The 144,179-nt window shown below is 39.7% G+C and overlaps 2 protein-coding genes across 2 annotated transcripts; both read left to right on the top strand.

Annotated features, from left to right (window-relative positions):
- The first annotated feature begins 31,049 nt into the window (after positions 1-31,049).
- On the top strand, positions 31,050-80,773 carry CPB1 (carboxypeptidase B1). Its single transcript, XM_080654824.1, has 11 exons — positions 31,050-31,178; positions 31,293-31,368; positions 40,396-40,520; positions 60,314-60,413; positions 60,500-60,601; positions 61,686-61,787; positions 64,499-64,609; positions 64,698-64,788; positions 65,450-65,652; positions 78,371-78,455; positions 80,420-80,773. The coding sequence occupies exons 1-11, from the start codon at positions 31,108-31,110 to the stop codon at positions 80,605-80,607; spliced, it is 1,254 nt and encodes a 417-aa protein (XP_080510950.1). The 5' UTR covers positions 31,050-31,107; the 3' UTR covers positions 80,608-80,773.
- An 8,471-nt stretch (positions 80,774-89,244) lies between these two features.
- On the top strand, positions 89,245-118,212 carry CPA3 (carboxypeptidase A3). The gene is made up of 11 exons (XM_080657008.1): positions 89,245-89,336; positions 89,434-89,509; positions 92,001-92,122; positions 100,945-101,047; positions 101,158-101,259; positions 102,258-102,359; positions 103,933-104,043; positions 105,316-105,406; positions 106,413-106,615; positions 108,774-108,858; positions 117,914-118,212. The coding sequence occupies exons 1-11, from the start codon at positions 89,269-89,271 to the stop codon at positions 118,099-118,101; spliced, it is 1,251 nt and encodes a 416-aa protein (XP_080513134.1). The 5' UTR covers positions 89,245-89,268; the 3' UTR covers positions 118,102-118,212.
- Positions 118,213-144,179: the final 25,967 nt, after the last annotated feature.

Below are 144,179 nucleotides of genomic sequence, written 5' to 3' on the forward strand. Positions count from 1 at the left end.
AAGTACAAATAAACATGATGTCTCTGATTCAAATCTTGGCTCTCCTAATTGTGTGACCTTAAGCATTTACTTTCTTCTAAGTCCCAGTTTCTTCAAATATAAGAGAGGAATAATTCATAAAACAGTCATGAAAATCAAGATAGACAATCCATGTTAAATTGTTAACACTGAGCCTGGCATGGACTAAGTTCTCAATAAATAATAGTCTTTAGTTGATCCATCCAACTGACCAGATAATATTTCAAACTATGAGAAGGAAGCATAATTGTATTTTGTGTAATGTGGAATGCCTTTTCTCTGATTAGGAATCTGTTTTGTTCTCTTTATATTTGGTAAAATATATACTAATGGTATAGTAGAAGAATAATTTTCACTTCAAGTAAAGCAGCTCACAGAGTGCCAAGGACTATGTCATCTGCCTTGATACAACATAAAGAACCCCCCGCCCCCAACCTGGAGAGAGAGGATGGCTTCAGCTTTGTTTCTATGGGAAGAATAAGGTAACATTCAGTCATTTCTTTATTTTAAAATACAATGTATGTTGGCTTAGCCAGCAGATTTCCAAATAAATAATTTCTTAACTAATAGTGATCTTTAAAACTAGGGAAATAATTAAAAATCCATCTCCTTTATTTAGCACATTCAAATATAATATCTATAAAAGCTTTGTGTTGTGATATTAATCTTTTACTACTTACTCTCTCTCCTTGGTCTTTTCAATTATTCATTTCCGATTAATCGTAAAATTGAAATAAAAAGAGAATGAATTTTTTAAAGTCACTTTTCATTTGGAGCTTTGTTAATTTCTTCTAAGTGCACTTGAGTGCAGTTTAATTTGTATCTGGGGGCAGCACACTGCTACAGCACTATTTGCTATTCCTCCAGATAGAGACAATTAGCTGGGCTAGCCAAATCCTCCACCTGGCCACTATCAGCATATGCATCGCACCAGAACAAAACAGGCAGCTGAGTGTTCCTCGGGGCCTGTTTCCTGTGCTATTCAAAACCCCACTTTCTCAAGTGGGCCTGTGGTAATGGAGGCGAATTCATGGAACTCAGATCATCTCTGATCCTATTCCCGGCAGACAATGAACAAAATTGTATCAATATGCTGATATTTCAGTACCAAACACAGTTCTATTTAAAAGCTATTGCACTGACAAGGAATCTTTAAAAGTGCACTTACTAAATTGGCATTGGTTAATACTTCTGGGGTGTGTGTGTGTGTGTACATTTTAATAGCACCAAACAATATTCTGTAACATCAGCTAAGTGTCTTACAATTTGCCTCAATTCTGACACTATCTACCTGGAGATAGCACCAGATCCCACAGGTTAAGGACTCAGTTCTACAAGACTGGACCCCTCCCCAACTTCAGATACAAATTGCAAGTTCTGGTTGTCACCTGTGCTTCTGACCCACCAACTACAGACCAGGGGTTCCCATGACCCCCACATTGGATTTTATTAATTTGCTAGAGCTACTCACAGAACTCAGAGACATATTTTACTTCAGATTTCTGGTTTATTATAAAAGGGTATAACTCAGGAACAGACAAATGGAGGAGATGCATACAGCAAGATATGTGTGAAGGGGCTCGAAGTTCCCATGCTCTCTGGATGCACCACTCTTCCCAAAACTGCACATGTTCACTCACCCAGAAGCCCTCCAAATCTTGTCCTTTGGGATTTTTGTTTTGTTTTGTTTTACTAGTATATGGCTTTAGTACATCCTATATAATAAAGAGCTAATATTCAAATGGTCATAACACCATCACGCCGTGATGGATCAGACACTCAACACTGGGGAGAGAGGAATGGGGACCAGCCAGGCACAAATGAGCTCACAAGAGAGGAAGGGGGACCAGCCAGGCTGCAGTCCAGGAGAGGGACAAGCCGCCTGCCTTGCAGTCCCGGGCGCCAGCGCCTGCAGCCCAGGCGAAGCCAGCCCAGGTCTTCGGTGCCTGTAGCCAGCCAGAGGGAGGGAAGCCCGGGTCCCGGGTGCCTGGGACCAGCCAGAAGAGGGAATCCTGGATCTCAGGTGTGGGGTGAGGCAGAGGCAGTTAGGGGCGATCAGGCCAGTAGGGGAGCAGTTAAGGGCGATCAGGCAGGCAGGCAGAGGGGTTAGGGGCAATCAGGCAGGCATGCAGACTAATGGTTAGGAGCCAGCGGTCCTGGATTGCGAGAGGCAGTAGAACATCCCCTGAGGGGTCCCAGATTGGAGAGAGTGCAGGCTGGGCTGAGGGACTCTCCACCCTCCCCCCCCCCAATGCATGAATTTCGTGCACTAGGCCTCTAGTAGGGATTATAAGATCCTTAGCCACTGGCAATTGATTCAAGCCTTCTCTCCTCTCTCTTCCCAGAGGTCAAGCTAAATATTTGAATGTGCTAAATAAAGGAGATGGATTTTTAATTATTTCCCTAGTTTTAAAGATCACAATTACTTAAGAAATTCAAACTTTCTAATCTCACAGTTGGTTCCCCTGGAAATCAGCTCCCATTCTTAGATGCTTTCCAAAAATCACCTCACTAACTCATTCAGGTGTGGTTGAAAATGTTTTTTTATGAATATCAAGGAAACTTTATGGCTGTTATCACTCAACAAATTCCAAGGGTTTTAGGAGTTCTGTGCTAGGAATGGGGACAAAAACCAAATATATCTTTCTTTGTTTTGATAAATCACAATATCACAATACTGGAATTCAATGTTTTGTTAATGTTATATAAGAAAAGTCTAGAAAGAAACAGGAATGATCTTGGTGTAGCTCAAACAATATTGTGGATGTCCAGACTTTGGAAAATATATAGATTTTTGGACTATGGTGAGATTGTCCTTATAGGATCACTGGCTAACTCCATACCCCTTTGAATTAGATTTTGATAAATTTGAGGTGAAACTTGATATATTCCTATGTTGAAGATGGCTTTTCTCTTACATGATAGTATCACTAGTTTCTAGGCTTTCTTCCCACAACTGAGCAATTTATAAAAAGTTATTATCTTCAATTTATTATCTTCAATTTATAAAAAGTTTCACTCCCTAGGTGTCATCTGACAGTAACTCATTTTGACACAGAACATTTTGATTTTAAAATTAAATCATACTTCATCAGGGAATCTGGTACCCAAGAGAACAGACATTTTTAACTAAGGCTCTATCATGTCACATTCAAATGAATTAATTAAGCATCTTGTATAAGATCAATAGTGTAAGGAAATGTGTAAGAATTTTAGATGAATAGGATAGAACAATATTTTTATTTGTATTAAATGCGTATAATTAACCTATCATTGTTATTTGTGAATATTTACATCTTTCTCCTTAGATTTCAACAAGAGATGTAGGATTCAGAAGACCTCATCTTGGAGGTGTTGGAACTTTCAACTTAGAGAATGATTTTCTTCATCCTTTGTCATGCTTTTTCTGGTCTTAGGAGCTGCTCAATAGCAAACCCACAGGTGATTCAGGGAAAAGACCAATAAGTAATCACATCAAAGAACTGAAGGGAAGCCCCAAAGATCTTTAAATCAAGTAACCAAAAATTTTAAGTTTTTTCTCCTAAAGCAAATTAATTTTTTTCTAATTAGAAGGGAAAGTCATCTGCTAAATAGCTTCTTTCTTTACTGTGTACAATTTAAATGGCTGTCCACAGTTGTAATCTAGGTGCCTAGCTCAGAGCCTAGCACATGGAAGATGCCACATAAATATCTTTAGAAATAATAAGAGGTTAGTTTAGTGAATACATAAATAAATGGATGAAGATCATATTTTTTAATTTAATTTTTACTTTTCAATTATAGTTGACCCACAATATTATATTAATTTCAGGTATACAACTTAGTGATTAGACATTATATAACTTACTAAGTGATCATCCCAATAAATCTAGTACCCATCTGACACAATACATAGTCAATACAATGTTATTTATTATACTAAGGTATTCCCTATATTGTACTTTACATCCCCATGACTATTCTATAACTACCTATTTGTACTTCTTAATCCCTTCACATTTTTCACCATTCCCCCAACCCCCCTCCCATCTGGCAACTGTAATAATGTTCTCTGTATCTATGAGTTTGTTTCTGTTCTGCTTGCTTATTTTGTTTTTGAGATCCCACATATAAGTTTTGAGATTCCACATATAAATTTGTCTTTCTCTGTATGACTTACTTCACTCACACAATACCCTCTAGCTCCATCCATGTTGTGCAGATGGTAAGATTTCATTCTTTTTTATGGCTGAATCATATTCAATTGTATATATGCACCCCTTCTTCTTTATCTATTAATTAGTGGCCCAGTGCACGAAATTCATGCATGGAGAGAGGGTTCCCTCAGCCCAGTCTGCACCCTCTCCAATTGGGAACCCTTTGGGGGATGTCTGACTGCAGTCAGACATCCCTCTCACAATCTGGGACTGCTGGCTCCTAACCACTCACCTGCCTGCCTGTCTGATCACCCCTAACTGCCTCTGCCTGCTTGCCTGATTGCCCCTAACCCCTCTGCCTTCCTGCTTGATCACCCCTAACTGCCATCCCCTGCTGGCCTGATCTGGCCCCCAACTGCCTTCCCCTGTTGGCCTGATCTCACCCCCAACTGCCCTCCTCTGCCGGCCAATTTGGTTCTGATTGGTCAGTTTCTATGCCAGTCAGTGTCAAAAGCTCAGCCTCCTAGGCAGCCATTGGCTCCTCACACTTCACCCAGATTTGGTTCTGGTTGGTCAGTTTCTATGCCAGTCAGTGTCTCTGGGCCTATCAAAAAGGCCTGATCAGAAAGACGGGGCTGATCAGCAGCCCCAGTGGAGACCTGGAGAGAAATGGAGGCACGGCTGCTGGCCCGGCCTGGAGAGAAAGAGAGAGGCAAGTGCTGATCAACAGCTGCCACATAGGCTATGGATCAGACCCTGCTTCTCTCTTCAGGCCTCTCTCTGGGCCTGATTCGCAGCCCCCTCAGCAGTCAGTGCTGGGTCACCAAGGCAACCCAGTGCTGACTGCAGGACTGACTTCCAGTTAGTCAAGCCTCTGGTCATGATGGACCCAGGGTTTTTATATATTAGGATTTATTGGTGGACACCTAGTTTGCTTCCATATCTTGGCTACTGTAAATAGTGCTGCAATGAAGATATGGATATATATGTCTTCTTTATTTAGTATTTTGGGTTTCTTCAGAAAAGTGGAATTTCTGGGTCCTTCTTTGTCTCTTGTTGTATAGCCTTTGTTTTAAAGTCCAATTTGTCTGGCATAAGTATTGCTAACCCAATTTTTGTTTATATGTTTCCATTTTCATGAAATATCTTTTTCCATCCCTTTACATTCAGTCTGTGTGTGTCTTTTGATCTGAAGTGAGTCTCTTATAGATAGTATAGGTAAGAATCTGTTTTGTAATCCATGCATCCCCATATGTCTTTTGACTGGAATGTTTAATCTATTTGCATTTAAAGTATTTATTGTCCTTTTATTCAGATTTTTTTTTCTTCTTTTTAAAAAAGACCCCTTACCATTTTTTATAATACTGGTTTGATGATGAATTCCTTTAACTTCTTCTTGTCTAGAAAGCTCTTTATCTGTCTTTTAATTCTACATAATAACTTTGCTTGGTATAGTTATTATTGCTTTTGTTCACGTCAATCCTTCTGGCCTTCCAAGTTTGTGTTAAGAAATAAGCTGACAGTCTTATGGGAGCTCCCTTGTAGATAACTAACTGTTTTTCTCTTGCTGCTTTTAATATTCTCTCTTTATCTGTAACCTTTTTCATTTTCCTAATGTGTGCTGGTATGGGCATCTTTGGGTTCATCTTGCTTGAAACTCTCTGCACTTCTTGGATTTGTCTCTCTCTCTTTCCCTCACCAAGTTAGGGGAGTTTCCAATCATTAATTTTTCAAATATGCTTTTTATTTTTTGCTCTCTCTCTTCTCTTTCTAGCACCCCATGATGAAAATGTTGATATACTTGATGTTGTCCCAAGAGGTCCTTATACTCTCCTCATATTCTTTGGATCCTTTTTTTTTTTTTTTTTTTTTCTGTTCTGATTGGGTATTTTCTGCTTCCTTATCTTCCAAATCTCTGATTTAATTTTCTACTTTACCTACTCCACTGTTGATTCCCTGTAATATATTCTTCATTTCAGAATGGTTCTTCTTTAATTTTTCTATCTCTATTTTTGTTTCCTATCTCTTAGTTGAAGTTCTCAATAAGTTCATCTACTCTTCCCCTAAGTTCATTGAGCATCCTTATGACCAGTGTGTTGAACTCTGCATCTGATAGTTTGTCTCCATTTTGCTTAGTTCTTTTTCTGGATTTTTGTTCTGTTCTTTCATTGGGCCATGTTTCTTTGTCTCCTCATTTTGGCAGGCTCCTGTGTTTGTTTGTATGTATTAGGTAGAGCTGCTACATCTCCTAAGCTTGGTAGAGTGGCCTAATTTAGTAGATGTCTTATAGGACCTAGTGGCACAGCGTCCCCAATCACCTGAGCTGGGCACTCCAGGTGTCCCCCTGTGTGGACTGTGTACACCCTCCTGTTGTAGTTTAGCCTTGATTGATGTTGGTATCTCAATGAGAGGAATTTACCCCCAGGCCTATCACTGGGAGAACTGGCTGTGACCGCCAATGAATGTAAGGGATCAGCTGTATAGGGGCTGACACCAGGGAGTAGAACTTATCTCAGCAGGGTTCTGGTGCCTCCTGTATTTGTTGCTTTGGGAGGTGGTGATTCAAAGTGTTATAAAGCTGTCTACTGGGTGTGCTGACTTTAGGGTCTCCTGGTAGGTACAGGCCAATGTCAGCTGCCACCTGTACCCTACCTGGGACCACCCAGCATGAGCTGCAATGCAATCTGATAATAATTGCTACTTGTGCTGGACTTGGAAGTGCCGATAAAAGGCTGCCACTAGTTACAGATCTAGGGCCACTTATATGGGGGGCATGCAAAGGCAAGATGCTGCTTGTTTGAGGGATTATAGGAAAGTCTGGAGCATGAGCTAGGGCCATTTGAATGGAAAAACCACTGGAAACAGTTTGTGGGCTAAGTTGGGTGGGGCAGAGTGTCATAGAATCATCAGAGTGGGATGAAGAGTGATAGCCAGGTTGATGGATACTCAAATATGATGCCTGCCTGCTGGCTCTATTAAGGGAGGGCTCAGCAAAGGAACAGTGTCCTCTGCCAGCACTTTTGTCTGGAAAAAAAGCTGCCCCTCCAGCTCTGACCCTGAAGCCAGACAATTCAGTTCCTCCCTGTATGTCCCTGGTGCCTTTCGAGCTGCCGCCCCAGTGCTGGAGCTCAGAGAGAGTGCGTCTGTGCATGGGCCCTTTAAAAGGAACACCTGGGACTCCCTCCGCCCTCGATTTCACTCAGCTACAATCTCTGCTGGTTTTTACAGTCAGAAATTATAGGGACTTCTCTTCCTGGCACTAGAACCCTAGGTGGGAAGGCCTAGTATGGGGCTGGGACCCCCAACTCCTCAGGGGGTACCTAAAGAGCTGAGATATCCCTCCCAATTTTTATCTGCCACATGTGGGTGTAGGATCAGCCTGTTCTGCATCTCCACCCCTCCTAGCAGTCTGGATGTGGCTTTTTCTTTATATGCTTAGTTGTAGGGCTTCTGTTCAGCTAGATTTCAGGTGGTTCTGAATGATGATTGTTAGTTGTAGTTGTAATTTTGATGTGGTTGTGGCCATCTTGACCAGTGAAGACTCTGTTCTAAGTTCTAATTTATCACTAACAATTTAGCAGAAATGTCCTGAGAAGTTTGGTTGTTCATATTATATTAACATTTATCATCATCACATTTTCCAAATTCATACTATCAAAAATGTGCAAATGTTGAATTGGTCTCTAGATTATATAAGAAGCCAGGGAACAGAGGAAATCAAGGTGGAGGCAATTTTCCTATCTCTTTAACTTCTCTGATAAATTAATAAACAATCCTGCATGTTGTTCTGGATTTGAAAATGTTTTAAAATAAGTTAAATTTTTATTTGGCCCCTTTAGTAATCAACCTAAATCCTAGTTTTCAAATGTGAGCTGTCCTTTACCATAAAAAGACAAAAAGGGAAGAGATAAAATGATACACTTAAGGCCACAGTTTTAAAGAATTAGATTGCTGTGTCACCTCACAGTGGACAGTCTGGAAATGACAAATGATAGGCATTTTGGTGGTATTAGCAGAGTAGTAAATATAATGTATGTCATTTTTATTCCAGACAGAAAGACTCAGGTAGTTACTAGTGAATGACAGTAAATTATACCAATATATTTGAATAGCCTTTTAACTACACTTCTCATATTCACCTACTCATTAGTATTTTAATTTTTAGGTACATAACTCAATACAAAGTTTCAATATAACCCTATATAAAAAGAAAATTTCATAGGTGTCTATAGAATAACATTCTCTTCTTGAGATAAGCATTCATAGCTTGATAAAGAAATCATTCAGTATCTACCCAAGAGAATGAAAACATACACCCACACAAAGACTTATATATGAACTAGAGGCCCGATGCACGAAGATTTGTGTAAGAATAAGCCTTCCTTTCCCTGGCTGCCGGCACCGCCTTCGCTCCGACCAGAGCCGCCTTCCGCCTCTCAACTTGTCACGTCAATTTGCATATTCCCTCCTTATTGGCTGTGGGCACCGCCATTTTGTCACAGAGTTATGGTCAATTTGCATATTCCATCTTTATTAGATAGGATATTCATGAGTGGAAACAATACAAAATGCTCATGAACTGGTGAATGGATAAACAAAATGTGGTCCATCCAGACAACAAAATATTATTCAGCACTAAAAAAGAAATGAACTGCTGATAAATGCTACAAGATGGATGAACCTCAAAAACATTATGTTAAATGAAGTAAGCTAGGTACAAAAGATCTGGAATAATATAATGTAATATTCCATTAATATAATAATAATAATATAACATTCAATTTCATGTAATTATAATATAAAAATCTATTACTATAATCTATCTATATATATAGCAACCAGTCACTATGATGTGCACTGACCAGGGGACAGATGCTCAATGCAGGAGCTCCCCCCTGGTGGTCAGTGCCCTCCCACAGCCAACCTCCCCCGGCTGGCCAACCTCCTGTGGTCCCTCCCCCCAGCCACCAGGCCCCATCCCTCCCTTCAAGCTGGAAGGCCCCAGTGGCGGTGAGGTGGTAAGGGGAGGAGGGGGGGGAGGCGGAGAGGCATGGTGGCAGGGCGCCAACAGTGGCGTCCACGTCCGGCATCCATTTCTTCCACTCCTGGCCCGGTGACCATCGCCTCCTCTCCCAACCTCACTAAGACCTTCAGGCCCCAATCAGTCCAGCACCTGATCCTAGGGACCCCACCTGTGCACAAATTCCATGTACTGGGCCTCTAGTCTTACCTAATAATAGAGAAACATGTAAATTGACCGTACTTCCGCTACACCACAACCAGAGTGAGTATGCAAATTAATCCAACAAAGATGGTGGTTAATTTGCATACATACCTGAGTCCCGGGAACCTCCTTCGCACCCAGGTCACTCCCAGCGGCCATTGGAGGGGTGGGGGGGGGGGCCCTTCCCAAGCCTAAAGCCTGGGGCAGAGGCTTTAGGCTTGGACAGGGGCCGAGCCTGGGATTGGAGGGAAGGGGAAAAAAATCAATGGAAACATATCCTCAGGTGAGGATAAAAAGAAAAAGAAAGAAAGAAATGTCATATCCTATGAAAGACACATCTTGAAAATGCCTAAAGAAAGTTGTCATTTTTTCATGGTGAAGGGACTGGAGTCCATGTTGATGAAAATACCCTGGCGGCTGCGGTGACTGGCAGTGGCTGCAGCAGCAGGGTGATGGGGCTGGCGCCTTCCCCTGATCAGCCCAGTCGCCTCCCGCAAAGGGAGGCCAGACTGCGGCTTAGGTCCACTCCCAATGGGGAGTGGGCCTAAGCCATCAGTAGGACATCCCCTGAGGGCTCCCAGTATATGAGAGGGGGCAGGCTGGGCTGAGGGACCCCTCCCAAGTACACGAATTTTGTGCACTGGGCCCTTAGTATAATATAACATTCCATTTATATGAGATGCCAAGAACATAAAACTGTATAGATAAAGAAAACAGATCAGTGATTACCTAGAACTGGGGATGGGAGCAAGGATTGACTGCAAAGGGGCCTGGGAGATCTAGTTGGGGTGATAGAAAGTTTCTAAAATTAGACTTTGGTGATAGTTACACAGCTCTGTAAATTTACTTCCTCATTGGTTTCTTATCAATCCTTAGTTTGCATAACCTCTCAGTAGTATGCTTTTGGGCATTAATGCTGTAATGAATGGAGACTTTGGGGAACTTGGGATGGGTGAATATATTTCACACCTTCACCTCTCTAAAGAACCAGACCATCACTTCTAACTGTCTACTACTGCCCATTTCCACTGAATAACACATTGACAGTACAGATTCATCTACTGTATTTCTTCAAATCTAAATTGCCATCAATTATCAAAGAAACCATTACTTCATATATCACTAATTAATTTTAAAAGTTCCAATTTAATTATGTTATGCTATTGACTGTAAGAACTATAGCAAATTGAGACACATTAGATTGTGGGGGTGGAGTACTGTGCCTTGGGTTTAGTGAGGATGATGGGTTTCCTCTGCTGGACTTCAGAAAGGAAGATACTTCAAGCAGCTGGCTGAGTATGAGCAAAGGCATGAATGTTTGAAGGTGCCTGATCTGTTAGAGCAGTTCTGGCATTTGGAAAGACCAAAGCCAACCAGAAACAGTCTGTTATCAAAAAGATCTGAGCAATTAATCAAGCTGTCAACAATTACCCATAATCCCCTCACTCTGAAATGTACTCAGCACCCACATCTAAACTCTCACTGAAGCGCAGTCTCATTTCAAATGAAAATGAACCATTCACTTTAGCCTTGAAACTGCCCTCTTCTGAATCACTTAGAGAGCAGTTACGTATTTTTAAGAATTCTATAACTCAGAAATTAGCAAGTGACATTGACTCTTTAGAATTCTTAAAAAAAAGTTTTCTTTTAAAAATATGTGTTAAAGGTGAAAGAAAAGAACACATGAAAAATTTCTAGTGCTTGCACAGATTTTTGCTAATGATATTAGGCAGGACAAAGTCCTGAATGTGTTATGATCTATGGGAAAATGTCAAGGAAAACAAAATTTGTTTCAGATTTTTTAATCCAATTCAGTTGGATCACAAAGACAGAAGAATTAGCAAGAAATGGGTCCCTCTTCTTCACTACACTTTAGGGAGATAGTACCAAAAACTACAACAACAAAAAATATAAGTGTACAGTCCCCAGTTGTCCATCCTGTCTTTACCTGGAAAGGAGAGAGGGGATTTAATTCAAGAAAGAAGAGCGCATCCAGACCCACTTCCTGTGGCCTTGCCTCTAGGCCCAGTGGGACTGCACACGAACTCAGTTTCCCTAGGGGACTGGGAGCACTAGCAGATGTTCAGAAGGAACAAATGCCAAGGAGTTTTAAAGAATCAAGTTACCTCCTGTTCAAGAAAAGCTTTCCACTCAGTAATTGCTGCCTTCTTTGCAGGCAGTTTCCATTGCTTTCTGTCTTGTCATATCTCAGCTTCCCCTCTTCTGGTCATGCTTCTGCCCTGGGTACAGTTGTCCCACCTCACCTCAGGAAACCACAGCTGCCTGCACAGCTGCCAACCTCTCTGCTCTGCACAGTCCCAGAGAATGATCTGTTGGCGTGAGCTTCGGTTTCATGCTGCCATGTGGTAAGCACCTCATTGTGGCTGATGTTGTCTTGGGGTTTAATGCTTTCATAGGTTCTTAAGGCTATTGTGGAGTCATTAAAACAACATGACAGCCCTGGCTGGTTTGACTCATAGAAAGGGCGTCAGCCTGCAGACCAAAGTCCCAGGTTCCATTCTGGTCAAGGACACGTACCTTGGTTGTAGGCTCCTCTTCTCCTGGGCCCTGGTCAGGGCTTGTGCAGGAGGCAACCAATCGGTGTGTTTCTCTCATCAATATTTCTCTCTTTCTTTCCCTCTATTTTCCAATCTCTCTCGAATCAGTGGGAAAATATCCTCGGGTAAGGATTTTTAAAAAGACAAAACATGACAAATCTCTAATCTAAACATACTACATGTATACCTTTCTCTATCTGTGTCCACAGTCTTACCCTAAGCTTGGTTGGAAGCTACCTAATCCTATCAGTAGACAGTGGTTCTTAACAGGAGAAATTTAGCCCTGAGGGAATATTTGGCAATTCCTAAAGACATTTTTATTTATCACAATTCTGATGGGGCAAGCGGGATTACTACGGGTGTCTGATTGGCAGAGTCCACTGACACTGCTAAATACCCTACACTGCACAGAACAGCCCCCACAACAAAGACTTGCTCAGCCCAAAATGTCAATAGTGTTAAGATTGAGAAAACCTGCAGTAGTCTAACAACTGTTACTAATTCCATGACTATAAACTCATTTCTCATTTGTCATGTATTCTTGGCATATAGAGTTGCAGTACCTCTCTTCAAAGATTTAATAGTAAGAGCCAGAACACGAACCTGTTCTGCTGGCTGCCATGTGTACACTTCCATATTCAGAAATCACCAGCATCAGATAAAATAATGCATGTCAAAGCCATTGTTCACTTTTTTAAATTCCCAAAATACATGTAAGCTATTGATCTGTATAAATCGTTAACAAATCATTTAATAAGCGCATGAAAGAGCAAAGTCACTAATGGTTTCTATACATAATTTTCACTTATAAACCTGTTTTCCACATTGTTTCTCAGCCCCATTAAAGTCTTATCTGCATTAAACATGGTATTCCCTCATAATAACCAGGAAGAATGCATGCAGTGCAGAGCTCTCTTTCCGTCAGGAGATCTACACCACATACCTGACCCCGCATGGCTGCAGTGTAGGTTCTGGATGTGACTGATGCGCATTATGATGTTCCTTCAATGCAATATTGACATATGTAAACATTTTGTTTATTGGACAAAATGCTAAGTAGAAACATAATCAAATGAGTGGTTTCAAACACGGGTATGAGTAAGAGACTGAAAAAGGAAGAAGACTAGGAACAAAAAGAGAGTTCTGGTGGTTTGTTTGTTTGTTTTGTTTTGTTTTTATCATCAAGGCTTATGCCAGAGATGTTAGGATCATTGCTTCAGCTGTGTCCTTTGCTCTGACTCTGAAGGAAGCTCTGCCATCATCCACAATTTGTGACTTAGTCCTATATTTCTCTTGATCAACTTGTCAGTCTGCCAGTTATAATTTGCCATGAAACAAAACTTCTACCAACTGCCACCCTTATGCCCATTGGACTTAAACCAGCTACTCTTCCCCACATTTTATACTGAACTAAATTGTGTGTGAAAATTACCTTTTATTGACTTTAGTAAGAGCCTTATACAAACAACTGAGGGCAGATTTCAACTGCCCACTGCCAAAACAGCCCTCTGTCCCATCTGTTGGATGCACATATCATTAAGACTTTTATTATCCTCAGAAATAGAGAACTCATTTTATGGTCTTAGCTAAAAATCTACAGAAGTCCTTGAAAATCAGCTTTTTCCAGTCCTGGTAACCCTGCATCTGAGCAAATGCTGTAAAGAACCAGATTGGCAACAGACATTGAGAAATAAAAATGACTGAAAATGATAGCACCAAAATGTAATTTCACACTTTACATTAAACTGTTCAAAGAAAATAGACCCTTTGAAAAGAGAGACCTTTTAAAATTTGTTTAAAAAAAGAATAAGAAAATTTCCTTAGAAACACTGGGAAAACATATTAATTAAAAAAAAAAAACACTGTGAAATAAAGACACACCATCAGAAGAAATCAAGAACTTTCCTGGAAATGGAAAAGTTTTAAAAGACTTAACCATTAGGGGCCCAGAGAAAAATAATAATCTTTTACCAGAAGAAGAGAATAAAATCATGGAAACCTATTTTTTTTTTTTTTTTACAATTCTGCTTACAATTACACATTAAACTATTTACCCCTTGTGAATGAGTTTCTACAGCTAGCTGAGATGTTGCACTCAGAGAAATGAGTACATGCTGTTTTTTATTCTGTTGTGGTTTGTTTTTATTAAAACAAAAACTTAACAATAACCAAAAATATTCACTTTTGCTAAATTTTACTCTTTCCAAGAAGACTAGCAGCATGGGTAAACATTTGTCCAATGTTTGCTGTAAGTCCAATAATAAAAAACAATGGTTTATACATCCATGCCCAGTCAATGTCCTACGGGCTGGAATTCATAAAATCAAGGCAGCAGATGGCATACCTAAATTTAATTTGCTATTTGATTTATCCTTGTTACCACTCTGAAATGTACATACTGAATGTTTATCTGCCACTGTTAAAAAACACAAGACCAGGCTCTGATGTTGGTTCATTAATCCTGAGAATGAAAACTGTAGCCCATCAAGAGGCACTTTCCTCAGATTAAGTCAATGCCTTGTGTATCAGGGATGGCATTTCATGTGGTTTGTAATCACTACTTATGACAGTAAAGCAATATCAGAGACCATCAAGAGGAAGAATGTGCCTTTTGATTCTGCTGATCTAATTTGAAATTAGAGGGGATTTTTGTGTTTCAGCCTTACCTCCAATGTTCCCTGAGAAAACTGGTGTTTTGTTCGATTGATAGTGTGATCACTTTTCCTTATGGGTTCTTCTCTTGAACACTGTATTTGATTGTCCATTAGCATGTAAACATCAGGCGAATATTCTAGACCACCACATCCTGAAATGAAAATTTCTTGAGTCTGATGTTACTGCTTCTGGAAGTTGTCAAAATAATTCCTGCTGACATCATGTTTAACAGACTTGCCTCTGAGTCAGATCAATGTTGGGAGCAGCATGCAGTGTTGCAAAATTAGATCATTAATTGTGAAGCAAGTTCAACCCTCCTTGCGTTTGGAGACCAAAATTCTGAGATAAAAGGAAACTAAACAAAGATTTTGAAATCTTCTTTTAAATTTCAATCAAGGCGTCGGTTTAGCTATTTAATTCTCAGAGTTCTTTGGAGGAATTTTATTATTTAAAAATCATGATATAATACCTAGTCCTCCAAATGGACTGTACAGCATTCCAATATTAAAATATATCACTCCTAATATGTAAAAATCGAAGTGCTAACATCCAACGTACTAAATATCTTTCTCAGGACTCAAATGTCAACTTCTTCAAAAGACTCCAGTTTCTCTACCTGTTACTCTCAAGTATCAACCAGAGTGGTTATCATAGGATTAGCCTATAACATTCCTCATACTAACAAAATAGAAACACAAGCATCCCAGTGACTTAGAACAGAAACACCCACCTGGTGGTTAGAACCAGATTGCCAAGAGGTAGCATCAGCTGCATTACCCGTGTGCCTGGAGGTTGCCCTTCCAAACTAATTTTAAGAATAAATTGAAATTGAACTGGAGCTATTAATACCTTATTAAGATTTCTTATCAGGTAAAGAGTAAACAGGTTGTCAGAAAACACTGACATTTTCTTTTTTAAATTGATTCTATGCTTTTATTTCTCTACCCATATAACATTTTATATTATTAACATTTATTTATGAAAACCCTGCATTTTCTTCAAAAAGTTTTAAGGAGCTTTAAGGTTCTGTTACAGCATTTTAAGAATAAAAATAGTTCCCTATTTCTTTACAAATTAGAGTGAAATAAATATTTCTCATAAAGTAAAGATATTAATATGGAAATATAATATAATTTATTCATATAATAAATCAAAATATGTGGGAATATTTTTCCTAATATCCATCATCTCATACACAAATCAAAGATCAAAATATTAAGGTGGTATATAAGAATTAACAAAGATAAATGTAGGTACAAAAACAAGTTGATTTATTTGTCACCGTTCCAACTTACCTCCCCCTGCCTCTGTTCTGATTAATTGCCCTCAGCAAGGAGCTGGAGCCTAGTTATGCTGTTTTCTTAATTCTTGTTGATGGAGTATTGATACAGGCTGGAAAGAGAACCAACTGCCTTTTAACTAACCCATTCTTCATGAGTTAATCAATCATAACTTGTCCATTTTAATTATCTCTCAAATTCCAAATAGAGATATGCTTGCATTTTCCAAATATTTGCATGATTAAAGTTGTTTTCCTTGTTTCAATAAGAAACCTCAAATTGATGAGTCAGGTGGTAAGATTTATGGGATGAAATTGTCCTATTTATCTCCCAGCTTTCAAAAATACTGGTCTGCAGTTCTTAATAAACATTCCCACCAGAGATGTGCAGACTATGCCCATTAATGATGATGGATATATATATATATATATATATATATATATATATATATATATATATATATATGCAAGTAAATGCAAGAGAGAAAATCCAGCCAGGAAAATATTTACTAGCCTCCCTCTTCATATTCATAAAAAGGCACTTTATTATAATACTAAATATAATTACATAAAGCTAACAGGCCACTGGAGCACCTGGATAACATTTTCAGGTTGTTTTTGCACTTTTTTGGAGCAATACCAATAGATTGGGTCATCAATCAGTTACACCCATCAAGTTACAGGGAAACTAGCTGCCTCATAAACAGCTGGACAGTTCAGTTAAGATAGGTGTTTGAGCAGTATTTTCACTGAATTGACTGAACCAATTAGTTTATTTGAGTGGATGCAAACAAAAACAAAAGCTAACTCTTTTCAGAAGTAACTTTCCATTTAGGAGCTTTCTTCTTCTATCATCTAAAACCTTTTGCATTTTAACATCAGAATTGAAGCAACAGTGTTCTCCTTTCTTCTTTTATTTTTACTTTTTTAAATTTCTTTATTGATTAAGGTATTACATATGTCATTTTTATTTTTTCATTTTTAAATATATTTTTATTGTTGATAGTATTACAGATATTTCCCCCCTTTCCCCTCTTCTTCCCAGCCCTTACCTTCCCTCCACCAAGGTCTTCACTACCATATTGCTCATGGGCAATGCATATAAGTATATTAGTTCTTTTGTTTATCTCTTCTTGTCCCCCCAACCCCACATCGAAGTATGTCAGTCTATTTCATGCCTCCTTGCTTCGGGTCTTACTTTGTTGGTCAATTCATTTTGTTCATTACTTTCACAAATAAGTGAGATCATGTGATATTTGTCTTTCTCAGTTTGGCTTATTTCACTTAGCATGATATTTTCCAGGTCCACCCCTCCTGTCTGAAAGGGTAAGTGATCCTTCTTTTTTACAGCTGCATAGTATTCCATAGTGTAAATGTCCCACAGCTTTTTTATTCATTCATCTATTGATGGACACTTGGGCTGTTTCCAAATCTTAGCTATTGTAAATAACACTGCTATGAATACATCCTTTCTGATTGGTGTTTTGGGGTTTTAAGATATATTCCCAGAAATGAGATCACTAGGTCAATTGTAAATGATCTAGCAGTTGATAATAGGATATGACAATGATGGAGATGACTACACAGGATTTTTGAGAGAGTCATTTTTATATAAATTTTTTCTATTCAATATGCAATAGGCAGAAATATATGTACAAAACACTTTAACTCTTCCAAGTCATTAGAACTGTTTTCTCTGATTTAAGAGAAGTTACATATTCCCTGATTTATATCTCTCTCCTTGTATCATCTGCTCCTATAGTGAAAAAGAGCCCTTTATTTCTCTCTTGCATTTACTATTTCTCTCTTATCAGTTTGAGATCGCATTCAGGTTGAGGGAATGGTTTACCCAAAATCATCGATTGACCTATTGTTAAACCCATACTCTAAAACAAGACAAACAAAACAAAAAGATGTCAAGAAAACTACTCCCTTAATATTTGTACCTGACCATTAGTCGTCTGGCACAGCAGGGCTTGAAGAGCAGAAATGTAGCATGTTTTATCTCTGAACACTCCATAGCACTTAACTCAGTGACCTTACCATTGAAGTCAAAATGAACTCTCTGACCTTGAACAAAACACACCAAGAATCCAAAGGGCCAAACTTTTAATTTAATGTGATTCTATTTGTGAACTCAGTCTGGTTTTCCAAAATATGTTCTCAAAATCAGTGGGCCTAAGTGATGCTTTTGAAGAAAATGTTCCACAGCCAAACACACTAGAGTGCAGCAATGATCCTAAGTCCTCTCGTTTTAGCTGGACGTAACTAATATGGCACTATACTGTGGGTTATATTTGGGAGATGCTGTATCACAGTCCCTTTTTGAAGATTTACAATATACATTAAAGACTCTAAAAAGCCCTCCACTATAAGAGCTTATCTGTTTTAGTTTAAAGCAGAGACATTTGACCTCAGCACCCTTTCCTATTTAACACCATGGAATATGTTTAGGAAATGCTTTACCAGAAACTGAGACATCACATAGAACGAACCATAACATCGTGGGGCAGTTTACAGACTCTTCAAAATCTCACACTGTTACATTAACCACAAACAGACACAAAACTGCCTCTTGGCTTATTAATAGCCGAAGTTGTGCATAAAAAAGAAGAAATTAAATATATAAATCTGAAATGGGAAGCAGAAATTTCAATATCTATGAAAAAAATTATTGCAACTAAAAAAAAACAAATTTTACTTACTAACTGGAAATCCCAATTGTTCTCCACTTGGATTCAAAGAGTATCCATTGAAATAAACCCGCTAGCATATTTTCACTTCCAAGTATAACACCACAAGTCACCCTCAAAGGATTATGTCCTCCTTCAGTGTATATATGTCATTCTTTTTACCATCCAGATCTGAACGCCTTCTCTAAGACTTCAAAATGCTCTAGTTAAAAAGCCATAATAGGCAGAGACCCTTCCCACTCTCTAAGTTAAAAGTCAGACTCCCACTTTCCCAGCCTCTCTTGTAGTTAGGACACTGATTTATGACCATGACTTTGACTAGGATCTCATGACAAACACAAGTGAGGGCTGCTCAAGATCCATCTTGGGGAAGGTGGCAAGAGCAGCAGTAATAGCTCTAATAGATATTTTGTGTGGGGCTTATGCCAAGGGTCTAGGGTTAGTCATATGACTTACGCCTGGACATCCGTACATCTCATAATCCTGACCACAGAATTGCTTGAAAGACAGGGAGGCACATGTGCCAACTCAGTCCACTGAGATTCAATCTGAAAATTTGGGATAGAATTTTGGGGAAGAAGAAACTAGCTTTCCAATAAGATTGCCAACTCAGTGGGATGCAAAACTGGACCAATAGTGGCCATTCTATTATCACATGGCAGAATTTACCGAAAACAGAGACCCAGGATTAATAAACATCATCAACTGAATCTGTGAAGCCAGCACTATTACTGAACTTACAGTTACATAAATGACTTCTCTATTTTATTTAGTGAGTTGAGACGAGGATTGTTTTCCATGATAGAATTGCCCCAGATTCCTTCCTTGTAGTCCATGGTAAAGTTTGTGCAATAGCTAATAAATCCTGTTGTACCCATATTATTGCCTCAGGTGAAGAGGAATAGCCAATATTGAAATTTAAGAGGAAAGCTGCCTGGCTTTCTAAAGCAGACACTGATGGTTTATGGAATTTGTTCAGCTGGTTAGGTCTAGTACCCTGAGAAAGCATGACAGAGATCAATGTTACAGATTGATTTCATGCTTCTTGGAGTCCTGCTGATATTCTTCTTAATTAAATGGCACATTAGGTAAATTGAATGGATTTGGTCTTGTCAGAATTATCAGAATGACCAAGAGAGTAGCCTACTCTTGAGAAAATTCACCAGAAGTCAAAAGTATATAGAAAGGGGTAAGTATAGTTGAGAGACAATTCTTCATGGAGCCTCTGTTTCTGCATGTCTTGGACAACTTTTATTCTAAATTATTGTTTCAAAGATATGTGTATAGAAAACAGCTTGGAAGACAGAAACAGTGTCTGCCTGTTGGGCAAAGAAAATTTCTATTTGCACTCCAGGATAACAAAGCTAATGTCTCCTCTGTAGCAAAGGTTGGACAGAATTGCTAGCATCACCCTCATAAAATTGGGAATTTCCTAAACTTAGTATACCTCAATCATGACATAAACTTGCATACCAAACATCAACCTGGGCGCACTTTACAGCATCCCATGAGACTGGGATGTAAAAGGACTAATATAAATATAAAGCTTATGCTGCCCACTGTGTCAAAAATAATAAAGTCCTTTGATTCTGACCCAGGAATCTTCTGCCAGCATCTGTGAAACTCTGGAAAAATAACTTTTTACATTGAAGGTATATTAAAATCTCAGACCCTTCACAATCAGACCCAGATTAATATACATAACTAGGGGCCCAGTGCATGAATTCGTGCACCTTGAAAGAAACTGTGAGCTGCGAGGCTATGATGGACAAAGGGGCAGGTCTCGGCTCATCCTCCATGCCCCTGCCTGGCTGCCCTCCTCCCCCGCCATGGCCCCTGGTCCCCTGTCTGCTGGCAGCCCCACTCCTGCTACCGCCGCTCCCACACTCTGACAGTGCCAGCCCCGTTCACACCCACTGATGGTGCAGAGTGATTGGGGCCGGTGCCAGCAGCTGGTGCGAGCAGGGCCAGAGCCGTCAGCAGGTGGGAGTGGTGGCTGCTGCCCTGATCACCCTTCAGGAGCAGGGGGAAGTGGAGAAGCCCTGAGGGGCAATCAGGGCCAGTAGCCACCACTTGTACCTGCTGATGGCACTGAACCATCAGGGCCAGTGCCAGGTGCTGGCAGCATGTGCTAGCAGCAGCTCTGGAGCCAGCAGCAGATGCAATCACTGGGCGGGACTGAGGTGCATGGGAGCAAAGAATTTTCAGTAACCACTGGAGGCTCACCCTGATGACAGCGACCAGTGCCCCACCTTGGTCTGGCACCCCTGCTCACCTGCTCCACCATCCTGCCTCAGCCGATGCCCACCATGTTCCATGCTCTGCCGCCTGCTGTCGACACCTGCCATTTTCTGTGTGCGCCCCCTGGTGGTCAGCACATGTCATAGCGACTGGTTGTTCTGTTGTTCAGTTGTTCCACAGTTCAGTCTATTTGCATATTAGAGTTTTATATATATAGATAATATACATAATATGCATAATAATAATTAATATACAAAGATAATGTGTATATGAGTTGAAAGACTCAATATTATATCAGTTCTCCCAAAATTGCTCTATAGATTCAGTGCAATCCAATCAAAATCCCAGCAAGGTTTTATTGTAGAAATTGAAAAATTGTTACTAAAATATATATAGAAATGCAAAGTACTTAAATAGTCAAAACACAAAACATTGGGGGGTGAGGCATGTATGGGAGTGGGGTGGGGGGGGCAATGGTAAGATATGTACACATATAATACCTTAATAAAAAAAAAATCTTAAAAAAAAAAGAAAAAAAAAGTCAAAACAATCTTGGAAAAGAACAAAGTTGAAGGATTTACATATTATATTACCTTAAGACTTACTATATAGTATAAAAAACAAGATATTGTGATAATTGTATAAAATTAGACAAGTAGACCAATGAAACACAATAAAAAGTCCAGAAATTATCCCACACATATATGGCCAAATGAATTTGATAGAAAAACCAATGCAATTCAATAGGGAAAGAAAATCATTCTCAAAAAATACTTTTGGGTCTATTGAATATCCAGATTAAAAAATAGTTGATCCAGGAGAAACCAAGATGGCAGCATAGGTAAATACCTGAACTTGCTGCCTCACACAACCACTTCAAAAGTACAACTAAAAGACAAAACGGGTATCATCCAGAAACACAGGAAGGCTAGCTGAGTGAAAATTATACAACTAGAAGGAAAGAGAAAAGCACACTGAGACTTGAAGGAGTTGCGGAGGTACAGAAGTGAAGAGCAAAGGTATAGAGTCGTGCGCGAGCGGAAAGGGCTGGCAACTGAGTACACTGTTGTTTTTCAATCAGGAGGGAGATACAAGCTCCCAACTGCTCTGAACTTCAGTTCTGGGTGAGACTCTGGGGACCCAGACTCATATGTGGAGAAACTGGACTTTCTGGCACCGGGCAGAACTCGAGGGCGACTTTCTCTCAGAGGTGCTTGCAGCAATCATTGTTCCTGCACAGTGCTGCGGGACACAGAGCTAACGGTCAGCCATTGCTGTTTGCTCCATCCTGGTAATTCCCTGAGACCCTGCCCCACCCAATTTACAACCTCACCCAAGCTGTGCACAGAGGCTTTGCATATGAATGGCCTGGCCCTTAGCAATCTGAAACCTAACATATTGCAGCTGGGTCAAAGAGCCCCAGAGCCTCCAAAAGAAGACCCAAGGCTCAACAGCAGCTTGTGTTGCTTCACAGCTGGGCCTCATCTGGGCACCTCCAAACCCCAAACAAAGAGGAGGAATCTGCAGATCTCTCTGTAGCTCCTGCTGGGTGGCCTCTCTCCTTGGAGATCCAAGAGCCAGTGTATCCAGTGGTCAGAGAGAGACCATCCAGACTACAACTCTTCAGATCCATAAGAGATACACTCAGGGGGCAGACTCAGTGAGCAACAAAGCCCCACTGAAGCCAGTCTTGCCTCATAAGGGTGTCTCCAGCACACAGAAGTTCTCCCATCATAGACACAACTGATCCTCACAGCCAATTGGCCTGGAGGTCAATTCCTCCCAGTGATACCAACAACAATCAAGGCTTAACTACAACAAGACTGTGCACACAGCCCACAAAGGGGTGCACCAAGAGTGTCCACCTCAGGTAATTAGGGAGACTGATCCATTGGGCTTTATAGGACACCTAGCACACAAAGCCACACTATCAACACAGGGAAGCAGCAAAAATGTGGAGACAAAGAAACAGGTCACAAATGAAAGAAATGGAGAAAAGCAAACTACTGGATATAGAGTTCAAAACCACAGTTATAAGGGTACTCAAGAATCTTCTAGAAACCTCTGATAAATTTAGTGAGACCCTCAAGGATATGAAAAAGGACCAACTAGAAATTAAGCATACATTCACTGAAATAAAGAATAACATACAGAGATCCAAGAGCAGATTAGAGGATCCCAAAAATCAAGTCAAAGATTTGAAATACAAAGAAGCAAAAAACACCCAACCAGAAAAGCAAAAAGAGAAAAGAATCCAAAAATATGAAGATAGTGTAAGGAGCCTCTGGGACAACTTCAAGCGTACCAACATCCGAATTATGGGGGTGCCAGAAGAAGAGAGAGCAAGATATTGAAAACCTATTTGAGGAGATCCGGAAGATGGCGACCAGCAGGAAGGTAGTGAGGGAGAGAGTGTGAGAAAGTGAGGGAGTGATAGAGGAGAGTGTAGACATGTGTGGTGTGTGTGTGTATGAGCTAGGGACAGTTAGATTCCGCAGGTCTTCCAAGGGGCTGCCAAACCACCAGTCTTAGATGGCGGGGCCCTGCACATAAAGCAGACACTTCTGAGTGCCAGTGTGGGCACAGAGACCACGCCATCTTGAGAAACAGAGCTGCTTGAGACTAGGATCCTGGCCTCAGTACCACCCAGTCACGTCTCAGATGCAAACCAGGACCCTGCAGCCACTGGGGACAGAGAACTGCGACCACAGCTTCAGACCAATAGACAACAAGAATCCAGACATCCCGACCGCAGATTTCTGTGAGTCAAAGAGCTTATCCCCCTCCCCGCAGGCTCCTGGATAGCGCCATAGTAACACATAGACCCGCCCCTTTCTCAGGCCTCAGAGCTCCTAGAGAAATTTGAGCTTGGGAGTGCACGCACAGGCCTCAGCACTGCTACGGGGATTTGAGCCTGTGCACGCACAGAGACTGGGAATCTGCTCCCCGCAGCGCAGTCGGGCAACCAATTGAAGCCCATGCAGGGCAGCAGTGCCACCTGATTTCGATTCTGGGCAAGTGCACATGGAAGTCTGTTTTCCGCAGCACACACGGAAGTCTGTTTTCCGCAATGCAGGCACGCCACAGTACTACTGTGCAACCCAGTCCCCCATAGTGACTAGGACCCAGATTCTCCTGGCAAGAGGCAGCACTGAGCACCACTGACTTGACTCTGATTCTCACCACGTGCGCCTGGGGTCCCTGACTCACAGCGCATTCACACTAAGAGCCAGTGACTCCAATTCTTGGTGCATGTGCACACAGGGACCCTGATTCTCAGTGAGAATCCACATGAGGCAACAGAGACTCAGATACTAGATTCTTGGTGCAGACACAGGGGAACTCTGACTCCTGGCACATGCTAGGGGACTCTGATTTGCAGCACATGCCAACAGTGCGGTACATGCAGGGTCCCTGATTCTAGGTGCACACACAATACCACACTGAACGCTGGTAATACTAACCCTGGGCGAGCCTCGTTCCCACCAACCCATAGCAGCCACACGTCTTAGTGTCGGAGCACTTCATTGACAATCGGGTGGTGTGAAGCTCCCACAGCACACGGGCCAGGTCCATGCAACTCAAAGTTTGAACATTCTGGTGATAGTCAGAATGGGGAGATGACACAATCCCCAGAGGAAAGAAAATGAGGAGTCGCCAAGAAAGGAAATTAGTGAAATTGAAGCATGCAACATGACCAAAAAAGAATTCAGAGTAATGGTCATCCAATTCATACATCAGATGGATGAGAAAATCAACAACCTATGCAAGAATCAGGAAGAAATGAAAAGTGATATACCTACAATCAAAAACACCATGGAAGGTTTCAACAGTAGACTAGAAGAAACAGAGGACCGAAGAAGTGAGTTAGAAGATAAGGTAGAGAAACAAGCTCAATCTGAACAGCAACTGGAGAAAAAAATTAAAAAGAAGGAAGAGAGCCCAAGGGAGCTTTGGGACAACATGAAATGAAGTAACGTATGTGTAATAGGGCTGCCAGAAGGACAAGAAGAGCAGCAAAGATTAGAAAAATCTATATGAAGAAATAAAGACAGAAGACTTCCTGGATATCGGGAAAAAAAAAGTTACAAAAGTACAGAAAGTCCCAAGCAAGATCAATCCCAAAAGACCCAAACCAAGACATGTCATAATTTCAATGGCAAATATTAATGACAAAGAGAGAATCTTAAAGGCAGCAAAAGAGAGACAGAGAGTTACCTACAAAAAATCCCCCATCAGATTATCAAACGATTTCTCAAAAGAAACACATCAAGATAGAAGAGAATAGAAGGAGGTATACAAAGTGTTGCAAAGCAAAGCACTGAATCCAAGAATACTCTATCCAGCGAGACTATTTCCCCTAAAATTGAAGGGGAAATCAGGAGCTTCACAGACAAAAAAAAAGCTAAGGGAGTTTATCACCACCAAACCAGCAATGCAAGAAATGCTAAAGGGAATGCTGTAAAAAGAAGAAATAAAAATTTAAGAAGGAACACAGGCACAAAAGTAGATATCACTACAAACAAGTGATCCTGGAAAATATCAAGGGAGAGATCGACAACTATATAATCATAGTAGGGGACTTTAATACACCACTGACATCACTGGATAAATCCTCTAGACAAAAAATCAGCAAAAAACCAGCAATCCTAAATGACTCACTAGATCAGATGGAGTTAACTGACATTTTCAGAACGTTTCACCCCAAAGCCACGGAATATACGTTCTTCTCAAGTGCACACAGGACATTTTCAAAAATAGACCACATATTGGGTCACAAACATAAACTTCCCAAATTCAAGTAGATTGAAATCATACCAAGCATTTTCTCAGACCACAATGCCATAAAATTAGAAATAAACTACAATAAAAACAATTAAAAAATCTCAAACACTTGGAAGCTGAATAGCATGCTATTAAATAATGACTGGGTTACAAATGAGATCAAAGAAGAAATTAAAAGCATCCTGGAAACTAATGAAAACAAAAACACAACAATCCAAAATCTATGGGACACAATGAAAGCAGTCCTGAGAGGGAAGTTTATAGCTCTACACGCGTACCTCAAAAAACAAGAAAAAATGGTAGTAAATCATCTAACTCTACAACTCAAAGAATTAGAAAGAGAGCAACAAGAAAAGCCCAGAGTGAGCAGAAGGAAGGAGATAATAAAGATAAGAGCAGAAATAAATGAAATAGAGATCAAAAAAAGAATACAAAAGATCAATGAAACCAAGAGCTGGTTTTTTGAAAGGATAAACAAGATTGATGAACCTCTAGCGAACCTCACCAAAAAGAAAAGAAAGAAGACTCAAACAAAATCAGAAATGGGAGAGGCAAAATAACAACAGACCCCACAGAAATACAAATACTATGAACAACTCTACTCCAACAAACTAGACAACCTGGAGGAAATGGACATATTCCTAGAAAAATACATCCTTCCAAAACTCAATCAGGAAGAATCTAAAAATCTCAATAAGCCAATAACTATGGAAGAAATTGAAGCAGTCATCAAAAAGCTCTCAGCTAACAAAAAACCAGGGCCAGATGGCTTCACAGGGGAGTTATACCAAACATTCAAGGAAGAATTAAAACCTATCCTCCCCAGACTATTCCAAAAAATTCAAGAGGAAGGAACACTTCCAAGCTCATTCTATGAAGCCAGCATCGCTTTAATACCAAAACCAGATAAAGACAACACAATGAAAGAGCATTATAGGCCAATATCCCTCATGAACATAGATGCCAAAATCCTCAACAAAATTCTAGCAAATCGGATCCAGCAGTACATCAGAAAGATCATACACCATGACCAAGTAGGATTTATCCCAGGGATGCAAGGATGGTACAATATCCGCAAATCAATAAATGTGATATATCACATAAACAAATTGAGAGATAAAAATCACATAGTCATATCAATTGATGCAGAAAAAGCATTTGACAAAATCCAACACCCCTTCTTGAAAAAACTCTCAGCAAGGTGGGAATAGAAGGATCATACCTCAACATAATAAAAGCCATATATAACAAACCTACAGCCAACATCATACTCAATGGACAAAAACTAAAACCATTTCCCCTAAGAACAGGAAGAAGACAGGGATGCCCACTCTCACCACTCCTGTTCAACATAGTACTGGAAGTACTAGCCATTGCGATCAGACGAGAAGAAGAAATGAAAGGCATCCAAATTGGAAAAGAAGAAGTAAAACTTTCCTTATTCACAGATGACATGATATTGTACATAGAAAACCCTAAAGACTCCATCATAAAGCTATTAGACTTAATAAATGAATTTGGCAATGTAGCAGGATACAAAATTAATGCCAAGAAATCTATGGCATTTCTTTACACCAATAGTGAACTTATAGAAAGAGAGACTAAAAAAGCATTCCCATTTACCACTGCACCAAAAAAATTAAGATACCTAGGAATAAACTTAACTAAGGAGGTAAAAGACCTATATGCGAAAAACTACAGGACACTGGAAAAAGTGATAGAGGAAGACATAAACAGATGGAAGAACATACCGTGTTCATGGATTGGTAGAATCAACATCATCAAAATGTCCATTCTACCCAAAGCAATCTATAGATTCAATGCAATCCCCAGTAAAATACCAACGGCATATTTCAAAGATCTACAACAAACTTTCCAAAAATTCATCTGGAATAAAAAAAGTCCCCAGATAGCTGCACCATTCCTGAGGAAGAAGAACAAAGTAGGTGGGATCTCAATACCAGACTTCAAGCTGTATTACAAAGCCACTGTTCTTAAAACAGCCGGGTACTGGCACAAGAACAGACATACAGATCAATGGAATAGAATAGAAAACCCAGAAATAGACCCAAACCACTATGCCCAATTAATATTTGACAAAGGAGGCATGAACATACAATGGAGTCAAGACAGTCTCTTCAACAAATGGTGTTGGGAAAATTGGACAGATACATGCAAAAAAATGAAACTAGATCACCAACACACACCATACACAAAAATAATCTCAAAATGGATAAAAGATTTAAACATAAGATGGGAAACCATAAAAATACTAGAGGAATCCATAGGCAGAGAAATCTCAGACATATGCCAAAGCAATTTCTTCACTGATACTGCTCCTAGGGTAATGGAAACTAAAGAGAAAATAAACAAATGGGACTACATGAAAATAAAAAGCTTTTGCACAGCAAAAGAAACCATCAACAAAACAACAAGAAAGCCCACTGAATAGGAGAACATATTTTCCAACGTCATCACCGATAAGGGTTTAATCTCCAACATTTACAGGGAACTCATACAACTTAACAAAAGGAAGATAAACAATCCAATCAAAAAATGGGCAATGGACTTAAATAGACACCTTTCGAAGGAAGAAAGAAGGAAGGCCAAGAGACATATGAAAACATGTTCAAAGTCACTAAATATCCGAGAGATGCAAATCAAAACAACAATGCGGTATCATCTCACACCTGTCAGAATGGTTTTATCATCAACAAATCAACAAATGACAAGTGTTGGTGAGGATGCGGAGAAAAAGGAACTCTTTTGCACTGCTGGTGGGAATGCAGACTGGTGCAGCCACTGTGGAGAACAGTATGGAGTTTCCTCAAAAAACTAAAAATGGAACTCCCATTTGACCCTGCAATCCCACTTCTAGGAATATACCCCAAGAAACTAGAAACAGCCGAAACCGGTTTGGCTCAGTGGATAGATCATTGGCCTGTGGACTCAGGAATCCTGGGTTCGATTCCAGTCAAGGGCATGTACATTGGTTGCGGGCACATCCCTGGTGGGGGGTGTGCAGGAGGCGGCTGATCGATGTTTCTCTCTCATCGATGTTTCTAGCTCTCTATCCCTCTCCCTTCCTCTCTGTAAAATATCAATAAAATATATTTAAAAAAAAGAAACTAGAAACACCAATTAGAAAGGATATATGCACCCCTATATTCATAGCAGCACAATTCACCATAGCTAAGATTTGGAAACAGCCTAAGTGCCCATCAGCAGATGAGCGGATTAAAAAACTGTGGTACATCTACACAATGGTATACTATGTTGCGGTAAAAAAAGAAGGAATTCTTACCATTTGCAACAGCATAGATGGAACTGGAGAGCATTATGCTAAGTGAAATAAGCCAGTCAGAGATAAATAAATACCACATGATCTCACTCATTTATGGAATATAATGAACAACATCAACTGATGAACAGGGACAGATCCAGAGACAGAGAAGCATCCGTCAGACTGTCAAACCTCAGATGGAAGGTAGGGGAGGGTGGGGGTAAGGAGGAAAGATCAACCAAAGGACTTGTATGCATGAATATAAGCCTAACCAATGGACATGAACACCAGGGGGGTGAGGGCATGAGTGGAGGGGATGGGGGAAGAAGGCACATATGTAACACATTAATCAATAACGAAATTTAAAAAAAAATATTTGAAGAAATAATGACAGAAAACTTCCCCTACCTGGTGAAAGAAATAGACTTACAAGTCCAGGAAATGCAGAGAACCCCAAACAAAAGGAATCCAAAGAGGACCACACCAAGACACATCATAATTAAAATGCCAAGAGCAAAAGACAAAGAGAGAATATTAAAAGCAGCAAGAGAAAAACAGTTACTTACAAGAGAGCACCCATACGATTGTCAGCTGCAGGCCAGAAGGTAGTGGCAAGAAATATTCAAAGTGATGAATAGCAAGAACCTACAACCAAGATTACTCTACCCAGCGAAGCTATCATTCAGAATTGAAGGTCAGATAAAGAGCTTCATAGATAAGAAAAGGCAGAAGTAATTCATCACCGCCAAACCAGTATTATATGAAATGCTGAAGGGTATTCTTTAAGAAGAGGAAGAAGAAGAAAAAGGTAAAGATAAAAATTATGAACAACGAAGTGACAACAAATACATATCTATCAACAAGTGAAGCTAAAAAATCAAGTGAATAAAAAGTCTGATGAACAGAATAAACTGGTGAATATAATAGGATCGGGGGCATAGAAAGGGAGTGGACTGACAATTCTTGGGGGGAAGGGGGTGTGGGGGTTTGGGAAGAGAATGTACAAAAATCGTATACCTATGGGTGAGGACAGTGGGAGGGGGGGTTAAGGGCAGAGGGTGGAGGGGGAATCAGGTGGAGAGGAGCTATGGGGGGAAAAAAGGGGAACAACTGTAATAATCTGAACAATAAAGATTTATTAGTAAAAAAAAAAAAATCAGTTGATCCGTACTTCACTCCATACATAAAGACCTACAGTACAAAGCTCCTATAAGAAAACATAGGCAAATATGTTTGAGACTTTGGAATAGTAAAAGATTTCTTGAAAAGAATGTAAAAGGTATGAATTATAAAAGAAAAGCATTGATAAACTGAAACTTGAAACTTCTGCTCATCAAATGATAATATTGAGAAAGTGAAAATGAAAGCCACATACTGGAAGAAAATATTTGCAAGATATAGTTTTAATAGGGGACTTGTATATGGAATGTATAAGGACCTGATATAAAACTATTTTAAAAGGCAAACAATAAATTTCTTTAAAAAGACAAAAGACTTCAAATGTCAATAAAAAGATCTGTATAATAATTTTATGGAGGTTTTATTCATAATAACACAAAATTGAAAACAACACAAATATCCATCAACAGGAAAATAGATAAACTGTGGTGTATTCATACAAGGGAACAAACCAATAATACAAAAAAAAATACTAATCAATCTCAAAACCATTATCCTGAATGAAAGAAGCTGTACACAAAAGAATATATATGGTGTTACCTCAATTACATGAAGTTTTAGTACAGTCAAAACTAATATATGAAGCTAGAAATCTAAATAGTGGTTGCCTGAAGGAGAAACAAACTAAAATGTACTCAAAAGAACCTCTTAAGGTGATGAAATATATACTTTGATAGAGATGGTTATTACATGGGTGTATACATTTGTCAAAATTTATACTTAAATCTATAGAATTTATTGTATGTAATTCCCAATTCAAAATAAGAGGGGGAAAAAACAGACTGTAAAATACATTTTATGTAAAAATAATTTACCTCCAGACTGTTCAAGGTCTGACATGCAATTAGATAGGTTGAAGTTGAGGTTATTTGTCCTGTTTCCACAGGTGTGGAGAGAGATATCCTCTCGGACTTTACACAGCTACCAAAGTAGCAATGCCAGGAAAATAATTAATCACAATTTGATAGTGCCTATTTGCAATCAGAAGAAAAAAACAAAGAACACCCTGGATTATAAAAGCAGGTGAAACATACCCAAAATACCTAGTCAGGCACAATGTTGGCACTCTTGGTTCTCGTGACTTTGGCCCTAGCATCTGCTCACCATTTTGGTGAGCACTTTGAAGGGTAAGTAAACAACTCCTTAAATAAGTCAGTCCTTCTTCCTTGGTAGCTCAAAAAGTTTGAATGTATTACCCAATTATAAATTTTCTCTTCTTCTTCTGCTCTCTCACCATTCAGTCAGAAAGTGTTCCGTGTCTTTGTTGAAGATGAAAATCACATCAACTTGCTCCATGCCTTGGCTAACACCAACCAGGTAAATGGCAATTCCGTACTATAGGTTTGCTTCATACTTACTTTAAAATCTTAGATTGCACTGTGATTCCATCAAAGGAAGAATTTCATGAAATATTAGCTATAGCATTTTTGTAGCAAGAAATAAAAACTTGAAAAAACATTTAGTGCCACATATCTTTTTATTCTGCCGAAATTAGATTTCCATAAGTTCTATCTATATATATAAAGAGGTAATATGCAAATTTGTCCAGGATGCCTTTACAGTCATGACTGGCTCCAAGCCTTAACAGTCACCACCAGCATGGCTCCAAGCACGCCCCCACCCCAGCGGACACACACAGGGGGGGGCCTCTGCATGTGAGCTGCAGAGGAAACACCTTTTTGACTGCTCATTGGCTAAGCTCCCTATATGCCGCCACTCACAGTGTTCTTGGTAACTTGGGTAATAAGAATCCAAGAAGGTGATCTAGGGTTTTTCCACCTCACTCCTGGAGGAAAAACCAAGGTTCACTGCTGGAGGGGCTAAGAAATGTCATATCCTGCCCTACCAGGTTTGGCTCAATGGATAGAGCCTCGGCCTGCTGACCGCAAGGTCTGGGTTCGATTCTGATCAAGGGCACGTACCTAGGTTGCAGGCTCCTCCCTGGCCAGGGCCCAGGTCAGGGCTCATGCAGGAGGCAACCAATCAAAGTGTCCCTCTCACATTGATGTTTCTCTCTGTCTTTCCCTCTCTCTTCCATGCTCTCTAAAAATCAATGGAAACATATCCTCAGGTAAGGATGAAAAAAAAGGAAAGAAAGAAATGTCATATCCTATGAAAGACACATCTTGAAACTGTCTAAAGAAAGTTGTCATTTTTTTGTGGTGAAGGGACTGGATTCTGTGTTGATGAAACTACCTTGGCAGCTGTGGCGGCTGTCAGTGGCTGCAGCAGTGGGTGATAGGGGTGGCACCTTCCCCTGATCAGCCCAGTCACCTCCCACAGAGGGAGGCCAGACTGCGGCTTAGGGGAGAGGGCCTAAGCCATCAGTAGGACATCCCCTAAGGGCTCCTGGACTGTGAGAGGGGGCAGGCTGGGCTGAGGGACCCCCGCACCCCAGGGCACAAATTTCATGCACTGGGCCTCTAGTAGTGTTATAAATCCAAGGTAATTTTTTTATTTTTTAATATATTTTTATTGATTTTAGAGAGGAAGGGAGAAAGAGAGAAATATCAATGATGAGAGAGAATCATTGATTGGCTGCCTCCTGCACACTCCCAACTGGGGATCAAGCCTGCAACCCAGGCATGTGCCTTGACCGGAATCGAACCTGGGACCCTCAGTCCACAGTCCAACACTTCATTCACTGAGCCAAACCAGCTAGGGCAAGGTAGCTTTTTTAAGAGCTGGTAGATCATGACAACTGGATGAGCTGGCCTGTCACAATTAGATAGGTTGAAATTGAGGTTATTTGTCCTATTTTCTTAAGCAAAAAAGAAAAATAATCGACTTCAATATTACTGAAACACTGGGCTTTTGTCCAACTTGAAATTCATTTCCACATCCCATGTATCATCTGTTCTCTTTGATATTCTTTCATTACAAATTAAACAGCCTGAGTTTTCATGACCTTGATTCATGTCCTCTTAATGATATGACATGGGGAGAGGGGGGAGAAGGTAAAAAGACATGGGTGATTTCCATGCTTTCTTTTTTATTTTCAAGAAACCAAAATGTCTATGCTACTTTAAAAAATTCACTGAACATGGAGTAAAAACTGACATTTTTTATTATGCATGTCATGTGGCAGTAAGCTATTGCTGATCACAAATAGTTCACTTAGGTCAAAATTCTTTCTTCATGAATATATAATCCAAAACAATTTACTAGCTCCTAAATATCTGTCCATCTCTCTATCCAGCTATCTTTTCTTTCTATGGATTTTTTTTTTTTTTTACCTTTTAAGGTATGGAGGCAAAAAAAAAAAAAAAAAGAAGGTAGACAGTATCATAATGTGAACAGATTCAGAAGTTTAGAATTAAAAGATGATATGAAGTCAACAATTCCAGCCTTCCATTCAAATCTGGAATTTCCTCCATAGAAATAGCATCCCTGGTTGCTAGCCTTAATAAAACTTATTTGAGTACTTCTAGGGACAATAAGAATACTGCTTTCAGAGTAGTCCATTTGCCTTAAACAGCATCCTAATTGCTATGTGAAGCTGAAAGGTACCTTCTCTAATTTTGACCTAACTGAGATAAATATTGTCTTATTTCTAAGATTTACCTTTTCCAGGCCTTCCATCATTTCTCTTAGCACTGGTTTACAGACACTTGATCATCCTGGTCACCTCTGAATATTGCTCAAGCTTTCTGTCTATATTTCTTTTCTAAAATGTAGTTCTCAAAATTGACAGTGGACCTCCAGATGTGCTCTGATTAACACATGCCACAAGACCACTGTCTACTTTCATTTGTAAAGCAGACATTTTTATTAATGGGGTCTGAGATTCTTTTTAGCATCTTGAACAGTTATTGAATACTCTTAGCTCATAGTAAACCTGTGGCCAATCAAAACCATTAGGTTATTTTTTCTCACATGAATCATCCTCATGTAAGATATTCTTCCAAATGTAACTGCGATTTTTTAACCTAAATGAAAGATTTTAGATTTACCCCTGAGAAAATTTATCTTGATAGCCTGTTTTCAGCATGTTGAGATCGTTTTAAAAATAAATTCAGTTATTCAGGGTCATAATTCTTCTCCCTAACTTTGCATCACCAGCAAGCTGGATAAGTATTCCTTCTCAACTTTTATCTTTGTCACTTATAAAGAAAAAGATTAAGGAGTCAGGGGTCAGCACAGAAATAGAGGCTTTATTCATGGTTTATTCATTCAATATGTATTTATCTTCACTCTCCAATGTGTCCGACATAGTGTTAAGTACTGAAAGTAATTCATTAACCAACTCTTCTTGGGTAAGTTCGCTAAACTACCCATGTTACTGTGGTGTTACCTACAGATAACACTGTGCTTTCTAACTTGTAAAGAAGAATATAAATGAAGACACTTAGTCAAATGCTTTGCTGAGATTCAAATTCAGCACTCAGGCTTGAGGTCTCTTCCAATAATAAGATGAAATCATTGGGCCTGACTTATTCTTGTATTAAACAATGCTGGCTAAAACAAGATCACAGCTTCCTTTTCTAAGCATTCACAATCCATCTGCTTCCAGTATACCCTACAGCTTTGCCAGAATCCATGCCTGGCCCAGGAGCTCCTGCTACTGAGGTTCAACTGTTTTTCTCTTTATGAAATCCATGTCTTGCCCCATTCATTCCTCAGTGATCCCTTCAAAATCTAATTCCTCCAAGCCTGCTGCTAAAGTTCTGCAATTACATCTGCAGTATTTTTTAGTTACTTAAAATTCAGCATTGTATGGTGGTCAAAAGAAGATAATCTGGACTCAGACTGGGTTCAACCCTTTACACTTGCTAGCTGGATCTTGGTCACCTCTCTGGGTCTCAACATTTTTGTTAATAAATGAGGAAAATAATAGTATTTACCTTATAGGATTGTTGTGAGATTTAAAATAATTAATATAAGTAGAGCACTTAGAAAGAACGTATATAATAAGAACTATATAAGTGTTTGTAATCTGGAAATTGAAAGGCAATTTACACAGCCAGTATAATCCCCTCTCTCCTTATCTACTGTGGGCCTCAATGTTCTCTTTCCAAAAGCAAGTTATTTCTGCTAAATTTTTTTTTCTTTTATTATATGTGTACATATCTTACCATTGCCCCCCCCACCCCACTCCCATACATGCCTCACCCCCCAATGTTTTGCATCTGTTGGTTACTCTTATATACATGCATATAAGTCCTTCAGTTGATCTCTTATTTCCCCCACCTCTCCCTAACCTTACTGCTGTAATTTGACAGTCTGTTTGATGCTTTACTGCCTCTGTATCTATCTTTTTGTTCATCAGTTTATAATGTTTTTCATTATCCCCAAATGAGTGAGATCATGTGGTATTTTTCTTTCATTGACTGGCTTATTTCACTTAGCATAATGTTCTCTAATTCCATCCAGGTGCCTACAAATGGTAGTAATTCCTTCTTTTTTTATGGCAGCATAGTATTCCATTGTGTAGATGTACCATAGTTTTCTGATCCAGTCATCTGCTGACGGGCACTTAGGCTGTTTCCAAATCTTAGCTATGGTGAATTGTGCTGCTATTAACATAGGGGTGCATATATCCTTTCTGATTGGTGTTTCTAGTTTCTTAGGATATATTCCCAGGAGTGGGATTACTGGGTCAAATGGGAGTTCCATTTTCAGTTTTTTGAGGAAATTCCATACTGTTCTCCACAGTGGCTGCACCAGTCTGCATTCCCACCAGCAGTGCACGAGGGTTCCTTTTTCTCCGCATCCTCGCCAACACTTGTCGTTTGTTGATTTGTTGATGATAGCCATTCTGACAGGTGTGAGATGGTATCGCATTGTCGTTTTGATTTGCATCTCTCGGATAATAAGTGACTTTGAGCATGTTTTCATGTGTCTCTTGGCCCTCCTTCTGTCTTCTTTCGAAAAGATTCTATTTAGGTCTGTTGCCCATTTTTTCATTGGATCATTTATCTTCCTTTTATTAAGTTGTATAAGCTGCCTGTAGATGTTGGAGATTAAACCTTTATCAGTGATAACATTTGCAAATATGTTCTCCCATACAGTGGGGTTTCTTGTTGTTTTGTTGATGGTTTCTTTTGCTGTGAAAAAGCTTTTTATTTTGATGTAGTCCCATTTGTTTATTTTCTCTTTGGCTTCCATTGCCCTAGGGGCAGTATCAGTGAAAAAGTTCTTTTGGCTATTTCAGCTAAAATTTAACATGACAAATTCTTTATTCATGTTAATTTCATCTCTCTGTATAAGAGGAAGAGATAGTGTTAACTCCTTAGAAAAAAACGAAGCCAAACAGGAGTTACATATGGCTACTTTCTCTCTTCTTAGCTGCAAACACCAGGCTATAGCTCCACGCAGCGGAACTGCATGTTTCTTCTTTATTCATTTATTTCCTACACGATTGAAAGATATTTTTATTCTCCTTAGCAATCTGGCAAGTACAGCATATTCTGAACTGTAGCCTTCCTGATAAGATCATTACAAGGGCATCTAGTCTTTGTATTCATCCTTGGCCATGTGACCTTCCTCCCAGCTTTTGAACATGACCTTTTGAAAGTAAAATGCATTGGAGAGATCTGTGACCACACTGGACTCTAGCCACCTCCCCTTTTCATCTATATACAGATAGTAATTACTTTATCTCCTTGCAATCAGAGTTCCACTTGTTCCTTTATTGGTGACAGTCACCATAAAACCTACTGTTTTCTCTGTACTTCTAAATTTCTGTTTCTCTAGTTTAAGGTACATGTTTATCTGTGCCTAGAGTAACCTAGTTACAGGTTTCCAATGTTCTCATTACTACCACTACATTAGGAAGTTCCTCCATGGAATCAGGTCTAGAATAGAAGTCACTTCTACTTCCAAAAGGAAAATTCCATCAAGATAAATGAAGATTCTATAATATGCTAAATTTCTGGTCAAATGCAATGTGTAGAAACAAATTTGTGTAAATTTGTGAAGAACCAAAGATCCTCAACATCAATATTGTTTTATACACCCATTTTATTCCCAATAGAATTTAAGATTTAAAAAATGTACTTAAGTAATGAAAATACTAATTTATCCTGTTCTTGCATTAGTTTTGTGATATGTTTTAGGAAGGGCTCTTAAGTTATTAACCAGCTGGTTGATTAAGTTGACATTCTCATTGTGCTATCATCTAAAGATATTCTTTTATCTTCCAACTTATCTTCCAATATCTTATATTACATATTTTACTCCACTTCCATACTCCAGACATATCACTCACAAGGTCTTGGTAATTACTGAAATTTATATTTATTGCCTTGGGCTAGTAATCTGAGTTTATATAATATATCCATACTTGATACATTAGCAGACATCTATGTGCCTATAGCATTGCTCCTGATTTTTGGCTCCATTTCTCCTAAGCACTGGGGAGTAACATCAGTATAATATGTCTGTGCCATACTTACAGGCCTCCATAGTGTTGGATGTCAGTGTTTGCTGAAGGATTTCTCCATGCCAAGCTGAAATTGATAAGTAACCTTAGGTTAGGTCTGCATGTCTTCTGTCAAACATATTTATGAGATTCCTCCACCTTATTTTAAAGAATCCATAATTCTTACTGCAGAATCATATTTTTTTTTCTCCCCTCATTCCCTGCAAAATTTGGCAGAGCCAAGATGAATGAGCAAGGGGTTAGAGATCAGGGAAGGCAACTTTCAACTTACTAAGAAAAATAAAGCTATCTTTTAAGACAATTAGGCTGTTCTGAAGTGGTACTAGATGTACTCAAGCTTGTATTAGAACCATCACAAAAGATATTGTGCAAACATTTATTGCTCTGAGTGGAAAGCTACATCTTAATATAGGTTCTTCCAGAACAGTCCCTTAGACAAAGATGTGCAGGCAAAGATTCCATTTGGGAAGTGCAGGAAGAACTGATAGAGAAGTGGGAAGGGTTACAGAAAAGCCAACAAGGGGTCCCTATTAAGTCAGTTACCACAGATGATGACTAAAGCTTAATGCTACAATGCAACTCTAGGAAAGGGTACAAATCAGATGCCTCAGAATTATCTCACCTGAGAAGTGAGGGAGTTGGAGTATTTAGACATCCACTCCCAAGGTCATGGTTGAGTGATTCTCTGAAAAGAATTTTTTGTTGTTGTTTTGTTTTGTGTTTTTTTGTGGGGTTTTTTGTTTGTTTGTTTTTTGGCATGTCCTGCCTGCTTTGAACTGTTAGCTTGGCTTTTTCCAATTCTCAGGGAAATAGCTTTCAAGAACAGAGATGCAGAGAGTTGGTAGTGGGGAGTCCCAGAATTATGTACAGGTGGGGCAATGCCAACTTGCTAAGATACTTGGAAGATTTTATGTGCTTTACCAATTCTAAACTTCTGTGTCTATAAAGATATGCCTCCCTCTCTCATCCCACCTCAGAATGCCAAGCATTTATTGGAAACACAAATTCAGGGTTAACTTTTTCAAGTATGCTTTTTTTTATAATGGGCTTGTCTTCATTGTGCTTCTCTTTACAACACTGGCTAACTAGAATTTATTACTAGTCCTTTATTTTCTACTAGAGGCCCGGTGCATGAAAATTCATGCACTGGAGGGGGGTCCCTCAGCTCGGCCTGCCCCCTCTCACAGTCTTGGAGCCCTCAGGAGTTGGAGGCAACCCGGTGATCAGGGGAAGGTGACGCCCCATCACACCTCTGCTGTTGCCACTGCCGGCAGTGCAAGCCTCGACTGGCCCTGGTTACCTAAGCCTCGGGCCGGCCCTGGGCAGCTGGGGGACTGAGAGGACTGGGGGACTCCAGAGGCAACCATGCAGCAAGGCCATCTTGTGGCTGTGGGCTCCATCATCTTTGAGGGTGTGGCAATCAATTAGCATATTCCCTCCTTATTAGCTGTGGGTGCCGTCATCTTTGAGAGTGGGCAGTCAATTAGCATATTCCCTCCTTTTTGGCTGTGGGTGCCACCATCTTTGCGACAGCATGAGGGTCAATTAGCATATTCCCTCTTTATTAAATAAGATATCCTTATCATGACATACCTTTATACTTCCTCCATTACCTTTTAACATCTCATTTTTATCTTCCCATTGTTGATTCACTAAGTCACATGCTGTAGCCAGTCCTTATCAAATCATCAATACTCCCTCCTTTCAACACCTTAGTGACAACCACACTCATACTTTTTCTTCTGGAATCCTTCTTGATGTAATCCCTGTGTCCCTGACTCCCATTGCACTGACATTCCCTATGACCCTAACTCATAACTCAGCACCCATTAGACATCTACAGTGGTTTGAAGATTACCAGGACAGGATATAGGCTACAAGTATATCTAAAATTAATATTTTACCTCACCAGTTTCTATTAAGTCTGCCCAAACTTTCTTCCAAGTTTGCCAGCAATGGTCTAAATATCTCCACCTGTCACATCTCCAGCCTAAGACTAGCTTGTAACATCTAAATAGGAATTGTGCAAGACACAGAGGTAGAGAAAGACCCACTGTCTGGCTCACATCAGGCTTCTAGGCCTTTACTCAGCCCAAGAAAGGTATAGGAAAATAGACACCTACAGGAGACAGCATGTCCTTGGTTATTATTTTTCCATAGAAAAAGGAGATTTGAAACTACATAGCCTGTTATTTTTGTGCACAATTTTCTCTAAAATATCTCTCATGAGGACAGAAGCCATATTTGATTTGCTCACTATTATATTTGCTCACAGTAGTCTCAGGCACAGAGCCTAGCACATAGTAAGTTCTCAATAATAGTTGATGAATAACTGAACAAATGAAAATGTCAGTACATTCCTTGATCCTCAAGAGTATTTTGTTTGTTGTCATGGTGCCTAGATGACCACTATGGAAGGGTACATTTTTCTTCCCTTACGTATCCTCCACGGGTCAGAAATGCCCCCAGGTCCACATATTACCTTGACATGTACAGCCCTGAGTTCCTCATAAAAAATAAGTTCACTAAAAATTAGAAAGGAAAGCTCAATTTCTCTCTATTAAATTTTGTGGCTCTAGATAAATTCTCATCACTCATCGAGCACTTTTATCCATTACCACAATATTATTATTCCAATAAGTAACTGTTCCTGAAAAATCAATAAATAGAAAAAAAAAGTAGTTATAGAGTACTGCAATTGACTAGCACTCTGGAAAATAATTACATGTTTTTCATGCTTGTTGATAATCAATTAGGGCTATGAAAATATGTGTAAACATTTTTATTAGCAACTGCTTGGTCCCAACTCTTATTCACTCAAAGGATATATCTCTAGAGATTTCATGAATAATTTGAGTTTGAAAATAACTCAATGGAGTAGAGCAATAGTATTCTTGCCAATGATAATCCACCCATTAGATTAGAGGTGTTCAATATAATATATCTTATTCCTTATTCAGATTGACTTCTGGAAACCAGATTCTGTCACACAAATCAAACCTCACAGTACAGTTGACTTCCGTGTTGAAGCAGAAGATATTTCCACTGTGGAAAACTTTCTAGAGCAGAATGAGCTACAATATGAGTAAGTTTGTGTTTTATAACTATTAAAATTCTCTTCCGTGTATGTTCTCATCCAAGCCTCTGAATAACTCTTGGAAGGTAAAAATAAGATCAAGACCATGGCTTCCTCAGGTCCACACAGATAGGTCATAACAGAACTAGACCTGGATTCCAAATCTTGAGATTTCAGACCTGGTCAATTTTGTGTTTAGTTGTTGTTCCAATAAAAATGGTTTTGATTCTTGAACCCCAAATCTTCAGTCAGAAATCTTACCTGCTACTGGTTTATGTGATAGATAGTCTACAGGCCAAACCAACTGACATTCTATCATCAGCTGTACACAGTTTTAGTCCCAAGTCAAATAACCGCCTTTCCAGGTGAGCAGCCAGACCTATTATGAGACATGAAGGCTATTAATATCTCATAATAGGACCTGACTAGAGTCAGACTGAGTGGTCCTTCTGTCCCTTGTCCCCCAAGGCCCCATGACTATCTCTAATGGTAAGAGAGGCATGGATAGAAGGAATAAATAAAAGTCGTTCTCTAAAGGCCTAGAGTAGAGTTGACTAAGCTGATCACACCATACCTCTTTTCCCCAAATAGCACACTGGTCCATATATCTTTTAAAATGAAAATGTTCACCTAAGTAGAGGCAGTTGATCATCCAACAAATAGTGAGTGCCTGCATATACCAAGTACCAAAAATGAAAGATATATCCCCACCCACTTCTGAGGAAACCAGATTATAAACTAAACTTCAATAATGTGTAACAGATGTCAAGAAAAGTAAAGAGCTCAAAATGCAGGGAAATAGACCAAGTCTAAGGGCTAGAAAAGTTCCAAGATGGCAATGAAGTAGGTGGATGTTACATTTATCTCCTCCCAGGACCAAACTGGAATTACAACTAAAATATAGAATAATAAACCTGAATAACCAACAGAATAGAGAGACTAGAGACCCAGGTGCCCTTTTAAATGGCAAATGCATAAATTTTGTTCACAACTACTCACCCTGTGCTCCAGCAATGGGAGGGCAGAGTGGAGTAGAGTCATGTGAGGAAATACTAGGGTTTGTGGCTCTGTGGGGAGATACAGCTACCAGGATACCTGTGGTGAGTCATTCTCCCACACAGTACATGCCATCTTCCTTAGATGGAGCACTTCCCTTTGTACAGCATCAGCCTGGAGGAAAGCAATAGCTATACCCTTTGGACTACCTGCAGCCCTCACCCTGAGGAGCTTGCACCCTGCTGAGGTGACAGCTGCCTGGGCCAGTATATAGAGATCTAAGCAGTCTCAAATATGTCATGACTGAGCTGTGTGGCTCTGCAGTTGGGAGCCACTCGCCCCACTTTCCCCCAAGCCTGACTAGCACCTCTCACTCCTGGGAGATCCACTAGACCAGGGTTGAGGAACATCCATCCCACAGGCCATGTAAGGCCAGCAAAATCATTTGGTCTGGCCCTGCCAAGGAATTAGAGGTGAGTTAATTAAATGTTTGACCAAATATAGCAGGCTAATTTTTAAGTTGATAATTTGTATGACCCGAGATGATGTTATAAATACCAAATGGCCCTTGGCAGAAAAAAGGTTCCCCACCCCTGCACTAGACCAGTCCTCCCAACTCCAGGCAGCCCTTCTCTACTGAGATTGGACTCTTGGCAGAATCTGGAACAAACTAAGTTGTGTGGCTCTAAGACAGGGGCCATTTTTCCCTTACATGCTCAAGTAGTACAGAGCCCTCCCTTCACACAGCCAAATCTTAGTCAGTTTGGGCCTGATAAACTCTGTCGGACATACCCTGACAACTCACTGAGACCCTGCACCACCATGAAGGTGTGCAAGCACCCGGCAGTGGCAGCTAGACTTGGTATATCTTGGGACATTGCTGAGTGGCCTCAGACCCAGCATTGGCACTAATTGAACGTGTATAAATCTGATGAATAACACTCACTCCTATCTGGTAACCCACTGAGAACCTGCCTCATGCAACTTGAGTACCACCAGGGGCTCTTGCAGTGACTGAAACTAACAGGCAGCCAACTAGTGGAAGCAGGTGGAGGCTGATCTCAGAGTCCCTTGGGCCTTTTGCTGACCTGCCCCTGGGCCTGGAGGTGGTAAAATCTGGCCTTGATATGTAGTGTGGTCCTTTCTGCACACACCCAGGGCCAGCAGAGGCAGCCACAAACTGTAGATCATTTTGTAGCTTCAAACAGGTTGCCCAGGGCCAGTCACAGATAGCATCTGACATTGGCCTGCACCAGGGTCCCTTCCAAAAGATCCTAGAACCAACATAACCAGTGGCCAGCTTCAGATAATTTTAAAGCAGGATCCAATTAGCTTCACAAGTGACATATCCAAAAGGAAACTTGGCAGGCCCCAGACCTTGTTGAGGTGAAATCTGTTTTATGTGGTCAGCACCTGCACAGCAGCTAGGACGCTGAGAATCAGATTGGTCCTCACAATCAGCCAGGCTGAGGTTCGATCCTACACACAAACAGACCAATAGATATCAAGACTCAACTACAACAGGACGGCCCACATAACCCACATAAAAAACATTCCTGGAGGACCCAGTCAGGTGATCAAGGAGATAGCACCACTGGGTCCCACAGGACACCTACTACATAAGGCCACTTAACCAAGCCTGGAACGCATAACAAATCTACCTAACACATGGAAATAAACACAAAGAGGCAGCCAAAAGGGGGAGACAAAGAAATATGCTACAAATGAAAGAACAGGAAAAAATCTCCAGAAAAAGAGCTAAATGAAATAAATGGAGGCAATTTACCGGATATAGAGTTAAAAAAAAAATGGTTATAATGGTGCTCAAGGAACTTAGTGAGAACTTAAACAAAGAGACAACAAGCATTAAAAAAAATAGAAACCATAAAAAAGAACCAGTCAGAACTGAAGAATACAATATCTGAAATGAAGAATACACTATAAGGAATAAACAATAGGTTGGATGAAGCAGAAGACTGAATCAGTGATTTGGAAGAAAAACCTAAACAAAGCAGCAAAATAAAAAGAATTTTTAAAGAGTAATGATAGTTTAAGGGACCCTTGAAACAACATAAAGTGTAACAATATCCACATCATAGGGGTTCTAGAAAGAGAAAAAAAAGAGAGCAAGGGATCAAGAACATATTTAAAGAAATAATAACTGAAAATTTTCTAAGCCAGTGAAAGAAAAAGATATACAAGTACAGGAAGAGCAAAGAGTCAGAGGCTCACACCAAGACACATTATAATTAAAATGGCAAAGGTTAAGGGCAAAGAGAGAATCTTAAAAGCAGCAAATAAATGAAATCATAAATGAGAGAAGTAACAACTGACACCAAAGAAATACAAAAGATTGTAAGAAAATATTATGAACAACTAATTGGACAATCTGGAAGAAATGGATAAATTCCTGGAAACATACAATCTTACAAAATTGAATCAAAAAAATAAAAAAAATCTGAATGAAGAGATAACAACTAATGAAATTAAAGCAGTAATCAAAAAATTCCCAACAAACAAAAGTCCTGAAATGGATAGTTTCACAGATAAATTTTGCCAAACATTTAAAGAACTAACACCTATCCTTCTCAAACTATTATAAAAAAAAATTAAGGAGAAGGAAGGCTCCAAAGTTCATTTTATGAGGCCAGCATTCTCCTAACTCCAAAACCAGATAAAGACACTAGAAAGAATTATAGGTCAATATCCCTGATGAACATAGATGCTAAAATACTGAACAAAATATAGGAATACCAAGTCCAACAATACCTTAAAAAAAAAAAAAAAAACATGATCAAGTGGGATTTATTCTGGGGATGCAAGGTTGGTGAAATATCCACAAATCAATAAATATGATACACCACATAAACAAAATGAAGAACCAAAATCACATTATCATATCAATAGATGCACAAAAAGCATTTGATACAATCCAGCACCCATTTATAATGAAAACTCTCAGCATAGTGGGAATAGAGGGAACATACTTTAGCATAATAAAGACCATATATGATAAACCCATAGCCAACATCATACTCAATGGGTAAAAACTAGCATCGTTTCCCTTATGATCAGAACAAGACAGGAATGACCACTTTCACCACACTTTTATTCAGTTCTATCCACAGCAATCAGACAAGAAGAATAAATAAAACACATCCAAACTGGAAAGGAAGAAGTAAAACAGTCATTGTATATATACATGAAGCAATAGAGAGAGAACCCTACAAATTTCATCAAAAAATGATTAGAATTGATAAATGAATTCAGTAAAGTAGCAGAATACAAAATAAATATCCAAAAATCATTTGCATTTTTATACACCAATAATGACTATAAGAAAGGAAAACTAAGTGTGGTTCAGTGGTTGAACATCGACCTATGAACCAGGATATCACAGTTCCATTCCCAGAAAGGGCACATGTCTGGGTTGTGGGCTCGATCCCCAATAGGGGGTATACAGGAGGCAGCCAACCAATGATTCATTCTCATCATTGAAGTTTCTATCTCCCTCTCCCTTCCTCTCTGAAATAAATAACAATATATAAAAACAAAAGAAAGGAAGACTAAGAAAACAATCCGATTTATAATTGCATCACAAAAAAATAAAATAGCTAGGAATAAATTTAACCAAGGTTGTAAAAGATCCTGTACTTGGAAAATTATAAGACACTGAAGAAAGAAATTGAAAAATATACAAATAAGTGGAAGCATATATCATGTTCATGAATAAGAAGAATTAACATCATTAAAATGTCTATACTACCCAAAGCAATCTATAAATTCAACACAATTCTTATCAAGACACCAACAGTGCATTTCATAGAACTAGAATAAATATTCAAAAAATGTATATGGAATCACAAAAGACCTCTAAATAGCCAGAGCAATCTTGAAAAAGAAAAACCAAGTTGGAGGAATCATGCTGTCTGATATCAACTATACTACCAGACCATAGTAATCAAAACAGTATGGTACTGGCATAAAAACAGACATAGAGATTAATGGGACAGAATAGAGAGCCCAGAAATAAACCCATGCTCTTATGGCCAATTAATATTTGATAAATGAGGCCAAAAACAAAACATACAATGGGATAAAAACAGTCTTTTCAATAAATGGTGTTGGGAAAATTGGACAGATACATGCAAAAAAAAATGAAACTAGACCACCTTCTTACAACACACACAAAAATAAACTAAAAATGGATTAAAGACTTAAATGCTAGACTAGAAACCATAAAAATCCTAGAAGATAACATAGGCAGTAAAATCTTGAACATTTCTTGTAGCAATATTTTTTTCTGATATATTGCTTTGGGCAAGGAAAACAAAGAAGAAAACAAACAAAATAGACTATATCCAACTAAAGAGTTTTTGCACAGCAAAAGAAACCATCAACAAAATGAACAGACAACCCACTGAATGGAAGAACACATTCACCAATGACACATCCAATAAGGGGTTAATATCCAAAATTTATAAAGAATTTATACAACTCAATGCCAAAAAAAAAACACACCAAAAAACCTAGTTTAAAAATGGGCATAGGACCTGAATAGACACTTCTCCAAAGAGGACACACAGATGGCCAATGGGCATATGAAAAGATGCCAAACATCACTAATCATCTGAGAAAAGCAAATCAAAATCACAATGAAATATCACCTCTCACCTGTCAGAATGGCTATCATCAGTAAATCAATAACCAACAAGTGTTGAGGAGGATGTGGAGAAAAGATAATCCAGATTGTTGCAGCCACTGTGGAAAGCAATATGAAAATTATAAGACATTTAGTCAAAAAACTAAAAGTGGAACTGTCTTATGACCACGCAATTCCACTTCTAGGCTATATCCAAAGAAATCCAAAACACTAATTCAAAAAGAAACATACATCCCTATGTCCATTGCAGCATTATTTACAATAGCCAAGATTTGGAAGCAGCCCAAGTGCCTATCATAGATGAATGGATACAAAAAAACAAACAAACAAACAAAAAAACTGTGGTACATTTACACAATGGGATAAAACTCAGCCATAAAAAAAGAAGGAATCTTACCTTTTAAGACAGCATGGATGGACCTGGAGAGCATTATGCTAAGTGAAATAATAAGCAGTCAGAGAAACACAAGTACCATCTAATTTCACTTATAGGTGGAATCTAATGAACAAAATAAATTAACAAACAAATAGAATCAGATCATAGATACAGAGAACAGACTGACAGCTGTCAGAGAGGTGGAGGGTTGGAGGGCTGGGTGAAAAAGGTAAAGTGATTAAGCAAATTTAAAAAAGAACTCATAGACATAGAAAATAATAGAGGGAAAAGGGGTTGGGGAGAGGTAGAAGAAGGTAAAGGGGAGATAAATGGTAATGGAAGGAGACTTGACTTGGGATGGTGAACACATAATACAATATACAGATGATGTATTATAGAATTGTAAATCTGAAACCTTTATAATTTTATTAACTAACTAGAGGCCCAGTGCACAAAATTCATGCACGGGGAGGTGTGTCCCTCAGCCCAGCCTGCACCCTCTCCAATCTGGGACCCCTCAAGGAATGTCCGACTGCCCGTTTAGGCCCAATCCTACCTGGATCAGGCCTAAACAGGCAGTCGGACATCCCTCTCACAATCCAGGACAGCTGGCTCTCAACTGCTCGCCTGCCTGCCTTCCTGATTGCCCCTAACCACTTCTGCCTGCCAGCCTGATTGATGCCTAACTGCTCCCCTGCCAGACTATTTGCCCCTAACTGCCCTCCCCTGCAGGCCTGGTCACCCCTAACTGCCCTCCCCTGCAGGCCTGGTTCCCCCTAACTGCTCTCCCCTGTTGGCCAGATTGCCCACAACTGCCCTCCCTTGCAGGCCTGGTCCCTCCCAACTGCCCTCCCCTGCTGGCCATCTCGTGGCGGCCATCTGTGTCCACATGGAGGCAGCCATCTTTGACCACATTGGAGCAGCCATCTTGTGTGTTGGAGTGATGGTCAATTTGTATATTACTCTTTTATTAGATAGGATGTCACCCTAATACATTCAATAAAAGTTAATAAATGAAAAAAAGAAAAGGCCACCCTAAGAAAGGAGGCTTCAGCTGAGAACTGAAAGATAAAGTAGGAATTAGCCTGACGAAGATAAGAAAAAAATCATACTAGGCAGAGAACAGATTATATGCTAAGGCTTAGAACTGGGAGAGGCCATGTTGACTTAAAGGCATTTAGACTACTACAGAGAAGGAGAAAACAAGGCTTTAGTCCTAAGCAGAGTTCATCCAGGGATTGGGTCAGCATGGAGCAAAGGAGCAGTCTCAGGCTCCAGTCCTGAACATTCAAACGTTTATCCAAAAATTCCCTATCACAAGCTCAACTCTTCATTATATTTTGAGAAAATGTGACCTACATCATTTTATGAGAAAATCTATTGTTTTTCACGTCTTAAATATATAGTATAGTATCTATGCTACTGAACATGTCAGTATTTTCATTTGTAAAATCTGTACCTGTTTCAGAAGTGGTGCAGCATAATGCAACAAGTAAATGCTTTGAAAAAAAAGCAAATCAGATTCAAATCCTAGCTCTGCAACCTCCTGGTTGTGTGAGCTTGGACAATTTGCTTAACTTTTCTGAGCTTCAGTTTCCTTCTGTATAAAATGAGAATATGATGCCTTTTCAAAGGGCAGTTGTGAAGATAAAGCAAAACAACACATAAATACATTGCATCTGATATTTCTATTGCTGAGAATGCTGCTATGGTTTAATATTATACAAAGAGGGAGATTGTACATTTTTATAAAGGTCAACAGAAAATGTTATGTTTAACCCCATTATCATGCTTCACATAGCTTAGCTATCTGCTTCTGCCTATGGAAATCAGAATTTAACCTTAAGAACTGACTGTCTTTTTAAAACAAAGATATAACACAATGTTTCGAAATGTGATTTAGATTCATATTTGTGACATTTTGCTCATATTATTACACTAGGAAGGACTTCTAAATTCCTAGTCTGTAGGAGCTTCAGTAACATTAAAAAAGATGACAGCTTCTTCATAATTCTTTAAGAAAAAAGGATAAGCTAGCCCTAACCACCCGAATGATGTCCTAACTCTATCCATCTCACAAACTAGTAAAATGACTTCTAATCACACATCAATCTCCTTGTATTGGGTGGAAAATTCATGTATTTCTTTAGTGGGTAAATTTGGGGGGAACTGTGTGTGAACACTGTCTCATCTAGAACACAGGACGTTCCCTAAGGGATAGGATCTTGTTACTCTTTGCTTCTCTGTTCACTGTGGAGCACATTTGTAGCACATAATTTTATATATATATATATATATATATATATATATATATATATGCCTAATATGCTATATATATAAAAGCTCAACTACTCAACCAGTCGCTATGACAGGCACTCACCACCAGAGGGCAGACACTCTGACTGGTAGGTTAGCTTGCTGCTGGGGTATGGCCTATCAGGACTAGGCGAGGTGGGCTGGACATGCCCTGGAGCCAACCTCCCACAGTCCCTCCCAGGCCTCTAAAATATTTCTTCTAATTAATTTCCTTTCAGTGTGCACAAATTCATGCACCAGGCTCCTAGTTAAATAATAATAAGTCCCTATAAACCCTGGAAAAGCACACCAGTCATATCCTTGCCAGGGCTGCAAGCAGTCCCTGTGCATCCCATTATGATCTCATATGGTAATTAATTTGTGTTTAGACTTTAGATGATTTCCTTCCACAAGAATTTGCAGTTGTTTGTATACTCTACTGCACAAATCCCAGCAAAATAGCTTTTCAGATGTTTCAGTGGTTCCAACCCTCTTCACCAAGACTTGTATCATTTGGCAACTTTAATCAGATTCTGAATTACCATGGGAAAAAATCACAATGTGTGTACCCAGAAAAATAACTATTTTTAAATGTTTACTAGTATATTGCACCTTCAGATACAGAGAGACTAGGAATTGGATAGTGTCAGTCTCCACTCCAGGGAAGACTGATTGTTGCTAACAGCCTATAACATCATTTTTCTATGTATTCAGATTCATGCAGGGACGTGTCCTCAGAGAGCAGTGGGTGCATCATAGTGTTCTTCCATGGCGGTAGGCACGCTGTCCAGTCTGAGCAAATGCTCCTTTTCCAGGGACCTGAAAGGTGAAGAGAATGGAGTCACATCTCTCCTTCTCACCATTGTACTCCTTGCTTTGTTGGGAGTCCCTGTTATCTAATTTGCCTACATATTTTTTAAAAAGAAGTTGGATAGCACTATATATAAGGAACATATAAAAGTATAAAATAGTGTACATGCCTCTGTATTTGGAGCCATAATATGTTCTCTATTACATTAAGAGGCATTGTTTTAATCTCCTACTATAGAGGCTCATTGTTTAGTAACTAGAGGCCTGATGCACAAAATTTGTGCAAGGGTAGGCCTTCCTTCCCCCTGCTGCCAGCACTGGTTTCCCTCTGGCGCCCAGGACCTGGGCTTCCCTCCAGCCACCAGCAGGCACCCAGGACCCAGGTTTCCCTCGCAGCTTTGGCTTCATCTGGAAGGTCGTCCAGAAGGATGTCCAGTCTAATTAGCATATTATGCTTTTATTATTTTAGATAATATTTTGTAATATGGTAAAGGAGTGCTTTGTCCTAAATCTAATAAAATCAAATAATCATAGGGCTGGAAAGATCATTTGAGGTCAATCCCCAGTCTTCCAGTAAAACTCAGCACCATATTTCAACCTCATTCTGTTTTGCAAGTTACCCGAGGATACTTTTACTCTTAGGGGTCATCTTAAATGTAACTTATTTTTATGCTTCTGGTTATTGATTTAAATGTTTAATATTTAACCTAGTAATAATGCAAACAGAATGTCTTGCCTTAGTACTGAACAAAACACCAACCCCTACACAGCCACTGATTCTTCTAAATCATTGGTCGGCAAACTGCGGCTCACGAGCCACATGCGGCTCACGAGCCGCGGTTTGCCGCTCTGTTGACTAATGAGTTTGCCAACCACTGTCCTAAATAATTTGAATTTGAGGATTGGGTACAGGAGAAAGGGCAGGATGTGCTGTGGGAGCTCTGTGGCCTCTATCAGAGCCAGTTCCCCATAGATGAGAGATCATCGCCATGGTTATGGTCTTACAAATGTCTCATGGAAGTCCTGAGGGTGTGGAATGCCTGGAAGTAATTAACTGATTACTTCTTTTCTCTGGGCACCCCACGAAGAAGCCCTACGACCCATATGCTATAGTACCTGCTCACTGACCATGCAAAATCTGTTAAAGTGAAAATAGATATCATTTACCGTTTCCCCTTTAATTTTTAGTTTTGGCATTTGGTCAGTCAAGTTCATCCTTATTTAGTAGGATTTGTTCTTTTTTAATTTAATGATTTTAGAATGTAGTTGTTTTCTTTAAATTTTCTGCTTTTTATTTTTTTAAAGTCTTCAGGGTTTTGTTTTGTTTATAGTTATATTTGAAAATCATTTTCTTAAACTATTTCTATTCTAGACATTAGTTTTCTCTGTGTTTTCCTGAATTTTATGAAAATTGTAACTAGCAATTTTACCATAGTTTAATTCTTTCTTCATAAACCTTGGAAGACATCTATGTAAATGACCAAGGCCCAAGGATTTGAGTCAAGTCATTGCATCTTAGAACTGAAAAGAACATTAAATACCAGCTAATCAAATGCTTCCATTCTTAAAATTATAGAATTAAGACCCAGAGATTAAATTAATTTTCTGAATCCAAATTATGAGTTAGGCAAAACTGTGATTCTGATCTTTAATTTCTAATTTAGGATTTTTCTACTTCTACTCTCTTCCCTAACAATTCAATGTGGATATTGAATATAATTATAGCACTTAACAACAACAGGCAGAATGATGGTCCCTCTAAAAGGTCTACATCCTAATCCAGGAACATTTGAACATGTTATGTTAACTGACAAAGGGGAGTTAGTGGTGTAGATGGAATTAGGGTTGCTAAGCAGCTGTCCTTAAAATAGGTACGTTATTCTGAATTGTCCAACTAGGTCCACTATAATCACAAGGATCCTTAAAGTTGGAAGAGTGAGGCAGAAGAGGAGATCAGATGCTGCCATGTGAGAAGGACTTGAGTCACTACTATTGGCTTCCAAGTTGGGGGGGGGGCGCGGCATAGCAAAGAGCCAAGGAATGTGCCTCTCGCAGCTGGTAAGGGCAAGGAATCAGATTCTCCCCTCAGCCTCCAGAAGGAACTGAGCCCTGCTGACTTCCTGATTTTAGCCCAGAGACCTGTGTAGGACTTCTGACCCACACAAGTGTAAAATAATAAATCCATGTTGTCTGTGGTAATTTACGGCAGCCATAGAAACCAATGTGCTGACAGAGTCCTGATGGCAGAAAATTTTCTTTCCACAGAATTCATTTTAAATCCTGCTTCTTTTCCTTTAAAAAATATCTGCCTTAAGACAGTATTTGCCTTTTGCTAGGAAGCAATATCCTTTTGTATTAATTTATTGCATTTTCCATAAATAGACACAAGTTCAGGCCCAAGTTAACCAAATGAAGGAGCAACAGCAGGGAGTTCAGAGGATGTCTGCCGTTCCTCGTCAAAGTGCCCTTGGGGCAGCAGGGGGAGAGGCAGACTTTTGATGTGGGGCTGCAATTCTCAGTGTGTTAGATAAAAATATTTCAAGACTTGACTGTGGTTAACAGAAGTTTTGCAAACTGGCTTCTGTCCATAGCATTCACAGTGCTGTGATTAAGGACATTGATGCTCATAAAATTTTGTCCCTTCAGAACACACTTTCCACTCAAAAGTAGCAAAGAGAAATGAAGTCACACATACACCCTCAGACCTGCCTCTGACAGCAGGAATTTTCACCTGAACAATTGTTTATAAAAATAAGCAAGCCTCAGAGGCTCTATCACCAATTTTCATATTACCTTGCTATAGAATCATTTTTAGACTACTTTGAATACTCAAAAGACAGGCAAGCAGAAACCAGGTCTTTAAACTCAGTATTCTTTTGTCTGCTAAATCTTTACCTTCTTAATATTTCTGAATTTCTACCCAAGATATTTTTCTCAAAAATATGAAGACCTCCAGTGACCACCTGCCCCAGTTTATCTGGAACTGAGTAGGCTCCTGGGACATGGGACTTTTAGTGCTAATGTTTCAGAAGACCAAAGAAAACCAAGGATGCTTCAAAGAAATGGAGGGACACTGTTTAATACACTGGCAGACTCAGGAAACAGCCTTCCAAATCTGAGTGAAGGAACATGCATGGGGCCCTCCCTTATATCTCCCCATGGTCCTTGTCCCACAAACATGGATTATGCTTCTGGTCCTGTTCATGGGCCTTGCAAGAAGGCCCCCAGGTGTTGGGGGTCTCCAGGCCATATCTGATGGTCTGGCCTGGTGCAAGCATTAATAACCCTCCCTCTGGGGCAGTGCACTGTCCACAGCCCCATGGCCTCTGTAACCGGTTCTGCAAGACCAGTATCTGGGAAGAAGGTAGTGACTTAATTATAGGTTACACTGAGCTTGCTGGCATGGGTTCAGATCACTAGCCTCCAAATATCAGGGTTACATTGGAATTAGCCCTTTTTAGCCTTCTCATTACCCCCCTTGTCCCACAAGCTTCTCTTAGCCTTGTGGTACAACGACTACGGGATGTTATGATGAACATGGACGATGACTGCTCTTAACTGCTTCCAGCTGAAAAGGGATGATGACAAAGGGGTTTGTAGGAAATTCTGAAGTTTAAAGGCATTCCCGTCCAGTTTGCAGGCAGGCAGAGGTAAGCAGCGGTCCCACACACGTAGAATGTTCCTGCAGGGGAGCACCAGGGGTAGGTGGTGTTTTCAGCCTTGAGGATAGAGTTGCATAGTTCATCTAGGAGGCAACCTGTTGGATGTTGGCCCTGGGTACTGCTGAAACAAATAGGAGCAACATTAATTAGCTGCATATTGGCCGTGACAGATCCTATCATTTTTTCCATCCAATACAATTTACCGCCCCCCCCCCCCCACCATGTGCATTTGGTAGTGGAATCATAACATGCCACAGGCTGATAAGTATAGCTAACAAAAATCTGGCTTGATGGGGCTTTCCCATAGGCTACCTGGTCTAGCATATTTGGGTAGCGTGTTTCTAAGCAAGGTCACATAGTAGTGGTCCCTATGGGAGGCAAGTATGTGCTAGCTAATATTATTAGTGGGAGCATGTTATTCCCTCTATTTCTGTTCAGTGGGGGTCCACAACAGTGAACCGCTAGGACAAAGAGCAGTATTATGGCTATTCCTGCAAGGCAGATGTAGCCAAGGATAGCATGACAAGGTGTAGTCCAACAATTTATGATGAGGCCTTTGTTTCCTTGCTGTGTGGGAAGCAGTAATTTTATGGTGCTTCTGTGTCCCAGGAAGGGTAGATGAGTTCTCCTCCTGGTACTAGCCTTGGGTTCCAGTGGCACTCATAAAAAGACAAAATGAGAATTATTAAAAAGATAAAACCAATGATTATCCAGAAATACCAGAGCATATTACCTTTAGGAGGAAATAAGAAAGAAAGATTAGTGTTAGGGAGAATTCAGCAGGGCGTTTCTGAATTCCTTGGAGCAGGTTGATCGGCCAGATGTGTTGTCTTCTTGAGAGTGATCCACAGGGGGTGTTTCTGGTCAGAGGTCACCTTCCACTCAAGCTGGGCATCACTTGGCTAGTAGGCTGCCTTCACCCAGGAGTGGTGGATCCAGGTATTCAGTCCTGCAACCTTGAGAGCTGTGGGGGTAGTTAATATGACTGGATAGGATCCCTTCCAGTGAGGCGTGAGGGGCTCCTTTTTCCAGTCCTTTACCCAAACCTGGTCTCCAGGTTTATAAGGATGTATGGCTGTTCCTAGAGAGATGGCTAGTCGGTCAGTAACCCATCTGTGGACTTCAAAGACAGTTTTTCCTAGTCCTTGTAGTTGTTTCTGGATTTCTAAGTTCCCTATTTTCCCCCAAATCTCCCTTTGGCCGAATTAAGGGAGGGGGTCTACCATATAGAATTTCAAAGGGAGGGAAACCTACCCTGGCCCTTGGGCACAGCGTACCCACAGGAGTACAAGAGGCAAGATATCTGTCCAGGGTAAGGTTGTCTCTTGGCATAGCTTAGCCACAGTCTGCTTTAGAGTCCAATTCATGCGTTCTACTTTCCCTGAACTCTGAGGCCTGTAGGCTATATGTAGGTTCCATTTAATTCCTAAAGCCTTAGCTACCTGTTGTACTATTTCTGCTACAAAAGCTGGGCCATTATCGGACCCTATGGTCAGAGGCATTCCATACCGTGGAATTATGTCCTTCAGCAATGCCTTAGGCGACTTCTATCGCCTTTTCTGTGGGAAAGGGATATGCCTCGATCCAGCCTGGAAAGGTGCAAACAAAAACTAGCAAGTATTTATTTCCTCTGATAGGCCCTATTTCTGTAAAATCTACTTCTAAGTCCTCAAAAGGAGCTTGCCCACAGCGCTGAACTCCTATTGGTCCCACAGGACCCTGTTTGGCATTGTTCTGAGCACAGGGGAGGCAACGTTGAGAGACTGAGGCACACAAGGAGGGAAGACGGGCAATTAGGTAGTATCTGCCTAACAAAGCTTCTAGGGCAGCCTTTGCTAAATGAGTAAGTTCATGCTGCTGGAGAACTACTTTATGGGCAACTGTTCTGGGACATAGACCCTATGACCTGGGAGTATCCACCACCCTTCCTTTGTTTTCTTGCCCCCTTCTTGCTGGGCCCATTCCTCTTCCTGAGGAGTGTACTTTGGAGGTTCAGGTAATTCGGGGGCCAACATGATCCATGACAGTGCCACTTGTTCTTTAGCAGCCAGCTTGGCTGCGGCGTCAGCACGTTGGTTTCCTTCTGATACTGAGTCTTTCCCTTTCTGGTGACCTTTGCAATGAATGACAGCTATTTCTTTAGGCTCCCAAACTGCTTCTAGTAGCTTTAAAATCTCATTCTGATTTTTGATTCCTTTTCCTCCGGCTGTCAAGAGCCCCCTTTCCTTATATATGGCCCCATGGACATGCAGAGTAGCAAAGGCATAGTGCGAGTCAGTGTAGATGTTGGCACGCTTATCCTTACATAGTTCTAGGGTTCTGAGACACGGGGGCCACCCGGAGGCAACTGGGTCAATCTTCTTGGAGAGATAAGCTACTAGTCTTTGCCAGGGTCCAAACTCCTGGGTTAGAACAAAGGCTACCCCGCTGTTCTCGTGAACAAAAAATTAAAGTCTTTTGTCACATCTGGTAGCCCTAGTGCTGGGGCCTCAGTGAGCTTTGCCTTTATGGTGATGAAGCCTTTCTCCTGTTCGGGACCCCAGTCTATGGATGTCTTCTCTTCTCCTTTTAAAGCTTCATAAAGCGGTTTAGCCAGGTCTGAAAACCCTGGGATCCAAATTCGACAGAACCCTTCCGCTCCCAGGAATTCCTGAATCTGCCACCGGGTGCAAGGGACTGGGATGACACATACTGCCTGCTTCCTTTCAGGCCCTAGCCTCTGTCTGTTTCCCTTGGATATTGGCAGATTTTAATAGGCTGTGCCCCAGGCTTTAAGTCAATCAGCACCGGGGCGTGGTCCTTAGCCAGGCCTGGAGGATTTCCTTCAGCACAGACCAGGGGGAATTCTTTTTCTAATTCAGGTTCTAATGGTGAGGCCTTTGACTGGGGGGTATAAAGTCTCCATTCTTCCTCCCTCAGCACTGCTCGGGACAGGTCTCCTCACCTAGGCAAAGCTGTGCTGAGCCATCTGGAGCAAAAGTGATTTCTGCCCCCATTTTGGCTAAAAGGTCTCTACCCATTAGAGACACTGGACAGTCTGGCAAGTACAGGAATTCATGAATTACTTGATGACCACCAAGTTGGCATCGGCGAGGGCGGCAGAATGGTCTATGGGTCTGGTCCCCAGTAGCTCCAATAATGGTGACCTCCTTTCCTGAGAGAGGCGCTACTTTCTGAGTGACTACTGAGTCTCAGCTCCCGTATCAACCATAAAGTCCACAGTCTGGCCCCCAATTTTCATTCTGACCACGGGCTCGTGGGGGCCTAGCTGAAAAGAGGCTGGTCTGTCCTAGTTGGAATCAGCCATTGCTAGCCCAATGAGATCTGCTTCAGGTGGCTCTGGTTGATAGCGACTGGGCGGAAAAGGGGGTCCAGTTTTCTTACTTTGTCGTTTGGGACATTCATTCTTCCAGTGTCCTGTCTCCTTACAATAGGCACACTGGTCTCATCTCAGGCTCGCTCTTCCTTTTCCCTCTGATCTGTATTCTTGCTTCCCTTTCTGATCTGTCTGGGAGCCTGAGCCTCTAAAAGATGCTGCTATTATATTGGCCCTTCTTTGTATTTTCTTTTCTTCCTCCCTCCTTGCCACACTCTCTCGGTTGATGAAAACCTTGTTGGCTATCTCCAGCAGTTTGGTGGCATTTTTCCTGAAAACCCTTCCAGCTTCTGTAACTTTCTCCTGATAACAGGCTGGGCTTGGCCTACAAAAGCGGCATTTACCATGGTGTGATTTTCCAGGGCCTCAGGGTTAAAGGGAGTGTAGATTCGGTATGCCTCACATAGTCTCTCATAAAAAGCTGCTGGACTTTCATCAGGCTTCCTGAAAACCTCAGAGATTTTAGCCATATTGGGGGGCTTCTTAGCTCCGGCCCTGACCCCCTGGAGCAGTAGTCGGCAAACCGCAGCTCGCGAGCCACATGCGGCTCTTTGGCCCCTTGAGTGTGGCTCTTCCACAAAATACCACGGCCTGGGCGAGTCTATTTTGAAGAAGTGGCATTAGAAGAAGTTTAAGTTTAAAAAATTTGGCTCTCAAAAGAAATTTCAATCGTACTGTTGATATTTGGCTCTGTTGACTAATGAGTTTGCCGACTACTGCCCTGGAGGAAGGCCAGCCGATATCTTTCTAGCCCGGTCCTTCCGTCTTCTGAGATCGGGTTCCAATCAGGTTCCTCATCTGGGAAGGCCTTCTTGGCCCTTCTGTCTGTATCTAATATTCCTGCAGGCGCCTGGGTCTGGAGCCACTTCTGAGCCTCTGTTACTACTCTCATGCACTCCTCAGTGTTAATGAATGTGAAAAGGAGCTGCTTGCAGGCCACCCAGGTGGGCTTCTGGGTCTGGAAAATCGTTTCTAGGAGCTCTACCATGGCCTGAGGTTTTTCAGAATAAGCTGGGATGTGATGTTTCCAATTCAGGATGTCACTTGTGGTAAAAGGCTGAAAATAATAGACTGGCCTTCCCTCCGGCAAGGTCCCATCTTCACCAAGCACTTGGGCACCCCGAATCTCCCTGAGAGGCATCTGACATGCCGGTTGTGGCTTAGGCCCTTGATCGGCTAAACGCAAGCGCCGCCCAACTGGCTCTGGAGAGCCTGGTTGAGGAGAGACGGAGGGGGGTGGTGTTTCCAGATTTTCTGGACCTTTGAGACCAGCGGGGGGGGAGCACGTGGTGCTGTCTGTGGCACATATGGAGGTGGTAAAACTAGCGGGACTTCCTTAGGGGGTCCTGGCAGAACAGGAGGTTGGGTTCCCTTTTGAGGGACCTGTTTCTTTTCTCCTGCCTGCTTCTCTTCTGCTTTCTCCTCTCCTGCCTGCTTTTCCTTAGCCTGCTCCTGCCCTGCCTGCCTCTCCTTAGCCTGCACCTGCCCTGCCTGCCTCTTCACTCCTGCTATTAAAACTTTACTCTGTCCCTTGTTACACACGCAGAACCGGACCCAAGGCGGCAAGGTTTGATAAATTTCTAACCAGCTCTCTATGTAGGGAAACTGATCTGAGTGTCCAGGGTCTTTTGTGACTACATTCCAGACCATCCTGACCAGTCCCTTATCTAAGGAGCCTTCCGAGGGCCAGCCGACCCCGAAGGCTGGCCATTCTAATTCACAGAATTTCCTCAGTGTTTTGGGGTTCATTTTAATACCATAGTCTCCATTAAAACCCTTTTCAAAATTTTTCAACATGCAATTGAGAACAATGGGTTTACTTTGTCCCGACCCCATGATGATCGGTGGCGAGAGACAGACAAGGGAGGGGATAACCTGTTTTCACAGATCCTCACTCAGATGTCCGCCTGGCCACGTCCCTTGGGAGCTTAGATTTGTCCTAGCTAAGATGCACCCATATAAACCCTGGGCCTGGTCACCGCCACGTGGGGGTGTGTCACCGTTATGCCATATGACAAATCGCAGAACCGCAGGTTGGGGCCCACTTGGACTGTGTAACCAAGGTCGTGGAGCCACACAAAGGATAAGAGAGGGCAGGCTCTCTCCCTCCACACTCACACACTTTCACCAGACATTTACTCAGAGTTTAAAAACACAGTCCACCAGTTTCCTGACCAATTTAACTGATGAAGTCCTATGACTAAGAGTTTAAAAACACAGTCCACCAGTTTCCTGACCAATTTAACTGATGAAGTCCTATGACTAAGAGTTTAAAAACACAGTCCACCAGTTTCCTGACCAATTTAACTGATGAAGTTCTATGACTAAGAGTTTAAAAACACAGTCCACCAGTTTCCTGACCAATTTAACTGATGAAGTCCTATGACTAAGAGTTTAAAAACACAGTCCACCAGTTTCCTGACCAATTTAACTGATGAAGTCCTATGACTAAGAGTTTAAAAACACAGTCCACCAGTTTCCTGACCAATTTAACTGATGAAGTCCTATGACTTCCGGGGAGGTGATCAAGCTCCCCCTTCCACTCATTTGGAGTGGGCCTGACTGACTGGGGCCCCTACTTTACCGATTCTGTCAACAGGTCCAGAAGTGTCTGTCCACTTTCTCCAGATGCCGGCTGGGTCCTAGGCTGAGGTCCGGGAGTGCCAGGAGTCCCCCGGTTCAATTCTGTTAAAATCAGCAGGGCTCGCCTTCCGGAGGCCTATCTTGCGCCCCAGGCCCCAAGCCCTGTCCCCTTACCAGAGGCCAAAAAAGCCAAGCTTGGCTGGTTTCTCAGTCAGGGAACCAGCTGTTGCAGAAGACCAAAGAAAACCAAGGATGCTTCAAAGAAATGGAGGGACACTGTTTAATACACAAGCGGACTCAGGGAACAGCCTTCCAAATCTGAGTGAAGGAACATGCATGGGGCCCTCCCCTATATCTCCCCATGGTCCTTGTCCTACAAACATGGATTATGCTTCCAGTCCTGTTCGTGGGCCTTGCAAGAAGGCCCCCAGGTGTTGGGGGTCTCCAGGCCATATCTGATGGTCTGGCCTGGTGCCAGCATTAATAACCTTCCCTCTGGGGCAGTTCACTGTCCACAGCCCCATGGCCTCTGTAACCGGTTCTGCAAGACCAGTATCTGGGAAGAAGGTAGTGACTTAATTACAGGTTACACTAAGCTTGCTGGCATGGGTTCAGATCACTAGCCTCCAAATATCAGGGTTACATTGGAATTAGCCCTTTTTAGCCTTCTCACTAACACCAGGAATGTCCTGAGGAAGAAAGACCACAGATAGAGCTCAAGTGCACACTTTTGTGTGGCAGCCAATGTCCCTAGCCTAGAATACAATTTTCAAGTTTAGGGTCCAAAACACCCAAATATGTGAAGTTTGGGCCCAGGAGGAGCCTGCCTTGCTCACACTCTACAGTATCCTTCTCAGTGATTTGCTCACCATTTGTGATAATCAGCTCAGGGTGAAAAATATTAGGAACTATCAGAGAACATGTGTGACTCCATAGAGAACACATTGTACTGTCCATTAATGCAGTGGCTCTTGGTTTTCACCTGTGTTCACTGGGAAATGTACTTATGTTCACAGGAGCACACATTTTGGTTCATTTCAGGGTATTAATAAGCAACCTGAGATCTATTCTGGAGGCTCAGTTTGACAGCCAGGTCCGTGCGACTGGACACAGTTACGAGAAGTACAACAACTGGGAAACGGTAGGACATGCACATTGTTTAATAAGACATTACTTTGGGAATTGAACCAAAAATGCCACATTAATCCATATGGTTCCATTTGGTAGATAGAGTCTTGGACTCAGCAAGTTGCCAGTGAGAATCCAGACCTCATCTCTCGCAGTGCAATCGGCACTACATTTGAAGGACGCACTATGTACCTCCTCAAGGTAATTGTTTTTAACCATGACCTTGCCATATCTGAGGGCTTTAAATCAATGAATTCTAACACATTAACATCTGTTTCACAGATATACTCATCCCAAACATTGTTAAAATTCTTTCCCTGCCTATATCCCCCAGGGAATCAAACAGATTTCCCAGCTTCTTTTATCATACATGGATTTTTAAATCATTATGTTGACTTATTCAAAAGGAAAAATGCAATAAAATGGATGTCCTATAAATTTAACCACTTTCCTCTAAGCAATGTAAATGATCATCTACCTTGATGAAATTCTTTTCCCCCAGATGTCGTTTGCAAATCCATGTGCTAAAGAGTTTCATAAACTTCATGTCTATCAGACAATATTACAAAGCATATCAACAATTTGTTTCTGTCATCTTCTAATGCCATTTAGGTCATATAATTCTAATAATATAAAAAGAAAAGGAATAAGTGGGAGAGAAGAAAAAATTCTTACAAGATTAGCAACTATCACTATTATTTCTAATTATTCATCCAGTTGTCTTGGGCCTGTCACCTAATAATAGCAGTTGAAAATAACCTTCCCATGAGGACAATTAAGCAGAGTAATTAAGCATCCTCTGAAAATATGTGCTTATCAAGCTTAATAAAAGTAATAAACAACCATGTAAGACCACAGATAAGGCTCAATAAGCTTTCAGCTCAAACACTGGTTTATAGTGGCAAGGACATACTGTGCTATATGATGTTTTAATTTAATCATGGGATATATTTCTTGCTGCTGTCAAGTTTCACCTCTTGAATCCAAGGCTCAGAAGGGTAGTTACGCCAAAACCGGTCTGGCTCAGTGGATAGAGCGTCAGCCTGCGGACTGAAAGGTCCCAGGTTCGATTCCGGTCAAGGGCATGTAACTTGGTTGCGGGCACAACCCCAGTAGGAGGTGTGCAAGAGGCAGCTGATCGATGTTTCTCTCTCATCGATGTTTCTGACTATCTATCCCTCTTCCTTCCTCTCTGTAAAAAAATCAATAAAATATATATATAGAAGGGTAGTTACTGGTAAGTTCCAAATTTAATGAATAATAGTTTTCCTTTTGTTTATAATAGGTTGGCAAGCCTGGACCCAATAAGCCTGCTATTTTCATGGACTGCGGTTTCCATGCCAGAGAGTGGATTTCCCCAGCATTCTGCCAGTGGTTTGTGAGAGAGGTCAGTATGTAAAGTGATTTAGGGATGAGGGAAGTAGAAAGTGTTATTTTACTTCAATCAATTCCTTACCACCTAGCTATAATAGAAGAGAATAATAACAGAAAAATCATAATTTCAAGTTCTTATTTTGGGGTATTAGTTGCAACTCTCACCAAAAGACCTTCATAAAGCAAGTTTTAAAATAAAAACAGTTAGCGAATTGTATTTACTTGAATTTCACACCCACCTTTAGTGGAAAGGCTAATAGGTAGTATAGTGGATGAAAGTTCATGATTGTGGATAAACACTAACTCGATCATTACCTCCTGGATACTAATTATTGCATGCTTTAGAAGAATAAAAGAAAATAGTACATAGTGCTCCCTACCATAAATGGTACTGTTTTCAAACCTTATAATTCTAATTATAAGATATATGTGAAAGCCCTTTAAAAACTAAAATTCTTAAATATCCATGACTCCATATTGATATAAATAGATGATTAAATAAGTTAATAAAAAGGAAAGAAGGAACAAGTCTTTCTTACAGAATTACAACTAACAGATGTACAAAGAATGAGCAAAATAGAAAATTACCATTAGAACACTACAGTAATAATAATTTTAGGAAAATCAACAGATATGCACAAAAATTAGGGGGTAAAAGTTTAAAGAGAAATAAAATATTTGCTCTATTGAAAAATGTCTACCAGATTATAAAATTTACAATGGAGAAGCCTAGCAGGAACTACCTTAACAATGATCAAGGTTAACATCGCCAGTATGAGACATAATCAATACAATGTGCTCTCTAATGTTATGCACTGAAAAGGTACATGGTTTTTGTGGTATTCTTCCCCAAAATGTATAACCTCTCTCTAATTATTAAAATATCAGAGAAGCCCAATTGAGGGACCTTCTGCAAAATAACCAGGCAGCACTCTTCAATAGAAGTGCTGAATCACAAAGACAAACTGAGGAAGTGTCACAGATAAGAAGAGACTATGGAGACATGACAGCCAAATGCAGTTTGGAGTCCTAGAACAGAAAAAGGACATTAGTAGAAAAGATGGTGAAAAATGAGTAAAACCTGTAGTTTAGTTTATAGTACTGCACCAAAATGTATCACTTTGATCCAGTTATGTAAATGGTAACATTAGGAAAAGCTGAGTGAAAGGTATAAGGGAACTCTCTGTACTTGTAACTCTTCTAAATTACTACAAAACTAGAGGATAGTTCATGAAATTCTTGAAAGGGTAGGATCCCTAGGCCGGCGATCAGGGCCAATCTATGGGGCGACATTGGGGTGATTGCTTACCGGCCTCACCCCCACCCCACCCTGCCACGGCCACCAGTCAGGGCCTGCAGGCTGGGGGCAGCTCCTGCGTTGAGCGTCTGCCCCCTGGTGGTCAGTGTGCATCAGAGTGACCAGTCATTCCGCTAGTCATTCCACCGGTCAGTCAATTTGTATATTAGGATTTTATATAGATAGATTAAAGGTTTAAAATATTAAAGTGTTTTTAAATATATAAAAATATGATTATATACAATATAATTTCTTTTCTGAATACAACAAAGTGTATCACTTTGATTCCTGTAACATAGTTATGTAAATGGTAACATTAGGAAAAGCTGAGTGGAGGGTATATGGAAAGTACTTCTGTGTCTATTTGTATGGTTTTGGTTTCTAGACATGTTATGTATCCAATTGCCACCATTTGACTTGAGTGGATGTTTCCCTATCTTTCCTCTAGGGAAAAAACTTTTATCATTACTGTGATTATCTCCAATTGTAGACCACTGAAAAAACACGGTTCTATAGCTTCTCTAACTTCAAAAGCCCATGTTTTATCATGTGTTATTGTAATGAACATACATGCATAAAGTCACAAAGAGTATATAAAAACTATTAATACATAAAAGCCTCAAATATAAAGTCTATTCAAGCACTTAGGAGAGAGTTAAATTTAATTTTAAAATAATTCTGGGGCTAAGAGACTGTGACTAAGAGAATATAATAAATGGGCATGAGGTCCTTATTCATAGATAAGTGTCCACATTTCTTAGCATGGAGAACTAGTCCAGTCCCTTAACAGAGTTCCCTTCTCAAGAAACAATCATACAAAGAAGACTTCCATCATTGTGCAGCTTGGAGCCTCAGTGAGAGGCTCCCCAAAGTCCATTAGTGTGAACTCAATTTACAATGGAAGAGGTTCTCATTCTTTTTCCATAATAGACACTGGCTAGACTATCTACAGGAGGTTTCATAGAAATTAAATACATTTCTAGATGATATTATGAGAAACAGGCATAGCCACCCATAGACATTTCTTGCTTACTAGAATGAGTCTTACCATCATATCTACTAACTTTGAAAAAAAGTTATCATGGTTATTATTGCAAAGGAAGTGAATATGTATGTTATTTAAAAGTCTTTAGTTTTGTTAAATCTTTGTTCAACTTTAAAGTAAAAAATTAAAATAAAAAATAATAATTATGTGGAATACATAGAGATGAAATAGAGTATCCTGGAAACAGAGAAAAAATTAGTAACAAGTGTTTTAAACAAAACTATCAGCAGTATTTTGCTAATTGATTTTTAAACATTAATATCTACTTCAACAAGGGACACTGCATCTATTACCAAAGTCAACATCATCTAGTCTATGTAAATTTTAGCAGCATCATGCATTCCATTTTTTTCATGAAATTCTGCTTTGTAACTCATCACAGGCTGTTCGCACCTACGGACGTGAGATCCACATGACAGAATTTCTCGAAAAGTTAGATTTCTATGTCTTGCCTGTATTCAATATTGATGGCTATGTCTACACTTGGACCAAGGTATATGAACCAGTATTTAGAGGCACTGATCAAATTAAAACCAACCACTTTCTATTATACTTGTTCTAACCATATAATCCACTTTTAGAACCGAATGTGGAGAAAGACTCGCTCCACCTATGATGGAACTAAATGCATTGGTACAGACCCCAACAGAAATTTTGATGCTGGTTGGTGCAGTAAGTATCTGGCTGACCATTTGCATGTATCTGTTGAGAAGCATAGGAGGAAAAATAATATAGGAAACAAAATAGTGTCTAAAACAAGAAAAAATATAATATTTTATAGTTTAGAGTTTTAATTTCTGAAAGCATAGACAATAGAGTTTATTCAGTCCATAAAAATGTGTTGTGTGCTCTATTGTATTCCCAGCTGTGCTAGATGCTGGAACATAAAACTGAACAAACCCGACATAATCCTACTACTTGTGGAATGTAGGAGACCATCATTAAATAGCTATTTAAACAAAATTGTAATAGAATTATAATTTTGTGATTCAATCTCAGAAAATCATTACAATAATATGAAAATTTCTCGTAGATATTAATTTTCTCTGTACTTTTTAATTTTCATACACTATATTTATCTCACTGTATAATACTACACAGGGATACATTGCTGGTTTCACATGCAACCTATTACCTTGTCAGCTTAAAAACACACTACCCTCATCTTGTGACTAAATGTGTACATAGTTTATAATGTGTACATACATGATGATGATTACTAGTACTCCTGTAGAAACCACTTATCTTTAACTCTCTGATTTGAAAGTTTGAAACATGCTCTGTGAGAACTTCAGTAGATGACCTTTACCATTAACAATATATGTTTTTCCAGAAATTGGAGCTTCTCGAAGCCCCTGTGATGAAACTTACTGTGGACCTGCTGCAGAGTCTGAAAAAGAGACCAAGGCCCTGGCTAATTTCATCCGCAACAACCTGTCTTCCATCAAAGCATATCTGACAATCCACTCATACTCCCAGATGATGCTTTACCCTTACTCCTATGATTACAAACTCACAGAGGACAATGTTGAGTTGGTAAGTAGTCTTAACAGTAGAAATGGTATTTCACTGTTAAATTTTTAAAATTCTATTCTTGGAAAAAATTATAAGAACAATTTCTAGAAGTTCCATTAATAATTTTTGATAATAGAAGCAAAAGACTTACAACAAATTTACAGAGAATCTGGAAGTGGATAAATAAATTAGCTAAAAGAAATATCATTTTGATTCAGGGAATGGTCCCAATGTGGTTTATTCACTCATTTTCAAAATGACAATAGTTCTACCTCCTCCTGCTTCACCACAATATTGACTCACATGATGATTTCAGAGGCATCTGGGATAATCCACAAAGTTCCCTCATCTCATGTATAATCTTAATCAGAAAGTCAATTTTGTCAAGTTGCCTTGAGCTGGATTTGACATAGGCAGAATGTGGCAGATGTCATTAGGAATGTGGCACATTTAGTTGACATTGGATTGTGATGAAATCCTAAAATTGCTTATTTCACTGTTTGATGAGGTGAGACACAAAAATAAATCAGTCAATGAAAAAATGATGTGAATGGGTCCTTACTTGATATAGGAAATAATTTATATCCCTGACTCAACATAAACTAGCAATCTTGTTGGAGAATCAAGATATAACAACATGAAAAGCTAAATTACATAATTAACAAATATCACACATCAATACGTATTCTTTTTAAAATAAGAAGCTTTGAATTCTTCACACAATATATTTTTTAAATTTGTGAAACATCTGGCTGCCAGAAGTTGGGAACAGTGATCTAAAAGAACAAGATTTAAAACATTTGAAAAAAAATAAAAAATAAAGCATTTGAGTTATGCCTCCCCCCAAAAAAGTATTCTACTTAGACAATGACATAGATATTTGGCTTACCTAAATACATAAATTTGAAGACCCAGTAACTTAAACAAGTGAAAAATATTGCTTTGTACTTTCAGATTCAGTCTTTCAAAAACCAAATAAAACATGTAATGCTGTAACTGTTTTGTGAAGAGCAAAACAGAAAAATAACTCAGCCTCTTAGAAAATAAAATGATAGCTAATAGCTGACAAGCTCGTTCTTTTTTAAAAAATGCTATTTTTCAAAAAGCTTCCCATTTTCCCTATCTGTTGCCAAAACACAAAGAAAACATTATTAGTTGGAACCATTAAATATTTCAGTGTTCCAATTATACTCAGTGTTCTCAGTGGGTGCTCAAGGCCCTCTGTCCCAGAGATGGGTGTGGTCAGCTCTTCACTTCAGTCCTAGATTTCCAGCCACCAATGGAGAGGTGATGGCATGTGTTGTTTGCTTAATTAATGTGAATATGTTTAAATTGTACCACATCAGAATAAAAAAAGCCATAATAACTAAGCATTAATAAGTTTATAAGTAAAATAGTAAAACTAAAATTATAAACCATATTAAGTATAACAATAACCAGGATATCCAGTTTGCTTAATAGCAAGTAGTTTTAAACAAAAGACTGAGACAAAGTATTCTTTTGAATTGAACTGCTTCACAAAGTTTCAATGCTTTTTCTTATTTTGAGAATAAATGTAAACCCTTTTAGATGAAAACTTTGTCACTCCATATAGTAATAACATACTATCTGGGCTACTCTAAAAGTCCACAGATTATCCTTTAAAAAATAAATAAAGATCTATTTATAGAATCTCCTGAATAATTTTTGCTCCTTCCTATGGTAGTTTCATCCAGAAACAGACTCAAGGCTCAAGTTAGTCGGTTTGGTGGGCCAGTTCACACAAGTCCCCAGCAGTGTGAAGCCATTCCCTAGAAAGCAAGCCACCAATGCTCTTCTCTAACAATCATTCCTTCATTTAAAATCAAGGAAAGAGAGGTAATAGACAAAAAGATATTAGAAATCCTGCCCTCCAAAATTGTTTTTAATTTCTAATTAGCAAAGAAGTACAATAAACAGATTATAACAAACTAAAATATTCACAGTCTATTCTTTAAAAAAAGCACAAACCACAAAATAATCTTATGTTGGATGTTTATTTTTATATTCACAAAACTAATAAATTCAAGGAAAAGCACATGTGACTTCTTATCTTTTTCAGAGCATAATCAGGTTAACTAAAATGCAAAATATAATTGTACTTATATCACACTCATTAATTTAAAAGTTATTTTATTTTCTTATAATTGTTTTCTATAATTAAACCTTTGCCTCACATCTTAAAAGAAAATTTTAAATGCCACTAGTGAAATCCAAGGTGGATGTTATTTGATTATCTGATTCTTTTGGGATCTGGGTTTTGTTGGCATTCCAAAGCAACTCTGAAGACCCAGTAACTTTCGAAGACCCAGAAACTAAGAGTATAGATACTTCCAACATTTTTCTTATTTTGTATAAATTCAACTTACTTATTTCCTTGGCACATTTTGCTAGGACAACTCATGACTATAGAGTTATTATAAATATATGTATACCCAAAAGAGAATTTGATTCTCTCAAAAAGAAAAACATTAGCTTTTCTGTGGTTTTTATTTGTAATGGGGATATAAAGGAAAAAGTAAGTCTTGATCTAGAAAGATGAATGTTCCATCCAAATCTAGTGCCTCCACATTAATTCTCAGTTAGGAAAATGTGACCCCACAGTAGAAAATAAAAGGTAGGAAAAATTAATAAGGTAAATTCTGGGCATACCACATTATAGATAAGTCAGAATTTTTTAAAGTAATGCAAAGCAGACTTTGTCTTATACAAAATTTTGAGTGTGTGTATAATTCTAATCTCTCTATATACTTATAAAGTTTATAAGATTATAATTGTTTGGCAAAATATTCAAAGAGAATAAGACTCCAAGCTGAAGGAAATTATTCTCTACTTATATTAGCATTCTTAGCCCAAATCTAGGACATATTATAAGTAGCAATCCTTTGATGTCTGAGTCATGATGAAAATTTATGTGGCTTCATTTCTGAGAGATCTTACATGTAGATTGCCTGATAATTGCCCATATCATGAGACAACTTTCAGAGTGAAGAAAGGCAGAGATAGGAATGCAAAAGACCAATGAGATAGAAGAACATAAGTAACAGCATAGATGACAAGGAAGGCTACAAAAATGTATCTTCAGCAGATCAGTAAAAAAAAGTGTGAGGAATCATAAAAGTATCTTACATGCATTGCTTCCCAGTTTGCAAATTACTTTCATAGAAAGTGCACTGTAAATTTCCAATGGTTTAATAAACTGTCTGGTTCCTTGGTGTTGACTTCTTCGCTATAAAGCTATCACTATCCTCAAAGGAAGGTTTAAGGCCCAGATAAAGAATATACTTACATTTTCAAAATTCTAAAGGATAATGAAATATTTTATTGTATGACCTTTTTATTGTCACAGGAAATAAAAACTAGCAGACATAGTTGAAAAGGCTCCCAAACCTATTCATATCTTTGCATTTATTGAGTATGGAGAAGCTCCCAATCTTTGGTACACCTTCCTCCCAAAGAGGCCTACATGGCACTGTAAATAATAGTAATTATTATTATACCACTTCTAAGTTCAAAAGTAGAAATCCAGCATCATAACAGGTCAACTAAGTATCTTGAGCAAATGGAAAGCTGATGTGCACTCCACAAAAGTACACAAAGGGGCAGGCATCTCACACCACATTTCTGCTTTAGAAGCACAGAATTCTACAGCTGGAAATCTTGGAATTTCTCTGATCTTGTTTTCCAGATGAGACAATAAAGGCTGGCTAAGTCAACAGCAGTATTAGAGGCAGCCTAGGGCCTGGAACTATTGGATCCTGAAGAATTTCTTAGGCTGCCCCAATTTCCAAACACACACACACACACACACACACACACACACACACACACACACGTTGGTGTGGCCATGTTCTAGGTTGGTACCCCCTGTAGCTATTATTCATTAAATAGGCTTTCATGCCCTGCCCCTAACTTTGCTAAGGATTTACACTGGTCAGCTGAGATACCTCACTTCTGAGAGCCCAGTCTTTATGATTAAGCCAGAGAAAAGTGACAGTCTTACTGAAAAATTATTAAACAAAAGATAGAAATATTTTTCTCAAGTCTAACACCTTCGAGTCTTACAGCACCTCACTACTTCTTAATTAAAGTTTCAGTTAATGAGCCACCAAGATAGAAATCCAGTGCTCCATCCAAGCATGTGAGCACAGAGCAAGGCTCAGATTAGAGATAAACATAAAAATCAAAGGAAATAAATATTATGATTAGGAGGTGGACAGCTGCAGGGTCATGAGCGCACCCAATCACACTTGTCACCAAGTCTCTGCCTAGTAACAAGAGCAATGAGGCCATAGCCCTGCTGTCAGGCAGGCTACCAGCAGCTAAGGCAGACAGGACTTGAGGCACAAAGCATCTGCTTCAGGAATTTCACAGAATTTGCAATCTCACTTAAAAGACAAAATTTTTCAAATAACAACTGCAGAATTTCTTTGATTAGAGAAACTGGTTGCTGAATTACCACTATACATTTTCAGTGACTGCTTGGCTTATTAAAATTCCTAGTCAGTACATGGCTTATCAGGCAATGACTAGAAATTTCATGGAGCCCCTATTAAGTGGTCAGCATCGAGCATGGCTCCAGCGATAGAGAGTGTAGGATCTTACTGACGTGATGAGACTCGGCTAACTGATACCATAGAACAGAAGGACAGAATGGCAGTTTCCAACTAGGCACAATGGTAGGCATTCAGGGTGGGGAAAAGGCAATATGAGATGAAGTTATTCAATACAGGTTACAGAGAGGAAACACAATTTGTTCTGAGCCTTGAAGGAAGGGCAGAATTGGGGTGGCAGAGGAAGGGAGCACTTGAAGTAGAGAGAAGAGTCAGTGAATGCACCACAGTGCAATGGGCAGTGGGGGAAATGGGGGACAGGAGGCTCTCCTGTGCTGAGTGCTCCTGCCAGAGAAGAGTGGGTAGGAAGCAAACAGACTATGGAGGCTCTTGAATGTCAGATAACTGCTGTGTGGGAGCCAGGCCCTGGAGTTGGCACCCAAGACATAGGATTGCCTGGTCAAGTACACGACTTCGTGACACTTGAGTTTCAGAAAAACAACAGATCATTTTTAGTGTTTAAGTATGTTCCAAATATTGCATGTGACAGACTTACACTGAAAATTATTTATTTATCTGAAATTTATATTTTGGATACCCCAAAATCCAGATATCCCATATTTTTTGCTAAATCTGGCAACCCTGCTGGTAATGTGATATTTTAGCAGGATTGACCTAGCAGTGGTAGTTAGGAGACACATACCATTGTCAACAGGAAAATAAGGATTCAGAGCACCTTTAAAACCAGTTCTCTTTCTTTTTAATTTTTTCTATAAAATATACTCTTTGTCATAATCATGTCCTTTATTTGACTTTCCTTGTAAACTAGTTTTGCCCCTTCCCTGTCCTGAGGGGACATTTGGTAATGTTGAGGGGACATTTTTGGTTGTCATAACTGTAGGAGTGTTTGGCATAGAGTGGGTAGAGGCCAAGGGTGCTGGTAAGCATTCCACAATGCACAGGACAGCCCCACAGCAAAGAGTTATCCAGCCCAGGTGTCCAGAGTGCTAGGGTTGAGAAGCCCTGCTTTAAACAGAGATAAGAATTGAGTCACATCTCCAGCCAAGGTTCCTGGCTTTCACAGCATCTCCCACCCTTCTCATGCGTAGTTTACAGTGTTCTGCAAATCTGAAGTGCAGGAGACCATGTACATCCTCATTCTGTAGCATTTGTTTCTTAATATTTATTTAAAAGAAGCACCACTTCCACACACACACAAAAAAAAAAATTTCTGGACTTTGAAACTTCAGCTGACTCATGCTTCACATTTTCCTTGAATTTTAAAGAGCTTAAAATATGTCTGTAGATCAGCCAAAGAAAAAATTTGGTTTACATCAGTGAAAACATTTTCATACTCCCTGTGGGCTCTGCTGAGATAGACAGGTCCTCTCTCCTAGCCAAGCTTTCCCTAACTCCTTCCCTTTCTCAAATCTCAGGGCTTTGCAACCAGAGCCTATGCTTGTTTACCCTCTTTGTTTTCCCAGAAACACATTTGTTTTTTAAAGTCCCAAAGGCCTTCTCCTCAGCGCTGGCTTCTCTTTTTGCACAAAAATTACAAAAGTTAAATTCCTTATTGGTCCCTTGGTGTGAGTTCCCCATTATCTCAAGACAGAAGGAAGGAAACTGCAGTTAAAGATCATTTTGATGCTTCCATTATCGCATCTCTTCCCCCAGACGGATGGTTAAACTCAAGTGAGAAACAAGGTTCTGCAGGAAATGTCCTTTGAATTGGTTTAAAGCCCTTGTCAGTTTGGGTCCTCTGTTTTCTAGTACTAGAATAAAGGACCAGAGGAAAATTAGAAGGCAGCCTCCCTTCATGACACTGACTGTGTGCATGGAGGCTGCAATGAGGACCACAAGCACAGTCCTAAGTCAGGAGGTCCCTGATCACATGTCAGCTGGAGACACAGGTCAGTGGGAAGAAACACCCTCACTCTATTCATCTCAGCCTGGAGCTCAGAGCCTGGGGAACCATTATACTAATTGGTCTTTTGTCTGTTGGGCTTTGAGTTAGATGTGACACTCTGTCACTGTCTTTTGCTGTATGACCAAGGCTTCTTTCTAAGAAAGCAGGTGACAAAGAGAACATGCATAAGATGTGGTAGAAAACTCATCTAAGGATTAATAAAGGCTGGCCATGTTTGGCCTTGACTGAGAGCAAAGTTCTCTCTGAGGCTGGTTTATATTTAGCTTTCTTCTGTTCTTTACAATTGGTAAAACCAGCTCCAGCAACATTTCTTTTAAATTATTCGAAGGCCACAAGAAGTGAAAAAGAGCACAGATTTGAAGCAAGAAGATCCTGTCTCAAATCAGCCACTTACCAGGAATGCATGCCCTCGGGCAAGTTCTTTTATCCTCTCTGAGTTTCAGTAGTTCTTTTATCCGAAAAATGGGGATAAAAATATTTAGCTCTTATCAAGAGTTCTTTGTAAAGTCTAAGGTTTATGTAAATGTTAGTTCTCATTTTGAACCTATTGAGCAAAGATGTAACACGTCCCTCAAATAACAGGTTGTATAGAAAGTGTCATTAATTTGAGTTTTTCAAGATGTGGATCACACTCTGATGAGCTATTCTTTCTGTGGGTCTTTAGTTAACTTTCCTCATCCCTTTATACAGAGCCAGACAGGGAAAGGAGTTACCATTCTAACATTTTAGCAAATGCAGAAACCCCCCTTCCCCCCCGCCGCCCCTCTCTCCCACTCCTGGCAGGGGTCAGTCACTAGCTTAGTTGAAACATCCCCACCAAACACACTGCCCCCCATGGCATTCTATTCTGCTAGAAAATTCCATGTCGATGAAATGTGGACAGATAATGTTGGGAAGATAAATGACTAACATTTGTGAAAGTATTTGAACTCTTCAAAAGAAAAGACCCACACTGATTCCAAAGATTTTTGTTAAGATCATTGGAATTTAAAAGATGATATTTTGGTTGACTAATGTCAGTTCCAACTTTTTTGTCTCTTGGTATTAGGGGCTAAGAGAAAGGGTCCACAGATTTTATTTTTAAAAATTAATAGAAATAAGTAAAGTCCATAGCAGAGGTCAATGCCATCAGTACCTGGTACTGCCTGCCACCCTCCCCACAAGCATCCCAATCTCCATTCAGGCAAGTCACAGTTCAGCCTTTGCAGAGCTCAGCACTCTGTACCCCCTTCCAAATCAGGCCCATCTATAATGCCCCAAAGTCTCAGAATTAGACTCAAACAACCAACCATGTGGTAGGTGCTATGCAACCTACTGAAGATACAAAATGAATAGCCAAGAACCCCTCCTCACAAGGAGATTAAATGCCAAAAAGAAGTTATTACAGCAGAGTTGCTAACGTAAAAACATTCAAACCTGTAAAGAATTTTCGTGAGTTTATTTGAGCCAAACTGTTGACAATTGCCCGGAAGCAGTATCTCAATGGATTGGGATAATGCTCCAGAGAATGGCAGTTTTTTCATCTATTTTTATACATTGCAATCAAAGGAGGGGACGTAGGTGGGTTACATGAAATCCATTGGTGATAGACTAGAAAGGTGGGAGAAAGCAAAGCAGAGAAACCTCTGGGATTGGATGAAAAGCAAAATGATAGACACATACTTAGGTGGGTACAGGATAGTTAACAGTCAACAGTTAACATGATAACAATAACAATGAAGGAATTTGTGGTATCTGTCCTGGTGCCCAGGCACATTAGGTTGTGCCCCAAGGGGTCCAGAAAAAGGAAGTTTCAAGTTACCCAGACATTTCAAGGATATGTTGTCATAGATGCAAAAAGACAGATAGGCTCGGTTAAGATAAAGGTTGACTTTGTCAGTGAAGATACGGGCTTAGGATGTGACTATCCACCATAACTGCTTTTATTTATTTATTTTTAAATATATTTTATTGATTTTTTTACAGAGAGGAAGGGAGAGGGATAGAGAGTTAGAAACATCAATGAGAGAGAAACATTGATCAGCTGCCTCCTGCACACTCCCCACTGGGTATGTGCCCACAACCAAGGTACATGCCCTTGACCGGAATCGAACCCGGGACCCTTGAGTCCGCAGGCCGATGCTCTATCCACTGAGCCAAACTGGTTAGGGCCATAACTGCTTTTAGATAAAGTTTAATTTCAGACCATCCTTTATGGTTACTTTAGGTCTTTGAGTTTGCAAGACTGTCATGCAGGCCTTCCCTGAGCTCATCAGGTTAGCATGTGGCCCCTTTCATCCACAGAGTGATAGAAACTCTAATAGAGAATGAGCCCTCACAAGAGCGGGGGGGGGGGGGGGGGGGGGGGGGGCTCAGTGCTCCCTAAGAGAGTTTTGGCAGCTTTGCAAAGAAGGTGACACTAAAATTGAAACTTGAAGAACAATAGCATGTGAATTATGTGAACAAGGAGGGGAAGGAGAGTCCAATAAAGGGACAAGGATATCCAAGGTCAAGGAGGTAAGGAGTGGCAGGAATGAGTTCAGGGAACGCTAGCTATTAAGGGGAGGGGGAGGTACAGCCAGTTATGCAACCTGAGAGAAAAGGGAGGGACTAGCCCAAACTCTTACACCAAGAAAGGAGAAAAGTGAGAGCCGCTGACAGATGTGATGATGAGGTAGATGTCCAGATGAGAGAGCAACCGCAGACTAGGCGAGCCAATGCTGAGGCCCAAATAAATGTTCCTGCAATGTGCAGAGTGACAGAGCAAAATGACTGCAGTTTTAAGATAACATCAAGCTTAGATAGTGCTTCAGTAGTAAAGGCACAGCAACTGTTTCAGAAAAGGCAAATTGAACTTTTGTTTGACTCTAATGATAGTTATGGATAAATTGATAAGTTAATTAAGTCAAAAGAAGTAACAGATCATGAGCAGGCCCCTTAGGTTTTGTTGGATAACTAAAATATTGTTATACCAATAAATATATTGAGAGACTTGAAGGTCAACCATCACACAGGAGTTCAGTAGATGATGACAATGGTCTTCTTGTCTTAAATCTTCTCTAGTCTTCATAATTTTTCACATTTGGAACTAACCCTGAAGAATCATATATGATGATTTAATACATGTACATATTGTGAAACATTTACCACATTGGTCAACACATCCTTTACCTCACAAGAATGATGATGTTGCAGTTATTGTTATGGAGAGAACATTAAAGCTTTCCTCTCATAGCAACCTTCAAGTGTTCAATACAGTATCTCTAACTATAGCCATGTTGTTGTACCTTAGATCACCAGAACTTTTTAGAGTCATATTCCTACTAAACAAAAGTAGTAATTCAAAGCTTATGGAAAGAAAAATAGAACGGATGAAAAACCTGAAAAAAGTAACTAGGGAAGAAATAAAAGGTTTTTAGAATCAGAAATTCTGCCTTACAAAAAAATAACTAGAGATGTCCTTGGGTAATGGCAAGTTAAAGAAATTGTAGAACAGTAAAAAAACATACTGTTTACCTACCAAAAGAATGAGTACCTCACCATGTTTCACATCTCTAAAAAATGGTTTGAAATCTATCCAGAGCATGTTGCAATGTTTGTAGACTATTTCGATTCTATTGGGCAATAGGCCCTACACTAACAGGTGGCAAGAAGACCTGACTCCAGTGTGGGTGAGAATAAGACTGAACAGGAACTAGACAGATCACATCAGTAAAGAGGCCATGCAGTAAGAGAAAGCATATATCAGTTTAGCAGTTTAGGAAAAAAGGGAATTTTCAACTTAGTGTCCAAAAGTCTGAGAATAATATGTTAATTCCAAAAAGCTGATTAAATCAGTTCAATCAACAAAACCAGAAAATCAATGATTTAAGTTTTATACTTTTTAAATTTTCTAATTTACCACTTGGTTGATGAAGCATTCACTCTTTGGGAGCTGGAATCCTTGAAGTCTTATAGGATGTGCCCTCAGCAGTTTTACATCAGACTCTATTTAACGGGGTTTTTTTTGTTTGTTTGTTTGTTTTTGTTTTTGTTTTTTTTTTACAGAAAGTATTTGACATTTTAGGGTTTTTTTTTTTAAATATATTTTATTGATTTTTTAAAGAGAGGAAAGGAGAGGGATAGAGAGTTAGAAACATCAATGAGAGAGAAACATCGATCAGCTGCCTCCTGCACACCTCCTACTGGGGTTGTGCCCGCAACCAAGGTACGTGCCCTTGACCGGAATCGAACCCGGGACCTTTCAGTCCGCAGGCTGACGCTCTATCCACTGAGCCAAACCGGTTTCGGCTATTTAACGGGTTTTAATAGAAAAAGAACTAAGGGACATTGCTACTTTGTAAACAGAGTTATTCTGATTTCATCACCAACCTCACATTTTTCTAAGCATTTGTACAAGTCACGATAATGATGCCAACATGTGAAATATAGCCAGTTTCACAACCAGAGTGAATTGTGGCTTTTTCTCTTATAGTAAACAGTCAGATTTTCAAATCTGTATTCCCCAGACAGCCTAAGCAGGCCTTGCTTTCCAAATGATTCATTTAAATAGGCAGTGCATCAGAGGATGCTAGGGCCTCTATAGCGCAGGGAGGAGCTGGGAACAGAGCCCTTCTCCCTGGGGAACTGAGTGGAGGGGCAGGAGGGCAATAGGTCTTTTGAGAGGGTGATGCTATTTCTAAGAAAAAAAGAATACATGTAAGTTAATATTTCCTAATTTTTTATTCTAGAATTCAAATATTCTGCATTTTGAAATAGAATAAATGTTCTCTAATTTCTCAATCTAAAACTCTTCCAAGCCAGAACTGCCCCACATCCTTGGAACTGACAATGCCTAAGCATCTCTGTGCTGGCACTGAGCGCAGCATTGACCCTCAGTCATTCACATATGTAGTTTCTGATGCTCCTGCCCCACCTCCCACAGTCCTGTCATGACTTTATCTTGGCTTTATAACCTGCTATGTTTCCAGGTGGTTTTTGGTTTGGAGTTATTTTGTGTGCATTTGACTGTAGGTATTTCTCTCTTTCCGCGTCCAGCGCGGCTAGAGAGCAGGTCCAGTTCCTGAGTAGGGGTGGCTGGGGATTGAGAAATAAAAGAAAGAGACAAGACACAGAGATAGAAGGAAAAAGCTGGGACCAGGTGGGACCACCGTCCTCTTCTGATGGAGAGACAGAGACCCAGAGCCAATCCAGCAAGTGTATTTTATGTACCAAATACCAGGAAGTTTCACCAAAAGGTCAAGACAAAAGGAGATTATTTGCATACTTGAGTAGGCCCTGAGCATTCCTGGTGCTAGGCTGGATTTAGATATCAAAACCACTTCCCCACACCACAGGCTGAAATGAAGGTCAAGCTGACAACACCCTTGCCCTCTTGGCAAGGCCTGTTCCCAGGGCGTGGCTTTGCCTGTCTCCTTGGGTTCAGCTGACAATAATTAAATAATGCCCATGTGCCTTCCCAGGTGCTGTCTACATTTGACTTTTGTTTGTTTGTCTGTAATAACCATAAAAACTTCATTGCCTCCTTTCTCTTTCAAGCTCCAGAGATAAGATAAATTTGTCAAACTAATCCTTAGACAAGACCTAATTTTTACTTCACAATGACATTTATGTCAATAAATATGATGTCTGGGACAGTTACAGATCTCTATAAGCCTCATTTGTCTAGCCTGAAGTAAGGTTTTAAAAAAAATTTTTTTTTAATAAGCCTAAATAAGAATTCCAGGGAAAAAAAGCCAACTAAGTTCTATGTAAATAAAAAAGAAAATTAACAAAAGATTTTCCTGTGACTAAAACAGAACTTATTCCTAGAACTCATGCTTTATTGTAACAGTAATTTAAAATAAATAAAGGACCTAATTCCAAATAATTGGGTAAGAAGTGTGCTGACCATCCTCAGAGTTCCAACAAATAGTTAACTGAACAACCTCTAAGTGACAAACCCTGGACTAGACCCTGGGGACACTGAGTTAAAGAAGTCACTGAGGACTTAAAGGCCAGCAAATGGTGTTGACAGAGTATGACCACTCTGTAGGACAGATGGAAGTTCTGAGTGACTGCTTGGGGCATTGGGGAAAGGCATCCTGTCAAGGCAGTCTTTGGGGTCTATGACAAAGTTAGCTGCTAAACTGGAATGGGTGCTAAAGGAGTATAAAATGTTAATGGAGCTGTGACTGTCCTTAAAACAATGTGTGGACGTTTGTTTTTGGTTTGTCAGTGAGTGTTCTGGTTTCTTACTCCCTTGCTGCTGGTTCTTTTGCAGAATGCCCTGGCTAAAGCCACTGTGAAGGAGCTGGCCACGCTGCACGGCACCAAGTACACTTATGGCCCAGGAGCCACCACAATCTGTGAGTCTCGGCTTCGGCTTCGGAACTGTGCAGGGAGAGCCCGTGCCTAAGAAGGCGATAATGGCTCCCAGAGCCTTTTCTTTCTGATCATTTAAAGCATGTGGTTTTGCCTCAGGGTGAATTTTTTTCTGAAATATGTCATCAGTTTCTGTTCAGAAAAAGAGAGGAAAGTATATCGCTTTCAACACATGTAAACATTCACTCTCTATAAACACCTATTGAGCATCTTTAGTAAATGCTTTTTGAAAGTAAAAAAGGGTGGAGAGGAGGAAAGAGGGAAGAAGAAAGGGAAGGAAGGGGCCAGCGCAGTCTTCAAAGTACCCACAGCAGGGAGGGAGGGAGGAACTGTGGACAGGGGTGAGCTAAGTGCTGACCAGAGGGAGCCAAGGAGAGCACCCCAAGGAGTAACCAGCCCAGCCTCGTGTCAAGGGTGACTGCCCAGGTGATGGTACAGAAGTTTTATCTGCAAGGACAGTTGCTGGAGGAAAGCATAGGAGGGAGGCTACTTCAGGCTCAAGCCAGTCACTCAGGTGTGCAAACAAGTGACATGAGACATGCATGCAGCAGGAGAATGAGGTGGGGGTCGGACCCCAGAGCCTTGGAGTCACTAGAAAGGCACATTCTGCAGGCTCTGTTTTCAAAATATAGCAATATTTTTCCCTGCCTTTGCATGATTTCTTTTGCCCCAGGTATAAAAGGACTGGAAATAAAAAGGAAAAGACCAGGTCCTGCCGAAACCGGTTTGGCTCAGTGGATAGAGCGTCGGCCTGCGGACTGAAAGGTCCCGGGTTCGATTTCGGTCAAGGGCATGTACCTTGGTTGCGGGCACATCCCCAGTGGGAGGTGTGCAGGAGGCAGCTGATCGATGTTTCTCTCTCATCGATGTTTCTAGCTTTCTATCCCTCTCCCTTCCTCTCTGTAAAAAATCAATAAAATATATTTAAAAAAAAAAAAAAAAAAAAAAAAAAGACCAGGTCCTATCATCAAGAGCCCCCTCTCCCCCGCCCCGTGCAGTGTGAGAGGCTCCAATCCTAAGGCTTTAAAAATGAAAAAAAAGCTTTATGTAGAATACAGTTCTCTGTATTGTCCTTTTTTAAACTGCTCTGAGTCAGATGGCATATACTATTACCTTAAGGGGTTCTAGCAGAAATAACTCACTATTCATATACTGAGAACTTCTTGTATATTTTATTCAACTTAGTACAGTGAGGTTTGTGATTCTACTGTAAGGTCTGGGAGGGCAGAGGCCACGGCTTTCCTTTGTCCTGACATCCCCAGAGTTGAGCCCATGGCCTGCTTCTCAATGGGGGCTGTACATCGTTGACCGAATTAAATAGATGAGTGATTGAATGAATGAATGAATGAATGAATGAATGAATGAACAAGTGAATAATAAATGAACTCATAATCCATGTAGCAGTGACACCATACTGTTATTGAATGAATGACTGGATGACTGCCTAATCCATGCCAGGACATAGGCCAGGCCCTGAGGAAACAAAAATGAAGGCACAGCCCTGCCCTCCAGCTGCTCCAGTTCTATCCCTCAGCACAGTGGCCCCAGGGCTGAGAGTCCTCTCCTCTTGCCAGTCACCAAGCAGTTTTTCTTATTTTCCTGGCAGATACATATTTTTTCCAATAAATTATATATATTTTGTAAACAAATTACATACTATATAGCATAGTTTACCACAGCATACAAGCACACTGAGTAGTTTATACACTACAATTACATACTTCCTAGGGTAGTAAACACATCATTCCCACAAAGGAGGCTTAGCAGCAACAATGGTCTAATTTTTAAAAATAGCCTTTATATCTTTATGATCCAGTTTACTAGGCAAGCAGCCTACCTATATTATTTTTGCACAGTGAAACATTTGTAATTATAAAAGGAAGCTGGCATTTTTAAAAATTTCCTTCCTAGATGTAAAGATTTGTTTTCTGTTGTTTGCACATTTCAGATCCTGCTGCTGGAGGCTCTGACGACTGGGCTTATGACCAAGGAATCAAATATTCCTTCACCTTTGAATTGCGGGATAAAGGCAGATACGGCTTTGCCCTTCCTGAATCCAAGATTCGGCCAACCTGCGAAGAGACGATGCTGGCGATCAAGCACATTGCCAACTACGTCCTGGAGCATCCGTACTAGTCGAGCATCTGAGAGCCTTAGTTCAAAATTCTCACTGTTTCTTTTCTATCCTGAATTATCATTTCTGCTTGCCTGGATATTTCCAGATCCCAATTCTTCTTTTAAGCTTCTGGGTCTATTACATTAGTTGGAAAAAGTAATAATAAAAGTGAATCACTATCATCAGAAAACTTGACAGATTGCCTACTTCTTTGGGGAAAAAAAATGAAGTGAACAAATGACTAAGTAAGCTGTGCACAGTAATGAAGTGGGTCCACTGCACATGGGAGTTAAAGCCCTCTGGCCAAAACGGGCAGAGCACAGAGATGCGCAGGTTAAGAAGGGGGCTTTCGAGGAAGGATAGATGTAAGGGAAAATTTTGGGTCATAAACCACAGTATAGGTAAAAAGACCCATCTTGGTTTTGCTTTCATCTCATGCAACTCATTCAAGTTATTTTATGGGCTGTGTGCTATGTGCCAAGCCCTTTGCTAAGCAATTGAGAACAGAGCAATGAAAAAGAAAGATAACATTTCTGCCCTCAGTGGTTGTATAGACCATGTGGAAAGACAGACATGAAACAAATAGTTATTTAACTTGTTATTTAATAATCCATTAATTTACATTAAGCAAGTAAGTGCTGGACAAACTGCATTAAAAAAAAAAATAACAAAAACATTAAAAGGTCTACCTACCTGATGTGGGGAGAAGGCTCTCTCAGGAAGCACTGAAACCTGAAGAATTAAGTCACAATTAGCTGATGAAAAGAGCACCCCTTCCAGGCCCTGTGACTATTCAGAACCTGAGAGAAGAAGCCAGAGATGGTAAAACTTAAGAGAGCTGAGCAAAGAAAGGCCTGTGTGTGGGCTGAGGAAGGAGTAGGGACTATATTAGGCAGGCCATCTTAAGGATTTGGAACATTGGTCTAGGAACAATGGAAAACAATGAAAGGCATTAAGTTGTAAATGACATGCTCAGTTTTTAAAACACCCACCAGGCTAAGGGTTGGAATGCAGACTGGAAGTAAAACAAGAGGTACCAGAAACTCTGGCTGCACAAAAAATCACTCTGGAAATTGAAGTTTTCCAGAATTAGAACTGGACATGCTAATGGTGGAGTATATTGTGCAAAGTGCAAATTTTAAAATAATATGTATTTCTTAATAGTTTGGGGACATCTCTTATTTTAAAACCGTAGAATGAATTATTAGTTCATTGTTTTCTATGTGGATTCAAGGAAAATAGAATTCCACATCCACATACTAGTAATATGTTGAAATATCTATGACAGTGTACTTTTCAAAAAAAAAAAAAAAAAGAATTCTATTTTGTGCTCACCACCAAGAGAACACAACAGAATAAACAGATATTGACAATGTTGTACACCTGAAACTTACATAATGTTATTAACCAGAGTTTCCTCAATAGAAAAATTAATTTTTAAAAAATGATAGTATATGACAGAAAACAAAACAAAAAAGCATCTTTTGAAGTCACAACAGTTTGTTTAGAAGTTGTCAAGCCAAAGAAAGATTAATTGCATTCATTGTCCACTAGATGGTAACAGTGAAGTTACTACAATTTCTCAAGCAATCATCAAAATAATTTAGTAATACATTATTTAAATAAGAAGATAAAAAGGTCCCAGTGGTTGAACATCAGCCTATGAACCTGGAGATCATGGTTGGATTCTGGTCAGGGCATATGCCCAGGCTGTGGGCTCGATCCCCAGTAGGGGGCATGCAGGAGGCAGCCAATCAATGATTCTCTCTCATCATTGATGTTTCTATCTCTCTCTCCCTCTCCCTTCTGCTCTGAAATCAACAAAAATACATTTTTTTAAAAAAGAAGAAGAAGATTAAAAAAAGACATCCTTTCCCTGGGTGGTTCAGTTGGTTGGAATGTTGTCCCACACACCAAAAGGTTGCAGGTTTCAGTCACAGGTCAAGGAGCATACAGGAAGCAACTAATCAATGTTTCCCTCACATTGATGTTTCTCTCTCTCTTTCTCTCCCTTCCTCTCTCTCTAAGAATTCATAATAATAAAAGCTTAATATGCTAATTAGACCAGACAGCCAAATGACCTTCTGGACGTCATTCTGGACAAAGCCACGGAGGTGGGGCCAAGAGAGAGGTGGTTAGGGGTGATCAGGCAGGCAGGCGAGCAGTTAGGGGCAATCAGGCAGGCAGCAGAGTGGTTAGGGGCAATCAGGCAGGCAGGCAGGACAGCAGTTAGGAGCCAGCGGTCCTGGATTGAAGAGGGATCCCAGATATTGGGAGAGGGTGCAGGCCGGGCTGAGGGACTCTGCCCCTCCCCACCACCCCCGCCCCCACCTTCTGTGCACAAATTTCATGCACCAGGCCTCTAGTCAATTTAATAATAATAAAAAAAAAAACATATCTCTGATAAGGATTAAAGAAAGAGAGAGAGAGAGAGAGAGACATCCTTAAGGGCAAAAAAAGAAATTCCCATAAATTAGTAAACAATACTCATGGTAATTTAAAAACAGATGTAATTAGCTAAATTATCTTTCCCCGTTCTATATTTAATATCCATGTTGTGAATTGGAAAGCTAACTCAACCGCAGTTACCTGAGTGGAGTGTTTTTGCTGGAGTTATGTCATTGAATCACAGATAGTTCCCCAAGCAACCCCAAGTTGCTCCCTTACCTTGCCTCTATGGGATGCTGTAGCCCAAAGTTCAGAAGTCATGTGAGTACTAGTAACTATAAAGAACCCTCCAAAGTCTCTAATTGAGTGTTTTAAAATAGAAATTATGAATATAGATGGGCTTTTCTAAAATTACAAGAAACTTTTAAAAAGAATAAGGATTGGGAAAGCAAATACACAAATATTCTCATTTAAAATCCCATGTATCCAACATTTTCTGCACTGGAAACATTTTTGCTATATCTCTTGCCAACATTAACAGCTAACTGTTAACGGGCTTAGAGCGTCACTTGCCTGAGCTAAACTGAAAAATAAAAAATGAAAACAAAAACAGAAAGAGGAGTCTGCTGTAATCATTCCCAATGCAATGGTGCCGCATGCCTGCCTGCACAGCTGACCTGAGACTGCCAAGGGTCCCAGCCCAGGCTTGCCCACCCAGGAGCCCCTGTCTGTGGGGCACCTCTCCTCCTCCCTTCTTTACTTACTCCAGCTTGAGAGCCCAGCTGTGAGGCTCTCCTTCAGTTCCACACTCTCATCTCCTCCAAAACAGCAATTAACCAACAGCACAAGAATGGTCTCTGAATCTTTCTTTCTCTAATAGTTTGGCTACAAAATAGAAAGACTGGTTTTCCATTCTGGATTATTGAAGTTCTACATTCCTGGAATCACATTCCATGTATTCATCTGCTTTTGCCAGCTAACCTATAGGAACTGGTCAGAGAGAATTTCAGTTAGTTTGGGTACCAGATGGGGTCTTGATGATGCTCTCAGATCATTTCATTTAAGAAGGTAGTCATTCTCCCCTAGCCAGGTCCCACTCTGCATGAATCGTATACTCAGGTCTCTGTCCAGAGATGTTACCTTTGCTGCAATGAAGGAAGGCACAATTCTCTCCAGCATTTTGCAGGGCAGTTTTGTTTCAATGTTAAGAGTCCAAAAAAAAAGAATCCAACATCCACAATTAACAAATCTTTCTTTCACCATATCCTTATGAAATACATAAAGGTGTTCAGAAGTTTGTTGGATTCTATTTGAAGACAAATAATTACTTGAAAGATTCTACTAATGACAAAACAATTTTGACTTTCATTTTTAAAGAGATTTCTCTTATAGCAATAATGTCTAAAATATGCAGAAAAGCATAGTTTAAAAAAAGAATGTGGTTTTAAAACCATGGTTAGACATATACTACTGAAAAATCCTAGGAGTTTAAAGATCCAGAAAGATGGGAAATTATTGCTATGTGAAGCATTCAGTTTTACATCTCTTTTCAAAGAAATTAATTTAACCCATGAAACATATTGTCTTACGTAGCCAATCCTGAAATAATATGATATCCAACAGCTATCCTACCCCATACATTTGCCAAGACCTTTTATAAATCTTGCTGCAGTAACATAAAGTTGTACTGAATTATGCTTGCCAAGAAATCATACCCATTCTGAGAAAAAGCTCCAGTATATTCTTTTTTTTTTAAAATATATTTTATTGATTTTTTTACAGAGAGGAAGGGAGAGGGACAGAGAGTCAGAAACATCAGTGAGAGAGAAACACTGATCAGCTGCCTCTTGCACACCCCCTATTGGGGATGTGCCCGCAACCAAGGTACATGCCCTTGACCAGAATCGAACCTGGGACCCCTGAGTCCGCAGGCCGATGCTCCATCCACTGAGCCAAACCAGCCAGGGCTCCAGTATATTCTTAAGATCCATCTATTGTATAATTCCTCAGAGGCAAAATAGATTGGGGAGAAGTGGCAGGTTTTAAAAGCATCACATATCCATGTGCTTTGTCAATATGCAAGATATGAATAAGTCAAAGATTTATTTATAATCAGAGCCTTATCCTGAGAAATATCAGGATCCTTCAAACATTTATTTAGAGCCCAAAAGAAAATAGAAGTGTCATTCCCACTTGACCTAAAAATATATATATAGAAGCCTTTCCCACACAGTTTTAAAACTAGTTACACAGAAAAAGGCTTCCAAAAAAAGTCAGAATGTCAGAATTAATGGTGATTTCTATTTTCTTCTTCCAACTTTTTAATAATTTGTTAAATTATTTTCAATGGGCATTTATTACTTTTAGAATAGAAAATGAAACTCCAAAAAGCGAAGCTACTACATAAAAAAAAAAAAAATTCTTGAAGTAGTCCCTACTGAAACAAACATAGAGAGATATTTTACCCCCAAAGGTTGCAGCAGGCACTTTAGTCTAGCACAGTGGTCTGCAAACTCATTAGTCAACAGAGCCAAATATCAACAGTACAAAGATTGAAATTTCTTTTGAGAGCCAAATTTTTTAAACTTAAACTTTTTCTAACGCCACTTCTTCAAAATAGACTTGCCCAGGCCGTGGTATTTTGTGGAAGAGCCACACTCAAGAGGCCAAAGAGCCGCATGTGGCTCGCGAGCCGCAGTTTGCCGGCCACTGGTCTAACATGTGATACATGCTGGTGCTCATCAGTGCTGCAGCGCCAGAGGCCAGTTGTAAGTCTGTTTACAGAATCTGACAATTCCATCACTACCGAGAGGTCATGGCATGTCTTTTGATACCTACCATCCTCCACATCCCTTACATATGCCTCACAGCTACTTTTTTTTTTTAATTTAAATTATTTATTATTGAAAGTATTATACACTGAGTGGCCAGATTATTATGATCTCTGAACGCAGAATTTCTGCATGGGTGGGGTCCGGCCAGCTTGGCCAGGGGGAGGGGACATGGGCGGTTGGCTGGCCTACCTGCTGTTCCAACTCCTGGTCAAGGGGACAATTTGTATATTAGCCTTTTATTATATAGGATATACACTGAGTGGCCAGATTATTATGCATTCAGAGATCATAATAATCTGGCCACTCAGTGTATATGTCTCCTTTTTTCCCTCATTGACCTCTCCCGGGTCACTCCCACCCCCCAGCAAAAGCCCTCACCCTGCTATTGTCTGTGTCCACTGGTTATGCGGAAACAGCCTAAGGGCCCATCAGCACATGAGTGGATTAAAAAACTATGGTACTTTTACTACACAATGGAATACTATGCTGCTTTAAAAAAGAAAGAACTCTTACCATTTGCAACAGCATGGATGGACCTAGAGAACATTATGCTAAGCGAAATAAGCCAGTCAGAGAAGGATAAATACCACATGATCTCACTTATTTGTGGACGATATTGAACAAGGTAAACTGATGAACAAAAATAGATCCAGAGACATGCCTTGACCTCTTGGTAGTGATGAAATTGTCAGATTCTGTAAACAGATCCAGAGACATAGAAACATTGAACAGACCATCAAACCTCAGAAGGAAGGCAGGGGAGAGTGGGGAGGTTGTGGGTAGGGGGGGAGGGAGGGGAGCATGAAACCATTTGTAAAACCCTCCTCTTCTTACCTGCAGGGGGGGCAAGGGGACCTTTGAAGGAATAAAAAAAAAGTCTTACATTATATCGCACATCTATCAGATGGAGAGAAATGAAGCTATTGCTGCTAATAATAATATTAATAATATGCAACCATGACTCTGAGAAGTTTCATATATGACCATCTATATATTTGTCAGTGTGAAGAGGTAGTTTTTTGTTTTGTTTTGTTGATCATCACCCGAGGATATTTTTCCATTGATTTTTTAGAGTGAGAGAGAGAGAGAGAGAGAGAGAGAGAGGAAGAAATCAAGGTGAGAGAGATACATCTATTGGTTCCTCCCTCATGCACCCTGACCGGGGCCTGAGATCAAACCAGCAACCCAGGTACATGTACCCTTCACCAAGAATTGAACCCAAGACTCTTTGGTGCATGGGCCAATGCTCTAACCACTTAACCATGCTAGCCAGGGCTGAAGAGGTAGTTTTTAAAAGGAAATTCTAATAACTTCACTCACTCTGTTAGATTACCTATGATTCTGGGTAGAGGTGTTGCCATCTCCCAAATAATCTATAATTAACTGAGTTGTGTTCAAGATGGAAGAAACTGCCCACCCCAAGAGACTATTTAAAATGGCCTATTTATTAATTTTACTTTCAAAAAACATTTACTAGGCACCTGCAGCATCCAGATCCTGAAGACAGCAACCAATATACAAACATTTGAGCAACCATATTATGTTGCCCTCCAGGAGTCCTCGAGCTGCCTCTGAGGATAGAGGGAGGAGACAGGAAGGAAAGGAGGTGGATGCTGTAGCTCTTTCTGTAATGTTGTTTCACTTCCTTACAAAGAGAGGTACAGAGCAAATATGGCAAAAGTATCACATCTAATAAAAGAGTAATGTGCAAATTGACCATCACTCCAACACACAAGATGGCCACCCCCATGTGGTCAAAGATGGCTGCCCCCATGTGGACACAAGATGGCCACCACAAGATGACCGGCAAGGGAGGGCAGTTGTGGGCAGTTGGGGGTGACCAGGCCAGTAGAGGAGGGCAGTTGGGGGCAACCAGGCCTGAAGGGGAGGGCAGATAGGGGCAACCAGGCTGGTAAGGGAGGGCAGTTAGGGGTGACCGGGCCAGCAGGGGAGGGCAGTTGGGGGGGACAAGGCCTGCAGGGGAAGACAGTTGGGGGTGACCAGGCTGGCAGGGGAGGGCAGTTGGGGGGGACAAGGCCTGCAGGGGAGGGCTGTTAGAGGCAACCAGACCAGCAGGGGAGGGCAGTTAAGGGTGACCAGGCCTGCAGGGGAAGACAGTTGGGGGTGACCAGGCCTGCAGGGGAGGGCAGTTAGGGGGTACCAGGCTGGCAGGGGAGGGCAGTTGGGGGCAACCAGGCCTGCAGGGGAGGGCAGTTGGGGGCAACCAGGCCTGCAGGGGAGGGCAGTTGGGGGCAACCAGGCCTGCAGGGGAGGACAGCTAGCGGCGACCAGGCCTGCATGGGAGGTCAGTTGGGGTAACCAGGCTGGCAAAGGAGGGCAGTTGGGGGCAACCAGGCTGGCAGGGGAGGGCAGTTAGGGGCAATCAGGCCAGCAGGGGAGCAGTTAGGCGTCGATCAGGATGGCATGGGAGTGGTTAGGGGGTGTTCAGGCTGGCAGGCAGAAGCAGTTAGGGGCAATCAGGGGGGCAGGTAGGCGAGTGGTTGGTAGCCAGCAGTCCTGGATTGTGAGAGGGTTGTCCTACTGCCCGTTTAGGCCCAGGCCTAAACGGGCAGTCGGACATCCCTCAAGGGGTCCCAGATTGGAGAGGGTGCAGGCTGGGCTGAGGATACCCCCTCACCCCCGTACATGAATTTCGTACACCGGGCCTCTAGTAGCCATCATAAAATCTAGATGGTGGCCCTGATCAGTTTGGCTCAGTGGATAGAGCGTCGGCCTGCAGGCTGAAGGGTCCTGGGTTCAATTCCAGTCAAGGGCATGTACCTTGGTTGCAGGCACATCCCCAGTGGGAGGTGTGCAGGAGGCAGCTGATCGATGTCTCTCTCTCATCGATGTTTCTGACTATCTATCCTTCTCCCTTCCTCTCTGTAAAAAATCAATAAAAAAATATTTTTATATTTTTTAAAAAATCTAGATGATGGACACATCAATGTTTTCCAGGTTATTTATAATATTTTAGTATATTCAAAATATTTTGTAATTTAAATGTTTTTAATTTAACAATTTACAATGTATCTTCAAAAACATATTTTGTTATTAAGGGCCAGATTCACTAATTTGTCACAGGTTTCAAATGCAAATTTAACATAATACCTTCCCTCATCCAATTCAAACATGTGGTAGAGCAGTATTTTAGAGCAAAGAATTGTTTCAAATCCCAGCTCTTTGAACATACCAGCTCTGTTACCTGGGCAAGTTATTTGCTAAAAAAGGAATTTGCCTCTCATTCTGTCTGCAAAATGCACATTCCCTATTGTAAAAGGAATATAAGTCACGTGGCATTTACTGTTATGTCCCCACCCTACCTCTCACTCCCCAAGTAGAAAACACGGGGGTGAGAGGATTCATCCACCAGAACCCTAAGAGGAAATCAGCTGCTCCTCCAGATAAGAGCTGAGACATAAAACTGGCAGAGGGCCTGGGAGCAGGCAAAGAGGAACCATGCACCTCATCCTGCCTGTAGGTTTGATCACTACCGCCCTGGCCATTGCTCCTGTCCGCTTTGACAGGTAACTCTCATCACCCTGTGTTGTGGTTTCTGTGTGGAAAGAGGATTTAAGGAATGCTCTTTGCAGTTCACATTTTTCATCTTTTGCTTTCGTGAAGGGAGAAGGTGTTCCGCGTAAAACCCCAGGATGAAAAACAAGCAAACATCCTAAAGGACTTGGCCAAAACCAACAAGGTAAAGCATTTAGAAAGATAGTTTATCTTTTCTTTCTGTTCTCTAAAAGTTGCTTCTTTTTTATGTTTAATGTCCAAAGACAAAGGTAAGGGGAAGTGGCAGGAGCTACTTGGGTAATTCAGACAATTGCCAGTACTTCCTAGGTTTTATTTTTGTTTTTGTTTTTCCCTAGACTACCACTTCCACTTTTCCTCCAAAAAGCCTTTTTCTGGACAAAATTCCTCCCTGCTAGTGCTTTGCCCACTCTATTGTGCTCACTTCCACCCCAGTCTTCACCCATGCCATCATTTCTGTTACAGTATTATTAACTGATAATAGTAATAAATCAAGATGTGACCCTTCCCTCTCCTATGTCTAAAAGGAAACTCTTAAAGTCAGACCAGTCTTTTAAAATATAACAGAATAACATAACCATTTTATCACCCATTCAACTGCTCCTATACAAAGGCACATGTGCCAGCCACCTTGCATACATCATTTCAAATTCTCCAACAGATTTTCTGTGTCTGTATCATAATCTAACCCATTTAAAACAGATGAATTGAAGTTCAAAGGCAGCAAATTAAATAATCAAGATTACACAGCCAATATAAACACAGAACCAAATCTGGGATTTATTCTAGTTCCATATACCTTATCTCCACTTCAAATCAATCAAAAGTTCCACCTACTCTAATTCACAAATGTTTTTCAAATTCACATTTTTCTCTCCATTCCCCTGACACTGCCAAGTTCATGTTGGCTCTACCTCTTACTGTAACAATTTCAATAGCCCCTTAACTAATATTCATTCTTAGTCCTTTCTCCCACACAACCAGTTCACATGGCAACCTGACTGCTCTCTCTAAAACTTGATGATTGCATTCCTCCAACTGAAGCTTTTTCATAGAGGCAGCCAATTATGGAAAGAGTATGGTCTTCAAAGGTTCCAATCCCAGCTATGTGGCCTTAGGCAAGTTACTTAACCTCTCTGTATCTCAATTTCCTTCTTCACCAAAGATTAAGTATGCTAATATTTGGGGAGCACTCGGTAGTGGGCCTGGCCATAATAAGCACCAGAGTCCTTCAGAATCTACCAAACGGCCCGCCTCTGCAGTCTCCTGCTCCTCCACCACCTTTCTCTAAAAACTCCACGAACACCAAATACTCACCAACTTTGGCCCTGCACACCTTTGTGCAGGAGGAATGCTTCCTTCTGTACTTGGCTAAGTCTTATTCTTCAAGACCCAGCTCAGGCAGTCTCCTGCAGGAAGTCTCCTTGATCCACCAACTCTCATGTACAGCTTGCATTGCTTCCTGTGCTACAGGAGCTCCTGTGCTTTTCCCTGGCATAGCTCAGCATGTTCGAAATGCATATGTCTCTCACAATGAACTTCTTGTTTATCTTAATCCTTTGTTAGCCTCCACAATAGTGACATCCAGCTCTGTGCCTGGTGCTTAATAAATGCTCATGAAAGTTCACTAGCCCTGAATGCCTGTTCCACATTACCCTGTTAGGACAGAGAAACTGCTGTATGGTTAGATGGCCCTGCCTAACTCACCTTTAAACCACTACTTCTCTCCTATGTCCAATTCATCTGTAGCTTTTTGATCAAAATAAACCAATAAATATTAGTTAGTTCATAGCAGCCTCATAATCATTAACTGAGAGTTACAGTGGCATTCAACTCAGAAACAGCCAGGTAGACTTAGTTGTGCCCACAAGCCTGGTGTGATGGGTACAAATTGGGCATTTCCTTCACATTTCTCATATTTTGTATTTGAGTATGATTTTAAAGAACAGCAAGAACTGGAATCTTCTCAAAGTTATCTTAATCTGAATGCTATCCATCCAGTCACCAAATTTTTGAAATTCTCAGCCAGAGGAATCCACAGTTGATAAATGCCTTCATGTCCAAGTTCTCACAGCGATTTCACAATCTGCACAACATCCCCGATGGATCCCTGTTAGCCTCATTTTCAGGGAAGCAAACTGAAACTCAAAGAGTCGTGGTGATTTGCCCAAGGACATACTGCTAGAAAAATGACAGACTGAACATTATGCCTTCTGTTGGATACAAACCTTCCAAGAATTCCAGAATTTACAAGGACATTTGGTTTTAAGGCTTGAGTTGGAAAGGGGAATAGGGAACCATATATTTAATCTATATTCCTAATTAGAGACAGGTGCTAGGGCTAAATCAATTATAAAACAATCCAAATCAATCCCAAGATGGTGGAAACAAACAAATTAACCAAAAGTTGTTCATTCTTTTTGCATTTATAGATAACATGTCCTGCAAGAGTGACTGGCACAAATGGTTTCTTTCCCACTTTATAATATTCAACATATCTTAAATATATTTGCAAAAATCTCATAAGCTTATTAAGAGTAGGATCCATACCTTAGTCACATTGAACCCATATTCCTTCATGGTCATAGTCATTTATTAATAAATGTGTTAGGTGAGCAAACAAACAATTGTAACTAACATTGAACTCCTCTCCACAGCTTGACTTCTGGTATCCAGATGCCACCCATGTGGCTGTTAACATGAGGGTGGATTTCCGAGTTAGTGAAAAGGAATCCCAGTCCATCCAGTTTGTCTTGGATCAAAATAAAATGCAGTATGAGTAAGTCCTATTATTCAATATTCAAATGTGTTAGATATTCAAAGTTTGGGGAGTCTTGAAATTGAAAGGGAACTTCTATTTTTTAATTGGGGGAAAAAAATGAAAGCTGTATCTACCACATAAAACTTATAGTTACTTCCAAACAGACTATTGAGGCCTGACTATAGAGGTGATGAAATCAAACTTGGCCAATCAACTTCCATTTTATGTTTGCTCTGATCTGCAAGAATGACAATTATCTACCTCTGCCATCTCTAAAAACCAACCCCTAGTGAGGACAGAGTGCATGTGAGCAGGTGTAGATGGTTTAGCCACACTCATCACCCCAGCAGGAAATCGCCCAGAGCTCAGATGCTACTGGTAACTGCCAGCACCACATTTTTGTATTTGAGTTATCCTGATACATAAAAAGAGACCCAAATTATAACGTTCATCTTTAAATCAGAGATGAGAGAATGTAAAATACATAGTAAATAAATAATTTTTACGAAAGAAATTCTTTCTCAGGCAAAGCAAAAGCAATGCAATAGAATAAGACAAATCCAAGAGGAGGGAATTTTTGAATGGCCGAAGATGCCAAAATGAGTCATTGTGGTCCCAGTCATGGGCCATGCACTACCTGGGCCCTGGGGCAGTGAACAAAAAGGGAGCCCAGTGATGAATATTACAAATCAACACAATATAGGAAGCAAAATGTGTTTTTTATACTTTCAAACATTTAGTGATTTGAAGTACTAAAGAGTTCCATCTTAACTCCCTCAGCCCTTATCAGCCCTGGAGTCCCCTCACCACTCAAAACACTGCTAAACGCTAGTCCTTTCTCTGGGACCTGCCATTTCATGTCGCTGCTAACTAACTTAGTGCTGTTACTCAAGAAGCCTCTTCCAGATGAGACAAAGATCCCATCATCCACTGAAGGAAAGACATATAAAACAAGTTGAAAAACATTCTTGTTCTTGGCTTGATGGCTTAAAAAGTAGTAGGCTGTTATTAATCTTTGTTTTTGCTGTTGTTTCCAGAGGGATGTGAAACAGTTGAAGTTAATAAATGGGGAGAACATATTCGAAGTTAATTTGTACCAAAGTTGATTTAATTATTTTTAATTAATATATCAATATGTGCTTTTCTATGTTTTTACAAATTGCGCCATTAAATTAGAATAGACACATTATAAGTATACCTCCAAGATATCAGGAATCAGTTGTGCAGTATGAAGTCTCTTCTTATGCTAAGGTTCAGAAGACATCTGGATACTTTCATCTAAAAGACACGGCCCTTCTACCCTATATAACTGTTGGTGACTGTGTCTCTTGATTCACTTCACGTCCAAGCTTCTCAAATTTGTGCCTCAGTTACTACACTCCTCACTTTGCTTCATTGATATAGACCTGATTCAGATTCCTATGATCAGCTCATTATTACAAAGTATCCAGCCAAGCTATTTAACTGGCCAATTTTGTATAATTTGGTTTGAACAGCAGGGTAAAAATTAAGTAGTGTGCTTTTCTTAATATTTTGGTAATGTAGACAAAAAGCTAGTTGCTTGCCACGAGTGTGGGTAGTGGTATAAATCATTGTGATAGAAGACACCTGGGCAGGTGGCTGATATCCTCCCATTTTATCAAATAGCTCACATTAGCCCTCTCTCTCCTTTGTTCTTCTATAGGCTTTCTAGACAGATGCAATTCTGACTTCAAACAGAAGTCTAATTATCTAAATTCAGATCCTCATAAATAGTGTGTTTTTTCAATTTGTCTTATGCCAAGATACATCCTTGCTATCCACATTAAGAACCAGAGTGTTAAACTACCTATAAAATTTAGTTTTATCTAATTAGGACATGATTTCTAGAAATTAGTCCAAATTAGCAAGTGTTGTAGGAAAGCTACATAATTAGTTACCTTACTCAGAAATGTAAATATGTAAAGTGATTCGTGCAGACAAGAACTATTTAAAATCTTGTCTCCAAGTAACAATTATATAGATAATTTTATTTGCATATTAATTATATGTGTTACTTGGTGCCAGTCAGTAAGCGAAGAAAGTTCTAAGAACAGAAACATCTCGTTAGACCCAGGCACTAGTCTGAATAAAACCACATTATGAGACTGGTTTGACACAATGATTTACTTGGACACCCTTCATTAGACAGTGCATATAAACCACTATTTAGTTTAAAGCATCTGTGCATTATTTTCTTTTAATTTTTGAAAAATTAAATTACTAAGACAGATTTGATTTTAAAGTAGCATGTTTGCTCCCTTTTTATTTACACTTTTATAAAATCATAAAAGGCCAAATTTAAAAACAACAAATAATATGTACATACTAACAAACCTGAACAGACTGGTGGAAAAATATCTAAAGCAAAGTACATTCATTCAACTAAGCTTAAAGGGGCAGACACCATATTTGGATTCAGCAGTTAAAAACCCTTGTGTTTTTACTATATTTTTAATATTTTAGATATTTTTATTTTAGAGACATTTTAGATTATCTTTTCTTTTATCAAAAGTTAAAAGTAGGATATCTGTTATACTTTCAAAAATAAAAATACATTTTTAAAAAGTTAAAATTAGATGACAAAGAGCTGTTGATAAAAGGTAATTCAGAAAAACACTATTGATATAATAGTAAAAATAAAATGATACAATTAAGTAAAATCTTACTAAGATCCACTTAAGAATGTAGGGGAATTGCAAAAGAGATCTATACAAAACTGACACAGCAGTCAACACTTGACATTAATGTCTAATTATCTAATAATTAGAGGCCCAGGGAATGAAATTCTTGCACGGGGGGGGGGGGGGGGGGGGGGCGCGGGGGGTGTCCCTCAGCCCAGCCTGCACCCTCTCCAATACAGGACCCCTCGGGGGATGTCTGACTGTCAGTTTAGGATCGGGCAGTCAGACATCCCTCTCACAATCCAGGACTACTGGCTCCTAACCACTCACCTGCCTGCCTAATGCCCCCAAGTGCCTTCCCCTGCCGGCCTGGTCACCCCTAACTGCCCTCCCCTGCCAGCCTGGTTGCCCCAAAATGCCTCCCCTGCCGACCTGGTCGCCACCAACTGCCCTCCCTGCTGGCCTGGTCACCCCTAACTGCCTCTGCCTTAGCCCCCACCACCATGGCTTTGTCCAGAAGGAAGTCAGACGTCCAGAAGATGGCTGATCAACCCAGTCTAATTAGCATATAACCCTTTTATTAGTATAGATGTTCAGTCAGACACAAATTTATATTCCAAGTATATACATGGTCCTACAAAATTAATATTTTAATACAATAAGTCATTCTAATGTCTCATCCCATTCATTTTCCTTCTGCTCTACATTTTTATATATTATTTGCCCAAGAGTAAAACAAGTACTATGTTGATACCTGCTATAAATGTTGATGAGATGTTGGTCACAGCAGAAAGCAGCAGAGTGTGGTCCAGTCCCATTTACACCAGGCATTAGGTATTTAACATGAACAATTTACTTAACTTCTCTCCACCTCACTTTCTTCATCTTTAAAATGGCATGTCACAGAGCTTTCATGAAAATTTACTGAGACGATAAAATCGCTCTTTGCCTGGTTCCTTTACTTCTATTAAATCAAGTAGAGGAAAAACCACTTACATGTGTTTACACAATTGTGAGCACGTGCACACACACATGCACACACACACGAACTATGTTTTCTCCTATACATACATACCTATGATAAAGTTTAGTTTACAAATTAAGTACCTTAAGAGATGAACAATAACTAATAATAAAATATAATAGTTATAACAATATACTATAAAAAGAATTATGTGAATGTGGTCTCTCTCTCAAAATATCTTAATGTTCTGTATCCAGCATTCTTCTTGTGATGATGTGAAATGATATTATGCCAATGTAATAAAATGAAGTAAGGTACTCAGAACGCTGTGCAATTTAAAATATATGAATTGTTTATTTCTGGAATTTTACATTTAATATTTTTGGACCATAGTTGACCACAGGTAACTGAAACCTTGGAGAACAAAACTATGGATAAGGGGGGACTTCTGTACACTAGCCCACAGTTCTCCATCATTCTTTCTCTGTTCCTCTCTAAAAACAGCAGAAGGAGGGTGCCTTGACATGGTCAAGATAGGGTTCATCCTGCCTCTTCTCTGAATTTCTCCTTTATTCCCTAACATTGAGACACATGTTTCCAGGAGAGCTGGCCACTGGGCAAACTTTGCACAACCTCAGTGGACTAAGCAAACTGCAGGTTCAATGGCACTCTCCAGGGATTTATTTTACTCCTTGTAATGAAGGTGTTGTTGTATTAATGGTTCACAACTAGAGGTCAGATCTCTAGGTTCAAATCCCACTTCTATATTTTACCAATTGTGAGAACTTTGGAAATCTACCTAACCTGTATAAAATTGGGAATGATAATGGTACCCTATTAATAGTGCTGAAGTAAAGATTGAAAGATTAAATGTAAATGCCATACTGAGCAGAATGCCTGGCACATAAGTAAGACTGGATAAACATTAGCCATTCATATCATTAAATCCTCAGTGATAATTATTTATCGTTTCACCTACATTTAGAAATATCTTTAACAAATTAAGCAATTATTGGAGTTCTAAAATAATATTTGAGAGAAAGTAATTTGGTTTCATTTGTCTTAGCCTGGCTGCTGGTTATTGGAAGGGCTCATGAAAATAACATCTGGCCCTAGTTCTTAATTTTCAGCCTTGGGCTTAATTTCCATTCCCTAACAGCAACAGTCTGGCATTGTTCTGGTGTCCTCATGGTGCTGCCTTTGTGGAAAGGTCATATTTTAGCTCACACAATTTTGCTGCTGTTATCACAAGAGCTAAATTGATAAGTATAAGTCTAAAAATATTCTTTGATATGAGCTTCCTGTTATTAATTAATACTGATTTATATTACAAATCAACCTTTGGGAACATAAAATGTCTCTTTGGCCTGGTTCCTCTACTTCTATTAATTCAGGTAGAGCAAAAGCCACATGACCTCTTTAGAGCTTAAAATAATTAATTATGTCTGTAGTGACCACCCAAAATGTAATTTCCAACCTTCTCAGGCTTTGTGTGAGTTTTAATGCAGTATGCCCCATCTGATTCTGAAATTGTCACAATATTTTTCTCAGAAATCCCAGGTTCATTGTAAGTCAAAAGCCAAGCAAACAATGAATTACATATTATGTGCATAATAATGTGCTTGTCAGTGCTGTTAGTAGGAATCAATGTTCATGAGCAGTATTTGGACTCAGGTGCCAAATAAACTCTAATTAGGAGTATACCTCATTTATGTTCTTCCTCCAAACTCAGGTCAGTCAGTCAATCAGCATGAAGAAACTGAAAAGTAGAGTGGGTGCTGCAGTGTCACAGTTCATTATCATGAGAAATTGAAGAAATCAGAGTCAAACAAGTACATAACATCAAAGCCTAATTTAAAGACATGTTAAAACTGTGAAGTGGTTGTCAGTTTTGTGACTCATCTTCACTATTATACTGAAGTTCTCTGGATGCCTATGACATGACAAGTATATCTCATATTTCACTTAATTTAATCTTCATCACAATCCTGCTTGGTATGTTTGGTACCATTGTAAAAGTAAGTAATCAGAGAGATAGTTAACCTGCCCAAGATCACAATAAGTATTAAGTAGCCAAACTGGGATTGAACACAAGAATGTCTGATCATAAAGCCTCTTCATATTAGATTCCTGCTTCCTTACTTGATAGAATTTATGGAAGTGAAAGAGTATACGATACTGTGCTAAATGACTAGGATAAATGTTCAAAAATAGACAGCATCTTCCTACATAGGACTCATTACTAATAGGAGAAAAATACATATGTGTTTCATCAACAGAAGCAGAGTAATGTTTTTTTAAATATATATTTTTTTATTGATTTCAGAGAGGGAGAGGGAGAGGGAGAGATAGAAACATCAATGATGAGAGAGAATCATTGATCGGCTGCCTCCTGCACACCCCACACTGGGGATCGAGCCTGCAACCCAGGCATGAGCCCTGACCAGGAATCAAACCATGACCTCCTGGTTCACAGGTCAACAATGCTCAACCACTGAGCCACGCCTGCGGGCAAATAATGCTTTTTTATATGAAATGAGAAAAGAGATAATCCAAATAAATAAATTGTTCAGATAAGTACAACTTCATAAAATCCTTTATTTTAAATATTTCACAGAAATAGTTCCATTATAAGCCACACTACCCTACAAAATCGAGGATATTAAATATAGTTTACTTTTGGTTGAGAGATTATCATTATCAACACAAATATTTATACTGTGCTACAAGAGTGATATTTTCAAGGGCTAAGTTCCCAAAATATGTTGGGTAATTTGGACTTACATCTGACCCCTATGTTTTCTAAGTCTTCTGTCTATGTAATTTTACTTTGCTTTCTTTGCTGTCAGCTATCACCTAGTGATGGTATACTTGCTTCCTGCAAGTCATTTTCCCTATGTCCAATGTATTCCTCCTGGTTAAACAAGCTTTTTACAACTGAAATAAGATGAACATTTTGTGAAGGTGCTAGTAATTCTCTTGTGGCTGCAACATAATATTTAACATATTACAAAATCTAATAATGAATTTTAATTGCAACCATACATCAATGGACGATAATAATTTGGCTATATAGATACTGCCATATTAGTCTCAAAATAGCAATCAATATTATATATACGTAATAGTTAAAGACAGGTTTCTTGTTAAAACCAGAAACAAAAAATGGAACACCTTCTTTCACCACTATTATTTCCCTTGTTCAGAGAGCTTAGCCAATGCAATAAAGCAAGAAAAAAAAGAAATATATATTGGGATAAAGGAGAAAGTATAATTTTTTGCAGCATAACTACACAAAAACCCTGAAGATATAACTAAAATTTATCAGAAATTAAAATGATAGTTTTTAAACTAATACAGTGGCTAATAGATAAGTAAAACCAAAGCAATATGTTTTTTTTTTTTAATAAATAACAATCAGTTCCTACATTTAGTGGGAAAAGAGTCACTCACAAGACTAATAAAAATATATGAATAAACAAAAAAATACAAAATTTCACTGAAAAATAAAAAACCTATATTATGCTTCATTATTAATTACTCGAGGCCCAATGCATGAAATTCATGCAAGGGTAGGTCTTCGCAGCCCCAGCTATCCCGCAGCCCTGGCTGCCTCGGCTGCTGCCTCACAGCCCTGGTTGCCTTGGCTGCCTCTCAGCCCTTACAGCCCCGGCTTCGTCTGGAAGGTCGTCCTGATGGTTGTTCCATTGTTGGACCCTTTGGTCAATTTGCATATTATGCTTTTATTATTATAGATAAGATTCTTCTCAAACTTATTCATAATTTAATACAATTCTAATCAAAAGCCCATTTTTTCAATAATTTCTAAAGTGACTCTGACAAGACATTTATTAAAAATAGGTGAAATTAGTAAAAAAAAATTAGAAACAAAAATGAGACACTTATGAAAATTTAATATTAAAACTATAATTAAATATGGTTTATTGCTTACACAAGAGTAGGAAAACAAATCTGTAGACAAAAATAGAAAATTCCTAAACAGACAAAATATACAAAAATATTTGTGCATATGATGACAGTGGTATTTTTGAAATATAAATCTTTAAGTCAGGCAAGTTGGCATTCACATTCCCAACTCCACCACACACAAATTGTGTTTAAACTTTCTGAACAACAATGTCCCCATCTATAAAATGGTGGTGATATAAATAACATAAAATAAAATAATGTGTTTAAAGCAGTACCTGGACCATACTAAATAAATGGATATCCAGATGAAAATGTTAGGTAGGCAGTTGGATGTGCAAGTCATAGGACAGGTAGGGGAAGAATTTAGGAGAGGCAGGTTCAGGGGGAAAGCCAGAACTGGAGTTACAACTATGGATGACCTTCAGGTTGCCATTAAAGTCTTATGATTCAATGAGGTGATAAGTGGATATAAGTCAAGATTAGATAAAATAGATAAGAGAATAGAGATGTAAACCTTCTGGTCCTCAACACTAACCTTCCAGTGATTCTTCCTGCATCTTTTTTCATATTCTCCAAACCAGCCTAGCCATTTTCTACCTCTGTAACCATAGGCAAGTTATTTAAACACTTTATGCTTCAGCTTTCTCATCTGTAAAATGAGGATAATAATCTCAATGTGGAAATTAAATAAGTTAATGTATGAAAGTTACTTAGAACAATGACTGGCACATGGTAAGAGCTAAGTAAATGCTTATTATTATGGTTACTCAAGTTTCTCAGGACAGTCAGTAGATTTGTGCATAAGAATACCCACTTTTGTCTGTGTTGTATGTTGTGAATGTGTGTGCTTTGAAGAAAGATTGTGATTGACTATAGAGTGGCACTGACCAACAGCAGTATAACGCAAGGCACCTGCACCATTTTAAATATTCTAGTAGCCACATTAAAAAAGCAATATTAATAAATCATTTTATTTAATCTAGCATATGCACAATAGTATTTCAACATGTAATGAATATAACATAGTAGTGAACTATTTCACATGTACAGCAATATCTATGTTTGGACAAGCCCATTTTAAGTGTTCTATAGTTATGTGTGGCTATAGACTATTGTATTGGACAGCACAGCTATAGATAAATGGAAAGATCTGAAGCCAGACACATGACATGTCTAAAGGCTATGGTAAGAGAATCACCTGATCTAAGATAAAGAAAAAGGAAGAGAAAATTTCTGCAAATTAAAGATAAATGTGTTTTTCTTTCCCTAGTAAATGTACATTTTATCATTCCTCTGTCTAACAGAATCTTGATTTATGATCTACAAGAAGCAATTGAGAAACAGTTTGATGTTAAAGAAGATATCCCAGGCAGGCACAGCTATGCAAAATACAATGCCTGGGACAAGGTACAGTACAGTGCCTCTGCTTCCAAAAAGAAAAAAAAAAAAGTTATCCTACATTTGTTGTCACTTAGTTTTCTTTTATTCTAATTCCTCAAATTGCTTTTGTTCTTAAGATTGTTGCATGGACTGAAAAAATGGTGCATAAGCATCCTGACATGGTCTCTCGTATTAAAATTGGAACTACTGTTGAAAATAATCCACTGTATGTTCTCAAGGTAAAAATAATTCAAGAACTACTGATTCTTATTATTGTTGAAAAACATGAATTTTAATGTTATTTTTTGCCACATATAGCTAATTTTGATACAATAAAAAGTTATTTTTTAAGAACATTTAAGCTCTAGACAGCCATTCTGTTGGTTTCAGGTGAAACCAAAAAAGTTCCTGATTAAACCATTTGTCAGATGCAGTGGATAAATGCAGACAAACATCTTACTTATCCTGTATCTTTATTATAAGAGTTTATGATGTCTCTGGTGTATAAAAGTTTTCCATCCCATTAAAATTCAATGAAACCAATTACTAAAATATCATGAAGAAAAGATAAATTTAAGAATCATGGAATCATAGGATCCCAGAACAGTAAGTGAGGCATTTCCACCCCATGCTGAAGGGGATTTCCTTCTATAACCGAGCTGATTATTTCCAGTCAGCTGCTGCTGGATTTTGACGCATCCCCTTAATAACGGGGAAGCCCTTCCTTACCCTAAACTCCCATCCATCCATTCTCTCCAACCACACAAAACAAATCTAACCTCTCTTCAAAATGACAGCCCTTCAAACATCCACTTCAAACACAACCACAAAATCTTGTTCACTCCAAGCAAAATATCCCCAGGTTATAAAGACAGAAAAACAAAAGAAAATGACAGATACAGAAGCAATTTTATAATCTATGTCTCAGACCAAAGGATATTAGCAGTAAAATAAGAAAAACAATAGATTGTGATTTTAAAAAATAACCCTAAAAGCAACTCTGACACTAGGGAAAACTTTTGAAAAATACACTATAGAATAGATTATGAATTATGTATAGACATTTACTAGTAAGGATATATGCCATGGTCCTCCCTGAGAACATATGTGCTTACACAGGTACTCTCTCAATGGGGAACAGGGGAAAGAATTGCTTTGAGAATGTGAATGAGCTACAGGACAATAAGAGATTAATCTGTGAATTCATGCAAAATATCTTGACTTTATTTTTAAATAGATTGGGAAAAAGGATGGAAGAAGAAAGGCTATTTTTATGGACTGTGGCATACACGCACGAGAATGGATCTCCCCAGCATTCTGCCAGTGGTTCGTCTATCAGGTAAGTGAATGGAACACCCACATAACCCTCCCTTGATTGTCAAGTCTCAGCACCTCACTAAGTGACAACTCCCCTTCCAAACAAGTGCAGTTCCACTGAACTGGACAAGCTTATATTTGGTGCTGCCAGGAAATAAATGCTCCAATTTTACTCAGCATTGGTTTTATAAAATTGACACCTTCCTTCAGAATTCTTAAATTCCAGCTGACAGCAGAGAATGAAAAGCAAGTTCTTTTGTTACAATATGAGAATTTTTCTTATAGTTAAGTATGGAAAATCTGAAACTATTTTAATACTAGAGGCCTGGTGCACAAAATTCGTGCATTGGGGAGGGGTTCCCTCAGTCCAGCCTGCACCCTCTCGCAATCTGGGACTGCTGGTTCCTAACCACTCACCTCCTTGTCTGCCTGATCACCCCTAACCACTCTGCCTGTCTGCCTGATCACCCCTAACCACTCTATATTCCTGCTTATCACCCCTAACCACTTGCCTGCCTGCCTGATCACCCCTAACTGCTCGCCTGCCTGCCTGATTGCCCCTAACTGCCTCTGCCTCGGCCCCACTGCCATGGCTGTCCAGTCTAATTAGCATATTACACTTTTATTATTACAGATTACAATCCACAAACATGGCCTTTCTTCAGTAAGCTCAAAGCACAGATCTTTAATTTCTGTTTAGGTGTTTCATTGCCCACACATGCACTTTGCATACTTAAATTCCCTTCCCAAGGAAAAAAATGACTCACTTTTTAAAAAAGTTTGTTATTCCTCTCACTCTATATCTATTTTATTCTGACTCCTACTACATTTCCACAGCTTATATAAGCAATACGTGACAGTGGCTTTCTGGGCATGGATAGTTTCACTGGGAATGAATCTGCCAGTAGAACTGATTTATTACTGCCCTGTTTTAGCTCTTCCAGCTGAGGGCCTGAACTCCCCTTATGGAACCCATAAAGGAAACTCATCATAAGACTATAAGGTATCTCCTGGTGCCAGTATAGCTGTACCCAGAGAGATTTTCCAAGAAGGATGAGAGAGGTTTTAGGTAGCTATAGAAAGTCCAGATACTTAGAGAAATTTCAGTCAGATGTGAGGAAAAATGTTGGTCAATTTCTAAATGCTTGCATTATCAGTAGAACACTTTTTATTTAATCTTATTATGATTAATTTATGAATCCTCTCCAATATTTACATATTCTTATGTTTACAAACTAAATCCATATGTACATAACGAATGTGAGGGAAATAATCCATTTAAAATAAGTTGTGCTAATTTTCACTTGGCCTCTATTCTCCCTATGAAATGTATCTTGTGTGCTACATTTGAAATGCTACAAGTCTCAATAATGAAATGATCCTGTAAAGAATGCTCAGTTCAATTAATTTAATGTCATTTTTCTCTGTCATCTATATGGGTCATTTATTTTTCTGCAGTTTAGGAGAAATATGTTTGAAATCATGTGACCTTGGGCAAATAACTTAAGGAGTGGCAGTTTTACTACTATAACCACAGCTTTCCACATGATAACTAAACTTTACACGAATAGGTTTGGTTTTTTCTTATCCCACAGGCAACCAAAACTTATGGTAAAAACAAAATTATGACCAAACTCCTGGACCGAATGAATTTTTATGTTCTTCCTGTGTTCAACATTGATGGGTATATTTGGTCATGGACACAGGTACTGTTCTGTAGTTTCTCTTTTGCATTTAGATAATATATTATTTACTGACTTTAATGCACACTAATTGCTATGCAATAAGTTTAAGATTTGGGTAACTGCTTTGGTTGGTGTTGCTCAATGGTTAGAGCATTGGTGAATGTGAGTGCATGTGCACGCGCGCGTGCGCGCGCACACACACACACACACCTAAGGGTCTCGGATTCGATTCCCAGTCAAGGGCACATACCTGAGTTGCAGGTTCCATCTGCCTCCCCAGGTCCTGGCTGTGCAGGAGGCAACCAATCAATGTGTCTCTCTCTCTTTTCCTTCTTCCCACTCCCTTCCACTCTTTCCAAAAATCAGTGGAAAAAATATCCTCAGTGAGAATTAACAAAACAAAAAAAATCTCAATTTTAGACTAAGACAAGCAAGATTTCCTAGCTACATAGATGTCTTTGAAATAATATAAAATTTTGGACACAGACAATAGTGTAGTGAAGGCCTGGGAGGGAGGGTATGGGATGGAAGGGGTCAATGGGAAAACAAGGAGGGGGACATCTGTAATACTTTCAACAATAAAAGTAAATTAATAAAAAGAAATAATATGAAATTTTTGCTGCTGAAACTGGTAGTGTGGAAAAAGAAAATAAAGCAGTAATTATAAAAATGTATGTTATATATTGGCAAAAGCATATTTTAGCTAAGAATACGAGTCATTTAAAGATACTATGAACACATTGACTTCAAAGCAAAAGTCACTGTATTCCATCAACTTGGGACAATTTTGAGGAGGAATAATTGTATCAAAAAAGAAATTAAAAAGTGGCACAGATATCTGTCTGTCTTTTAACAGGATCCTTTATTTCCCTGCTGTTGCTAAACAAGATTAATAACAAACTTCCAGACAAATACTGTCTCTTCAAGTCCTTTTCTGAAAAGTATGCTCCAACAGTCACAATTTGACCTGTGTTATATCTGAATCTATAAATGGTGAATGATGTAATGAAGTTATAATTTAAAGTATAGGCAATTTCAGGACATCATTTATCTTTTCTAATACTGAGAACTAATCAACAGTTTTTAAAACTAACTTAGAATATTAATATAAAAAGCAATATTTCTGAAAATATTATGTTATGCAAAAACAATATATTTTTCTTTATAATAAAGGGCCTCAGTTTAATTAGATTTCCAGTAAAGCTGTAGACACTTGCAGAGAGGATCTGAAATGATAAACCTGAAAAACACAAACTGATCTGCTGTAAACACTTCCATCACTTGATCCTGCAGAACCGCATGTGGAGAAAAAATCGTTCCAAGAACCCAGGCTCTAAATGCATCGGCACTGACCTCAACAGGAACTTTAATGCCTCGTGGAACTGTGAGTTGACTTGATCTCAAGCAAAAGAGCTATAAAGAGTGTTTATACACTGAATTTACTTAAACCACCTACTTATTTCAGTAAAGATATGTATTAGCTCTGTGGTGTTAATTTTCTAATCTGGAAAATGAAAGATAATCATCACTACAATAGAAGTATTATGAATGTTTTATTGTATGGGAGGAAGTGGGGCATGGGATCGTTTATCAAACCATCTCTCACTTAATATATTTAGCTTGCTGAAATTAAGCACAATCCAGAGGTACAAAAATTCAGATATTCTGAAGAGAGATCTCAGGTGCTTCCTCATCCTGTTCTGGTAACAGCTGAGAAATGCCAGTGATTAAAACCAACATACAGGTAGTTCTTCAGATGTTCAGTGAAAAGAAACATCTGGAGAGAAAGAGTGGAAGGTTTCATGGAAATGCAATAATAATAAGCAAAGACCTGCTACATCAGATGACTTTGTACTTGCTACACAAATATGACTTGATCGTTATATATACTCAAAGAGAAATTACCACTACCCCAATTCATAATATTTTTTCATAACCTAACTTTGTTGAAAATACCACCTCAACTTTTAATTCTATTCTACCATAATGAATATGATAGTAGCAGCTTCCCTGATTGAGGGCTGCCTGCTGAAACAGGTTGAAGTAACTCGGGCTCAAAGAAAGTAGCCAGCAAGTTAGAGCTGGGGTTGAATTGGAACTAGGTTCTATCTGGCCCCCAGCCCTGGACCGCTTCTGGAGTATTACTCCTGAGACTGAGAAAAGGAGGAGAAATAAATAAGGCTAAGAATAATATTCCACTGGGCTAAATCTGTTACAATCTGAGCTGTGTGTACAAAGTTAGTCTGCAGTGACTACAACACCAGAAACACGGAGGGGCCCTGTGAACCTGGAAGACTAACATGCTTAAAGCACTTTGTGAATCCCCATCAGAAGTGGGGCTGTGCTGAGGGGGAGCAGACTGTGATATCCTCCATCCACTCCCTCCACAGCTTTTCCTGCCACCAAAGACCCATGTAAGGAAACCTATGCGGGTCCCACCCCAGAGTCGGAGAAGGAAACCAAAGCTGTCACTGATTTCATTCTAAACCACCTGAAATTAATCAAGGGCTACATCACCATGCACTCCTACTCCCAGATGTTATTGTTTCCCTATGGATACACATCAGAATTGCCACCTAACCAGGAGGAACTGGTATGTAGCAAAAATCCTATGGCTTATGTCTTCACACCACCATTGACTTTCAGTCTGTTCTTCATTAACAACTTGGGTTAAATAAAAAGAATTCCACATTTTAATACCAAAGAATAGAACAAATGAAGTTTACCTTGGAGTTAAAAATCATAATCCTTAGATTAATTTTTCATGTGATAAAAGTATACAGTTAAAAATCTTTCAACATGATTATAAGATAAAACCAGTAGGAAGAAACATCTGGGCCATCAGGGTAGAATTCTATAACTACATAGATAGTTAAACATTTACAATACATCATAATGTAAAAACCACACACAGTAAACGCCTAATAGAATAGCAAAGACATCTGTTATTCCTATCCCTGAGACACCAGATTTAAGAACATTTGTTGTATTTTTATTCTCCAGATCAGCTTGGAAATTATATTAATTCTTTTACTATCCAAAGGAAGACTATTACTATCAAAGGATGTTTGTGAAACTTCCTCACTAAGAACTCAGTCTTTTCAGAACTAGAATCCACTAAGCATCCTTTCCCATTCTATGGAAATTTTTTCATAAAAAAAAAAAAGAATTCTACATATGGATTTCAGTGAATCACAGGAATTGGAAATGTGAATAAATGAATATCCATATAAATAAATAAATATTTTTAACTGCTGTAGAAGAAAAGAAATAAAGCAGATAAAATCCAGTGTCCCAGATCCCTTGCTAGTTGGCAAATATAACACATCGAGTAAAAGCTATGGTTCAAATACTACCTCAAGAAATTATTTTTAATTTTTTAAGCGACCACAATTGTCATTATGACTTCAGTCAATTGTTTCAGCAAAACAGCATTTAATTTTGAGTTGAAGCAGAGATTTGGACCAATCATTAAAACCATCTGTACATATACAACTAAGAAAACATACAAGCAACCTATGGCCCAAGATTCATTTCTTTAACCAAATAGGTGAAAATCTGAATCCATGAGTATTAATAACCTACACAAAGACACACCAATGCAATTTCAATCTGCCTTTAGAAAAATGGCATTATGCATTTAAAAAAATAGAAATATACACACCAAACTATTTGAATAAAGAGTTTTTATATAGCAACTAAATTAAGAAAAATGTATTTCTTAATTATATAGACTAAAAAAAATTCTTCACTTAGAATACAAATATATTAGTGACTATATTCCACTAAAGTTTTTTCCAATAAATCATTCTCATAGCACAAATACTAATGTGTGTTAAAGGTCATGAAATGCTACTCTGAAAATAAAACTCTAATTTCACAGAATTATTTTTTAAATACATTTTTTATTGATTTCAGAGAAGAATAGAGATTGATTTCAGAGAGGAAGGGAGAGGGAGAGAGAGATAGAAACATCAATGATGAGAGAGAATCATAGATTGGCTGCCTCCAGCACGCCCCACTGGGGATGGAACTCCCCGACCAAAATCAAACCTAGGACCCTTTAGTCCACAGGCTGATGCTCTATCCACTGAGCAAATCTAGCCAGGTCTCACAGAATTATTTTAAAGAGAGGTAAACCACCTTTCTTCCCTTGGCATGTTAAAATCTGAAGCAGAGAAAGTCCTATGGCAATGTGGAACCTATAAAGACAAAGGAAGGAGGGACAAGAGAGAAACAGTCTTGGAAGAGACAAAAATCTGAAGCCAGGGACAGGATGGATGGACCTTGAAAATATTATGCTAATCAAATAAGTCAGTCAGAAAAAGCTAAGAACCATATGATGTCACTCCTATGTAGGTTATAAAACTAAAACTCAGACACAGACAACAGTATGGTGGTTACCAAAGGGAAGGGGGGTAGGGGAGAGTAAAGGTTTTAAGGGGCTAAATATATGGTGGTGAAAGATGATTTGACTTTGGATGATGGGCACACAGTGCAATATACAGATCATGTATCATAGAAATATATGATCTTATTAAAAAATACGACATTATTGCAGATAACTGATTCCACATTTAGAAGTCTTCACAATAACAATATATCTTACTGAAAATACATTTCTCATTTAACCATTTATTTTATTTTGATCTTCAAATGCAAAATAACCAGTATAATTGACTTTTTAAATCCCCAGTAAATTAATGGCATTTACATAGTACCCTAACTTCCTAACTTCCCTTTCTCTATAGGCCAGAGTTGCAAAGATCAGCACTGATGCTTTATCAAGTCAATATGCAACCCGCTACATCTATGGCCCAATAGCATCAACAATTTGTAAGGTTTTCCTATTACTTACTGTGTCATTTTCCCTAATTATTTTTTTATGAATATTTAAGAAAAGTATAGAATTTGTAAATTTGTATTAGAACATTTGGAATTGCTAATTTAACCTTTACTTTTAACAGGTGATTTTGAATTATATGTGAATCTGGAGAATAAAATCTGCGGTTGGTGAGGATAATATTTTTGTAGAAACAAATTATACTGAACTTTTTACAAGGTTGTGAGGTCAACAGAAGTTATTCAAAACAATTTAGAATTTAATCCATCCCTCTTCTTGTTCCCATCAGCTACACAATATTTTACTCTCAGGAATGATAAGAATTAATTGGGGCAGAGTTGATACTTCTTTTTTTTTTTTAATCCTCACCAGAGGATGTGTTTTTATTCTGCTTTTTTTAGAGAGGGGAAAAAGGAGAGAAAGAAATATCAATCAGTTTCCTCCTGTATGTGCCCCTACTGAAGATCAAACCCACATCTTAGGTATGTGCCTGGAGTCGAACACACAACCTTTTGGTGTACAGGACAATGCTCCAATCAGCTGAACCACCCAGGAGGGAATACTTTTATTTTTAATCATTTAACTTTAATTGGGTTCTTTCTTACTTAGGCTAGTCTCCTGGGCAAGCATAGTCTTTTCCTGAGCTCCTGATGAGAAAATGGGGAAACCAACAGTTTCAGCCACTTTGATCGTATAAAACCAGTTTCCTATCTCTCTCACCAGCCCCTTCCTAATGTGTTTACTGAAATTTATATTGGATTAAGAAAGGAGGTTACAGGGCTCTGTTCTATTGTTTTATTTTAGTGTCTCAGTACTTCTTACTCTTCCCTATTTCTAGACTTTGTAGTAATTTGCATTTTATATTACTGACTTATATTCCTTACAAGCCAGAAAATAATATATTATTGAAATGCAAAAAGAAGCTACAGAACAGTACCTGTAAACATGACCAAATATCCTCAGAATACCCTATGACTGGGCAATACTTGAACTGTGATTCATTCCCAGGTTTTAACAAAAACCAAAGCCCATGATTTTGACCACTATGCATAGTTGTTGTTGTTTTTTCCTGGTTTTTTTTTTTTTTTTTTTCAGCTAAAATAATCAGGCTTTTCTATTTTTAAGCAATGAAAATACATTCATTTGGTTTTCACCAAAGGTCATTAATTCAGACCCTAGAAAGTGAGATCATGTTTGCTCTTATAGCTAGATCCCATTGGTGTTAATGTGGAAATACTTTAGTAAAAATTGCTTTTTCTCCAAACCATTTACAAGTTTCAGTTCTTAGGCCCAAACTTTATGGAAAATTCCCAGTGAAATTACTTATAAAACCTTAACTTCTTAACAAAATTTAATTCCTCAAAAGCAAGAATTATACCAGTACATCCAATCTCCTCTTAGACCACATAATATTTAGCACAGTGCAGGGCATGGTGTCTTAATGAAAGTGGTGTCCTGACTTACCCAAAAAGAGTAAACATGATTGAAGCCACAAGACTAGACTTGGTATAGCCTGCATCACTCTCTAAAAATAGCCAATATTTTTAGCATAAAGACTGCATTTCATGGACAACTCATCACCACCAAAAACACTTGCTTACTTCCATTATACTTTTTAAATGTGTGGATTTCTTGCAATAACTCTACCTGCCACACCTTATAAACCACTTCCCTTGCCCAAGCTAAAAGTATAAACTTTGAACTAGCAATTGCCATGAAATTTGAAAATGCTTTAGCCATCACATACAACTTCTAGAGCCAACTTATTGGAGGCTCTTTTTTATGGAATTGGATTAATGACTAAAAAATCAAACAGACAAGTCCCATTCCTACAGAACATTCAGCACCAATCACTAGTCATTGTCAGAGGGCTGAAGAAAATGTACAATGACACAGCCAATCACCAGCATCCAAACATCATGCTGCAACATGCCAGGAATTCATTATACATACAAGTGGAGGACAACAGGATTTCAAAACCAATTATATACCCAGCTACATGAATGGGCAAAAAGCAAAGCAAAGACCAACAGAACAGACTAGAACACCAGCTTAAAATGGCAGCCTACTTTGTGGATACTGAAAAATAACAGAGCCAGATAAGCCACCAGCTATGATGTAAGAGCAATTCTTACAACCATAAACAGAAAAACTCACAGGTATTCTTAGCATCAAAGAACAAAGGGTTGCAAACAGGAATACATTTTTCAAGTGGCAACTAGAAAATCAAAGGATTATTACTCTCACACTTTCCATATCTATACTAGTATATGCAAATTATGAGCAGAGTAGAGCTATGCATGGCATTGCATCACAATCATTTAATTTATGGAGCACCTATCTAATAATTTCCCAGCATTTTGGAGCTTTGAGAGATAGGTGAGAAGAGTTAAGACACAAAGACTACTCTCAAGGAGTTACATTCTAACTGGCAGATAGCCAAAGATACCATCACTCCATGCCATCATGTGTCACTTTCTAAAGGAGAGGATAGGGTGAAGAGGAATTACTATTGTGTACAACTGTGTAGCAGTATTTTAAACTTTGTATTATATGATATTAAAAAATTTTTTAAGGGATTCAGGTTCAAAAAGCATTGCCACTTTCATACAGGGCTGCAGCAGCTTGATAAGTCTTCAAAACTCTTAGGAATGACGGCTTTAATAAAGCACCTGATTGAGTGTTAAACAGTCATGAGAAGTAAGGGGTACAAAATGGTTGACTTGATAAGAATGAAAAATAAAGGCACCCACAATTAAAACTTAGTCATTCTGATATCCTGATTGTTACTTAACAAGTCCTGGGATTTGGACAAAGCATCCAGCACTCACCAGTATTTTTCTCTCTTTGAATTGATAGAGATAGAAGAAAAGGAGCATTTTAAAAACCCAAATTGTGGAGAGATCTCTGACCTCCAGAAAAAAATAAATGTTTACAATTTGAACCTAAGAAGCAAACACAGCAAATAACTTAAAGCCAAAAAAAATTAAACCATAAAAGATGATCTAATTCAGTGGTTTTCAACCTTTTTAATCTCATGGCACACATAAACTAATTATTAAAATTCCTCAGCACAACAAAAAATATATTTTTTGCAATCTGACCAAAAAAAAGGCGGGGGGGGGGTATAGTTTTGATTCATTCACATGGGATGGCTATTGTTGTTGTGCAGGCTGTTGTGATTTTCTTACTTGACAATCTAAAGAGGAAAGAGCTCAGTACCCCTGAATAGTCAGGTATTGCATATTTTATTTATTTTTTTTATTAAAGTATTATATGTGTACATATCTTACCATTGCCCCCCCACCCCACTCCCATACATGCCCTCACCCCCCAATGTTTTGCATCCATTGGTTACTCTTATATGCATGCATACAAGTCCTTCAGTTGATCTCTTATTTCCCCCACCTCTCCCTAACCTTACCGCTGTAATTTGACAGTCTGTTTGATGCTTTACTGCCTCTGAATCTATCTTTTTGTTCATCAGTTTATAATGTTTTTCATTATCCCCAAATGAGTGAGATCATGTGGTATTTTTCTTTCATTGACTGGCTTATTTCACTTAGCATAATGTTCTCCAATTCCATCCAGGTGCCTACAAATGGTAGTAATTCCTTCTTTTTTTATGGCAGCATAGTATTCCATTGTGTAGATGTACCATGGTTTTCTGATCCAGTCATCTGCTGATGGGCACTTAGGCTGTTTCCAAATCTTAGCTATTGTAAATTGTGCTGCTATGAACATAGGGGTGCATATATCCTTTCTGATTGGTGTTTCTAGTTTCTTAGGATATATTCCTAGGAGTGGGATTACTGGGTCAAATGGGAGTTCCATTTTCAGTTTTTTGAGGAAACTCCATACTGTTCTCCACAGTGGCTGCACCAAGGTATTGCATATTTTAAAAATTCTTGTGGCACACCAGTTGAAAATTGTTGATCTAATTCATGGTTCTTAAGCCTCACTTCCCATTAAAGTCATCTGAGGAACTTTTAAAATATACAGGTGATCAGGCCCCACCCCAAAGCAATCTGATCTCATTAATCTGTGCTGGGTCGAGGCACTTGCATTTTTTCTTTTTCTTTTTCTTTTTCTTTTTCTTTTTCTTTTTTTTTTTTTTTTTTTTTTTTTGAGCACCCAAAGAGATTCTAAGATGAAACTAGGTGTGACAACCACTGATCTTATTTAGGTAAATCCCTCATTTATAGAATGTAAAATTGACATACAGAAAGATTTGATTACTTTAGAGCAGAACAGGAACAAAAATCAGCATTTCAGACCACAGTCAAATGGTATACTAAGTACTCTGCCACAAGCAGCAATATTTAGAAGAAAAATTGATGTTGAAAGATTGTGAAATGTTTACATTTGCATATTGACAGCATATCTAATCCTTTGCCATCTAGAAATAGTACCTGGTTAGCAAGAATTAATAGAATCCAGGTCACTTGTATCATTATTAATATCATCCATTTGTGAGTTACATCATGAATTAAAAAGTTAATTTCAAAGTGCCTTTTTCATTGCCTTTCAACACACCAAAATTGCTAGATGTATTCCTATTTCTCAACCTACTGCTGTTTCCCACAATATATCTGGAAAAGAAGAAAATCAAAACCTCACATTTGTAGCTCACAACACCCAATGTCTATCTACTAAGAGAAATTCAAGCTGAGATTATATTAACAAACAGAAGGGCAGAGAAAATATTTCAACTTATGACCATGTATCTCTAGCTTCAGCTCTTGTTTCAAATAGAATTTTCACTTAGTGTTGATATAAAAGTGCTGGTTATTATATTTAATACATGTCAATAACATTTTTAAAAAATACATTAATTTACCAGCATCACTTTTGTGGGTTCCTTTGGTCTAAAACCAAATTCCTAGCTTAGTTCAGTTTTATTTTTACTTGTTTTGATTGTATTACAGTTAAGTTCCTTGCACCTAATGTTCTTTGAAAGAAGAAAATTGTTTTAATGTCAATAAATTAAGAAAATATTGTCAACAAAAACATTATCTTATAGAACTCAATGAAGACTTTTTGTTGGCAGAACTGTAGATTGACATATGGTGGGTATAACATAGACAGGTTGAAACTGAAAAATATATATTGTGAAAACATTAATCAAAGAAGGAGTGGCCATATTAAATATCAAATTAGTAAATTTCAGAGCAAAGAAATTTTCTAGACATTAATAATAATAAAAGAATTAATCCACCAAAAAGATATAATGATTTTATGCAAACCAATTTCGCCTATGATGCTTCTGCTGGAATTTTAAAATTCATTTTTTCAGATTCCTGATTGATCTAAACGTATCCTTGTGTCTTTCTTTCTCTTCCCCATCACTACCCTCTGTGAGTTTCTTTTTGTGTTAATGATGTGGATTTTTTCAGCCACCCAGATTGAAATATCACTAATTTTTATAAAATTCTGTGACTTTTCCATTCCAATGTTTCTTACATGGAGCCCTCAATTCTGTTGCAAGTCTATACTAGCTCAGGCTTTTATTGCACTACTTCCTACCTAGTCTCTACTCTTTTCAGTCCAAATTAACCATCCTAAGTACAGCACAGAAATGGCTGTTACTGCCTCCTAAACAAGTCACTTTGACCTGATTTATCAGGTTTTCGAAGTTTTGCTTACAAACTCTCACAGCTCCCTTTGTTCCAGTACAACTGGATGTCACTAGTCCCTGAAAACACCTCCATGCTTTTCCATCCTTGTGCTTCACTGACCAGTATGCCTTTCTTACATCTCCATCTGAGAAAAGTGCACCTTTCTTCAAGGCTCACCTCCAGTATCACCTCCATCATGGAGGAGCAGGCATTGATCATGAAATGCTACCTTCCTCACCAGCCATATAATCTCTTTTTTCCTTAAAAACTTCATAAAATATTGTACCTTTCCTATGGTATTTATATATTGTCTAGTCTCTATTAATTTGCATCTTTGACTACTCTCACCTAAATTCTAAGTTCTTAAAGACACCAATGGCATCTTCATCTTTCTACTCTGTACCTCCCACCCTCCACAATGCCAAGTAAAGTGAATTATACATATTAAAGATTCAATAAATATCTGCTGAATAATTTAAGAGCCAATCTTATCTCTTTCCACTGAAATAGGTGTTCTCTCTTTTCTCATCACAGCTTTGAATTCTTATCTTTCAAACCTAAAATGTTAATGTCAATACTTGTCCTGGAATATAAATTATTTTATGTGTAAAAAAATAGTTTTTTATTACATAAATGCATATTAGTATTTATATGCACTCATACAAACCTTATGTGTATATAACTTCTAGATGTGTCTATATTTTCAATCTTTTTAACAAATAATAACATTTTTAATAAAATTTCATAAAAGTTGACATGGAAAAATTGAATTAGGGGATTAAATACATCCTTTTTTAAATTTAATAAATCTTTATTGTTCAGATTATTACAATTGTTCCTCTTTTTTCCCCCCATAGCTCCCCTCCACCCGGTTCCCACCCCACCCTCTGCCCTTACCTCCCTCCCACTGTCCTCATCCATAGGTGTACGATTTTTGTCCAGTCTCTTCCTGTACCCCCACACCCTTTTTCCCTGAAAATTGTCAGTCCACTCCCTTTCTATGCCCCTGATTCTACTATATTCACCAGTTTATTCTGTTCATCAGATTTTTTATTCACTTGATTTTTAGGTTCACTTGTTGATAGATATGTATTTGTTGTTCATAATTTTTATCTTTACCTTTTTCTTCATCCTCTTCTTAAAGAATACCTTTCAGCATTTCATAATACTGGTTTGGTGGTGATGAACTCCTTTAGCTTTTTCTTATCTGTGAAGCTCTTTATCTGCCCTTCAATTCTGAATGATAGCTTTGCTGGGTAGAGTAATCTTGGTTGTAGGTTCATGCTATTCATCACTTTGAATATTTCTTGCCACTCCCTTCTGACCTGCATAATTTCTGTTGAGAAATCAGCTGACAATCATATGGGTGCTCCCTTGTAGGTAATTAACTGTTTTTCTCTTGCTGCTTTTAATATTCTCTCTTTGTCTTTTGCTCTTGGCATTTTAATTATGATGTGTCTTGGTGTGGTCCTCTTTGGATTCCTTTTGTTTGGGGTTCTGTGCGCTCCCTGGACTTGTAAGTCTATTTCTTTCACCAAGTGGGGGAAGTTTTCTGTCATTATTTCTTCCAATAGGTTTTCAGTATCTTGCTCTCTCTCTTCTTCTGGCACCCCCATAATTCTGATGTTGGTATGCTTGAAGTCCCAGAGGCTCCTTACACTATCTTCATATTTTTGGATTCTTTTTTCTTTTTGCTTTTCCAGTTGAGTGTTTTTTGCTTCTTTGTTTTTCAAAACTTTGACTTGATTCTTGGGATCCTCTAGTCTGCTGTTGGATCTCTGTATAATATTTTTTATTTCAGTCAGTGTATGCTTAATTTCTAGTTGGTCCTTTTTCATATCCTCAAGGGTCTCGCTAAATTTATTGGCCTTTTCTAGGAAATTCTTTAAAAACCTTATAACTGTGGTTTTGAACTCTATATCCAGTTGTTTGTTTTCCTCCATTTCTTTCATTTGTGATCTCTTTCTTTGTCTCCACATCTTCATTGTTTCCCTGAGTTGGTAGAGTAGCTTTGTGGGCTAGGTGTCCTATGGGGCCCAGTGGCTCAGCCTCCCCAATTACCTGAGGTGGACACTCTTGGTGCACCCCTTTGTGGGCTGTGTGCATAGTCTTGTTGTAGTTAAGTCTTGATTGTTGTTGGTATCACTGGGAGGGATTGACCTCCAGGCCAGTTGGCTGTGAGGCTCAGCTGTGTCTACACTGGGAGAACTTCTGTGCTGGAGACACCCTTATGCGACAAGGCTTACAAAAGCCTCTATGCCCAGCTTGGATAGGGCAGAGTCCCAGGGCGGAGCAGACAGCCTTGGTTTCCCGTCAGCCCTGCCCTATGAGGCCCCTGGGTCTCAGTGTCCCTCAGTAATCTCTACAAGCACCTCTGAGAGAAAGCCGCCCTTGGGTTTTGCCCGCTGCCAGACAGTCCATTTTCTCCCTGAATGAGTCTGGGTCCCCAAAGTCTCATCCAGAACTGGAGTTCAGCGCAGTCAGGAGCCCCCGTCTCCCTCCCGCTTGAGAAAGGCAGCTGTGCACTCAGCTGCCATTCCTTTCCACATGCGCATGCCTCTGGACCTCTGCCTTCTGCAGCTCCCCTGAGTCCCAGCATGGCTCTCTCTTTCCTGACAGTCCAGATTCACCCTGTATGAGTCTGGGTCCCCTGAGTTTCTCCCAGAACTGGAGTTCAGCGCAGTCGGGAGCCCCTGACTCTCTCCCGCTTGAGAAAGCCAGCGCGCACTCAGCTGCCAGTCCTCTCTGTGCGCACTCGACTCAGTACCTCAGCCTTTGCAGCTCCTCTGAGTCTCAATGTGCTTTTCTCTTTCCTTCTAGTTGTAGAATTTCCACTCAGCCAGCTTTCCTGTGATTCTGGATGATGTCCGTTTTGTCTTTTAGTTGTAGTTTTGAAATTGTTGTGTGAGGCAGTAATTTAGGTGTTTACCTATGCCGCCATCTTGGTTTCTCTCCTAAATGCATCCTTAAGATATCTGACTTCCACTTTCTTGGTCTTTTTACCCTAGTAACATGAATATAAAGAGACCTGGACTGTTAGAAAGAATGTAATTGTGCCTAGTTTATATGTATAGTTTTCCTTGTGGGATTTCAGCAACCAGTGACTCCTCCTCAGTGATTTCCTCAGCAGCTTGCCCTGGTTCAGAATGCCTCCCTCAGAGACTGTGTCCCAGGAAACAAACTCAATTTAGAGTGCTGAGCCATTCAAAATGTAATTTTGAAAGCACAGCATTTTTTAAAATGTGTGTGAGTATCAAGCTATTATTATATTTTACTCTACACTCTGTTACGCAGATCACTACTCCCATTCATTACTGCAATTAACTGTACACATAATTATTTTTATTGCTAATTTACACCAGTGAATTTCCATTTCAAGACAAACATTAGTATTTGTTTTAATTAAATATTTACTACTTATGTTTTACAGACCGAACATCAGGTTCATCTTTAGACTGGGCCTACAACCTGGGCATCAAGCACACATTTGCCTTTGAGCTTCGCGATAAAGGCAAATTTGGTTTTCTACTTCCAGAATCTCAGATAAAGTCAACCTGCAAAGAGACCATGCTAGCTGTCAAATTTATTGCCAAGTATATCCTTCAGCATACTTCCTAAAGAATCACCCCCAATTTGGAATAAGCCATTAATTCTCCTTTGTGCCTTTTACCAGAATGTCAGTCTTCAATTATCCCTAAATAAAACTTCCATATCACCTGACTCTTGCTCATTTAAGTGCTATGTTATTTTTTTTTTGCTTTTACTTCCTCTCAGTAAGAACTTAACAAATAGCTTTAAACAAAAGCGTTTAACTACCTTCTTTGCTCCAAGTAAAGTTTGAACCCAGCAAAAAGTATTATTTTTACTATTTTCAAATGTGATATACAGTGGGTCACAGGAAAGAGATAGAGAACAGTGGATTCTCCAGAATCAGATTTTCACAGATTTTCATCATTTTATGTGCTAATAGAGCAAAAAATAAAACACATTCCAAAATGCATGTTGTTTTTTATAAAGTATATTCTCTATATTCCTCTACTAGCATTAACAATCAAGTACTGTTTCTCATGCATTCTGTTAATAAGAAAATATCTTTAATTTTCAAAAAATGTATTTTGCTTATATATGTATAGTTGTAAATACAAGTAAACATTATATATTCACAACAGCAAAAGGATGGCTTAGTGTTATCAGTGGGGAGTTCTCTGTACCCCCACCTATTGCTGATGGAAGTGGGCTTCCTTCAATGTCATGAGAAAAAAAATTCTTGAAGACTTGCATGGGAGAATGAGTGATATTTATTTGCATGGAATTAAATCCCTGGGTTTCCAAGGTCCCATCTCCCTCCATCCCATTAAGGAAAAAGTCCAGTGTGTCTTCAGCAGGGCTAGGATTAAAGCCATTGCCCAGAGTTTCTGCTCCATATTTGTACAGTCCAGTCCAGCATCTGGCTAGGTTATTTTGTATTTCCACCAATGCATATGGGGTCCAAATTTCAGTGCTTGCAGTGGCTTCACCCCCTCTAGCCAATTACATTTGTTCCCAGGTTAGGCTGACAGGCAAGTATTTTCCCTATGTCACCCCGACTTTACAGCATAGAATTCCATCTCCCCTTTGTTGGACCCCTTCCCCCAGGGATCTGAAGGGAATGGACAGGTGGTTCCCTGGGGAGTATAAAGTTGCAGATTCCTGGTGAAGCTGCCTAGATGACCATGAATGTCTGCCCTGTCTTTTGCTTTCTTCCTATTATTAATAACTAGAGGCCCAGTGCATGAAAATTGTGCACTGGTAGGGTCTCTAGCAGCTGGCGGCAGCCAGCTGGGGCCTCCCTCCCTTTCCCCAGCTGCCTGCTGCCAGTCAGGGCCTCCCTCCCTTTGCCCAGCCAGCCCTGCCCCCCGGTCGAACTCCCAGAAGAACTCCCAGTCAAGGGGACAATTTGCATGCTATGCTTTTATTATATAGGACTAGCTAATTACAAACAGTTACACTAGCAGGAAATAAAGGGGTTCATATAGAGATGAATCTCAGTGTTTTAAAAAGCTAGTTCCCATCAACATAATATGCATTAAATTCAAAACAGTTTAATTTAGCCTGTCATAACCAGAGGGAGCTACCTGCCAAAACCTCTTTGCAGTTAAAGACACAGCCAAGACAGTCTGGTCAGCTGTGAGCCCTGCCCCCATAATGAATAGAAAGGAAGCCTGGAGATGTAGTAGAAGTTGAAAAGAGATAGACAGTCATGTTGACCAAGGTCAATCAGAGTATTATTACATTTATACTGTTTATAATGCTATTGTTTAAAAGAGTGTCACAAAATGTCTTTTCTCCAACCTTAATTCTTTAATACTTCATCATGTGAAATCATTGGTGTCTACATTCCAGAAATCAAGAACACAGATGCCTAATAGAATTTGAAGTCAAGTAAAAAGTTCCTTAATTTCATATAAACTTGCTTTTCAGAACACTATGGATAAAATTTTTGAGGACCCATAAGATCCTGAGAAACGAGGCCAACAAAATAATCTGGGACACTCCTCATGAATCTTTTAGGGACCATAAAAGAACAAGTACTATCAAACCTACAAGGTGATAGTGTTTCTGATAGTTCTGAGGTAGATAAACGTTTCCTATGTAAAATTGTCTGGGGGAAACCAATATGAACTAACAAAATCTATATATCTATACTAGAGGCCCGTTGCACAAAATTTGTGCACAGGGGAGGAGGGTGTCCCTCAGCCCAGCCTGCACCCTCTCCAATCTGGGACCCCTCGAGGGATGTCCGACTGCCCATTTAAGCCCGATTCCAGTGGGATCGGGCTTAAACGGGCAGTCGGACATCCCTCTCACAATCCAGGACTGCTGGCTCCCAACTGCTCACCTGCCTGCCTTCCTGATTGCCCCTAACCGCTTCTGCCTCCCAGCCTGATCACCCCCTAACCACTCCCCTGACAGCCTGATTGATGCCTAACTGCTCCCCTGCCAGCCTGTTTTCCCCTAGCTGCCCTCCCCTGCAGGCCTGGTCCCCCCTAACTGCCCTCCCCTGCAGGCCTGGTCACCCCCAACTGCTCTCCCCTGCAGGCCTGGGTCCCTCCCAACTGCCTTTCCCTGCAGGCCTGGTTGCCCCCAACTTCCCTCCTCTGCTGGCTTGGTCACCCCTAACTGCCCTTCCCTGCAGGCTTGATCACCCCCAACTGCCCTCCCTTGCAGGCCTGGTTCCTCCAACTGCCCTCCCCTGCTGGCGATCTTGTGGTGGCCATCTTGTGTCCACATGGGGGCAGGATCTTTGACCACATGGGGGCAGCCATCTTGTGTGTTGCAGTGATGGTCAACCTGCATATTACTCTTTTATTAGATAGGATAGAGATCTGGTGCACGGGTGGGGGCCAGATGGTTTGCCCTGAAGGGTGTCCTGGATCAGGGTGGGGGTTCCCTTGGGGTGTGAGGTGGCCTGGGCGAGGGGCCTGTGGTGGTTTGCAGGCAGGCCACTCCCCCTGGCGACCCAAGTGGAGGCCTTGGTATCTGGGGTTTATTTATCTTCTTCAATTGAAACTTTGTAGCCTGGAGCTGAGCCAAGCCTTCTGCTTGCTCCATGGCAGCAGCCATTTTTGGGGATTTATGTTTCTTCTATAATTGAAACTTTGTAGCCTTAAGTGGAGGCCTGGGCTGGCCAGGGTGTGTGGAAAGCTCGGCTTCCTCCATCGCTGGGGGCAACCCTAGCCTCCTGCTCTTTCCAGCTCCGTGGCTGCTGCCGTTTCTGTTTGGGTTTATGTATCTTCTATCATTGAAACTTTGTAGCCTTGAGTGGAGGCCTAGGCCGGCAAGGGCAGGCGGAAAGCTTGGCTTCCTCCATTGCAGGGGAAACCCAAGCCTCCCTCCTGCTCTCTGTGGCCATAGCCATCTTGGTTGGGTTTATTTGCCTATTCGCTCCTGATTGGCTGGTGGGCGTGGCTGGTGGGCATGGCTTCTGAGTGTAGTGGAGTGATGGTTAATTTGCATATTACTCTTTTATTATATAGGATATATAAAAGCCAAGCTACCTGAATGATGGAACGACTGGAACGACCGGTTGCTATGATGCACACATGGTGGCCAACCGGCCTGATCAGGGGATGCTTGTTTGGCCCCCCAACACTCCAACTTCCCATGGCCCCTCCCCACAGCCGACCCCACCCCCAATCAGCCTCCCCACCCTGATCAGGGGCAGGGCCAGCTGGCCAACCTCCTGTGTCCCCTCCCCCCCACCGGCCTGGCCCCGATCAGCCCCCCTTCGAGGCAGTCTGGCTGGACTTCACCCATGCATGAATTCATGCACTGGGCCTCTAGTTGCTTTATAAGTGAAGAGGGGAAAAAATGACAAAAGTAAGAAATTAAAAGACAAAACTGTGGTTGAGATTAAATTGTTCCTTATAAAAATATAATATCTATACCTAAATATTTAGCATTCAAAACTGGCTCAGAACATGGAAATGTAAATTTGTTCCATTGAACACGTCATTTGGGAATTATTCACTCACTCACACTTGCTTACTCAACTGAGAAAGAACTGAAATAAATTCTAACCTTAAAATTTACATAATTCCATTGGGTGTATAGATGGAGGAGATGAGAAGATAATCCCAATTGCTTAATATCATCCTGTGTTCATCCATTATTCAGTTTACAAAGGACACAAAAGTTTTACGCCCTATGTTATTAAGCAATAATGTAGTTTAACATTTATTTTCTCAATCAGCGGAAAATCATTTGAGTAAAAAATTCTAACAAAACCATTTCTTATCTTAATTAAATAGCTTTTGCATGGTATCTAGGGTATTTTGCTTTTTTGACTTCATATAAATTGTGAAAATAAATAGGCAAAGAAAAATAGCCATGTTGAAATTAAAAACTAAAACTTTATGGGGAAGTTTTAGGACTCAGTGTTGTGAGTCTTCCCTTGTCATTCTTCATTTACCAGTAAGAGAACTTTGTACCCAAATTACAATTTATGCTGTCTCTTATAATATGTCTTACACACTAAGAATCTTCTAAATCATTCCTTTTCTAGATTTCTTACTAACAAATTCTCTCAAGGGACATTGTTTTATATTTTGATTCTTTTTTTCTGGCAATGATCTATTGGCTAAGACACACATCTCCATTATATAAGAAAATATAGGGTAGGCAATGTAAGAGAGGGAAAAGGCAGGATAAATGTTGATAGAAAGAGACTTGACGGGGTTGTGAACACACAATACAATGCACAGATGATGTATTATAGAATTATGCACCTCACCTGAAAATAATATAATTTTATTAACCAAACTAGTGCTCCAGTGCATGGATTCATGCACATGGAAAGGAAATTAATTAGAAGGTGGCTAGCGGGGCGGGACTGGATACATCCTGGAGCCAACCTCCCACGGTCCCTCCCCGGCCGGCCACAGCTGGGGTAGTGCCGCACCTCAAAGGGCATCTGCAGAGTAAGCAGTGTCCCTCTGGCAGGTGGGGGTCCCTCGGCTTGGCTTGTGGGGATCAGGTTGAAACTGGCTCTCCGACATCCCCTGAGGGGGTCCCAGATTGTGAGAGGGTGGTTTTTGGGTGACACACCCTGGAATCAGGCTCCCTCCTCCCTGGTTCCATGGTGCATCACTCGAGAACCACCGCTGCCAAGTCACCACAGCTCGGCAGCTCCTGTGTTGAGCGTCTGCCCCCTGGTGGTCAGTGCACATCATACCTACCAGTTGGTCAGATGGTCAGATGGTCACTTAGCTTTTTATATGTCACCCCAATAAATTCAATAAAAAAGTAAAAAAAGAAATGATCTTACTGATTATTTTTACTAACATAAATAAATTTGAGTATCCAATGAGTATTATGACCCCAAATTGATTTTAAAATGTCTTATCAGAAGTACCTACTCAGCATCCTACACATTGGATACACCACAGAAGTGCTCATTGGCTAAGTAAACAACAAGCTTATTGACAAGAGTTTGTTTCTCATCCTATCTAATAAAAGAGTAATATGCAAATTGACCATACCTCTGCTACACCCACCAGCCAATCAGGAGCGAGTATGCAAATTAAACCAACCATGATGGCTGTGGCCACGGAGAGAGCAGGAGGCTTGGGTTGCCCCCAGCAATGGAGGAAGCCAAACTTTCCACCTGCCCTGGCGGGCCCAGGCCTCCACTCAAGGCTACAAAGTTTCCATTCTAGAAGATAAATAAATCCCAACAAAAATGGCAGCAGCCACAGAGCTGGAGAGAGCAGGAGGCTTGGGTTTCCCCCGGAGATGGAGGAAGCCAAGCTTTCTGCCTGCCCTGGTGGGCCCAAGCCTCCGCTCAAGGCTACAAAGTTTCAATTATAGAAAATAAATAAATCCCAACAAAAATGGCAGTGGCCATGGAGCAAGCAGGAGGCTTGGCTCTGCTCAAGGCTACAAAGTTTCAATTATAGAAGATAAATAAATCCCAGATACCAGGGCCTCCACTTGGGTCACCCGGGGGTGTGTGGCCGGCCTGCAAACCACCACAGGCCCCTCGCCCAGGCTGCCCCATGCCCCAAGGGAACACCCACCCTGATCTGGGCCACCCTTCAGGGCAAACCGGCCAGCCCCCACCCATGTACCAGGCCTCTATCCTATCTAATCTTATCTAATCAAAGGATAATATGCAAATTAACCATCACTCCAACACACAAGATGGCCACCACAAGATGGCCATCAGGGCAGGGTAGTTGGGAGGGACCAGGTCTGCAAGGGAGGGCAGTTGTGGGCAATCAGGCCACCAGGGGAGGGCAGTTTGGAGGGACCAGGCCTGCAAGGGAGGGCAGTTGGGGGCAATCAAGCCTGCAGGGGAGGGCAGTTAGGGGTGACCAGGCCAGCAGAGGTGGGAAGTTGGGAGTAACCGGGCCTGCAGGGAAGGGCAGTTGGGGGTGGACCCAGGCCTGCAGGAGAGAGCAGTTGGGGGGACAAGGTCTGCAGGAGAGGGCAGTTAGGGGTGACCAGGCCTGCAGGGGAGAGCAGTTAGGTGTCAATCAGGCTGTCAGGGGAGTGGTTAGGGGGTGATCAGGCTGGCAGGCAGAAGTGGTTAGGGGCAATCAGGGAGGCAGGCAGGTGAGCAGTTGGAAACCAGCAGTCCTGGATTCTGAGAGGGATGTCCAACTGCCCCCTTAGGCCCGATCCTACCTAGATCGGGCCTAAATGGGCAGTCAGACATCCCTCAAGGGGTCCCATATTGGAGAGGGTGCAGGCTGGGCTGAGGGACAGACACCCCCCCCCTTGCATGAATTTCATGTACTGGGCCTCTAGTCTAAGATAAGCATCTATGTATGATTTTCTTTAGATATAAAATTAAACAAGTAATTCCCAGAGAAATTTACAACAGGTCACTGAGAATATATAAATTTTCTCTGTTCTGAGGTTCTCCCCTAGCAACTTGTTCTCACAAAAGTGTTTAAATTACTTTGGTCATTCCAAATGGATGGACATTGGATATCATATATTTGAAAGTTCAGAGTAAACCTTAAATGTTCTCAACACATACAAGAAAACATAATCATTGAGGTGTTCAAGGATTTAAATAACCTTGTTGTGTAATCATTTCACAGCATATACATGTACCAAATCATCAGGTTAAACACCTTAAATTATACAATGTCTATGTCAATTGTATCTCAATAAAGCAGGAGAAGAAAATATGTGGTTCTTATAGATACTACTACCGTGTTTCCCCAAAAATAAGACAGTGTCTTATATTAATTTTTGCCCCCAAAGACACGCTAGGTCTTATTTTCAGGGGATGTCTTGTTTTTCCATGAAGAAGAATACGGTACACATTTATTGTTAAATGAAAATAAAGGAAATTTATTGCCTGTATACGGTACGGTAGTACAGTAGTTGTCAACACAAACCAGACAAACTGAATCCTACAGTATCAAGAATTTACTCATTTATTCAATGACAATCATGTCATCATCTTCTGGAACATCATCATAACAATCCAATTCCTGAATTTCCTGGTGAATTTCTTGTGACTCCATTTCTTTCAGAATCAGTGGACCAAATCTCTCATGTTTAGCAATAGCACTGACTTTAAATGAGTACTTCTTGTCAAGGTAGCCTGCTCGCAGTGCATTTGCAATGCAACTGTCAGTGATTTTCTCCCATGAATTCTTCACCCAAGTCACAACTTCTTGCAGTTTAGGTTTCACAAAGTTTCCACGCTGATTTCTCTCCATTCTATTTTCAATGTAGTCATTAATTTCCATGTGCAAATTGTCTTTGAATGGCTTGTTTATTGCAATATCAAGAGTCTGGAGATAGGCCATCATTCCTGCGGGAATCATTATCTGATCTATTTTTCTTTCGTGAAGAAATGTCTTCATGTCTTTAGCGCGGTGAGTGCTGGCTGCATCCCAGACTAGCAGACCTCTTTGGCTCCCTCGCATAAAGCAGCAGCATTAAATCGACCCACTTCCTTATAACTGCTTGTGTGGCCCAGGCTTTTTCAGTTTCAAGAATAAAAACGCCCAAAACATGTTCAATCTTTTCCTTCTTGCCCTTAGAAATGATTAAAGGTGGGATTTTAGTGCCATCCAGACGAATTGCCAAAATACAGGAAACACGTGCACTTTCGTAAGCAGTGGAGGGAATGTACGCTAAGGAGGCACCCCGCTGTTCAATTGTTGTTTGAGATGATTGGCCCATAAACAATGCAGTTTCATCCATAGCAATCATGTTGGAAAGATTGTATTTAGAGAAGTCAGCATCATCAATAAAGGACTTGAATGCAAGTGCTCGCTTAATAACTTGAGTATCTTCCAACCTAAACAATGTTGTAGATCTTCTTAAAGACAGTTCACTTCGCTGAAGGAAATTATCCAGCCAGTGTTGTGATGCTTTGAAGTCTTCGGGGGCTATGTCAAACTGTGGTGCCATTGCAAGGGCAAAATCTTGAATCTGAGCCCTATTCACAACCAAAGCCTTTGCTCTCCTGTCAACAACCCATTCACAGATCAGGTCTTCCAGCTCGGAAAATAATGGTTGCCGAACTGATCCACACTTGCACTTTTTAGCATTTCCCTTGTCCACTTGTTCAATGAGGTTACCATACTCTGCTCGCCATTTTTGGACCAATCGCATACTCAACATCTTCTCTTTGCAGAAAGCAGTAAGATTTTGGCCCCAAGAGTCTTCCACGATTCCTTTCTTGTACTCCACGGAGTAGCTTTTTCTTTTTGCGCTCATTTCTAGGGGTAAAAAAAAGGAATTGGGGTATCAAGGTGCGGGGAGGGGGATCACTCAAAATGACACAGGGGGGGTCAGAGGGGGGAATAAAAATGGCACAGGAGAATCAGAGGGGGGATTACCATTTTAGTAACCCCTTTTGATCCTCCTGTGTCATTTTGATTGTCCCCTCTGATCCTCCTGTGTCATTTTGATTGCCCCCTCTGATCCTCCTGTGTCATTTTAAGTGATCCCCCTCCCCCCACCCCTGTGCCACTGAACACCTTCACCAGACATCCCCCCTACCCCTTTATCAGACATTTACCCCCTGGGGCCTGCCTGGGGACTGTCACTGGGCTTGCTGGGGCCTGGATCTGGGCTGGAGCAGGGTCTGCCACTGACTGAGAACTTTCAGTCATCATGAAGGCAGCTGTGAGCATCAGGTAGTGTCACCAGAGACAGACCAGCACTCACCACCTTCCCGTCCGCTCTAATTCTCCTGTTCTTCTACACGCATCTGCGAAAGTCTCCTCCTCTCTCCCGCCCCGCGCTCACCGCTCACTCCGACCTCCGCTCTGCCTCCACACAGCAGTGACGTCAGGACTCCGTGTAACGTCACTGGTTGCTAGACGCCAGTCGGGGCGGCCCTAGCGACCAGTTTACAGTAAATTAATTTTCATTCTGAGATAGAGCCTGGGGGCCTTATTTTCGGGGAATGCCCTATGTTTCACTCAGAAGGAAACCTGTGAGTAGGTCTTATTTTTTGAGGATGTCTTATTTTCGGGGAACGCGGTAGAGGCCTGTACACGAAATTCGTGCACTGGAGGGTGTGGGGGTGGTTTCTCAGCCCAGCCTGCACCCTCTCCAATGTGGGTCCACAGGGACCAGGCCAAAACCGGCAGTCAGATATCCCTCCCACAATCTGGGACTGCTGGCTCCTAACTGCTCACCTGCCTGCCTGCCTGATTGCCCCTAACTGCTTCTGCCTACCAGCCTGATCACCCCCTAACCACTCCCCTGCCAGCCTGATTGACGCCTAACTGCTCCCCTGCAGGCCCTATCGCCCGCAACAGCCCTCCTCTACTGGCCAGATCGCCCACAACTGCCCTCCCCTGCCAACCAGGTCGCCCTAACTGCCCTCCCCTGCCGGCCCGGTCACCCCCAACTGCCCTCCTCTCCCAACCTGATCGCCCCCAACTGCCCTCCCCTGCTGGTCTGCTCACCCCCAACTACCCTCCCCTGCCAGCCATCTTGTGGTGGCCATCTTGTGATGACATGGGGGTGGCCATCTTGTGACAACATGGGGACAGTCATCTTGTGATGACACGATGGTGAGATGCCACCTAGGCTTTTATTAGTATAGTTGATATTGTAGCTGCACATGTTACAATATTTTAAGGCAACTGTACATATTTTCACTAAAAAAATTAACCCATTGAAATAGGAGAAGAAGTAGTTTTCTACCATTTAGTGAAGAAAGAATTTATAGAGGATTATATGAAGTTCAGATTACCTCTGGTTGTAGAAGACGCCTCCTTTTCATTCAACTAGTGACAGAAAATTATGAGTGGAACTCAAATTAGGAGTAACAAATATATGCAACCTTCCAAATTAGAAGGTTTTATTACATAAAACCACATTAAAAGCAACAGCACTTACTAAATAGTGCAGCTAATATGAATACATGGCAATATTTTAAAGATTATGCCTTTACAATTCTTAATCCTTTTCAACACAATTGTATTTCATGATTAAAATACCAAGTCATTTTTCTGTAATGAGTAGAAATGAGTCATAATAGCATCTTGACAATCTTCACAGTATATAGGCTACTGTCAGAAATTCCTTAGGCAAAGCTTTTGGAGAGTCTCTTGCATTTCATTGTCATAAAACCCATTATACCAAGACAGATCTCAGCCTGCCTGAGTAACATGTATGTGAGGGTTATAATTTTGTCGTAAAAATTTAGTCTCACATGAACTTAGCATAAAAGGTCTCCGTCCATAAAATAGAATGGAAATGGATATATTATCACTTGAACTGCTCTTTTGCTCACTTATCTTTCAATTACAAGCTTTAAGTTCACTGGTGTCAAGAGGTTAAACCAGAAAAATGTAAAACAGTTTTTGAAATATGTGAGGGAAATTTGATACTTAATGTTCCAAATGCATTATCATTGCCACGGTATCACTGAAAAAATTTGTATCTTTTATTTCATATATAAAAGAAATAACAAGAACTCAGGTTTATTTTCTTATTTTAAATTTTCCAATTTCTGTTTTATTAAATATTTGCTTTATAAAACTTAACAAGAGGTAATTAAATTTTAATGGAGCAAAATGTGGGGGTGAGGAGAAAAAGTTTTGAGAATTATAATCACCCTGACCGTAATAATCATATGAAAGTAGCATTTGCATAGCACTGGGTAATTTAAAAATTGCCCTCACGTGCATATCTGCGTTTGATCACAACTCTATGAGCCTGAGTTGAGGGGAGGCTATTGATAATCCACATTTTATATATTAGAAACCATGATGCAAAGTACTTAAGTGATTTGCATATATAAAGTTGCAAATTGAAACTAGATATTCACACTTCAAAATTCAAATTCTCTTCATTACACCACATTTTTCCAATGGTCATTACTTCTGTAGAAAGCAGAGAGAAAAAGAGGATTATCTAATGTGTGAGTCATCATTTTAGGTTCCCTCTTCTTGGTGATCTAGATTAGGGATTCTCATACTTGAACGAATATTGCAATCACCTGAGAAGCTTATTAAAGTACAGATTGCTGTCCTGACCGGTTTGGCTCAGTGGATAGAGCATCGGCCTGCGGACTGAAAGGTCCCAGTTTCGATTCAGGTCAAGGGCATGTACCTTGGTTTCTGGAACATCCCCAGTAGCGGGTGTGCAGGAGGCAGCTGATTGATGTTTCTACTTCTCTATCCCTCTCCCTTCCTCTCTGTAAAAAATCAATAAAATATATTTTAAAAATAAATAAATAAAGTACAGATTGCTGAGCCCCTCCCCCAGAGTTTCTGAACCAATAGGTCTGGGATACAGCGCAATATTCTCATGTTTAACAAGTTCTCAGGTAATGCTGATGCTGCTGGTGCAAGAACCACACTTGGAGAACCACTGATATGAAATAATTCTAAAATTTATTTCTACTTTTTTTTGTTAACCTTTCTACTTTTCAATAATTTTTTCAACAATTTTAGTGATCTTTGCAGTTTATTTGAAAAAGTAATTTACTCACAGGTTTTATCTTCAATTAAAATTGTAGAATGAGAATAAAATAGATAAAATAGGGGATATATTCCTAGAAGTGGGATTGCTGGGTCAAATGGAGTTCCATTTTTAGTTTTATGAGGAAACTCCATACTGTTCTCCACAGTGGCTGCACCAGTCTGCATTCCCACCAGCAGTGCACAAGGGTTCCTTTTTCTCTGCATCCTCACCAGCACTTGTCTTTAGTGATTTGTTGATGATAGCCATTCTGACAGGTGTGAGATGGTACCTCATTGTCCTTTTGATTTGCATATCTCAGATAATTAGTGACTTTGAGCATGTTTTCATATGTCTCTTGGCCTTCCGTCTTCTTTCAAAAAGTTTTTATTTAGGTCCGTTGCCCATTTTTTTATTGGATCATTTATCTTCCTTTTATTAAGTTGTAAATGTTGGAGATTAAACCTTTATCGTGATAACATTGGCAAATATGTTTTCCCATACAGTGGGCTTTCTTGTTGTTTTATTGATGGTTTCTTTCGATATGCAAAAGCTTTTTATTTTCATGTAGTCCCATTTGTTTATTTTCTCTTTAGTTTCCATTGCCCTAGGAGCGATATCGGTGAAGAAATTGCTTCGGCATATGTCTGAGATTTTGCTGCCTGTGGATTCCTTTAGTATTTTTATGGTTTCCTGTCTTATGTTTAAGTCCTTTATCCATTTTGAGTTTATTTTTGTATATGGTATAAATTGGTGGTTTAGCCCAGTAATCCCACTTCTAGGAATATATCCCAAGAAACTAGAAACACCAATCAGAAAGGATATATGCACCCCTATGTTCATAGCAGCACAGTTCACCATAGCTAAGATTTGGAAACAGCCTAAATGCCCATCAGCAGATGAGTGGATTAGAAAACTATGGTACATCTACACAATGAAATACTACACTGCTATAAAAAAGAAGGAATTCTTACCATTTGCAGCAGCATGGATGGAACTGGAGAGCATTATGCTAAGTGAAATAAGCCAGGCAATGAAAGAAAAATACCATATGATCTCACTCATTTATGGAAAATAAAAAACATTATAACCTGATGAATAAAATGATAAATACAGAGGCAGTAAAGCATCGAACAGACTGTCAAATTACAGTGGGAAGGCTGGGGAGTGTTGGGGAGGAGGGGAAAGAGATCAACCAAAGGACTTGTATGCATGCATATAAGCACACCAATGGACACAAGACACTGGTAGGGAGGGGGATGAGGGCATGGGACAGGGGGTAGGGGAGACTGGGGGAAGGTCAATGGGGAAAAAAAAGGAGATACATGTACTGCTATGTGTAATACTTTAAACAATAAAATAAAATTTAAAAAATAGACAAAATAGGGATATTTTCATTAAAATACTCATCGTCTATAAAAATGTTTGTAAATAACAAAACCAAGTGTTTGAACACAGATTTATATATTTCAAATCCACTCAACATTAAGACAGTTTTAAAATACACATAAATAAGTAAGTATTATAAGGGTCCCTGCTTTGAAATGTTGTTGATTCTACAAATTGTAGGCATTAACTTATTTTTATTATTTATACTTTTATTTATCAATATATTGAATTTTTTAAGTTGTTATGTTAAATGTCATATTCAAATCCATATTAGAACATAAAAAATGTGACCTACACCAAGGCCCACTCTGTCACTGAGGAAACTCTGCTTTGGGATCCATTATGAAAATTCCTTTGGCAATGATCAGTAGCTTCCTTAACAGTAAAACTGAGTGAATTCTGAGAAGTATTTGCAGAAATATTTCTGGAGTTCCAGCGCTTGTTTCCTGAAGATCAAGGAGAAGACTCCAGCTGATGTGGTTCTTGGCTGTCACAGAAGCTTAGACAGGGTGATGGCATAATCTGAGGACTTGCTTATGTCCAGGCATCCCTTGATGTTACCACTTGACAAAGCCCAATTGTAACTGCTCCAATTAACTTGTTACAAAGGCAGAGAATTGAAGAAAGGTAAGGAACATGTGTATGGTGGTTTGGACAGAAGACTAGAAAAAAAGGGTAAAGAAGAAAAATATAATAAAATCAGATTTTCCCTAGCCCCTTCCACAAACTAACACTCTCTCTTATAATTATTTAAATACTAGAGGCCTAGTGCACTAATTCGTGCACCAGTGGGGTCCCTTAGCTTGACCCGCAGGATCAGGCTGAAACCAGCTCTCCAACATCCCCTAAGGAGTCCCGGATTGTGAGAAGGTGCAGGCCAGGCTGAGGGACCCGACTGGTGCACGATCAGAGCCGGGGAGGGAGGCAGGAGGTTGGCCAGCTGGGGCGAGACCGTAAGAGGGCTCCAGGGTGTATCCGGGCCATCTCGCTCAGTCCCTATTGGCCGAACCCCAGCAGCAAGCTAACCTACAGGTCAGAGTGTCTGTCCCCTGGTGGTCAGTGCACATCATAGCGAGCGGTTGAGTGGCCTTGGGATATCATTAGCATATTATGCTTTGATTGGTTGGACAGCCGACTAGATGACCAGACACTTAGCATATTAGGCTTTTATTATATAGGATTCTGCCTCATTTTAACCCACTGTCCATTTCATTTGATCTACAAAAAGCCAGTCTTTGAAATAAAAAAGCAAGTCTTGAAAAGGAGATGCCTTTCCTCACACCCTGGACCAGGCCAGCCTCATGATTTTGGCATGTCAAGTGTATTCCTAATTACCCACTGATCACACTGATTTTTAAAGTAACCTATGGAGATGAAAGATCTTTTATTCCTTTATTTCATTCTAAACCAAATATGCTTCTGAAATACAATTTAAAAGGCTAAATACAGATGCAAGAACATTTGAATGCACAGCAGGTGTGATGGAGCACACAATGATTCAAAGTCACTCTAAAGCACGTTTGAATAGAGGATTCATTGCATACTAGCCATGCCCATCTGTGATTTCAGATCATGGTATTTACGTCACAAGACTATTGTGAAGACTTAAAAGGAACCATAGAGAACATAAGAGTAACCTTATGTTCTGGTTGGCTCAGAAGCCAGGGGTTTCTCAAGGTACAGGATTGTCAGTGCTGAAACCAAGACAGTCCTGGGGAAACCGGGATGGTTAATAAATCTTAGGACTCCTTCCTCTCCTCTTCTTCCCCCAATTTTCTAGAAACTATTTTCACCAGATAAAATAAATATTAATATTTATTAGTAGTTATCACTTTGCTATTAGACGTTCAATACTTTACATGGATTTTATCAGTTATTCTTTAAATAAACCCTTAACACTAAATGTCATATTAATTACTCCCATTTGACAGATGCCAAATGGAGGCACAGAGCAGCTAAATGACCTACTCAAGGTCACAGAGCTAATAAATGGTAGAATAGGCATTCAAACCCAAACAGTTAAGTTTTAAAATGTGTACTGAACTCCTTCTAGTCAGTGTGATCCTCAGACCAGCACCCTCAGCATCACTTGGGACCCTGAGAGAAATGCTGACTCTATCACGCATGCCCAGATTGAGGAACCCAGTCTCTGCTATGACACTAGGCTACAGTGTCTGAGACACCTGCAGCCCAAAAACAATTTGGAATCTTGAGCTTTAGATAACATCAGCAGCTTCTCATTCATGCCCCTAATATAAGAGGGCACAAATCTGAAGCCCTAAGCCTCTAAAGCCACACAGAGACTAGACTTAGTAATGAAGAAAACTCAAGTTGAACTAAAGTAGAACTTGCATCTCTAGAAGTAAACTTAAAAACACTAAGTAAACTCAAAGCTGAAATAAACCCTAGCAATGATTACTTAAAGCAAGCATTTGGGTTGTTTTTTCTTCCTCAAAACATACCTACTTAGAACATAACCAAAACAATACCTTTTTTCTAATATAAATGTACTAAGCAATGGGGAGGGCAGAGACCAAAACATCAAAGCATTTTGAAGAGAAACTGAGCTGACATACTTTTGTGCAGTTCAAGTTCTTGGCTTTCACACAAAACTGAATATATAAGGGAAAATTCATAATTAGGAGACCTTATGTTTAGAACGAATTTAAGGTTTTGAATATAAATATAAATTAACAATTATTTAACGTGTTTTTTTTTCCAACACGGGATCTTAGAGAAATAGTCTGTCAAGCACTCTTACGGAAAGCTGGAAGGCAATAAAATCTCATTCCGGGCTGAAAGCAGACACACACAGAAATGATGAAGTTGTTATCGTTTACTAGATTAAAAACACTCAGTCTCAATAACAACTCAGACCCAGTTAAGAGTAACAGCTTCAGTCTATCAGAGTAAATACTTTATGTGCCAAAATACATTGGATACATAGTCTGTAACAAATTATGTGTTTAATTAGCTGCATTTTATTAGATGCCTTTATACAAAGGCTATCTCTTCTATATGACCTTTTTTTTCCATCTAAAGTGAATAAAATAGTCACTGGAAACAATTGCATTTAGGAAATAAAACTATACTTCCACCTTTAAAATTCTTTTATTTTCAATCTAAAGATTTTTCTCATAGTGTTTCTTTTTTTAATAATGTATAAATATCATATTTTTTCATTAAATTTAAATTGTATTTTTAAGGCTTTAACATCAGTTATCACAGCTGACATATTAGGCTATATTAGAGGAAGACTGACATTTCTGGACCTCCACATCAGGCTCTTTGCATCATTATTTTATTTAATCTCCTGATGATGATTTGAGACAGATATAATTAATCACCATATAAAGGATGAAATCAAGACTCAAAGAATCTAAGAGAATCACCCATGGTTTTCAGCAGAGGGACAGCATTTGAACCCAAGTCTGAGACCCAAGAATGATGCAATCTAATAGTGGCCATAAATCCTTGTGGTACATCACTCACAGCCTCTGGAGCTGTAAGCAAACTGTTTCCTGGCTAACAAGTGCAAGTTTATAGACAACATAAACTCACAAAAAATCCTATATAATGAAAGGCTAATATGCAAATCAACCAAACAGAGGAACGACTGGTCACTATGATGCGCACTGACCACAGAGGGAGTGCTGCTCAGCCAGAGGCTGGGCTCACAGCTGCCGAGCACAGCGGTGGTGGTGGTGGTGGTGGGAGACTCTCCCATCTCCACAGCAGCACTAAGGATGTCTGACTCCTTGTGGGCCTAAGTCAGTCAGACATCCCCTGAGGGCTTGGCTTTCACACAAAACTGAATATATAAGGGAAAATTCATAATTAGGAGACTCCCCACCCCTGAGTGCCAGAATTTCATGCACCAGGCCTCTAGTGAGTAAGTAAAAGGAAGCTTTACTGCTCCTTCCAGACACCATAAACCCCTGCCTCCACCCCACTGTAGCCCCTGGGAAAGCAAACGGGTATGGCTATTCCCCAGTGATAAACAGAGGGAGCATGGCTCCACTGTGTGCAGGTCCTCCCAGGAGCTGGTTAGCGTCACCCAACAGGCCAGGGACAGCAATTCCCCCACAAGTTCCAGCACAGGTGACACGATGGCTTGGACCAGACAATTTGGTGACTAAAGAGAAACAGCACATACTTTTTTTTTTTTAACTGGCATTTGTTTGTTTGTTTGTTTGTTTGTTTGTTTTGTTTTTAATATATTTTTTATTGATTTCAGAGAGGAAGGGAGAGGGAGAGAGATAGAAACATCAATGATGAGAGAGAATCATTGATTGAGCCCGCAACTCGGGCATGTGCCCTTAATGGGAATCGAACCCAGGACCCTTCAGTCCGCAGGCTGATACTTTGTCCACTGAGGGTGAACAGCACACATTTTAAAATGCTTGGGAGGCCTGGGCTCCAAAAAGAAAGTGTCCCAGGAGCCCTTATCAATATTGCTCCTCCAACTCAAACTCGCTGGTCAGACCTGGCTTCCTCCTGGTCCTTTCCTAAAGGTCCCAGTTCACATGCATTCTCCACTCTCTTGGCTGTCCCAGAGTTGGAGTTGCTGACTTTGGTAGACCACCCCTCATGTAGGACTACTCCTGAGCCTGTAACTATACTCCTGGAACTCAGCCACAACTGCATGGATTTTTAAAATCCCCAATAGCACCTGACACCTCTCTGACACAGGCTACTCTAGCGGGGCCTCCTGGTGTGGCAACACTCAGGGAGAGTGATCATAGCCAGGAATCAGATTGCAGAAATGTGATGAGAAGTGAACAGGCTCTGCTAAGTGAACACATGTCAACCAGACACACTAGGGTCTGACATCTCCAGGACATTGTCAAATTATCAATTTACTATGGGCTGGTGGAGGTTTGGAGTGGATAGGAGAACGCAGAAAAGATCCACTAGGGTTAGATAGACAGCATCCATCCCACTCCTAGTAAAAAGGCAGAAGTGCAAACTGACTGGGAAAATAAATGTCATGAGCTCATGTTAAGTTTCAACTTTATGCATTTGGCCTAGCAAATAAAATGAGAAGCAAGACCAGCATAATGCTTCCCAATAGCCACCTCTCTGTCTTCATCACTATTCTTTCTCTTTACTGAAAACAATAAGGGTTCTCTGCTTTTCTTCCTCAGATACGCCTGGAAATTTGGGTGTGGGGGACAGTCAATGACCAGAGGGGTTAATGTCTCAGAATGTCACTTGCTTCCAGAGATCACTTTCTAAATATGCTCTATGCACCCACACCCTTGTCTCAGGCTCTGCTTTTAGGGGAACCCAAATTCAGAGGGAAAGGAAAGCAGGAGACATAGACAAATCAGAGCACATCAAAGAGAGGCTTGTGTGAATAATTCATGCAGCATCAGGATCATCCTTAAGTCGCTGCATATCAATTTATCAGAAACTTTTTGCTCACTGTGAACAAAAGTTACTTAATTTCCAGCAACATGTGATTCAATTGAGGAAATTAATAAAAGTATTTGTTTAGTCAAATAGAAAATGCTAAAGAAACTCCAGGACTGATACTATCACTACTGCAGGTGCTAAAGAGATCGAGATCATGACACAGGTTATGAAAGCAGACTAAACCTGTGAAGCTATGCATAATTACCAATAAAAGTGTTGTTGTCCTATTTAATTTTTGAAAAGGTTTTATTTTTTTAGGACAATTTTAGGTTCATAGCAAAATTGGGCAGAAGTACAGAGATGTCATATATGCCTTGCCCCCACCCATGCCCAGTCTCCCCACTAGCACTTCGTCCCAGGATGGGACATTTATTACAATCAGTGAATATAGCTGAAAGCCTTCGGAATAGATATCCAAGAACCATACACAGCCTACCAGTAAGGTTTCATTGCAGGAATGTGAATGTGTATTCAGACAGTAAAGAATTAGCTCATTGAGAAGTGCAGAACCCATAGTCATTCCTGGTGACAGACTGAACCATTGCAAATCCTCACACTTTGAATCCACAAACCCTTTAAGGACTCTGAGAATGGACTGGAGTTCACAGAAAAGCAAGACAACACCAGTTAAACTGGCAGAATAGTTGTTAGCAGCCTGGAATAAAAGGCAGGAGGTAAGGATGGAGCACTCTAAAGAAGTGACCCAGCATATGCTCCTGATGCCGCCTGACGATGGGAAACATACACACAGAGGCCTCTAAGTGTAAGAAAGACTCACAATAGCAAAATTTTGAGTGTGAAGTTATTTTAGAAATAGCAGCAAATTTATTGTTTGGATATTTGCATTTTTATATATGTATGATTGTGATATATCATATGTTTTTCAAACTTGTTGCATAAGGCTAGTAGAGCTCTTTTTAAAGTATGGAATAAAATCTTAAGGTTAAAAAATTTAATTAGTAGAATTTTTTTCTTTCTTAGTGGCACAATCAATGTCATCTTAAATTGCATAAAATATAACAAGTGCTTACAAAATAGGGAGGTTTGGGGGCAAAGGTTAGAGAAACCACCATTAGCTTTCAGATGTCAGAAGGCTTAAGGAAATCTCAGAAAACCTCTGCTGATGATCTCAGCGGCAGGCAACATCAAAGCAAGTAATTTGCAAAAGAATGCCCAGAACTCAAAGTAAACCTGGGACTGTCATGTGACTGTCATCTGCCTTTCACTAGCCTGCCTTGCAGAGAATAATGCCTTCTCCTATTCACATTTGCTATCTCAAGTAAGTGTTTCTCACTAGCAGAACCTGACCTCTGCAGCAGAGATATCTCTCCCAATTGAAAAATGCCACATGTGATTGTCAGATCAGCCCATTCTGTGCCTCTGCCACTCCATCAGTCTCCCTGTGCTTTTTTCTTTACTTCTCTAGTTGTAGGACTTCCATTCAGCTAGCTTTCAGGCAGTTCTGAATGATGGTTTTTCTGTATTTTAGTTGTAATTTTGATGTGGTTGTGGGAGGCAGAGAGTACAGGTGTTTACTTACGCCACCATCTTGGTTCTTTGGGATATCTATATATATAAAAGGTTAAGTGACCGGCTGACCTGCTGACCAGCTGACCGGCTGATACGTATGATGCACACTGACCACCAGGGGGTTGACGATCAACACAGGAGTTGCCCTGCAACAGCAACTTTGCAGAGTGCCCTCTCACATTCTGGGACCCCTCAGGGGATGTCAGAATGCCAGTTTTGGCCCAATCCCCACAGGCCAGGTCGAGGGACCCCACTGGCTGGAGGGAACCCGCTCACTCCCCAGATGCCCTTTGAGCCCTGGCGCCACCCCAAGAGCAGCTGGCTGGGGAAGGACTGTGGGAGGTTGGCTCCAGGACGTGTCCAGCCCATCTCGCCCAGTCCTGTCCCGCCGGCTACCTTCTAATTAATGTCCTTTCAATGTGGATGAATCCATGCACCAGGCCTCTAGTTCTTAAATAAGAAAACAAGCAAATACAAGAGATTCTGCAGTTGAGATATGAATTAAAGAGACCAAATATCTTGGTTGCTATCTTAAAAAGAGGGTGAGAAATCTATCATCAAAGTAAAAGAGAAAATGTATCCATAATAACCCCAATTTAAAAGCTTAAATACTATAAGTATGTGAAAGTTGAATGAGGATATGCTAAAACACTATTTCTCTGCCCAGCTGGCATAGCTCAGTGGTTGAGCGTAAACCTATGGAGTCAGGAGGTCACAGTTGAATTTCCAGTCAGGGCACATGCCTAGGTTGTGGGCTCAATCCCCAGTGTGGGGTGTGCAGGAGGCAACCAATCAATGATTCTCTCTCATCATTGATGTTTCTATCTCTCTCTTCCTCTCCCTTCCTTTCTCTGAAATCAATAAAAAATTTTTTAAAGAAAATAATAGAAAAACAAACATCATTTCTCAAAATGAGTTCCACCAAGCTGGTCTGTGAACTATTAATCTGTCTTAACAAGAGAAGGATCTTGCACCAGAGTGTATATCAACCACATCACTAACCACGCTTCTTAGTGCAGACATCATGATTTTTACATAAGGACTTTCTGAATGAAGGAAGTAGTGCTTTAATTTACATTTTGATATGCGAGTCTTGATTCATTGAGCATCAGTAACAAACAATTCCCAGATCAGCATTTTGAAAAGAGATAGCTATTAATTTAAAGGAGGAAGGGAGATGAAGTCAGTGAAAAGAAATAGAAAAAAGAGTAATAATAAGTTGAGATATTTAAACTGGTCCAAATATAGTAATAATTAGCATAAATAAATGTGAACTAAACTTTAAAAGATTAAGAGTCATAGTTTAGATTTTATAAAATCTAAAATATGCCATTTTAAAAGATATACCTAAAATACATTTAAAAAAAAAACTTAAAAGTAAAAGAACAGATAATGAAATATGAAGTAAATACAACCAAAAGAAAGTTGTTGTAGCTATACTAATAGCACATAAAATAAATGCTAAAGTAAAATGTATTATTAGGGACAGAAAATTTGATTCAGTGCTTAATTCAATTCTCCAGGAAAATGAAGTAATTTTAAACAGTAACTAATAAAAATGTCTTGAAGTATGTAAAGTAAATGTATGAGAACTGTAGGAGCAGTGATATATCCACGATCATAGTGAAAGATTTCAACATACCACTCTCAATTATTGAGAAGTCAAATAGATGAAAAAAAATCAACAAATATATACAAGATCTAAATGACACAACATATATTGAATAAACATATATTAAATTATGCATCTGACAGTTATAATAAAAATATTGTTCTCAAAGATAGATACAGAGGCAGTAAAGCATCAAACAGACTGTCAAATTACAGCAGGAAGGTTAGGGAGAGGTGGGGGAAATAAAAGATCAACTGAAGGACTTGTATGCATGCATATAAGAGTAACCAACGGATGCAAAACATTGGGGGGTGAGGGCATGTATGGGAGTGGGGTGGGGGGACGGGCAATGGTAAGATATGTACACATATAATACCTTAATAAAAAAATTTAAAAAAAATCAAATGAGAAAAAAAAATATTGTTCTCACATACCTATGATTATTTATAAACCTTTATAAAAATTAGGCCATAAAGAAAACCTCAACAATTTTATAAAAAGAAGTATGCAATTAAGTTAGACATCAATTCAAATATACATTTTTAATTCCCATTTATTTGAACTTTTTTAAAACCCTGAAAATAACTCATTGGGTAAAATGAGTCATAATAGAAATTTTTAAATATCTAAAGTGGATTTAAAAATTTTTAGCTATATATAAAATTTTATGTAATGCAGCAAAAGCAGTGATCTGAAGGAAATTTATAGCCTTACACATAAATATTAAGGAAAATATGAAAGTGTAAAAATTAATTGACTAATTGCCCATCTTAAGATGTCAAAAAAAGAACAATAGGGTAAAACTAAAGAAAATACAAGATAAAGGGTAAAATAAAACAAAGATAGGAGGGAGACAAAATGGCTGCAGAATAGATGGACGTGTCCTGAGCCTTGTCCCAGAGCAAATAGAAGGAGCAGCTGAAACGAGTGGAATCCAGCCCAAATTGGTGAAAGAGGTGGAGCTGGTGAGACAGTTTGCAGCCAGGAAGGGCAGAGATCCCCCCCCCCCCATAAAGTCTCCAGGAAACCAATATAGCCACACCCAGATCCCACCCTGAATAACACCATGGAATCTGAATAGTCCCTGAGGCCATAGGATCTGCCCTAAAGAGAAATCTTTAGAAGATAGGCACCTCAATTACATGGCTACACTGCCAGGGCCCTTCAGAGTTCTTCAGTGTGCCTCGCTGGCAAACTTACCACGGGTGCTCCTGTGAGCCGCCACTGGGAGTAAGCGCCTATCCACCACAGGTGCAGCAGCGAAAGCTGACTCTTCCCACCCCATAAGTACAGAACTCTGGGCACCACAGTCATGCCTTTCCAGAGTGCAGACCCCTGAGCCACATCACCCCAACAGACAGTTCCTTGGTGCCACTGTGAGTCCCCACTGGGCACATGTGATTTCAATTAAGGGTGCAAGACAGCAAAAATTGGGATACTCCCCTCCATGGCTGCTGACTTCTAGACACCGCAGTTGTGCCTCTCAAGCTCACAGGCCTACATCAAGAGAACCCAAATGACTCAAGTAGGGAGCTACACTAGATTACCAAGCCCAGGAGAACTGAGAGATTATACCAATAGCACCATCACCAAAAGAACCTGGGTAGCAAAGCAATTGGATCTACAATTAAAACATTACAGGAAAACATGGGGAGAGAAAAAAAGCAATCCCCAAAGGAAAGAAAAAGAGGAACCACCAGAAAGGGAGTTAAATGAAATTGAGGCTAGCAGCTTAATAGAGAAAGAATTCAGAATAATGGTTACAAGGATGTTTAAACGGATGGATGACAAATACACACAACTCAGTGAGAACTATAAGGAGCTGAATGAGAATATCACCAACACAAAAAGAAACCAAGAGGAGATGAAGAACGACATAGCTGCAATAAAGAACACAATGGAAGGCTTAAACTAGACTAGAAGAGGCTGAGGACCGCATCAGCAAATTAGAAGACAAGGTAGGAAAAAACACACAAACACAGCAGCAACTGGAAAGAAGACTTAAAAAGCAAGAGGAGAGCCAAAGGGAGCTTTGGGACAACACAAAATGAAACAATATTCAAATAATAGGAATATCAGAAGGAGAGGAAGAGCAGTAAGGAATAGAAAACCTGTTTGAAGAAATAATGACAGAAAACTTCCCTGATATTGACAAGAAAAAAACTATGCAGGTCCAAGAAGTACATAGAGTCCCAAACAAGTTGAACCCCAAAAGACCGACACCAAGACACATCATAATTAAAATGGCGAACACTAATGACAAAGTAAGAATATTAAAGGCTGCCAGAGAGAGACAGAAAGTTACCTACAAGGGATCTCCTATTAGAATATCAACTGATTTCTCAACAGAAACACACCAGGCCAGAGGGAATGGAATGAAATATACAAAGTGATGCAAAGCAAGGGTCTGAATCCAAGAATACTATACCCGGCAAGGCTATCATTCAAAATTGAAGGTGGAATCAGGAGCTTCACAGACAAAAAAGGGCTAAGAGAGTTTATCACTATCAAGCCAGCAATGCAAGAAATGCTAAAGGGACTGCTGTAAAAAGAGGAAAGAGAAAGGCAAAAAGAAACACAAACACTAAGGAAAAATATGACAATAAACATGTACTTGTCAATAATAACATTAAACGTAAATGGACTAAATGCACCAATCAAAAGACATAGGGCAGGTGAATGGATAAGAAAACATGACCCATATATTTGCTGTCTACAAGAGACCCACCTCAGAGCAAAGGATTCACACAGACTGAGAGTGAAGGGATGGAAAAATATTTTTCAAGCAAATGGAAATGAGAAAAAAGCTGGGGTTGTGATATTTATATCTGATAAAATAGACCTCAAAGTAAAGTACAAGAGAAAAGGAAGGCCACTACATAATACTAAAGGGAGCAATTCAACAAGAAGATATAACTCTGGTAAACATATATGCACCCAATGCAGGAGCACCCAAATACATAAAAAAGCTCCTGGAAGATATCAAGGGAGAGATCAACAACAATACCATCATAGTAGGAGACTTTAATACACCACTGACATCCTGGATAAATCCTCTAGACAAAAAATCAGCAAAGAAACAGCAATTCTAAATGACGCACTAGATCAAATGGACCTAATTGACATCTTCAGAGCATTTCACCCCAAAGCCACGGAATATACGTTCTTCTCAAGTGCACATGGGATATTTTCAAAAATAGACCACATAATGGGTCACAAGCAAAGTCTCCACAAATACAAAAAGATTGAAATCATATCAAGCATTTTCTCAGACCACAATGGCATAATATTAGAAATAAACTATAATAAAAACATTCCAAAAAATTCAAACACTTGGAAGCTGAATAGCATGCTATTAAAGAATGATTGGGTGATCAACAAGATCAAAGAAAAAATTTAAAAAATCCTGGAGACCAATGACAATAAAAACACAACAATGCAAATGCTATGGGACACAATGAAAGCAGTCCTGAGAGGGAAGTTCATAGCTCTACAGGCCTACCTCAAAAAAAAAACAAGAAAAAATGGTAATAAACCATCTAACACAACAACTCGAAGAATTAGAAAGAGAGCAACAAGCCAAAACTGGTTTGGCTCAGTGGATAGAGCATCAGCCTGCGGACTGAAAGGTCCCAGGTTTGATTCCGGTCAAGGGCATGTAACTTGGTTGCAGGCACATCCCCAGTAGGAGGTGTGCAGGAGGCAGCTGATCGATGTTTCTCTCTCATCGATGTTTCTGACTATATTTCCCTCTTCCTTCCTTTCTGTAAAAAATCAATAAAATATATTAAAAAAAAAAAAAAAGAAAGAGAGCAACAAGAAAAGCCCACAGTGAACAGAAGGAAGGACATAATAAAGATCAGAGCAGAAATGAATGACATAGAGACTAAAAAAACAATACAAAAGATCAACAAAACCAAGAGCTGGTTCTTTGAAAGGATAAACAAGATTGATGAACCTCTAGCCAGGCTCACCAAGAAGCAAAGAGAGAGGACCCAAATAAACTAAATCAGAAATGAAAGAGGTGAAATAACAACAGACCCCACAGAAATACAAAGGATTGTTAAAAAATACTATGAACAACTCTATTCTAACAAACTACACAACCTGGAGGAAATGGACACATTCCTAGAAAAATACAACCTTCCAAAACTCGCTCAGGAAGATTCTAAAACTCTCAATTGGCTGATAACTATGGAAGAAATTGAAGCAGTCATCAAAAAGCTTCCAGCGAACAAAAGCCCGGGGCCAGACAGCTTCACAGGGGGGTTTTACCAAACATTCAAGGAAGAACTAAAACCTATCCTCCTAA

Source organism: Plecotus auritus (assembly GCF_963455305.1).
Source record: "Plecotus auritus genome assembly, chromosome: 2".
Lineage (NCBI taxonomy): Eukaryota > Metazoa > Chordata > Mammalia > Chiroptera > Vespertilionidae > Plecotus > Plecotus auritus.

What these genes read in the sequence shown, in the direction of transcription:
- CPB1 (XM_080654824.1), top strand. Translation starts at nt 31,108, where the DNA reads ATGTTGGCACTCTTGGTTCTCGTGACTTTGGCCCTAGCATCTGCTCAC. An exon ending in TTTGGTGAGCACTTTGAAGG is followed by an intron (nt 31,179 to 31,292) that starts GTAAGTAAACAA and finishes CTCACCATTCAG; the next exon opens with TCAGAAAGTGTTCCGTGTCT. An exon ending in CAGAATGAGCTACAATATGA is followed by an intron (nt 40,521 to 60,313) that starts GTAAGTTTGTGT and finishes GGTTCATTTCAG; the next exon opens with GGTATTAATAAGCAACCTGA.
- CPA3 (XM_080657008.1), top strand. Translation starts at nt 89,269, where the DNA reads ATGCACCTCATCCTGCCTGTAGGTTTGATCACTACCGCCCTGGCCATT. An exon ending in CAAAATAAAATGCAGTATGA is followed by an intron (nt 92,123 to 100,944) that starts GTAAGTCCTATT and finishes TCTGTCTAACAG; the next exon opens with AATCTTGATTTATGATCTAC. An exon ending in ATCCACTGTATGTTCTCAAG is followed by an intron (nt 101,260 to 102,257) that starts GTAAAAATAATT and finishes ATTTTTAAATAG; the next exon opens with ATTGGGAAAAAGGATGGAAG.